The sequence below is a fragment of the Plutella xylostella genome, chromosome 14 (assembly GCF_932276165.1).
Source record: "Plutella xylostella chromosome 14, ilPluXylo3.1, whole genome shotgun sequence".
Lineage (NCBI taxonomy): Eukaryota > Metazoa > Arthropoda > Insecta > Lepidoptera > Plutellidae > Plutella > Plutella xylostella.
In genome coordinates, this window is record NC_063994.1 from 4,073,689 (window position 1) to 4,201,138 (window position 127,450).

The window sequence follows — 127,450 nt, forward strand, 5'->3', positions numbered from 1 at the left end:
TATTAAAAGCTAAACATTAAAAGCTAAACTTGCTTCCTAATTACTTAACACAAATGTTCCTTTATTTAATTAACACCTAATGTTCCTTTTTAGTTTTATTGTTCCTTACAGTATAGACGTTGGGTTCTAATCGTCCGAAATTATTCTAAGTACATTAAAAAATATTACCAAATAAAATATATTTTGTTATAACTAAATTATTCATTAAAATTAGTAACACTTATAGACGTCTCTATAGTGGTTTATAATACATGACTGCATTTTCTGTCAGTCAGTAATAGCAAAATTTAATTGCGATTAATGATTTTCATTTAAGGATCCTTTTAATCATTCAAATAATAAAATTTCTCAATAAAATTCAAATGGTTTTGAACATTTCACATATTAATGTGCTGCAACCATTATCATTTAAATTAAGTTTATTACGTATTTTTATTGGTTAACCGTTTCATAAATGGTAGCCGTAACATATCAGTTCGGTTCCATACAATATTGAACTATACTGGAGCCTTTTTATAGGACTTATCCTGTTCATATTAAATTAACTTATTGCCATTAATTTGGACTTACATAGTTCTTCTTCTATCGTGTAAAATGCACTAAGCTAGCTTCCTCCAGTGTTTTGCTACTCTTATTGCGAGATCATTGGCCTTCATCAGGTCTCCTTGACTGCATTTTGGGGCATTAGGACACTCTATAAGGTGTGACGTTGTCTGGAGGCTTCCGCAACTGCATAGAGTGCTGGCATTGGCTGGGAGCATATCCCATCGCCTTAAATTGTCCTTCGTCCGGGCAACGCCAGCCCGGAGGCGGTTTAGAGTTTTCCATACAGACCACTCTTCACCCCCTCCAGCAGGCAGCTCCTCGGCTGGCTGGACAAACTGACGCAAGTGGGAAGTATCGGCTCTCCAGCGGCTCAACCTGAAATCCTGCGCTGTCTCGTTAGTCAGCGGTTCGGTTGTGACGAAGCTTCTGCGTGATTTAAGGCGCTGCTGCTCTGGAACATGACCATACAGAGGATGGCGCAAGTCGTTCAGTTGTTTCCAGCGCTCTTTGGCCGCAGCGGCCTGTCTGCGAACCGCTGGCGGTGCTATTCCAGCGAGCAGGTATAGCTTATCAGTCGGAGTTGGTTTTAAGTACTTACATAGTTATAAATGAATGACCTTTTTACATTTTACATTTCACATTACATGTTACATTACCGGTAATTTAATTTATAGGTCTTCTTATATTTTTAAGGGGAACTGTAGTATTCCTATCCCTTATTACAACTGGTACTACATTTCTGGTAGTTTTTCCAGTAACCTTGGCCTTTTCGTACCTCGGTTTATCCTTTCCTTTTCGTTTATTAACGAGTTGGCTAAACACAATGTCATCCTCAGAAAGGTTTATTACATCATTTGGTTTATTAAGGATTAATTTATCTGCCTTTTCCCGTTTTTCCCTGTCCATTTTACAGTTTATGTATTTATATAGTTCTTTAGTAATCTTTGTGTGATCTTTCAAAAGCTGTTGCATAAATTGCTTACTAAAGTCAATATCCAAAGTGCTGAATGAGTCAGTGTGCCCGAATACTATTTCAAAAGGTGTATAACCTGTCATTGAATGTATAGTATTGTTATATGCCATTATAGCGTATGTCATAGTACTCGCAGCTTCCGCTGGCTTATGCTCATGCTTGGCTATTCTATAAATTTCAATTACTGTAGAGTGAAATCTCTCTATCATTCCCATAGAATTTGGGTTATTAGGCGTTCCTATATGTAACTCAATTTTATATAAGTTTAATGTTTCCTTTAATAAATTATTGTTAAATTCCGAACCTGGATTGCTACTAACTTTCCTTGGGGTTCCATAAAAAGAAAAGTATTTTATTAAAGCTTTCACTACTTCTGGCGTTGATCTATTTTGTAATTCAATTGCTTGTGCTAATTTGCTGAATGCATCAATAATTGTTAGGAATGTTTTTCCTTCAATAGAAAATAAATCGATAAAAATTTCTTCAAAAGGTTTAAACTGCGTTTGCGTTAATTGAATTTTTGGTTTAATTGGATTTCTATCATATTTCATCCTTTTACATAATTCACAAGTATTAATTATTGCTGCTACTGATTGTTGCATATCAGGCCAATAATAATTTCTTTTTAATTTACTTAAAGTTTCTGAAATTCCTCGGTGACATGTTTTTCCTTCATGATATTTCAAAATTAAATCTTTTTGTTCATCTTCATTATCTATTACTTGTACTCTAGTTGTACATTCCACGATGTTAATACTTCGTTCTTCAAATAGTTCAGTTAATATTTTACAGAAGATGTCTCTGTGACTTGATTCTTCGAAGTGAACATAAAATCTTTTATTAGGCAAAATATTTGCAATAATGAATTCTTTCATAAATTCTTTGTTTCCTATTGGAATTGAAACTTCTGATATTTTCTGACCTTTTCTAGTCAAATTATTAATTTTTAATTCATTATCTAAGTTTTTTCGGAAAATTATTTGATTTGATTTAGAATCTATAGCATCATTGGTTACTGTTAAAATATCGTAATCATCATCGTTTCCAGAGTTATCGCTTCTGACAGATAATGTCGTTTCGCTATTATTATCATCATTAATTAAATCTACTAATCCGCTGGTGCTTGTACTAGGAATCTGACTTGAATCTAACATGTTTAATTGAATTCGGGAAAGTGCGTCAGCATTAGTATTTTGCTTACCACTTCTGTAGATTATTTCGAAATTATATTCTGGAGTCTAAGCCTCCATCTAGTCAATTTACTGTTGGGCTCTTTCAAAGAATATAACCATGCTAAAGGTCTATGATCTGTGTAGATCGTAAACTTTTTCCCATAAAGATATGGTCGGAAATGTTTTACTGCCCATACGACTGCTAGTAATTTTTTTTCAATCGTGCTATAGTTAGTCTCAGCTTTATTTAAAGTTCTGCTGGCATAAGCTATTGGCTGGTCTTGGCCGATCTGACCTTGACTTAATACAGAGCCAAGTGCTACGTTTGAAGCGTCCGTTGTTAAAATGAACGGCTTCGAGAAGTCGGGGAATTGTAACAATGGTGCGTTAACTAATAAACTTTTGCATGTTTCAAAAGCGTTTAGGAATTGTTAGTGGCTTTGTGATTTTAGCAAAATCAGGAATAAACTTTCTATAGTACCCGATCAATCCCAGAAATGATTGAACTTGCTTAACCGTAGTCGGTAAAGGATAATTAACGACTGCGCTTATCTTATCGTCGTTAGGTTTTAGACCATCTTGGGTAATTGTGTGCCCTAAGTATAAGACTTCTTTCTTTAGAAATTCCGATTTGTCTAATTAAATTTTTAAATTGGCCGATCGTAATCGTTCGAAAACTTTTCTGAGTTTCAGGAGATGTTCCTGAAATGTTTCAGCGAAAATGATGATGTCATCTAAATAGATCATACAATGAATTCCTTGTAATCCTTTTAATATATAATCCATAGCTCTCTGGAAAGTAGCAGGAGCTGTTTTTAATCCAAACGGCATTCTTTTAAATTCGAAATGTCCGTACTGCGTACTAAAAGCAGTTTTAGCCATATCCTCTTCAGCGATTTCTAATTGATGATAACCAGATGCTAAATCAATCGTAGTAAAGTATTTGCTATTTCCTAGCTTGTCGAATATGTCCGCTATATTCGGTATTGGATATTTGTCGTCAACTGTGATTTCATTTAATTTACGATAATCGATCACCATTCTATACTTCTTTTCTCCAGTTTTGTAGGAACCACGTGAACAGGAGCGTTCCATGGTGAAAAACTAGGCTGGATAATATTTTCCTATAGTAATTTATCCACTTGTTGCTTAATCTCCGCAATTTGTACGGGAGCCTGTCTATATGATCTGACATAAATTGGATTATCGGAAGTAGTTCGAATGTGATGTTTAATCTTATTAGAAAATGTTAAGGGAATTCCTTCACAGTAAAATATATCTTTAAATTCGAAACACAATGAATAAATCAAGTCTCGTTCATGACTGTCAATGTGACTGATCCTTAATTTTTCATTTAAATTATCCTCCAGTAAGAGATTGTTAAGTACACATTTGTTAGAATTATTCTCTAAGGGAATAACTCGAAATGGTTTAAAAATGTTTAAACGTAACTCCGTGTTCGACTCATTGTTAACTACAATGTTAGCAAACCCGTGCACACAATGAACAATGGGGCTTTCAATCGACACGTTCGAGTCCAGCTGTGAGGTTACTAATCTGCCCTGACCATGGAGTAGGTCAGTGGGTATTTTAATCTCTATTCTACCGGCAGGTAATAAAATTTCTGAACGCGTGAAGTCGTAAACTTGATTATCGTCGCGCTCGATATTTAAAGTGACGTAATCGGTTTTAAGTCGTAAATTTTTAATATCCACTTTTGCTCTCAACACTGTTAAAAGGTCTATTCCTATCAAACCTTCGTATAAACCACCTATTTCATAGATGTAAAATTTATGAATTTTATTAATTTTGAAAATTTTATATACACTCGCGAGCAACCAAATCGACTCAAGCCTTGACGGCGCAAACATACATTAATACAAGTAAAATTATGAATAGAAATAATAAAAATGATATGTCATTTAAAAGCTTAAGATGTCAGCTTTAATTTGATATCATTATTATTGAAATCCATTCATCATTTTTGAAATAAATGATGTCTGAACGCAATTGTAGGAAAAACGGGAATTTAGGAAAAAAGGGTATGGGTATCGTATTATACAAATTAAACAAAAAATGTTAAGATAAAAATTTATTTATTTAAATCAATACTTTGTATTGCCCCCTCTTGCCCTAATTACAGCCTGCAGCCTGTTTCTCATAGACCTTATCAACTTTTTGACAGTTTCCTGAGGAATGCCGTCCCACTCCTCTAATAAAGCTGTCTTCAGCTCGTCCACGCTTGCAGGGACTGGATTCCTGGCCCGAACTCTTCTTTTGAGCTCGTCCCATAAGTGTTCGATGGGATTCAGGTCAGGACTGAGCGCAGGCCAGTCCATCGTGCGCAATTCCTTCTCTCTCAGAAACTGCCGACTGACTCGTGCCGTGTGGCAGCGGGCATTGTCGTGCATTAGCACGAAGTCTTCACCGACAAATTCTGCATAGGGCACAACATGACCGAGTAGAATGTCGGTGATGTACCGATCAGCTGTTAACCCGCCTCCTCGGCCGCCTCCAGGCACGAAAACAAGTGCGGTTTTTCCCTCTAGAGAAATACCAGCCCACATCATGCAGGAACCGCCGCCATATGCTACTGTTTCAGCGAAACAACATTGGGCAAATCGTTCCCCCGGACGCCGGTAGACCCGGCCTCTCCTGTCACTGCCATGCAGACACACTCTGCACTCATCAGTAAACAGGACCGACCGCCATTGCGCAATGCTCCAATCGAGATGCTCTCGAGCAAACTGAAGACGCGCTTGTCGGTGGCCTGCAGTCAATTTGGGGCCTGATGCAGGTCTTTTTGGTGTCAAGTTGGCTTCCTTCAAGCGTCTTCTCACTGTCCACTCGCTGACAGCCACTTGTCGTACACGTCTCAGTTCTTGCTGCACATCAACGCCCGTAAGGTGTCGATTGCGCAGCGAGGTTGAGACAATGAAGCGGTCGTCTCTCTCTGAAGTGCAGCGGTGGCGGCCCGTTCTTGGTCTTCGATTGAAGGCACCAGTCTCTTGGAACCGTCTGTATACTCGGGATACAGCAGACTGGCTCAAGTGGAGCTGGGCAGCGACTGCTCGCTGACTTAACCCTTGTTGCAGCAAGGCAACAACTTGAGCAGCTTCTTCTGGTGTGGTATCCATGGGTTTGCGAAAACAAGGAATACAATGCAACGAGATGTGTACCGGTCAACTTGCAACAAGCGACTGATAAGGTACACCGGATGTGGAAAGGTTTTATAGCGGGATCAGGTAGCGCAAGGCGTGGATTCCTAATGAGGTAATTAACACTGACGGGCAATTAAAATGCGTCATTAAATCTGCGCTTAGTTTTTTTTTATGGTATTGATCTTAATTGAAAGCCTAATTCTTCAGCTTTCGAATGACATATCACTTTTATATTTACCATTTATCGTTTTAGGAAAATCAATGTATATGTGCGCCGTGAAGGCTTGAGTCGATTTGGTTGCTCGCGAGTGTAGATTAATTTCGACAATTTGGTCGTGTTCACTTGTTGAATGTGTACTCACGACTTGGAATTTTTCTGTTTTTATATTTTCCTTATAGAATTTTTCTGCTATACTTTTATTAATAAAGGATCTCGTGCTTCCTGTATCAATCATAAATTTTGCATTATCTAGGCTTTTTATTTTTATATAGGGCAATTGTAGTTTCAATTGTGGCCCTGCTTCGAGGCATTGATTGAAAAATTTACCTCATCTGATTGTTTCGATGTCGATGGTTGTTCTACGCGTAAAGTGTTAGTATTTTTATTTTCCGGATTCGCGTTTAAACTTTTCTTTGAAACATACTTGGGTGGGAAAGGAAAGAACTTTCCCGGGAATCCCTGTGAGTTTAGTTCCTGACCTGGTCTAGGCTGATAATTTTTAAAATCGATCTCTTTAAATTTGTTGAATTTACGTTGAGAATATTGAGGGACCTCACTAGGCGGTATTTGTCCGGTTGACCTGGTTTTCGTCCATCATTTTGTACGTTTGAATACATAGGTGGATGTCTGAATGGGGGTGGTTTCGGCCTAGGAACCCATGTATAATATCTTAAATTACGGTTAAATTGATTATTACGTAGATTATATTGTTTCTGAAAGTTTTCCTCTTCCATTACTATTTCTAATGCCTGTTCGAGGGTTTCTGGTGCTTTAAGCCTTACTATCCTCATAAGTGGTTCAGGTAAGTTATAAAGAAATACATTAAAAGCTGTATTGTTATAAATTTTTACTTTACTTTCTTTTAATTCTATGTTACTATAATCTTGTAATTTTGCAAATAAATTACTTCGCGTTGATTGTATTCTATTACAGAATTCCTGAAATTTTTCGTTAGGTCTAATTTTCATTGTCTCAAGTTTTATAGCTATGCATTCTTCTGACCTAGGGTCTCCAAAATGTTGCTTCATTAGTTCTTTTAAACTCAACCAAGTGTTTATATCATCTCGTTCGCTCACTAATGCCGCAGCTTTACCTGCTAAACGGCTAGTTATAAATTGAAGGTTCGTAATCTCTTGATCAGCGCTACCTGTATCGTACAATGCCATAACGAATTCCGATTTTTTTATGAACAGATTAAGTTGACGATAGTCACCATCAAAGAGAGGGATTACCTTTAGAATATCCTGAGGAATAGTACTAACGGTATCCATTTTATAAAATTGCCTTTGATTGATACAAGAAAGTAATTGATTATTCGCGAGCTTTAATTATTAAAAGTGTCTTTCGCTTGAGCTAGGAGCAGAATTTAATTCGCAGTAGTAAAGTATACGCCTGTAGTGATTAAAAAGTTCTACTAATTTTTTAATTAGTTCGTTAATAACTTTTAAAAGAGTTCTAAGAGCTTCTATGTCTCTTGTACTATTTTTGGGCACACCTGTATGACTTCTTCGCATGTGTGCGCTCGCACTTATTAAATTAAAATTGAATGTTAAGATCACACAAGAGAACTATTACAATTATTGGGAATTTTATACGGGCTTTAAATCAGGCAATTAATTATGAACACAAATAGGTAATTCGCAGTGCGAAATATAAGGTTAGCCTGAAGGGCTAGTTAGAGGGTTTTAAATACCGTGATCTTCGGTGCGTCGGTGCCACCTGATGAGTGTTGCCCTCGCTCACGTAGCTCCGCTGCCCGATGATGTTGGCTGAGGAAGAGCCGCTGAGTTCCTCTTCCGAGCTGCTCTCCCGATTCTCTCCTTGCTGCTTCCGTTGGTTATCCGCTCTGCCCGAATGATTCTTGAGTCTTGTTGTGCTTGCTCTGGCCGTTTTCAGTTTTCTTCTTATTTAACGAATTTTTTCTTCGGCGTGACGCAATTTAATTGTAGAAACAATACTCGATGAGCTGCGCCACGTCCTGTCACGGTCGCCAGTTAAATTTGGTTGGGTGATACGAATGACGAGTGGTTCTTCAGAGGGTTGTTAGGTCGAAGGGTTGCACGGAGGTCTGACGGTGTTCCTCTGGATCCCGTTACCAGTAGTACTGATCTCGTGGTCGCTCGGTACAACGACTGTAAACCCGTAGAACCGTGGAAGGTTAGTCGGGGGTTCGAAGTCCGCCTTCCAGGGGTTTGCCGATGGTCCTCGAAGTTGAAGAATGCAGGCAGGGTGAAGAAACTGAATTTACCAATGACGGGGAGTTGGCCGGTTTGGAGTCAAACTCAAGACTTTGGTGAAACTTTTATTCAAGCGGAACACAATAGCGTACGGTACAGAGTTCAGGATGAGAATGGACGCTCTGGCTACGGTCGGGGTATTTATACAATGCAAGTAGCCTTGTTCTCTTATCGGCGCATGGTGGTGGAGATTAGTGATTCCTCGAAAAGTCGTAAAAGTGTTTTTCTCGACTTGGGTAATAAAATCCTCGATTCGTAGTTCCTGCTTTTTATACATACATATGAATATGGTTTTGTGCAAGTGTCATCTTGTCTAATAAAGTGTTAAATTTAATAGTTAAATAATCCTACTTAATGTTGTTGCGATACATTCCACATTAAGTGTTACAATTTATGCTCAAAATATTATAATAGATTTTAATCTGTCTCACGGTTGTCTTCTTATAGTATAATTAATGGCCGGATTATGATAACTATGATTATGGAATCTTTCGGAGGTATGCTCCCATATAACTAGGTACCTACCTTACCTTACTAATAATTTTTTTAATAATGAACAAACCAAACATGTTTTTTTTAATTTTTGATTGATTCCAACAAATCGTTTAATGATTGGGTCGAATCTTGGCTTGATTCCGATAAATTAGACGGACTCTGTGTTCTTGCGCTGGTACGAGTATGTGTCCTGGAGTTATCCGAAGAACTGGTTTCAAATGAAGCCGAGGGACTCGGTGCGGTGTAGTATCCTCTCGAGCTACAGTCAGCATTATTTTCCGAAAAAGTGGATAGATTTGGTTCAGAGTTGTATCCCCAGGAACTACTAGCGGTTGGGTCTGTAAAGGTTCTAAGGAAAGAATCTTCAGTTATAGACTGAGTCGTGCGAGGAGAACAGTAGAGATCGCATTTGGGATTTTGTCAGCCAGATTTAGAGTTTTACGAACTACAATATTATTAGATCCAGAAAAAACTACTACTTTAATTATGACATGCGTGCTACTGCATAATTTTATAAGAAAAACTGAATCGAGCATGATTTACGCTCCATCTCAATACTATGATGGAGATGACATAGTAACTGGTACACGTATCGATGGACAATGGAGATTAGAACAGCAGCAATTAACACCACTTGAAGCATGTGAATCCCTGACAGATGATGGGAAAGAAATAAGAAAAGAATTCGCACAATATTTTTCAAATGAAGAGTTTTTCGACTGTGCATCTAAATATTATTAAAAGACGTTAAAATAAAACTCACCTGCAACCCTCCATAGACAGTTAAACTTGGAATATTTTTGCCTTTAAGGAACATGAGTTTTTTAAATGCAAACCATTTACTTGACTCATTAGCTCCTGCACCAGATTTATTAGATTTACATTCTCGGTTAAATTGACCTACGAGTGATCGAATCTTTTTTTCAATTACTTTTTTATCCATATTAAATTCACTGGCAATTTCCATCCAAGCATCGTGTTTTTTTATTTCGGTCTTTGTAGCTCTCTGACATCGTGTTCCATAGTACTTCTCTTGCTTGAAACATTTCAATCAATTTGTAAACATCATCGTTATTCCAATTACCGGACATATTTTATTGCTTGGCGCACGCGCAACCACTAATACACACGCACAGCGATGCACGCTGACACAAAGGGACTGACAAGCGAGACACCACGCGCAGCGACCTGCGTACTCTAAGGGCGCCTTCAAATTAGTCGCTAAGTGTCGCGCGGCTGCAGCGCTGCAGCCGCGCTGCTGTCTAAATTCCATATAAATTATTAACGCGCGACTGCAGCGCTGCTGCGGCGCTGCAGTCGCGCATCTTTTAAATTACAAAATTTATATGGATTTTGACAGCAGCGCGACAATTGGCGACTAATTTGAAGGCGCCCTAACCCCCACCGCACCGCACCGCCTATCCCGCCATCACCCTTATAAAACGTTTACAAACAAAAGATAACACATGTTTTATTTTGTTTTGATATAAAATGTTTACTAACATTACTAAACATTTTCTAACATGAAAATTTATTGTGATTAAATGTTTGCTAACAAATGTTTACTAACGTTATTAAACATTTTCTAACGGCAATGTGGGAGCACCATATCACTGAGCGCGTCGAATTCGGAATACAATATAATGCAAATATCTTTCCATGCTGCATTCGAAATGTTCTTATATTTAAACTCTTCTAAACATTTATCCCACAAGACTGGCCTTTCACGGACCAGTGAGATTAAATTATCCATGTCTATGTTCTTGATAAATTCAGGTATGTCCATTCTGATAAATACTCTTTGACAGGCACCGCGCGCGACGTCCTTCCTCTCCTTGTGTAAGCGACTAACTAAACTCGTACATTTGTTGAAAACTACGTCACCGCTCGCCGCTGCCGCCGCGGCATAAAGGGCCGAAACACATAACGCAAACTGCTTATTTTTGCGGCGCCGCAACGCCAAAATCGGCAGTTGCGTTGCCGCGTTGCGGCGTCGCGAAACAGGGCATTATTTTATTTTATTTGTTAGGGATAACAAACAGTTATACATTAAAACTTAGATATATGATCTTAAATATGTTACATGACAAAATGTATAACCCACAGCGTTATCCACGTATTACTATGTTAAATATTAATTAAATAACAAAAACAACAGTCAGAACAGATGGTGTGTGTAAATTATGAAGTAAGTAAAGTATGTATGCAAATATAATGTAAGTAAGTATTTTGTGTATTACCCCAAATAATATTAATATTAATAATATTATGTATTATTGAAATATATAAACATCCGTGAATGCAACATTTTTATCAAGTAATATAGTTATTAATGTATATATGTGTTTATGTGTATATTATATGTATTATTACAATGTATTGTATAGTAGGTTTATTTATTCATTAGTATTGTTAAGAATGCGCAAGACCTCTTGTTTGTACTTAGAATGTGAGCTCGAGAATATATCAATGCCTAGGAAGAATGTGTTATAGTCATCTACCATTCGGCGCAACGGCGCGCGCAAGCCCGCGTTAGTGTTGCTGCCGGGAGCAGCGAACAGCCTGCGCCGGCGCACCGCGCGCAGCTGCGCCGTACGGGGCACTTCGTATGACAGGAGGCGAGTCAACTCAGTACAATTATACCTACCGTGACAGATGTTGTACAGCGTCATGGCGGACAGAAGTGTTCTTCTAGACTCAAGACTGGGTAGATTATATAGTTGCATTAATTCGGAGTAAGGTAGTCGTGAACCAGCGCAGCGATAGTGAACAGCTCGTAGAAATTTACGTTGTACTTTTTCAATAATATCTTTATATTTAGCGTAATAAGGATTCCATATTGCAACAGCGTATTCTAGTTGGGACCTAATCAAAGTCTTATAAAGGTAAATATATGTGGAGGGATGTACGAAGTCTATACTTGATCTCATGACGAACCCGTACATTTTATAGGCTTTGTTTACAATTTTATTAATGTGTTCATCAAGATGTAGTTTACAATCAAGTTGCACTCCGAGATCACGAAGAGAATCAACTTTAGTGAGTAACTGGCTACTAAGTAGGTATGGATAGTTGAATACATTCTTGTTTTTGGTGAAGTTGACAATATTACATTTTTTTATGTTTAGTTGTAGTTTATTACGCAGGCAGTAGTCTGAGAAACGAATTAGATCTTCCTGAAAGAGAAGGCAGTCTGAGGCAGTACGTATAATTCGATAAGTCTTAAGTCTTAAGATCATTGCCCTACCATTATGGTAGGGCAACCATTTTCTCGTGATTTTTGAGTGTGGATAGACGTCTCTCTGCGATGGATCGTAATAAACTTATTGCTTATTTGTTATTAAGAAGACATTATTCTATCTTAAAAATACGGCAAAAAAGATACTGGATACATCCATTAAGTAAGGGTATGATTCCAAATGGCGAGTTCTTTTCTAAAAAATACGAAGCATTAAAGATAGACGAAAAAAAATTTGTTGCCTACTTTCGAATGAGTATATCATCATTTGAAGAGCTATTAAGCGAGTTATCAAAATATATACAGAAGAAAAAAAATAAAGGAAGGAAACCAGTTACTGCTTTGGAAATGCTGGGCTTAACTTTAAGGTAAAACAAATAGGTTTCTTATTTTTTTTATTGATGTTTATGGCACTAGGAATCAAATGTTTAGTTTTATTTGTACCCCTGGCTTTATACACCTGTGGTACTAGCGGGGTGTAGATAAAAAATTTGCATCACTAGTGTTCATGGTTTGGGGGTACCTAGTGGTACAAAGCCAGGTTCAAATGAAACAAGACAGAATCAAATTAAGCTTTTTGCATTATACAATTTTCTTACTTTAAGAATACTTTAATATGCCTTAAAAAATGTAATGATCAATTTAAGAAAAATCAAACTCCTCATCTTGTGAAACATAGGAAGTAGCTGACGTTTCGTCCAGTAAAATGGTGAATTTATTGGACGTTGTTGGTTTGATGATGAGGTAGTCCTCTGTTCAGTAATCGAACTTCCAGGAGTAGAAGTGTGGTAGCCACTCTGAACCGTATTATCGTATCTCATAGTTGAATATCCTTGATTGTAACCCTGATGCTGATATTCTTGATTATAGCCGTGATGTGTATTTTGATGAATTGAAGGTTGAAGAATGTCCGTTAATATTTGAAGCACCCGACTTTGAAATATCAATGTTTGATTCTCATTTAACGATTGTAGAGATGGTAAAATCCCCTTGAAAAAATGCAAATGTCTATTCTCCGGTGTTTTTAATATTGCCAATAAATCTTCTTCAATATCATCCTTATCACCTGCCTTTCGTTTTCGTGGTTGACTTTTATAACGAGGCAATGCCGTTATTTCATTCTCAATATCTCCTTCCGCTACGCATAAACTGGAATCAGTTGCATTTTGTGAAACCTTTTTCAAAAACTGTAATTGTTTATTCAAGTGATATTCTTTAATTTTTGCAGCTCCAGCTCCTGATCGATTGGCATCTTTTAGTTTTTTTTTTATACACTGCCGGGCAATGAAAAAGTTCCACTCACAAAATTCCGACAGCAAACGATACCAATTTTTTCAAATAAAATATTTAAAACTGGAACAAAATATTACCGATTTTAGTTGTTAATATCCTGATGCTCTGTTAAATGTACTTTAATGTTGCAGAAGACTAGGCTTAAGCTAGGATTTTCCGTTTAGAAGTAATTAGGTGATTTTCTCAGTGGAACCTTTTCATTGCCCGTGAGTGTATTTAGCAAAATTATCTTTTATGGCCTTCCACTTCTTGACTAAATCATTACCTGCAACAAAAAACTTCACAAGTGAAAAATAGTAATAAAGACTAAAATTCCCTAGATTCCATTTATACTACATATAAAATTTGATATAACTTTCATAAGTACTTTCGGTCCATCCAATTTCATATAAATGGCTGGCCGCCGAAAAAGAATAATTTTCTGCTTTTTCTTGACTTTGGCAAGTTAAAAACTGATTGACTTTGCCTAGAACAACCATAATGTAAAATATTTATTGAGTACTTCTTTGAAAAACTACCTGTCTATCTTTGAAAATCTATTCCTTTAGCAACACTATTACCTGCGCGGTTTGAGTTTGATTATACCTACATTTGTATTATTTTATTATTTGCCTACTAATTATTATTTCATTTTAGATTTCTAGCAACCGGCAGTGACTTTAAAACCATGCATACGAATTACTTCCGAGGAGCAAGTACAATAGCAAAAATTGTAAGGACAGTTTGTCGCGCCATATGGAAACATCTATCAAGTCAAAATATACCTCCTATAACAAAACAGGTTCTAGAAGATGTCGCTATTGAGTTTGACAAGAAAGCAAATTTTCCTAACTGCATAGGAGCTCTTGATGGTAAACATGTCCGTATTACATGTCCTGCGCACAGTGGATCACTGTTTTACAATTATAAGGGCTATAATTCAATAGTTTTATTAGCTCTTGTAGATTCTAGATATAGATTCATTTTTGTCGATATAGGAGCGTATGGCAAGGAAAGTGACTCCACCGTTTTCCAGAACTCTAAACTTTATGATTTGATTATGACACGCAAATTACCTATTCCTGTACCAAAGCCTTTACCAGGTTCTCAAAATGAAACTCCATTTGTTTTTGTAGGAGATGAAGCATTCTCAATTTCGAATAACGTCATGCGCCCTTACTCAGGAAAACATTTGTCGGTACAACAAAGAGTTTACAATTATCGACTGAGTCGTGCCCGAAGATATGTCGAGTGCGCTTTTGGCATCCTAGCCAATAAATGGCGCATATTTCATCGATCTATGAATGTGCAATACGAATTTGCGACAGACATTATCAAGGCATGTTGTGTAATGCACAACTTTGTTTTGAATCGAGATGGAGTACAAGCGACCGATGACATTATCTTTGATGATTCTGATCTGCAAATGTTGCATTTGCCCACAGCAAATGAAAATAATTTAAGCCCACATCTAATACGGAATGATTTTTGTAATTACTTTTCCAGTGATGTTGGCGCCCTAAGTTGGCAATTAAACAAAATATTAATGTTCGTATCTACTCAGTTCAAAATACAAATAATACCTTAATACATTTGATTCAAACTATTTAACATGTTGTGAACTGCGAATAAACAATTTAAATGGCAATTTGGTTTTATTTATAGTATTTGTTTACCTTTTTGAATAAGAGCACGAGAAAAAAATATAATTTTAACTTAGAGAAAATCTTTTGCATAGGGCATTAAAATAAATGGTGTATTTCATATGATTAAAAAAAAAAGATACACGCTACTTACATTAAACTACAATTTAAACCGCGGATCAGATTTTTACGTTTTTACTACAGTAAAAATTGTAGTTTTATTGTGAATAGTGATCGCGTAAACCTAAGACTATATGTTACTACTTACCCAGTTTTGATTTTTCGGTTGAGTTTTTTTCCTTGTAATCAACATAAACGATCTCACAAATGCTTCTTGTTTTATAAATTTGTCTTTATAGGTTTCGTCACTAGTATCCCACAAACAACGGTGTTCCTGAACCGAAGATATAAACAGATCGACGTCAACGTCAGACATTTTAATTTTAAAACTGCTTCTCGGTTGACACGTGTTGTTTGCAAGAGTGTTAGAAACAAACTGCATCCTTGTCAACAAGTATGACGTCATAACGCTGGAATTCACGTCGTGCGTTGCGGCGCCGCACCGCTATAGCGCACTGCCGATTTCAGCGGCGCGGCGCCGCAACGCGCTTATGTGTTTCGGCCCAAAGACTCGCCGCCGCCGCCGCGGCGTCGTATGTAAGAGCCAAACCACACGGGCGGCGCGGCGCCGCACCGCAAGCCATTTCGCCGCGCTGGCGACCACACGGGCAGAGCGGCGTCGCAGCGGCGTCGCAACGATCTACGGAGCCGCGGCGGCGCCGCAGCGGTAGCATAATGAGGGGTTGTCCATCGCTACGTACGACAGTCTGTAATAACAATGGATCGGGAAAGACGTGTGCTGCTGCTCTTATTACTTCGCCACCGAAGAAATCGACGTAGAATCATACGAAAACACTGGATCAGTCCATTTATAGCCTTGAGGAATAGTGACGGACTTTTTTTCTTTAAAGAATATCAAGAGTTGGTTTTAGACGAAAAGAGGTTTTACAATTTTTTTCGAATGAGCGTATCCACTTTTCAAGGTTTATTGCAATCCTTAGAGCCCCATATACGGAAACAGTATACTAATATGTGGAATCCAATGGAGCCAATAGAAATGTTGGGTATCACTTTGAGGTAAGTACCGTAGAATGCTACAACTTTGCCTGGATTTTGAGGTTTTTTGTTCATGTAAACAAACCTATTTATTATTATGGATTACAAAAGGCTTCATTCAGAACTCAGACCTTATGCCTTGCAACCTAAGACTTAAATTCTTTAAAATCGTACAGGAAAATGGATTTATATGTGTTCAAAGTCGTAGGCAAAGTTGTAGCTGAAAGATACAACATTGCCTAGAAGGATATATAAATGAATAAACAGTCAATTTGATAGTTTTTTTTTCTGGGATGGGTGGTAAGTACATTATATTTAATCCCAACTAACTTATTTTTGCCATTCGTGTGATATATTTTTTTTCACAGATCTTAGGCAATGTTGTAGCAGGTTTCGAGAAATCTCCTTACAAAAATGTGTCGTTAGGATTAGGGTTGTGCCAAATAAATACAGTTATTAATTATTATTTTTTATTAAATTTCTAAATCAGTTGTAGGTACCCATCAATTTAGGTAAGAACTTAATAGTAATTTCCACTTCTATGGTAGGTATTAGTGTCCGGAAAATAAACGAGATTTTATATCTCTATATTAAAAAAAAACAACAAACAGTTTCTATTTTTAAACGACTATTACCTACCTATTATTGTAAAAATGAGATCAAAAATTGCCCTTATCTAGATTACATTTAAATTGAAAAAATAAAATAGAAACATTTAAAATAGAAACAAGCAGGTTACTGTATATTAAACTCATTAAACCTTTGTTTAAAAATGAATTGCCCCCGCCGAGTAGTTTGCGGTTTTGGCAAAACGGCAACAATATAATTTAAATCTGACACTGTGCAAATGTCGTCAACATTGGGGTATGTAAAAACTGTTCCCTTCTCACATTTTGATGTTTTTACTTTTCTTGCGAATTTAACCATTGGGATTTTGCCATTTAATGACAAAACTATCCCTACAAAATGCTTGACACTTTTTTTTGTCGCAAATTTTACAATTATCCAGTTGCCGTTTTCAAAGTTAACAGGATCTTCATTGTAGAATTTAATATCACTGAATCCAAAAGGACTTATGTTTTCTTGTTGTTCTACTTCAAATCTGTCGTCTTCTTGTTTTTCCAAACATTTTGCAACATACTCATCAAGATTTTCATATTCAGATTCATCTGTGTCAGCATGAAAAGAAACGTCCGATATTTCGCTGGAGTCGCTATCATGAAAACGTCTCTTTTTAATCAGGTTATCTGCAGTATTAGCTCGCCTTTTTTTACAATTATTTATTTTTTGCATCCATATCATGTAAAATCATTCTTTTCGGAGGGGAAGCTTCTTTGATAGTTCTAGTAGATGTGATCGTTATCTTCGATGTATTTTTTTTTGAAGTTTCATCCTTCTTCTATTCAGGCATTCTGGTAGTTTCCCGCAAAAAGCAGTGTTCATGTCAGAATTTTTTAGTATTTCAAAAAATTCTGACATGAACACTGCCTGAATAGAAGAAAGGATGAATGCATTTTCTCATTGGAATCAAAATTCTGCAAGTGAATGTTTATGACATTTGTACAAAGTCCAGAGAGACTGTCCGGTGTTATGAGCCCCAACGATAAATTCCTCGTATCTAATGCCGCAATGTCTTTAAATGTAGTGTCATAATCAAGCTCAAATATATCATACGCAGAATTCGTTTCTTGTTCTCTATGAAGGTGTGCTTTTTTTTATCTTTCATCTTAACAAACCTGAGTTTAGATGGTTTCGGTAAACTTGAGTCCTTCTTCTCTTTTACCGCTGATGTTTTATTTTGTAATTCAATACTATTAGTTTGACATACATCGTTCATTTGAACAAATCTTAATTTCGATGGTCCTGGTATACTTAATTGTTTCTTATCTGTAGGTTTCAATTCTTTTTTTTCTTTTTGATTTAAGTCTTTTTTCTCTTTTTGTTTTGTGTCTCTCTTCTCTTTGTTTTGTTCTTTTACCTTTTTAGCTTTAGCTATCTCTTCGGCTTCTTCTGTGGATATCGATTTACCAGGTGTCACTTGGAGCTTGCTGTTATGACCTGTTTTTAATGTCCGTGTTTGTCTATTGCTTTCTAGGAATTCCAAAAGGCAGGAATCAAATTGGTGAATATTTTTTTCGTCCACTGTAGGAATTTTAATAGTCACCTTTGATGGATTGAATTCAAATTTCAAATTCAAATTCAAATGGTTTAATCGACGTAAAATTTTACAATTATTTGTCGATAGTCATCTACCACCATTTCACTAAGGCCCCGTCATTGAGAAGGAAAGAAATGGCGAAAGAAACTCCTCGAGCATCTTTTCAGCTTTTTCCTTATAATCTATTACAATTTTTACTTATATCTAGTACCTACAATTTTACTTAAGTACCTATATCCATTTCATTTTTTCCATAGCCTTAGCTGAGGTGGACAAGACCACGCGTTTTTGTCGTTTAAATAATCATTTATACTATAGTAAGCTTTACTACATAATGTAGCTTTAACATAATTCTTAAATTTGTGCTCAGTAAGGTTTATTGCTTCATTTGATAATTTATTATAAAAACGTATACAGTTCCCTATGAATGATGTGTTTGTTTTCGAAAGTCTGAGTGTGGGGAAAAGCAACTTATTTTTGTTTCTGGTCTCAATACCGTGAGTGGCTCCTACTTTACTAAATGAATTTAAGTTTTTACGAACATACATAATATTTTCATAGATATATTGGCATGGAACAGTTAGTATACCTATTTCCTTAAACGTATCTCTTAATGAAATTCTAGACCCTAATACATATATGGCTCGAATCGCTCGTTTTTGCAGAACAAAGATTTGATTAATGTCAGCCGCTCGTCCCCACAATATAATTCCGTAAGACATAACACTATGAAAATAACTAAAATACACAAGCCTGGCTGTATCTACATCTGTTAACTGTCTAATGGTTCTAACCGCATAAGCTGCAGAACTCAATCTACCGGCTATCCTCTCAATATGGGGTCCCCATTGCAACTTTGAGTCAATTGTAATACCCAGGAATACCGTTTCATTTACTAACTCTAGCTTATCGTTGTTCAATGTCAAATATGTCTCTACTTGTCTTACATTAGGCAAAGTGAATTTAATACATTTTGTTTTCTTGGAGTTAAGAGCTAAATTATTTACAGTGAACCAATTAGCAACTATGGAAAGAGTACTGTTTGCATTGTCAAAATTGACTTCTTGTCGCTTCAACTTAAATATAAGTGAAGTATCATCAGCAAACAATACAATCTCACATAATTTATCTACCAAAAACGGTAAATCGTTAACATATACAAGAAACAAGAATGGTCCTAAAATCGAGCCTTGGGGAACACCCATACTGACAGGACAGCCAGCCGAACGCACTCCATTTATGTCAACTAGTTGAGTTCTGTTGCTCAAGTATGATTCCAATAATGTAAGAGCTTTGCCAGTTAGCCCATAATATTTAAGTTTCATAAGTAGAGTGGCATGATCCACACAATCAAATGCTTTCGATAGATCGCAAAATACACCCACAGCATCAAGACGTTCCTCCCAAGCACTAAATATGTGTTTGACCAACGCGACACCAGCGTCAGTTGTAGATCGACCTTTGGTGAAACCGAACTGTTGGTTATGGAGAAGGCTGTGAATATTAAAGTGCGAAAGCATTTGATGCAGCATAATTTTTTCAAATATTTTACTCAGTACTGGCAAAACTGATACAGGCCTAAAATTATTGGGATCATTTTTCTCACCAGATTTAAAAAGCGGTATTAGTTTACTAAGTTTCATCAAATCGGGGAATACACCGACCTCAATGCATCTGTTAAAAAGATTAGCCAAGTGGGGTGCTAGGATATCAATAACATGACTAATAACTTTAACGGACATGCCCCATAAATCTTCTGTCATTTTTAAATTTAATTCTTTATAAGTGGTAATTATGGTCTGTGTATTTATACCATGAAATTGAAAGTCGAGATCGCAAGGCGGTGCATTCCCTCTTAGCAAACGTTCAGCTTCAGCGCAAGATGAATCAAGGTTCTCAGTTGTAGCTATCGGTATACTACGGAAAAAATCTTCAAAGACGGAAGCCACTTCTTCACTAGATGAAACAATTTTATCATTAATTTTAAGTTCAAAATTTAAATCACGTGGTTTATTCTTCCCGGTTTCCGTATTAATGATATTCCATACGGTTTTAATCTTGTTATTAGAGTTTTTAATCTTTCTATTTATATAATCTGATTTAGCTTGGTGGCAAACGGCTTTGAATATCTTTGTATATTTCTTTACATAATCTCTAAAGTTATCGTCATGAGTAAATGTACGCTGTTCATAGAGATCATATAATTTACGTCTGCTCTTATAAATTCCCGATGTTGCCCAGTCATTAAGACTTAGTTTACAATTAACATCTACTTCTTTCTTAGTGAACACGTTTTCAAATTCTTGAGACAAACCTTGAAATATTTCCTTAAAGGCATCATTGGGATTTCTTTCAGAGCTTCTACAGTAGCCAAGTTTACTGTTCAATCGAGATTTAAACTTATCAATTCTGTATGATGTTACTGGTCTGAACTTGAAAGTGGCTGACTTACGTTCAAAAGTACAAGGAAACGTAATAATTTGCCCACTGTGGTCGGATGGTAAACAATTGATTACAGAATGATTAGTAAAATCACAATTACAGTAAATATTGTCAATACAAGTGGCTGAGGTGGGAGTAATTCTGGTAGGTTCCAGGAAGACATTACTTAAATTATATGACTTGAACAAATTAATTATACAACATTTCATAGAAGTCTCAACTAATAAATCAATATTAAAATCTCCCACCACGACCACTTGTTTTGAGCTCAGATAAGATGGTAAGACTATCCTCCATCACTTTCTCAAATACTTTATAGTCAGAAGAGGGGGGCCTGTACACGCTTAAAATTATATACTTGTCCATCTCAACACAAGCTAGTTCAGCTATTCTTTCGACCGATAATTTTACAATATCTTTCCTATCCTTACATTTTAAATTTTTCTTTACAAATATTAATGATCCTCCTTTGTCTAACGATTTCCTATTAAATGAGCTAATAACATTGTAATTTTTTACATTAAAATTCATGTCATCATTTTTAAGGTGATGCTCAGTAATACAAATTATGTCTATGTCGTATTGTTCTAAAAATAACTCTAGCATTAGAAGTTTGCGAGAAAGCCCCTGAATGTTCTGGTGTACAACTCTCAGTTGCTCATCTCTTGTCGTGCATGGCAGTTTAAATTTACATTAGTATTACTACTAACTATCGTATCAGTTGGTCCTACTTCTGTTATACTACTTATAACAGGGTCATAAATATTGTAAGCTAACAATTTAGCTATCTGTCGCTTATAAAACTTAGGTACAAATAATGTACTCTTGGTCAAAATAAAATTGTGAATAAATTTATTTGTATCGAAAAACATCATCTGTTCCCTATGACCAAATGTCATGTAAAAAAAAGTTTGAAAGGGAATATTCCAGAACCTTCAAAACCTTTTCGAATATTATTTTCTTTTGTCATCTCTATTTTGTTCATTAGGTCTTGTAGCAGCTGTGGGAAATGACATTTGTTGATTGAGTTTGTGTTTTTGTATGAAGCTTTATAATTAGTTAAGATTTCTCGCCATTTTCGCTTCAAAGGACCAAAAAATGCAACATCCAGAGGTTGAGTGAGGTGGGTAGCGTTTTTAGGAAGAAAAACGAATCTTATATTGTGGGTTTGACACAATTGAATTGTTTCAATGCTTAAATGCGATGCTAAATTGTCCCCCACTATGACTTTCACACCATCTCTTGTATCTGCCCAAGGCAGTACAATAGTCTTGAACCAATCGTCGAAACACATCATATCGAACCATCCCGATTTGGTGCGATTGTATCGAGCATTTTTTGGTCCATTTTCGCACCACCTAGCCCATAAATGATCTGCTTTATAGACGACGTACGGCGGCAAGCAATCTCCATTAGCAGTTACGCTGAACATGATCGATACTGCACTCTTGCTGGCATTCATAACCCTTTCTGGGTGCTTTGTACCTTTTTTAAAAATACACATTTTTGACCCCGGATCATCACTCAAATTTGTTTCATCGAAATTGAGTATGTTGGTATCGGGAACATCCTTCAGCGAAGTTTCGAGATTGCTGTAGTACTCGTTCATTTCTTCAACAGTTTTTGCAGCACGGCTTCTTTTGATGTTTTGTGTTGCCCTTTGCGAAAAATTGTGTCGTTCTAAAAACAGATGAGCCCAACGTTCACCAGGCATTTTACCATCAAATAGATGAGTTTTTCCGATTTTCGAAAGGTAGTGAAATACTACAATACGCAAATCTAATAAACTAAGCGGACATCCAAATCTAGCTGAGACATTCACTGCTTCTGCAATGTGAGCCTCTTCTTCGGTCGATAACTCTGTAGGTCGACCGACCGGTTTGTCATGAATGCTTTTGGCTTTATTTAAAATCGTCCGGCGTGGAATCCCAAACTGCTTTTCTGCTTCGTATGAAGAGATAGCTTTATCTCGCACAAGATCAGCAGCCACTTTTAATGATTCTTGAGAATAATCAGCATAACTTCGAGAACCCACTTTTCTCCTACTTCGTTTTTTAGCTTTTTTCATCTTCATACGTCTAAAACAAATACAAAATAGACATCATTGAAAATTTGTTCAGTTTATATAGTAGAAAAAACTCTTGAAGTATTCGTAGTTAATAATGTTGGACGATAAATGAGTTTTAGGGAGTCATGAGAAATGATAAGCTAAATTTCATTTTAAAATATCTGTAGTTACCAAGAGTACAAAGCCTAAACTGAGCGTATTTATACTACTCACCTAAGAAGACACTAATAGTAAGTACCTAAGCTTTATATTGTTAGACTGTTAGATATCATATTACCTACTATATTACTACAACCTCCAACATGACTAAAGTAACGACTACCTCCGTAAATAGTAGTTTTATTCATCATATAAATATAATTTATTTTTTAAACTGATGTGTGACAACCCTAGGCCCAGGCAATGTTGTATCATTTAAGTTTTTGAAACCTTTGACAACATTGCCTATTAGGTTATTTCGCTCAAAACGTGTGGTTTTATTATAATCCTTCAGGAATTCAGAAAATAGACAAAAATTACATACCCTGGGGACCTATTTCTTTTAAAAACACCTTTTTTTCACACCGGAACACTAAAAGTTGTCGAGCACTAAAATTCTGCACATTCGCCGTACGGACCTTTTTCCTCAACTGTCAGCACAATATAAATGTTACCACTCTAAAAAAATAAAGATAATGTTGCCAACTTAAATAAAATTATATCCAAATGGTAGAAACTGAGAAAATATTATGGAAAGATTAGACATCGTAGTCCAAAAAAAATAGGCAATGTTGTCCACGAAAGGCAAAGTTGTAGCATTCTACGGTAATGAAAATCTTTTATTTTTTCAACTTGCTTTATTCGAGTTAAGTACAAATGGTGTAACACACACGACTTTGTTTTATATATTATAATAGATTTTCAAATCAACTTCAGGGCAATATTATCACTTACATGTTTGCAAAGTCATATTCAATCTCTTCGCTATTTTGAGACACTTCAGAACCTTGATTTGGAGATTGAAATACAGCAGAATTTGAGTTTATTGAACTGTACGTACCCGTACTTTGGTAATTTCGGGTTTTTGATACCCGTGTGATAATTGCTCTTCAAACGCAAAGGACGAATGTGGAGTCGATTGTCCATAGCGCATTTCCGTGATTAGTTGTAAAACTTTTGTTTGGAAAGTCAGGGTCTGAAGTTCGGTAAAATCTTCTATAGATGGCAGTATGCCTTTAAAAAAGGACAAGTGGCGATTCTCCTTCTCCTTAGGAGCTTTTAATGCTTCTAATGTATCTTTTTCAAAATCATCCAATTGTATAGTGCCACAAACTTATCTGTTCCGGTGAGAGCGAACTAAATTGGTCCATATAATCTATGTCAATATGAAATTCATTTAATCTCTGATTTTTTATTGGAAAGAATTCTGACATTTTATAAGTGATGCTACTAAAAAAGTTCTTTACCGAAAAAAGGAAAAATTGCGATCCATTTCTGGGCAATAATTTTTTCTTAATATTTTTATACAAAAAGATAAATCTAAATATTTACTTGCTCAAGTAAACTAATACAAAAATAACAAATATTTCAATATAATTGCTGTTCCCGCGAGCTTCGCTTCGCCTTAATAAGTTTTCCCGTGGGAATTCCGCGATATAAAGTAATATATGTGTTTGTTTGTTTCAATGTATTTATTAAACATAAAAAAACACAGTACAATTAATAATGACCCACAAAACCAGTTTACTGGTTTGTCTGTGAATTCCGACTTCACTCTTAATAAACTAATTATATTATATTCTATTTTTTAAGGGTATTTAATCCAGGGTGTCAGCTAACTCCATTCCAAATTTCATTAAAATCGGTTCAGCCGTTTTGACGTGAAGAAGTAACAAACATACACGCATACATACATACATACATACACACATACACTTACAAACTTTCGCATTTATAATATGAAGTAGGATCACGACTCACGACCAATGTATCGAATTAATTTTAATTGCTTTATTTTATTCTTTAGCATGGCATCACTTCCTACTAAATTCAGGGATAATAAACCTTTTTAATCAATTTCAAAAAAAAGATTGTCTATTCGGTAAGTACATGTTCGGTATGTATGTAAGATTATTGGAACTGCACCATCTTGACATATGACAATATATTAGGGCTAATAAACAAATATTCAAAGTTTAATAAATATTTATGTACCTTTATTTATATTATTTAAATTTAAATTTTGAAGAAAAAATGTTAAGGGTGAATTTGTTGGAAATTGTGGGTCAGGAGAAACACAAATACCAAAAGTGTATAGTGGACGAAATGGCCGCAGCACAAGGCATTACTGTGCTTAGACTGCCCCCATATCATTGTGAGCTAAACACTATAGAATTGGTGTGGGCTCAAGTGAAGGGGCATGTCGCAAGACACAACACAAATTACAAAATGGCGGAAGTTAAAAAACTATTACTAGAAGGTATAAAAAATGTTACTCCTGACAAATGGCAAGAATGCATCAGCCACACAATAAAAGAGGAAGATAAGATGTGCACTCTCGACGATTTTATTGACAGAGTTACAGAGTCTCTAATAATTAATGTCAGCGATGCTGATGATGAAGATATTGATGATGATGATGATGATATTAGTGATGATTAGCTGGGCAGCATTTGGCAAACTTCGTCAAGTCTTCTCGTCGCCCATACCACAAAGTCTCAAGACGAAAGTCTTTGATCAGTGTGTCCTACCGGTTATGACCTATGGGGCTGAAACGTGGACACTTACAGTGGGTCTGGTTCACAAACGGAAGGTCACTCAGCGAGCTATGTAAATAGCTATGCTTGGAGTCTCTCTGAAAGATCGCATCCGGAACGAAGTAATCTGACAGAGAACTAAAGTCACCGACATAGCTCACCGAGTTAGTAAGCTTAAGTGGCAGTGGGCTGGTCACATCTGTCGAAGAACCGATGACCGATGGGGTAAACGTGTTCTGCTGTCTTACTCCCAGCGATGAGTCGCTGACACAATTTCACCTGTACCTATCGCTAATTTGGTACCTCCACCGCACATTTTAGACGCACAGTTTGCTGTGACGTCATGCAAGCCAGTCAGTGCACACAATACAATTTTATAGAGCGACATCTCTTTTTTTTACATCTATTCAAAAACGAACGCAACATCGGCCTGACATCGGCGTACTACGGCTACCGTTTCAAAAAGAATTACTAGTTGTTTTTAGATATAATTTCTACGACAGCGATAATTATATAGGATAATTGAGATTATCTTTAATTGTATTTTTCACTGTTTGTGATATATTTAGGTACGGTAATTATTTCTCACCGTAGGTAAATCCCCTTTTAATTTGGAGCGCCGCACTTAATAAAATGGATACAGGGACTAAAAAATATATATTATAGTCTCAGATGTCCAGACTCGTATTGAAAAAGTGCCCAGCCCAAAAAGGTTTGTGATCTCTGATTTGTCTATAATTGATAACTGTCAGAATTCCGTAAGATTACTAATTACAGTGTAGTAAGTAATGAGGTATGGACCAATTTAGTTCGCTCTCACCGGAACAGATAAGTTTGTGGCACTATAATGTTCTCTTTCGGGTGACAGGAACATAGCGGGACGGCCCAGGAACAGGCACATCATCTGTAGAACTCATGGTCGATGCATCAGCTAAGTTTAAACTATCGTCCGTGGCATTCTGTGCTATTTTGGTTAAAAATAATAGCTGATTGTAATAATGATATTTTGCAAGCTTTTTAGCGGCTGAGCCGGATCTCGAGGCTTCTTTAATTTTTTTAAAATGTTTGAAAAAGGTGTCTTTGACATTTTTCCACTTTTTCACAACAGTATTACCTGAAATGAAAATCAAATATTACATGTATATTTGTAGGTTCATCACGTCTTTTTTTAAGGTCCTATAGAGATCCTTTTGGCGATAATAAATTTTTCTCGGCGGTTTTGAAAGGAAAAATTGTGAAATTGATACGAAAAATACTATGAGTCATTTACTAGGGCACTATGGAATTAGATTTTAAAAATATGATGTGATCAGAAAGAAATAGAACAAATAGACGGGTGGCGCTAGTTTCGCTGCACTAGTCGTCCTAATAATCTTAAATATTTTTTTTTACAGGTACCTAGGAAGTGGAAATACGATTCAAGATTTAGAATTCAAATTTAAACGGGGGAAATCTACGATTGCATGTATGATATTGAGAGTATGCGAAGCTATATGGAAACATCTTCTTCGTGACAACATCCCTGAACTGACAACAGACCGATTCCAAAAAATTGCATCTGATTTTGATGTCAGAGCAAATTTTCCTCATTGCATCGGGACCATCGACGGAAAGCATATACGCATGTGTAATCCTGCTAATAGTGGCTCCCTCTTTTTTAATTACAAATCTTTTTTTTCTATGGTGTTGCTAGCTGTTGTGGACTCTAACTATAAATTTACTTTTGTCGATATTGGCGCATACGGAAAAGAGTGCGATTCAACTGTTTTTCAAAACTCAAAACTGTACGAGTTAATGATTTGCGAGAAGCTGCCATTGCCTGATCCCCAGCCACTATGTGGTTTTAATAGACCAATCCCATATGTGTTAGTGGGTGACGAAGCTTTTGGATTAAGCAAACATGTTATGCGTCCTTATGGTGGTAAAAATCTCGATGTAATACAGATGGTATTCAATTATCGTCTTAGCAGGGCAAGAAGATATGTCGAATGTGCTTTTGGAATCATGGCAAACAAATGGCGCATTTTTCACAGACCGATAAACGTATCATATGATTTTGCTACTGCCATTGTAAAAGCATGTTGTGTCCTACATAATTTTGTGGCCGATCGGGAAGGTGTTCGTCAAAAAGATAAATTGGCGATAATTTGTGATGAGTTTCACTCTCTCCAACCCCAAAATGAAGAATTGACAGCAGCTAATGGCATTAGAAATGAATTTGCAAACTATTTTATGAGCAGCACAGGATCTTTGAAGTGGCAATTAAAGAAAATTTAGTCATGTTACTAGTATGAAGAAAAATAAGGACTCACCAATTTTGTTCTTTCGATCGGGAGCGTAGCTATCAAATTCTGGAAATAATTTTTTTGTAACATCTGCCCATGCCTTCGCTTTTAAATTATTGTTTTTAAAATCCACATGAAACTTATCCCACCGTACTTCCCGTTCTTGAACTAAAGAAATGAGGTAGTCCATGTCAATATTTTCCTCATCACTGGTACTCATTTTAATAGGTACAGGTTACGTGATCGTACTTAATCCAGCATGCGTCCTTCCCTATGCTGCGCAAACAAACAACTGCGGCGCCGCTCCGGCACCGCTCTGCTTACACCCCTCCCCGCCTCGTCTCGAATCCGATGCGCGCGCGGTGCGGCGCCGGAGCACACCGCACGGCGCCATGTGGCTACAATGCATTTTTGTATGTAGAAAACCGCAGCGGCGCCGCTCAGGCGCCGCGCCGCAGCCGCGCCGCCCGTGTGGTTTGGCTCTACGGGTATTTATTTTTCTTCTGAAGTAAAATTCGAGCGGTGCATGCTGTCTTATGTCTGATGTCAGCATTATTAATATATTATGATATCATATTATTAATATATTGTTTTTGGTTTCAGATATGTGAGATTTCTTACCCTCATAGAGACTATAACTCTTGAGGGTCTTGTCGCTGAATACAATGATCAGCTCAGCGTGAGCGGATGCGGTCATTGCTAGACTTGGTTCCTTCTTCTGCTGCGATTCATTGAATCCGTCTATCTTTGAGATCCTTTCATGTATCTTAGCGGGATCAGACTCCAAAAGGGCCCACCCCAGATCCACAGGGTTAACCTCAGTAGGATGCAGTCTTAGTAGCTTGGATGCGGCGTCGACGACAGCCTTGTACGGATAACGCTCCGGCGCCTTCTGCGCCTTGGGTTCTAGGTTCTTCGAGGGAGACGGCTTTCTCGCGACCCCACTGGGTCCGGGCTTGGGCTCACTCTCTTTATCCTCAGCGATGACGAGGGCCCCAACTTTAGGTAGAGCCTTGGTCCTATCGCTGGCTGGCTTCTTCGGCCTCCTATCGGTGTAAACTAATCCCACCTGGGCCATCTGATCTTTGATAGTATCATGGCCGGTATAGGCCACCGCCGTGTAATTGCCCTTAGTCACCCTGACCACCACCAAGTTTTTCGTACCCACTTCAGCACGACCAAACCCAGAGCTTATGTGTAACATGCTAGAAAAGTCAACGAGTCCTACAGCAGCCACGTAGTGCGTGCGAGTCCGATAGAGAGGCCAGTGAGTATAACTAACCTAGGTCTAAAAGATCAGAGCAAGTAACCATTTGATTGACATGTCTTTTCCATCTCATCCCTTTTACATCTACTATGTATGTTACATTAGGAATCGATTCCTCAATAATGAGGCCCTGAACCCATGGCTTACTATCCCTTCTATAATCTTTGACCATAACTTTTTGGCCGACCTTACCGAATTAAAGAAAATTTAGTCATGTTACTAGTATGAAGAAAAATAAGGACTCACCAATTTTGTTCTTTCGATCGGGAGCGTAGCTATCAAATTCTGGAAATAATTTTTTTGTAACATCTGCCCATGCCTTCGCTTTTAAATTATTGTTTTTAAAATCCACATGAAACTTATCCCACCGTACTTCCCGTTCTTGAACTAAAGAAATGAGGTAGTCCATGTCAATATTTTCCTCATCACTGGTACTCATTTTAATAGGTACAGGTTACGTGATCGTACTTAATCCAGCATGCGTCCTTCCCTATGCTGCGCAAACAAAGAACTGCGGCGCCGCTCCGGCACCGCTCTGCTTACACCCCTCCCCGCCTCGTCTCGAATCCGATGCGCGCGCGGTGCGGCGCCGGAGCACACCGCATGGCGCCATGTGGCTACAATGCATTTTTGTATGTAGAAAACCGCAGCGGCGCCGCTCAGGCGCCGCGCCGCAGCCGCGCCGCCCGTGTGGTTTGGCTCTACGGGTATTTATTTTTCTTCTGAAGTAAAATTCGAGCGGTGCATGCTGTCTTATGTCTGATGTCAGCATTATTAATATATTATGATATCATATTATTAATATATTGTTTTTGGTTTCAGATATGTGAGATTTCTTACCCTCATAGAGATTATAACTCTTGAGGGTCTTGTCGCTGAATACAATGATCAGCTCAGCGTGAGCGGAGGCGGTCATTGCTAGACTTGGTTCCTTCTTCTGCTGCGATTCATTGAATCCGTCTATCTTTGAGATCCTTTCATGTATCTTAGCGGGATCAGACTCCAAAAGGGCCCACCCCAGATCCACAGGGTTAACCTCAGTAGGATGCAGTCTTAGTAGCTAGTGAAGTTTCGTGCCGACTCGGGGAGGTTTTTAATGAAACTTGGAGATTTGATACTCGATAATGATTATATTATTAACTTCACAATTTAAAATGTTAAATATAGTTTTAACAAAAAACAAACTGAGTTGACTGTGAGGACCGGAGGTGGAGACAGAAGTGCCTGACTCTAGCTCCTGCGCCTCTTATATACGAATGGTCTTCCTTATCATCACGAAATGCATGGGTGCGTTACTAAACTGTGTTTTGACCTCTGTAGGCACGTTTTAGCTCTAGAAAGCTCATAAACAAAAATATTTGCTGACTTTTACGACAGTTTAATTTGCCAGCGGATTAGTGCCACCTCATGTTTTGCTAATGATAAAGGAACCAAACAACTATGTAATGTGCGAATATATGTGGATACTTAACTCCTCCACCCTTAAAATGAAATTATCTTTAAAACGATTTAATTTTAAAGAAAATTTCGTAATCTATCTTAAAATCTATCTTAATTACCGTGGTTAGTTAACTAAAACTAATAAGTATACAATAACTTAAATCTAGATCAGTTACAATTGATCGTTACTATTTGTTGTTGTTCAGTGTTTCACTTTTCAACGTACGACGACGTTATCACTTGCACTTTTTATCACTTTCACTGCTTACTTGACTAACTTAACTCTAACAAGAATACAGATTGGAAATACAGGTTTTAAATCTATGTTAGTAATACCCTTGAACCCATAAATCTAAACTATGACTATGATTATACAAAACTACTCGCATCTTAGGTTAACTGCTATAATTAATTCAAATATATACAACTTTATTAATAGAAATCCTATTCTACTAAAATAAAATTTGTTGACAACATTTCATTTGTGTTTTTATTTCACAAATCAATTTCATATATTTATAAAATTAAAATACATTATTTTTATTCAATACATTATAATTGAATTAGTATAATCATGTTAAGCTCATCCTTAAATCATAATTTTTTTCATTTTAAAACATTTCTTTACAAATTATGTTTATTTAATATACATCATGATAATTTTATTACATGATAATGCTTTATATAGGTAATCTAAGATTAATGACAAACAAACCGTGACATCCTAGTGATTAATAACAAATATATATGTGATTTTATATCACAGCCCGCCGAACATTTTTGAGTGCGACTTTAGTTTCTCTTTCTTTTACTTTAACAGGAATAACGTTTTTATCCATTTCACCTATTATTTTCGCAGGTTGATAACGTGGTTTATCTTTTCCTTTACGCTGGTTAACTAATTTTGTATAAATGTCTTGACCTACTGTGAAACTAGTACTTGGTTCTGAGGTAGTTGCTTTCTTTTGTTGAACCGTTTCCTTATTTCGCTGTAATTTATCCGCAAAATATTCATATAACACTTTAGTTCTATTAGCATGATCTCTTACTAATTGTTGTAGATAAACATTTTCAAAATCAACATCAAAAGTATTTCTACTTTCGGTGTGTCCAAAAGTAACTTCAAATGGAGTAAAGTCTGTTGCTGAATGAATCTTATTGTTATACGCCATTATAGCATATGACATATTAGACATAGCATCAGAACTATCAACTGTATATTTAATTACTCGATAAATTTCAATTATTGTACTATGGAATCGTTCAATGATTCCCATTGAATTTGGATTTTTAGGTGTTCCAATGTGCAAATCAATTTTATATAGTTTAGCGGTTTCTCTAATTAAAACATTATTAAATTCTGAACCGGGATCACTGCTAATTTTAGACGGTATTCCATACATTGAGAAATATTTTAAAAGTGCTTTTACTACTTCTGGTGTACTTCTGTTGTTAATTTCAATTGCTTGACCTAATTTACTAAAGGCATCAACAATTGTTAAGTATAGTTGACCATCAATAGAAAATAAATCCATAAATATCTCTTCAAATGGTCGCATTTGCGTTTGCGTCAGTTGAATTAAAGGTTTTATAGGTTTACGGTCGTATTTCATTTGTTTACAAATAGGAAAATTATTAATTATGGCAGAAATGGTTTCTTTCATTTTTGGCCAATAATAATTTCTCTTTAATTTAGCGTAAGTTTCGCGTATCCCTCGATGGGCTGTTTTACCTTCATGGTACTTTAATATAATGTCTCTTTGTTGATCTTCGTCCGTTAAAACAATAACACGTTGTGTGCATTCTACGAAAGTTACATTATCTTGGAATAAATTATTAATCACAGTTTTAAAAGTTTCTCTAAGATTATTGGATTCAAAATAGACATATGTTTTCCGTTGATGATTAACATAATTTTTAAGAAATTCTTTAATTTTTTCTGAGTCCTGTTCTGGTAAATAAACTTTTAAAATTTTCGGGTTTTCACTTACTTCTTTTATTGATACAATATCATTTAAACTTTTATGGAAGATGATTTGATTTGGTTTTGAATCAATTGCATCCTCAATTGTTTTAAAATTTGGTTCATTACTTTGTATTAAGTCGTCGGTATCATCAATTAAAATTTCATCATCTGAATTATCACTATCGTTTGGTTGTGGACTTGTTATCATGTTGGTTTTGATAATATGACTTAACTTTATACGTGACAAAGCGTCAGCATTTGTGTTTTGCTTTCCACTTTTGTACACAATGTCAAAGTCATACTCCTGAAGCCTAAGTCTCCAACGAGTAAGTTTTGAGTTGGTTTCCTTTAATGAGTACAGCCATGATAATGGTCGATGATCTGTATAGATGGTGAATTTTTTACCGTACAAATAAGGTTTAAAATACTTTACTGCCCATAATATGGCTAATAGTTCTTTTTCTATTGTACTATATCTAGATTCGGTGTCTGATAATGTCCTACTAGCATATGCTACAGGCTTATCGTTACCTATCTCACCTTGTGATAACACAGCGCCTAGGGCTATGTTGGAAGCATCTGTCGTTAAGATGAATGGTTTATTGAAGTCGGGATATTGTAAAAGAGGGGCATTAATAAACAAAGATTTGCATGTGTTAAATGCATCTTTGAATTCATCTGTTATCTTCATGTCGCTCTTTTTCTTTAACAAGTTCGTCATTGGTTTAGTTATCTTTGCGAAATCTTTGATAAAACGACGATAATAACCGATCAATCCAAAAAAACTTTTAATTAAAGTATTTCCTTCTTAAAGAATTCGGATTTATTAAGTTGGATCTTTAAATTGGATTCTCTCATTCTATCAAATAATCTTTTAAGTTTTTGTAGATGTTCTTCAAATGTTTCTGATGCAACAATGACGTCATCTAAGTAAATTAAACAGATTTTATCGTTTAATTCGTTCCTAAGGATGTTATCCATTGCTCTTTGAAATGTGGCGGGAGCCGTTTTCAAACCAAAGGGCATTCTGAGAAACTCGAAGTGACCTGACGTTGTACTGAAGGCCGTTTTAGGTCTGTCCCGTTCTAGTACTTCAATTTGGTGGTATCCAGACGCTAAGTCTATAGTACTGAAAAATTTACTATTGCCTAATTTATCGAAAATGTCGTTAATATTTGGCAAAGGATATTTATCGTCAATCGTAATGTCATTGAGTTTTCGATAGTCAATCACCATTCGAAACTTCTGTGTGCCTGGTTCTTCTGTCTTTTTCGGTACAAGATGAACTGGCGCACTCCACGGGGAAAAACTATGTTGAATTATATTATCTTTCATTAATTTGTCGACTTGGTTTTTAATTTCTTCGTTCTGGGACGGTGATAATCTATAAGGTTTAATATATATAGGATCCTCGTGACGAGTTCTTATGTGATGTTTGATAGTACTGGTGAATGATAATGGTATATCTTCACAGTAAAATATATCTCGGTACTCAGAACAAATATCTATAATATTTTCTTTCTCACACGTCGACAAATGTTCAACCCTTAATTTTGATAAGTTATTTATCAGGTACTCATCATTTTTATAGTCATATGTATAGTTTAAATTCAATCTGGTTACGTTAAATGGTTTAACAACATGTAAAACGTAATTGTTATCCGTATCATTGGTTATTAAAATATCTGTATAGCCATTGTTACAGTTAATAACTCCCTTATTTAATTTAATGCCATGATTAAATTTATTTTCCTCTATAATTGCCTTTCCATCGTTTAAATTACAAGGAACCGAAATAACTTGACTTGATTTTGGTTCTAATTCGAATTTGATATTACATCTGAAAAACATTGGAAGTTCCACAAATGAAGTAAAAAGTTTCCGTTTTTGAACGTCAATAATCGCATTTAGTTTGGATAATAAATCGATACCAATTAATCCGTCATAATATTCATCGATATCATATACGAAAAATTTGAAGTTGGTTGCGACTTTGAAAACATTAAATAGTGGAATGACCACTGCTTCGTAGTGTTGACTGGTCGCATGCGTTGTTACGACTTCAAAAGGCTCGTAAACTTTATGAGAAGAAAAGTGATTCTTAGCAACTTTGTTGGATATGAATGAACGCGTACTACCCGTATCGATAAGGAACTTAACTTTCTCTTGCGCAATGGGTATTTCTATGAATGGTAATGAGTCTAACTGAAGTGTTGTTTTCTCGAGGCTAATGTGGTAAAATTTTGCCCGGTACCATGCTGACCTACTTCTTCGCGGATATTGTTATCGGCTTGAGTATAGTTTACTCTGGCGGTTGATGGTCCTGGTGCATTATACTGGTTATATTGTTGCCGCTGAAAATTCTGAGGTCTTTGGTAATTAGACCTGAAGTTATTATTTGGCATCTGCTGATTGTATGAAGGTCTAAATGTATTGTTGTTATTATTAATAGGTCTCGATTGTTGAGGCACAAATGTTGGACGTTGGAAGTTATGCGGTCTTGGACGATTATTATTCGCAATAAATTTTTGGGGTTGCGGTGTAAATGATTTCTTAGGAATATTACTTTTGTTTCTAGTTTTATATTGGTCGTTGAAATTGACTTCTTCTAGGACTACTTTTAAAGCGTCTTCTAGATTAGATGGATTTTTCAATCGAACAATTCTCATCAATCCTTTAGGTAAATTATATAAGAATACAGTTAAAGCAATATGATTATAGATGTTATATTTGTTTTCTCTAACATCTTTATCAGAACATTGATTTACTTTAGAAAACAGGTTACTGCGGACTAATTGTATGCGATTACAAAGTTGTAAAAATGTTTCTTCGGGTTTTATCGTGACCGCCTCTAACTCCATTAATATACAGTCTTCAGACCTTTGATCGCCAAAATGCTGCAATAAAATTGTCTTTAGTTCAAGCCACGTTTTAATATGCTCTCTTTCGCTTATTAATGACCAGTTGGGATCAGTTTCAGATTCAATATATTATTCACACAGCACAAGATCTTCGGTAAAAGAGAGCATCCTAATGGCCGCCTCGGCCTTTTATAGCCAGAGGTCAATTAAATACTGAATTATTCTAACTTAACTTATTAACAATGCAATTTATGGGAATATTCATTTTATGATTTTACAAGTGAATTAATACCTATATATTTTATAAGAAACCCATATATTTTAATATTTTCATACAATAAGTCTTCGTCTTGACAGGTCAAATTAATTAATAGTTTCTGAATATTTTAATTACATCACTATCTTAAAATATTAATTGAATGGCAATAATTATAATGCTACTTTAACATAAATTCAAGAATCTAATACATTTCAAAGTATAAATCAATTCAGTATTTTACAGGAAGTTAGTTTTGAACTTGACTACAAATGAACTATTGAACCATAGTCTAGATAGAGTGTCATAGGTTAGGATGCGTTCAGAAAATTCGGAACATAACTAGTATAGTAATTTACGTTTAGAAATTAATAAAGTTATTATTCTGAGCAAATACAGAAAACGCCCACACGGCCATTCTGATTCGGCGCGCTCTCTGCGCCCTCTTTTACTTAATTACATTTCAAATATTAAACATTATAATAACTCGATGAAGTTTTATTAGAAACACAAAATTAACAACAATCAATTAATCAACAACTGGGTAGGCAACGCATAAAATTTTACAACTTGCTTACAATCTTATCTTAATAAAACTAGAACATAATAATTATCATTAATATTAGACAACACAGTCAACTTTTTATGTATTTATTGAATAATAGCTATCTTAGTATTAGGAACATATTATTAGCTACCTTAGGAACGTTAGTAACACAGTTTACAAAAGGAAACAATAGTTTTTATTATCAATTTGTCTATAACTATCTTAGTAGGTAGGTATCTAGCTTAAAACACATAGGGAGTTAGCTTACACATAAAAATACATCACACAATGCATGACATTACATATAATATCAGAAGGGCTAGTACGGGGCGCATTTAAGACGTGACAAGAGTTTTGCATCGCGCTCACTCACATCGCGCAGCCTCAAGAGCGAGCGCGACAGAGAACTTTTGTCATGTCTTAATAGCGCCCCGTGCTACATGGCCAGATCAGAACAGAACCTTTTCAAACCGGGAAACACTGACGACTCGGTATAGGTAATACAGGATTCTTGCCTAGGCATTAGTTTATACAAACTTCTAGCCAGATCTACACGATGGCATCAGCTTATACAAGCTTCTAGCCCAACCTGACGGCATCAGCTTATGCAAGCGTCTAGCCGGACCTACACGATGGCATCAGCTTATACAAGCTTCTAGCCCGACATGATGGCATCAGCTTATACAAGCTTCTAGCCGGACCTACACGATGGCATCAGCTTATACAAGCTTCTAGCCCGACACGACGGCATCAGCTTATACAAGCTTCTAGCCGGACCTACACGATGGCATCAGCTTATACAAGCTTCTAGCCAGGCCTAGGTACAGTAGCTGACTTTATAATTAGATAAATGAATTGCCAGTTAATTATCATTTACTAAAAGTAACCTCTCTAATCAATGAATGATCAGCGGAAGACATTTATGTTTTTCTTAAAATGTTTGTAAGAAATATTCTCTCATTTAGCTAAAACACAACCGCGCCATCTATGATTTTATATGAGAAACAAAAACTTTAAACTTGTAACTTCATAAATAAAACAATGTAATGTAGTACTAAAACATTGGTACATGAGTAAATTAAAACTAAGACGTTCATTACTATTTTATGCAGCTGATTGTTGGCCTAGTGGCATATTAATTTGATTCTAAAATTATAGATGGATTCAAACATTTTATACCTATTTTATATTAGTATCAAAAATAAAACACACAATTAAAGTCGGACAGACATCTATGGACCATTGTTCAGAATGCTACCAGAGGTGGATGCACTCTGATTAGCAGGCATTTCCCCATCATTCGTGTCCGCCCACACGGACTGTTCCTCTTCCTCTGAGTCATTTATATTAAATGGATCAGACTGAGCCAATGGAGCTGGTCTAAGAAAGTCATGGCTAGCTATCTTTTCAGAACAACCACGAAGATTTACGTGTTTTAATTTATATCTGTCATTAGGTAACACCTCAGTCACTTCCATAGGACCCTCGAACTTAGGACCGAGTTTAGTTGTGTGACGCTCATGGCGTCTTAATAGTACAAAATCACCTACTCGGAAAGGTTTAACTCTCGCTTTTCCTTTATCAAAACGGGTTTTATCCTGAGAAGACCGCTCGTCCATCCTATCTTTACACATTTTTCGCAGTGATTCTAGGTTTTCAGTGATCTCATCATCATCAATCTGTATTAGTTTTAAGCCTGGAGGGGAACATTTTTTTCCTAACAAAATTTCAAGAGGTGTTTTACCTGTACTTTTAGAAACTGTGCAATTAATGGCTAACTGTAGCTCCTGTATAGCAGAGTACCAGGGTTTTTCGAGTTCTACAACTGACATGTTATCTTTTATAACTTTCATTAAGCGTTCTACTTGGCCATTAGCCCTGCTCGCCCCTTTAGCTACCACGTGATGCTGAATACCGTGATTGACACAAAATAACTTGAATTCTGCAGAAGTCATGCTTTTGTCTTGGTCAGTAATGAAACGAGTGGGGGTCCCAAAAATTGTGATAACTTCTTTAATACATTTTATAGCGGTTTCAGTTGTTCGGTCATTTGTATAAATTAAGTGAACATACTTAGAGAATGCATCTATGAAAACAAATGCGTATTCCATTTGATTACGGTTTCCGTTCATACGGCCTGTAATGTCTCCATGAACTGTATGAAACGGTATGGGGACTTTATCTATGGGGTGCAGTTTGATTTGTCTAGCACCTGAAACACCTTTCCTAACCCTACAGCTGACACAGTTTTCTACAAACAATCGAACAAATCGAGACATATTCGGAAACCAGTACTGTTCACGTATTTTAGCTACTACCTTTTCCCAGCTAAAATGCTGTAAGTTGTCATGATAGTGATTGATAAGGCTCCATCTATAAGAATTTGGTACTATTATTAACTTTTTAGTCTCCTTATCAATTTGAACTTTTCTTCTCAGTAACTTATCAGGTGTGATGACATAAGTGTCGGCTATAGAGGAAGGGAGGGCGTCCGATAATAATTTTCCTACAATTTCTTTTATCTTAGGGTCGCGTTTTTGTTCGATGAGGAGCCAGTTGTGATCGAGGGTTACAGAGTTAACATCTAGAGTTAATGGGTAGGTGGCGTACAAGGGGTAACATATTTTATTATGTGTAGGGGCGCTTTCCACTAAAGTAGGGTTGCGGCTGAAATAATCTGCGTGTGTTAATCGGGCGCCTTTTCGGTATTCTATATCAAACTCAAAGTTTTGTAAGAATGCCCACCAACGATGAACTCTAGGAGTTAACTCTTTCTTATTCCTTGCTGCTTTAAGGGAGTTACAGTCTGTGACTACTTTGAAGTGTCTGCCATATAAGAAGTGGCGGAAATGTTTGATTGCCTTAACGACAGCGAGTGTCTCTAGTTTGTATGAGTGATATTTACTTTCACATTCTGTGGTTCGCATGCTAAAATAAGCTACAACTAAGGGGTTACCATTTTGCCGTTGAATCAGTACAGCCCCAAATCCTATGGCACTTGCGTCTGTGTGTAGCTCAGTCGGTAAGTCAGGATCAAAGATGGTCAAGAGGGGAGATGATGTTAGGTGACTTATTACGTCCTGCCTAGCTAGTTCGTGGCGCTCTGTCCATTCCCATTTAGCATTAGACTTAGTAAGCTCGTATAAGGGGGCCATAATTTTTGAAAAGTTAGGTACGTATTTTCTAAAGTAGCCAGCTAATCCATTGAATTGACGAATTTCCTTTACGTTTCTTGGTATCGGAGAGTTTGATAATGCTTGTACTTTCTTTGGACTCGGTTTAACAGTCCCGTTTTCTATGACATTTCCTAAATATTCTATTTTTGTTTTGAGAAATGAACATTTTGAAATATTTAGAGAAAATCCCGCTTTAGTTAACCTGTCCAATACTAGTTTAAGGTTCTGTAGGCCTTCTTCGATTGTACGAGATAAAATAATACAATCATCAACATAACAGAGGGCTATAGTATCTTTATAATCACCTAGAGCTTTATTTATCGCCCGTTGATAGACGGACGGTGCATTACATAGTCCGAAGGGCATGCGCAAAAATTCGTACTGCCCATCGGGCGTAACGAACGCGGTTTTCTCTATTGAGTCTTCAGCTATTGGAAGTGAACACAAACTTCGATAAACGAAACGCAACCTTCATCTATCATCTATGTGTCAATGTCATTATGTTATGTCAAATGTCACCTGTCAAAATTTTTCTTCTTGCCAATACAACCTAGTAAGCAAACTTTGCTTACTAGGTTGTATTGGCAAGAAACTATTAATATTAATATTGCTTAGCAAAGTCGTGCCTTTTCATTTATCCTCAATTAAATTCTATTAATAGTTAATTAATCAGTTTAGGACAGAAATAAGTTCAATAGGTTATGGGCCCAGACGCCTTATTAGTGTAGGGATAATAGAAAACAGTAAAAGTGCAAAAATTAGTGAGATGCAAGTTGATTAGGTTACCGGCATAACCTCCGTTCGACACCGGCATCTTTCTTTTCAGCCTTTATTTCAGCTATCGGATATCTTACACTAATAAACATGAATGCAATGGCTCAAATGGAGCGTTTGAAAGGCCGCGAGAATTTCACAACTTGGAGTTTTACCATGAAGACGTACCTCGAGCACGAGGACCTATGGAAATGTATAGAACCCGAGGAAAAACAAGTGATCAGCGCAGCCGAGGACACAAAAGCTAAGTCAAAAATTATATTACTAGTAGATCCCATTAATTACATCCATGTGCAAGAGGCTAAGACTGCTAAAGAAGTATGGGCTAACCTGCGAAAGGCGTTTGACGACTCCGGCTTGACTAGAAAGGTTGGACTGTTACGTGAATTAATTACTACGGATTTAGAAAGCTCAGGGAATGTGGAGAGTTATGTGAACAAAGTCATTTCATGTGCACACAAGCTAAGGAACATAGGTTTCCTCGTTGATGATGAGTGGCTGGGTACGCTGCTGCTGGCAGGGTTACCGGAGACGTACAGGCCTATGATCATGGCAATGGAGAGCTCAGGTGTGAAAATTAGTACCGATTTAGTTAAGACTAAAATACTACAAGAAGTTAAAAATGAAAATGACTCCGAGGCTTTCTATTCTAATCATCACAAAAGGAATGAGTATAAGAGTTCTGGTTTTAGAAAGGGTCCCCGTTGTTTTAAATGTAACAAGTATGGTCATATTGCAAGGAATTGTTACACTGGTACAGGCTCAAGTCAAAGAACAAAGTCTAAGGATGATGAAAAGACTTCAGGTTATGTAGCTGCATTCTCTGCTTCAGCATCAAGTGTTGAGAATGGTTGCTGGTATATTGACTCAGGGGCAGCGATGCATATGACAAACAACAATGAGTGGATGTATAACACAGGCCCTTCTACCGTACCCAGTATTAGAGTGGCAGACAATAAGACTCTTACAGTTAAATGCTGTGGAAATGTGGACTTAAATGTTAATGATGGTGTAGTACAGCTGAAAAATGTTTTATATGTCCCCGATCTCTCAGTAAATTTGTTATCTGTCCGACAAATGACACAAAATAACTGTCACGTTGAATTTGAAAAGGACTGTTGTAAAGTATACCAGAATAAAAAGCTGGTCTTAACTGGCCATGCTCAGAACAATCTCTTTGTGGTAAATAATGACTGTTATGCACTTCTCACTTCAGCTCATCTCTGGCACCAAAGGATGGGCCATCTCAACTACAAGGATCTGATGAAACTTGAAGACTGCACAGAAGGAGTACAGATGGACCACAAGACTGAAAATGCTATACTATGCACTACATGTCTAGCGGGGAAGCAAACTAGACAGCCTTTCAAGCACACTGGTACAAGGGCTTCCGCACTCCTTGAGGTAATACATTCAGATGTATGTGGCCCTATGGAGGAACAGTCATTAGGAGGTGCGAGGTACTATGTCACATTCATTGACGACTACTCAAGAAAGGTATTCGTCTATTTTATTCAAGCAAAATCAGAAGTTCTCAGCAAGTTTAAAGAATTTAAGAATATGGTTGAGAATCAATTGGATAGAAAAATCAAAGTGCTACGATCAGATAATGGTGGCGAGTATGTAAATGAAGCCTTTGATAAGTTTTGTAGAGATGCAGGTATCATACAACAGCATACTATCCCATACACTCCGGAGCAAAATGGAATGAGTGAGCGAATGAATCGCACATTAACTGAACGTGCTAAGTGTATAAATGCCAACTTGCCAAAGAAGTTTTGGGCTGAAGCCATTTCTACTGCTGCATATGTCACTAATCGGTCACCCACTAAATCCCTAGATTACAAGACACCTGAAGAAATATGGACCGGCAAGCGACCTGATGTCAGCAGTATGAAAGTGTTTGGGTGCAAGGCAATGATGCACGTCCCAAAGGAACGGCGACTGAAATGGGATAGTAAATCGAAGGAAGTGATTTTTCTTGGATACTGTACGGAGTCCAAGGGCTATAGATTGTATGACATGAAGCAAAAGAAAGTTGTAAAAGGAAGAGATGTAGTATTCATAGAAGACAGTGTAAAAAAGGATTTTACAATCACGCTGAGTGATATGAGCACACAAGACAATGAAGAGAATAAAGATAACAACAACTGCACAAGAAAAGTCAGTTCAGTAAAGGATAATAGCATAGATGTAAGCATCCAAGATGACGATGAAGATTATGTCCCCGATGGTCCTGTGCAAATCACTATGCCGCCTACGCAGAGAAATTTAAGGCCAAGGAAAAATGTAATGCCAACATATTTGTGTGAATCTGAAGATATTGTGTCTGATCCACACACCGCACAAGAAGCCTTGGCCAGTAACAATGCGCTAAAGTGGAAGGAGGCAATGGACTGTGAATATAATTCATTAGTAGAGAATAATACCTGGACATTATGTGATCTACCATCTGGATGTAAAGCTATCCCTTGCAAATGGGTTTTTAAAACAAAAATGGATGATAAAGGAAATATTTCAAGACACAAAGCAAGATTAGTCATCAAGGGATATGAGCAAAGAGAAGGAATAGACTATACAGAAGTTTATGCTCCAGTTGTAAGATCAACTTCCCTCAGACACATGATTGGGCTTGCAGCTAAATTGAAACTGGACATAGAGCAGCTAGATGCAATGACTGCGTTCTTGCAGGGTGATATAGATGTCGAATTGTACATGGAACAACCATCACAGTATGAAAATGGTACACAGCAAGTCTGCAGACTGCAGATTAAATAAATCAATATATGGCCTTAAGCAGGCGAACAGAACCTGGAATAAAAAGTTGGACAGTTGCTTCATAGAAAATGGCTTTTCTAAGTCCAAGATGGATGCTTGTGTGTACTATAAACTTGAAGATAAAAATATTATGTATATAGCAGTATTCGTCGATGATATATTGCTGCTACATAACTGTCAATCAATGGCAGATGAATTCAAGATGAACATGAAACAAAACTTCAGAATGAGAGAGATTGGAAGAGCTAATTACTACATTGGTTTGAGAATAACTTATTACAATGATGGTATTGCACTGGATTAAACCAATTATATTGAAGATACCCTGAAACGTTTTGGTATGGATCAATGTAATCCTGTTGGCACCCCAATGGAGCTCAGCGTTACATTCAGCAACTCAACAGATGAAGGTCAGGAACTAGGGATACCTTATCAAGAAGCCATTGGATGCTTGTTGTATATTTCCCAAGCAACTCGTCCTGATATTACATACACAGTTCATACTTTGAGTAGATACAACAAGTGCCCTCAAACAGAACATTGGAATGCAGTCAAAAGGTTGTTTAGATACCTTAAAGGTACCAAAGATTTGGAATTATTTTTCAGGAGAACGAACTCAGATCTCATTGGATACTCTGACTCAGATTGGGCATCTTGTTCTGAAGATAGAAGATCATGCACAGGTTATGTGTTCAAACATCAAGATGGGGCAATATCATGGAGTTCAAAAAGACAACATACAGTGGCCCTATCAACAACAGAAGCAGAATATATGGCACTGTCAGCCGCAGCTCAAGAGGCTCTGTGGTTGAAGCAATTGCAACAAGAATTGCAACCTACAAAGACTGGACCTATAACTTTGTTTTGTGATAATACAAGTGCTATTAAACTTACAGGTACTAACAGTTATTCTGCCCGCAGCAAGCACATAGACGTCCGTCATCACTATGTAAGGGAGAAAGTCGCATGTGGTGACATCTACGTGGAGCTTGTGGGAACGGACTCCATGACAGCGGACTGCTTGACGAAGCCGCTGCCAAGACCGAAGCACGAGGGTCACACAAGAGACATGGGCCTTCGTTTGCGTTTGCGTTCAAGGGAGGATATTGGAAGTGAACACAAACTTCGATAAACGAAACGCAACCTTCATCTATCATCTATGTGTCAATGTCATTATGTTATGCCAAATGTCACCTGTCAAAATTTTTCTTCTTGCCAATACAACCCACAGATTAGACAGCCTATGTACTATAGTACAGATAGGTATCTGCCATAGAACAGTCCGGTCGTTAGTGAGCTTGTACACCCCACCCTGGATGACAGATGTCAGTTTTAAGCCCTCACATTGAAATGATTGCATTATATACTCTTTGTTTTATTTTTTTTACGGTGGCCGCTAGATGGCTCTGTTTCAGTTTTTATTATACCCAGTAATAAAACAAAGCTGTAAATCTCCTGTAAATGAAACGAAAGTAGGTACAACTTATACAACAATTTATTATAAATAATATGACAAATGTTACTATCACTACATGAATAAGTGTTACAAAAGGAACAAAAATATATAACTTTTCTTTGTACAAGAGGGTACATAATTAACTTATCAATATTCTATACAATAATAAAATAAGCGTTGTGGTATTATTTTGTACAATAAGGTTAAAACAGTTAATAAAACAATGATTACATAGGTATATTAAAGATCCATAGTGCAATTTACCTAAATTAAATTTATTAATAGAGCAAGTACAAAAATACAGCTTTAAATTTAACTAAATATCGGTCACTCATGAATTAACAACTTAAGTAAACTAAAACAGTTTTAAAATAACTAAATTAATAGCACTTAAAGTTAATTTACCACTTACAATGCACAAACAAAAATATACATCACCTAATTATAAAAAATACATTCTTCAGCGATTGCCAATATTTACCAAAATTTAATAAATACTTATGATTTGTGCTTGTACAAAAATAAAGCTTTAAAAACTGAATAAGTGCCTTTTACAATGAATTAACAACTTAAATGAGTGGATGAATATCAAACTGCCATATGTCACGTCCACGCAAAATTTGGGAAATGGAGGTTTTTGTTTTCTCTATTATTTAATGGTCATAGAACTTGCCCCGTGATTTAATCAGTTGACTTGTGACCTTAAGAATGTATTTTAATAAACAAATCCATTATAACACTCATAGAAAGGCGTAAAAGTTAATAAACAGTTTGGACTTATAGCAGTTCGATATGCCCATACAAGACTTATGCTGTTTTGATATGAGTCATAAGGACTTATAGTTGTTTGAAAAACACTAATATCATGGGCCGGACTCAGTAAGACTAATATAGTAGGCTTTTTAGCTTGTTTTTAAATTGAATTAGGACAAAAATAAAGAATCATTATATTTTTTCTACTTTTTATTTTACTAAATCAACTGACTCTACGAAAATTATACAAATTATAAAATTATACATATTTTTTCTACTTTTTATTTAAAACAAAACTTTACGTACAAAATCAACTGGCCATACGAAAATTATACAAATTATAAAATTATACATATTTTTTCTACTTTTTATTTGAAACAAATCTTCACGTACAAAATCAACTGGCCATACGAAAATTATACAAAGATGTATTTTTAAAAGTGCAAAAAAAATTATATTTAGATGTTCAACAAAAACAACAAAACTTTACGAACAAAATCAACTGGCCATACAAAAATTATACAAAGATGTATTTTTTAAAGTTCAACATAATTATATATTTTATAGTTCAACAAAAACAACAAAACTTTACTTACAAAATCAACTGGCCCTACGAAAATAATTATACAAAATATTTTTTAAAGTTCTACCAAAATAAAATTATATTTTTAATGTTCAACAAAAACAACAAAACTTTAAGTACAAAATCAACTGGTACAAAATCAACTGGCCTATACAAAATCTAAAACCTCACCCATACAGTATTCTTCTGTGTTATTAATTAAAATTTCATTTTCAGTGTCTTGAACTTCGCCACTGTTTACCACATTTTCTTGATCTGATAGAACTTTTTTGTAAAATTCCAAATACTCCAAATCTCTCCACTTTTCACCATAATGTTTGTTAAGTAAGCTATCCACGTCTTTCAGTTTCTCTCGCTTTACTTGAACTCTAGCTGTCACTATTTCTGGTTGTACCAATGAAATCCGTTTGTTTTTTTTCATCACACATTTATCAGTACCGGTGTCGGATCTATATGATAACTCTCCTCGTACGGTAATTTTGCCGGGACGACGTTTTAGAATGATCCGCTTGCACTTGCTCATCTGAAAGTGCCAAGTCTGAGTACCCTTAAGGTTTTCTTTGGTGGCCGATCTCCAATCAAGTACAGGTACTTCTTTGACAAGATAGTGAACCGTCGCATGTTTCGATATAATTTCACAATATTCCTCTGGTTGAGCGATACATTCTTTCTCCCGTATCTTTTTCTCAGTCAACGCAAAGACGCGGTCTGGCGGGATAAATGAGTGGCCTGTCACGGGGAAAATTAATTGCACTTCGGTTATCAATGGAGGCGCTTGTTGTAACCATTTCATCGCCATTGCTACGATCATGGAATTTTTATTTTGGCCGCCGCATCCATCGGCCACCATTCGGATAACTGTCTTGCCATCCAGATTCAAGCTGTTTAGGCAGTGGAAAACAGCCGAGCATATTTCGTTTGAGCCCTTACTGGATTGATCCTCAGTCCATACATATGCGTGTACGTTTTTGGGGGTAAGTGGATCGTTTGAAGTGCCAACCACCACTGTGAAGTTATAAATGTATAGTTGCCGTGAATAATAGGCTGACTGATCCGGGATCTTGGGTAGGGGCAAGTTTTTCTGGCAATCAAAAGATAGGATCGCAATTTGTGGGTCGTCATCTTTTAAGAAAGTGAAGAATGATTTTGCTCTTAGTCTGTGGATTCGATATTGAATTCGAATATTTTGTTTCTGCTCGTCGTCAGTGGTGTATTTTAGACGTTCAACCAGTTCGAGACATGTAGAACATACATCAGTGCGGGGGGACCCAAATCCTATATTGAACGAGGTGTTAAATACTTTGCGGAAAAATCCTTCTTTTACTTCAAAATCCGGCAAAGCTTCATCATTGTACATCTTGAACATTTTCGATATGTTCAAATCTGGTGATAAATATACACGATGTCTGGTACAACCTCGTGAATAATGAGATTCCAGAGGTACAAAGTTCTGGATGAACTTCTGTACTGCTTCTTTCCGAGAAGCAAAAGCAAATCTCTTTCTATCACCTCCTCTATTTTCTTTGGCTACTGAACCTGAGTGAAAGGCCCTTTTTGCAACACCTTGGATTCGAGAGGGTTTTATCCTTAAAACTTCTGCAAAAGTTTTGCTACAAACAGGCACATCAGTGTTATTTTTGTCCGGAATAAAATAATTTATTGTTAATTCTCGGCTCTTCTCGCTTGTTCTTGGACGTCGCCGTTTGACAGCCACAGTGTGTATGTGTTGTAAGATATAATTGTCTTGGGCAATTTTATCTTTACATTTATAAAAGTTTTTATGAAATATAAATATTTCGTTACCCTTCAATCCCAGACATTTAAGCGATTTTTTATTGTGACGGCAAGTTGGTTTTTTTGGTAATCCTGGGGCGGAATACCTTAAACAATAAAAAAAACTTAATAAATAAAAAATAAAAAATGTTAAAAAAATATAAGTTAAGAGAAATAATATAAGTAACTGTGAAAGGTGTGAGAGGGTCCTATGGTAGATTGGTAGGTATAAAACACACAAACTCAGGGAATACACAATGATCACTGTATTTCAGGTTCAACAGACGCGTAAATAGCAGTAGAGGTAGTATTTTTTTTTAATAGCCTGATTTGTGTCCCACTGCTGGGCAAAGGCCTCCTTATAATTATAAGGTCCAACGATCGCGATCCTCCGCCACTTCAGACCACTCAGGTAGGAACTTGTCAAAACTTGTCTTGTATTTTGTTTATTTACTAATAATTCGCGAAGGGGCGCAAGCGAGCATGACGGTTAGAAGGTGATGTTTTTATGAGAATTATAAAATTAATTTATTATTTCAAAATTAACAAAAAAATATTATTTAATACCTTAATAAAATTTTCATAATATTTATTTACTATTTGTAGTACCTACATGATTTATGCACTTCTATTAAATACAATGAAGTTAATCAACCAAAATTTATCGGTAGAAAAGTACCTACCTACCGTATTATATTCTACCCGATACGGCCCTGTGTTTACTACGAAAATGCTTTGTGATTGACACGTGGGTTGGAAAAAAAGGGGTTTTAAACTTACTTCGCCATAGTTTTCTGTCGTTTTTTTGCTATACTCTTCAATCTGTTCCTTTTCCGAGCTTTATCAGGGTCCACAATCACAATTTCCTCAACATTTTCGTTCATATTCGTTATAAAACACTGGGAGCACACACCACAGCCTCGAAATTCTCACCAAGACTGACGCCATGTTGAAAAAATTACGCTCCGTGATTGGCCGGAATGGACTTGTGAAAATTTGTAATGCGAAACGGTTAGACTTAAAAGGATTTGAAAAAAACTTACTTTTTTAACGGCTTTTTTCTCATGGATGCCTTGCACTTATTGGAACTTGAAGGGCATAGGCAAACTGACATTTTAACGGAGAACACGACCAAATCAAAAAGTCAATTTTTCGGGTAGGTGGATATATGGCAGTTTGATATTCATCCACTCAAATATATTATATGTTATTCAAAATAGTAAGTAAACAAAAATACAGTTAAGACATTAACAAAGTCACTTAAAATTAATTTACAACTTCAAATTCATTAACATAATAACAGCTAATTAATCATTAACTTATTATAAAAAAAATACAATTCATGTTAAATAAGTGAATTAAAAATAATAACAATGTAAAATCTTATAAAATATATCAACTAACTAATACTGCTAGGCGATCTGAAACAAAAAATACGATTTAACAATGATTATAAAGTCAACCTACTTTTTAACTCTTAACGTAGTATATTTTTTAAATGCAATTTCTTGCATAGGGGTCATAGATGATGATGACATTTTGCCTAAAAATGACCCTTTCATAATTTTATTGATACAATTGCACCAATTGTGAATTTGAACTCGGCACACCAGACTGACAAACATATCTAGTAGTTCTCGACAATGCTGACTACATCCCAACCAGCTTACATCTGCTGATTTTAGAAATTCTACTTTAATATATTTTACTACACTCTTTTGGTGACTATGATATTCTAAATATTGATTAATGCAAGTTACTAATTTCCGGAACAAAATGATAAATTTAGTATTTGGATACTTTAAGTTTCTTCCCTTTAAAAGCCTACGCTCTCTTTGTGTAACCCAGTCATGTACATCAGTAATTTCGGTAGTCAACATTGTTTTTCGACAATCAGTGCAAGGTATCTTTTTAATAAGTTGGCGTGATACAAATCCGGCAGTGAAGGCAGAAGAGCGGACGTTCTGCGTCTCCTCGCGCGCCTGCTGCAGCAGCGACGGCGACGGAGATGCTCGCGGCTCACGGGAAGGGCCTGCAACAGGCAAACTAGCTGGAGCACCATGGACTTCGAACATTAATCCCTTATTAAAGATAGCCTCCCCCATATCCTCCTCGCAATTAGAGTTCGGAGAATGTGGGCCGAGGACATCAGTCACTAACAGAGACTTAAAGGAGCAGATGAACGAATAAGGGTCAGGATTAACATTCCTATAATTAAGTGCGCGTATTCGGCCAAAAAAATTCTCTAACGGGTCCTGATTTAAATTACGAGTGTAAAAAAAGCTTACACCCATATCTTTAAGCTCAACCCACAAATTTATAAAACTTTCTAATGTTGTTATCCAGTTTTTTACACTGGGTACCCTTTTTCGATCACCAACATTAGTATCTACATAGTATAGATCCTGCAAAACTCTAATACTCTCCTTCCAAAAGTCCAGATGTTTGCACTCTCCATTTATTTCTTTAACCGGTCCTCGCATCTTGCCGGGAGCCGAGCCACCACGGGACCTGTAATTTATCAAATTTTACTTACATATTTATTCTCGAAAATATTTGAAGTGTAGGTATTGTTCAGATAAATATCAAAACTATATCCATGTACATGATTCATGAAATTTTGACGCTCTACCTTACCTATGAATTTTTTCCACGTGGGCAAAGAGGAAAACACCATGAGGAAACTTGTAATTGGTATGATCATATATTTTTTATTCGCGCAAAATAATATTTGAAGTTAAAGCAATACAAAAGCAATGTTATGATATATTTTCGATATCTATAATAGTTTTAGCGATATAGGTTTTTAAATGTTTCCTGTTTCACAATGTCTGATAATGGCTACCTGTCGGTTAAAATACAAGCTGTCACACTCTATCATTATTTTTTAGACAGTGACAGCATGTCTTTTAACCGATAGGTTAAAAGACAGGCCATTATCCAGACATTGTGAAACAGGCCCTTATTCCTATAGCATTTTTAATATTTATATAGGTATTTACCCGTTCACGCTGTCAAATACTCGATCAAAAAATAGGACTGCTTCCGCAGTATTCTTCATGGTTGAACTAACCAACGAACCATCTGCATGCGTGCCTGAGGGAAAAAATATAATTTAATTAGTATGCTATTAATCGTAACATATTAATAGCGCTCCTAAAGTAGCTCAGAGTGCTATGGAGACAGCTATGTTTGGGGTTTCTCTGATGGATCGTATCAGAAATGAGGTTATCCGTTAGAGGACTAAGGTTACCGATATAGCTGTCAAATATGCAATCTGAAGTCTGCTGGTCATATCTGCCGAAAAACCGATAACCGTTAGGGTATACGAGTTCTCGAGTGGAGACCAGGAACAGGCAAATGCAGCGTGGGACGCCCTCCTACCAGCTGGACCGACGACCTTAGGCGGGTAGCCGGTAGTGGCTGGATGCGGAAGGCCGGGGACAGAGTGTTTTGGCGCTCCTTGGGAGAGATCTATGTCCAGCAGTGGATTAGCTGACGATGATGATGACATTATGCCCTCTAAAGCATCCATCACAGCACTACCGAGGTGCATATAATGATACCTGATCTTCATACAGTGAAATTAGGGCCTCCCCGAAAATAACCCAATTTTCGTGGTCCATACGCTTGGCGGGCGCGTTGGAGAAATTACTTAACATTAATTATAAAATGATTTTTTAAACAAATATGTACCCCTGCCGGTCGAACTCAGAACCCTTGGCACATCGGTCAAAAGTTAGAAACCAATGCGCATCAGGTCGTCATCTCCGGCACGGGTCTCATTCCAATGAAGGAAGGGTTTAGGCCTAATGCACCACGCTGGCCTAGTGCGGGTTGGTGATTGTGCTGAGAGAGTTACCGGGTAAGTGGGCAACCAGATGTTTTCAAGCTGCCCAAAGGCCTTCTCTGACTAGGTTTAATGATCTGCCTATTATCTTACACTAATAATAACCATTTAGCACTAGAATAATATTTGAAAAATAGCCTATAGTAGAGAACAACACTTTTTATTGCAGATATTTGAACATTTTCATCGACGTGATGAAAATAACAAGTCTTTAGTAGTTTAATAAACGAAAATATACAAACCATAATTGGATGTAAACAAGAGCATTGCAGCGGTTCGCTCGCTGAGGACTTGTGTACAGTTTTTAACTTTCATTTTCCTTATTTTATCTGGGATGACATGTTCATCTGTTAATTTATGAAGCATTCTAATTTCTCCTACGTGGCAGTCATTTTTGTACACTTCGACAATGTCACTCCATCTAGCTATATTTCCTTTAAACATCATATCTTTGTTTAAAAAGTTATTCCGTATCCCTTTAATGAGGTGCGGAGGGTCGAAAATTATGTTCAGCGCATGACCATCAATCTCCACTTTGTTATCTGAAAAAGACATAGGATTTTTTATAGTTAAAGTGTAGGAACATCTCACACACAGCCATTCATCTAAACTAGGGAGAGACTGTAATATAGGTATCGAACAGCTGATATATCTAAACAGATACATGGGTACATATTAACTCCCAAGACCAGAGTATCTGACATTAAAACAAATTACCGGCCCGGTCTGTAATCGAACTTAGGACCTTCGGGATAGCAATCAGGGTCACTAACTACTACAGCAAAGTTTCAAAATCCCACTTTAAAACAGAGTTGTCGCTCACTCTCAATATTAACAATTATGGAATAAGAGAGGTTATCGCGAGTTAGTACCCTACATCTATATTCTTGCTAGATATTGTACACCCTTCATGTGGCATCGAGGCCGTAAGACACCTGTGTATAGTCATATTTTGGACAGTTAGGAATTCCAGGTACTTACTTGGGGGATCATTACGGAGCAATTGACATCTGCGAGTATCTGCTCGCATACTGTTCATGCAGGATTGAAACGTCGACCCTTGGTCGCATACTAGCGCTTTTGGAAGAAGTCCCGTTTGAGAGACAGCAGTTACTACTTCCTGCAATATTGGAAACATATTTATTTATAAATGGCAGTAATGTTTTTAAATATTACAACTTAAAGTTGTATCTTCATATCCCTGATTGTTACAATACATAATTTTAACAGGGCGGAAAGATTGAACGGGTTGGAGAGAAACTACCTTAAATGTTAATTTAACCTTGATGTCATTTAATTAAATTAAAATTAAATTTAATTAAAAATACTAAAGATTAAACTTCAAAATAAATAAGTAAGTACCTTTAAAATGTTTTTCAACTTAATAGTTGGAGTTGTTCCTTCACATAAATAATAAGCTATGGGCTGTCTCCATGAAGTGCATATACCTCGAACCATAAAAACAAGGGCATGATCGCATAGTTTCCTTTCCACTTCGGCACCAAAATTCACAAAACCGTCAATGCGATCTTCAGATTCTAAGAATGTCAAATGAGGTGTCAACGCCACTTCATCAAACACAATGGAACAGCACTTTTTTTTGTCATCCCAATTCCGAACTGACTCCTTTAGTTGTGTAAATATGTTTTCATTTATTCCCGGTGCAAGAGAAATATGATGAGTAAATTTTCTTAGAGTGCGCCTGCTAGGCAAGATAAATATCTTGTGCAGCAATTTATATCCTTTCGGACTTTGCTTTTGGAGTGATAGAGCCAAGAGTTTCTGTTCAGTTGTGAACCTCCGTCTTTTTATGTGTTTATTGGCGAGCGTGACCTGCATTTTAAGGAATGTCTTGGCTTGAGGAGTCAGTTTCTCTACAAGCTCAGAAAAAGATTTGTTCTGATTTAGTTTTTCAGCTTTTTCTATTCGCTCCTGGTATGACTGAACTATACGGCGACGGGATTTCAGTATAGTCGAGCATTTTTGGTACATTTTCTTGCATCTGGGGGTTAATTGTTGTACACTTTTTATAAGTCTTTTCCTTGCCGTCTTGGTTTCTGAAAAGTAGAAAATAAAATATTTTAGTATTTTACTTAAAATAATAAATACCTTTAGATAGTATTATTCGAACTAAGAACTAATAATAGGCGGATTTATAGCTAAAAAAAAAACGATACCCTACCTGGACCTTAAATTGAAAGAGTATTTTTGATTAAATTGGGGAGTGTTTTTTTCTAATAAATAAATATAATACACTAACTTCTCCGCCAGCTTCGCTTCTGGGATAAAAAGTGCATAAAAACTTAAATCACTCTACGTCGTAGGCTTACCTAATGTCACATTGGACCTTCTTGAACAGCTAGGAGATATGACTTCCGGAATACGAACAGTACATTCTGCGGTCGTAATATCATCAGGAATGGTTCCTGAAACTGAAAACAGTGATTTTCAGAAGTAATAGTTAAATCTCTCTTTTGGGAAGAAATAAATTGTTCAATTCGACAGAAGTAGAATGTCGAATTCCAAATTTTAATGTAGGATTTTCGAAACAAAGCTCTTGGGCAAAACCTAGAATAGTTGCAGTTGAGTTGAATCAATAGTTTAATTATCAAATATGAAATTGGCAATACCTAAAAAAAATGTAGTGAACTACTTACTGTCTGTTGCTGCGGATATGTTAAAATTATCTAACTCTCTCTGCGAGTTAGAACCACACGAGCCATTAGTGTCGTTACCATCTAAAATTAGAAATAGTTTTTTTAATTAAGATTATAATAATAGGTTTTTTCTAAAATGTCATCAAAATAATAGGTTTGTTCTATCTAACATAAGTCTTTTGCTAAAAACTATTGCTACAACTAATATTTTTTTAAAAATCTCGGATACTGATTTGACGGTTCATCAATGATTCAAATTCTGAACGGTTCATCAACAGCCGATTGTCCTGCCGATATGTCACCGAACGAACGATATTTCACCTGAACTTAGTATCCGAGATTAAAAAACAGGTTTCTAAAAGTTTCTAAGGTACTTTAGTTTTCTTTCAGTGCATATACTTTATATTATACTTGCTACTATTATAGTGTGACCATTACCGCTGTGCACTGCGGGGGACGTGCGGGGCGGGGCCGCCACGAGCGTGCCAGACGAAGTAGCCGATTTCTCCTACCGTCTCGCCGCGCGCATGCCTTAGGGCGGTAATGGTCATACTAACTATAATACTACACTACTGTATGCACTGCTTACTACAATAACTATCATACAATAATACATTCGATTGCACGGATTGCACCATACTTTGATTGTGTCTTTTAATCAAAATATTATTAAACAAGTACTCTACAGCTAAAATAAATGGTTAAATACGAAATTAATCATTTTTGCTAGTAAGTATTCCATTGTTTGTTATGTTTCATTTTAAAACCTAATTTTTAAATAAATTCTAATAAAAAGACACACTAAGATTGTTTACCTTTAGTGCCAAGTAAGGACAAATGGATTACACTAGAAATATATACATACACACAATAAAATAACAACTACTAGGTAATTATAATTAAAGTGAAGTACCAGTATTAAACTTCTTTTTTTTATTGGGTGGCAGTGCATATGAATGCTCAAGGTTCACTGTATTTAACACTTTTATAATGTCTTCCACTGTAATATAAACAATTACTTAACAAAAATTCAAATTAAGATAGGGTATGTCTTAGATAATAATTAGGTATAATGTAAGTAATAAATAGTATGTTACGAGTACATACGTTCATTCTGACAGATGTCTTTTGGTAGTTTCCAGAGGTGCATTGAGAGGTATTTTCTTTGCATAATCGTGATCCCATTTAGCATGCATGGAGTGGAAATCTATAAAATAAAATGTAAAACAATGATAATTATAATAATCATTCAATAGGAAACAAGATTCAACATAGTTTATAAAATCTGCAACTGCATTGGTGGTATGCTCTATAAAGAAATACTGGTAAATGTAGTATGTGACACCCTCAAGCCTGAAATTTTTACAAGTAGGGTATGATAATGAAGGAAGAATCATAGGAAGTGATGAATGAAGAGCTCCTTGAAAGTGAGTGGCATATGGGCAACTATTACATTAACCAAAACTTGAGTTTTTTTTTAATGTTGGCAGACTGATGCTGTGAGTCATTTTATTATTTTAACTAAACAATTTCACTCTAATTGACTCTATATTAGTAAGTAGGTTACTACTACTTACTTTCATATTTTGGCTTGCCAGATGAAATTTCCTCAGCTGTAAATAAAGATGGTACAGCCATGTAGTGCCTCCTTCCTCTTGTGAAACTTTTGGGTTCAAAATGCTTCAAACACACCTGAAATTTTCAATCATGTTAGACATAAGTATTACACATAAAAATTGATTGTATCCAAGGGTGATGTACCAACTGAATGTTAAATAAATGTATCCATGCCATCTAGAACACCCTGGGCAGTCAGTGACAACATATTATCTGACTGGCTAATCCTTTCACCCCGGGGACATGTGACACTAACACCAAAACCAGTATGAAATGTATCTTACTGATATACCTAAAAGATAAGGAGTGATGGTAGCTCAATCCGGTAAGCGCCCACTTCTCACACCAGAGATGTGGGTTCAAATCCAATAGGTATAGGTAGGTAAGTACCAATGAGTTCTTTGAATTTCAATACAATGTATAATCTTATGGCGAAGGAAAACACTGTGAGGAATCCTGTATAATATGTGTAGATTGTGTACCCTAAGTACATTGTAGTCATTCAAAGACGGCTATATAGTACAAATATTCAGCGAAAAGCGGGTGGCTCGCTTTCGAGTCACCTCTGACTACACCTTTGGGGACTACAGTCATCAGCATATTGTGTAAGTATGAATATACATTATATATTGTATAAGATAAGTAGATAATAAGCCTCATGTGTTATATTAGGTACTGATAAGAATGCAAACTTACAACTTTTTCCCTGAGACGATATCTAGGTAGGCCCATCAACCCGGAACAATATGGTTTGAGAGTGTCCAACCAAACATCTGAAACTCGAGGGTCATGCGGCCACCGGGAGGTTTTAGATCCCACATCAGATTTGCAGCCATCTACGACGCACTTGCGAATCCGAATCATGTCAGACAGCTGAAAGACAATCAAAGATAAGAATCAAGAATACATACAAAGGTTACTTAAACTTATGAAAAGGGTATTGTCTACTTGGTGATAACTTACGGAAAAGTGGAAATTATTGGAGGTGTAAGACTGGTCACAAGGCTGATGATGGCTGAGGGAAGACGCAGGTCACAAACGGAGGGAAAACCTTAACACGCTGACTTTGGACGAAGTTCTGTAATCAGTCACAAAAAACAACAAGCAAAACAAATAGATTAGTAGCAAAAGAACAGTGTCCTTTCAATGATAAAAAGAATTAAAATTTGCATCAATAAGTGAATATTGTAAGCAAATTGTAATTTTTTCGTAAAGTCTCCGCTATAGAAATAGTGAGACAAAACAAAATGGCGGGAAAGCCAGGAAAATTCAAGCGTCAGTCAGATAGAAAAATAACGGCGAAAATTTGATTTTGTACACAGAACAAATTAAAGAAAGTATGTTCTCGATGCAGTCGTATAAATAACTTACAAGATTGAATAAATTATTTTCACTTACAAAAATAACTTAACAATTATATTGTAATATTATAACTTACCTAACTTATTATTTAATCATGTATTTTTTTAATACATTATATTTTATGGGATCGATTCTGTTCTTTCAACTGATATCAAAATACACCGTTTTAAGTTTAAATAGGATGAAGAGTTAGGACATTTTCAACAGTTGAAAATCAAAAGGTCTTTTAGCTTAAAAAATTGATAAAACAGAAAAAATATTTTATATTAAAAAAAAAAAATATTTGTTTTTGGTTCTATCATTTCCACTCGAATTACAAGTAGCCAATGGGAGCGGAGCCGTTTTCGTCTAGCCAATCAGCATGCTAAGGTTTTTTTTTTTTAAATTGACTAAGATAAAGGATTTATACAGCCAGAGTCCCCCCCGTGATACAACCTAGTAAGCAAAGTCGTGCCTTTTCATTTATCCTCAATTAAATTCTATTAATAGTTAATTAATCAGTTTAGGACAGAAATAAGTTCAATATCAGCGACCCTCACCCCATAAAAACCTGCTACCATATCTACACAGGAGAAATACAAAGCTTTACCCAATTTATCAATTTTATTTATTTATTTATTTAATTTAAATTTGAATTTAAATCCCTATAATCGATACAAAGTCGATCTGACCCGTCTGGTTTTTTAACCAACAAAATGGGACTACAAAATGGTGATGAACTGTCCTGAATGATGCCATTATTTTTTAGATCAATTATAATATCCTTTACTTTCTCTCTTTCAAACGGAGATACGCTTATCGTATCGTATGGCCGGCGCTGAACGATTTTGTCCGGGTTTTTAAGGCGAATCTTTAATTCACCCGTTTTTACCTCTGAAACTTTATTACCAACTGCAAAGTTATCACTGTATTCTTTTAAAATACCTACTAATCTTTCTAACTCATACTTATTAGACAAGTCGGTATCTAAATCCGTGCTAAAATCATATTCAGTACATTGATTTACAAGAAAATTCTCGGAATGTTTTATAGAAATGTTGTTATTGGACATGGTGACAGTTAGACCGGGTATTTTAAGTAAATCGAACCCTATTATGATATCAAATTGCATTTGATAGTTTTTGACTACGTAAAATTCGAGCTCAATATCAACATTGTCAATTTTTACTATCGTTGTAATGCTCGTGTCACAGTAAACTGGACAACCGCCTATTCCAGAAAAGGTAACACATACGGGTTTCCGTTTACCACGTATGGTCTTAGACTACTTAGACAAACTTTCTTTAATTAATGAGCAATCTGCGCCTGTGTCAAACAAACAAAAATGAACTTTACCATCAATTTCAACAGGTATTTTGCTTCGAGAATTATTAGAACACACGTTTATCGATTTAGCTAGGGACCTGTTTCTCTCGTCTGTTTGACGCCGGAAACAGTTTTTCTCGATATGGCCTTTGCGGTGACAATAGTTACATTCATGAACTTTGTTATTATTATTATCCGCCGAATAAGTTACTTTTGGGGCGGACCGCATTGGAAATGGCGGGGACTGAGATAGGTTAGGTTTTAGATTAGTCAGTGACGCAGGTAATTCCTTACAGTGTCGCGCTTTATGCCCCGTTTTATCACAGTTATAACATTTTACATGCAAGTCGTGCCTAATAGAGTTTGGTTCAGCACCACGTGGTTTCTTACTATCAAATTTAGGGACATTACCACCATCTAATTTACGTTTCCTAAAGGTTCTCATAACAGACACTAACTCAGATAATGACTTAGGAGTATTTCTCAGAAGGTCAGAGCGAACATAGTCCTGGGAAATACCTGTAATCAGAGCTTCAATGACCTCTTCATCGGCAGCCTCTGGTCGCACCCTCTTGAACAGCGTCCACGCGGTCGTAGCGTACTCCGCGTAAGTGATCGCTTGGTCCGAGGTGTACGCCCGCCACTTGGAGACATCGTCAGCGTACCGGAATTCCCTGATTCATTGTGAACGTCGTGTCGTCCGCCTTCAGCCCGTCGAGTAGGTCTGCATCGCGTCCCGCCGCCGCCGCCGCCGATGCCGGCCGATTTGTCTCCGGCGTCGGTCGCTCCACCGCCGCCGCCGCCCGCGCCGGTTGATGATTTGCTGCAGCCGGAGGTTCGGTCGTTGCAGTCGTCGCCCTTCGTCCTGCAGCCGCCGATCTTCGTACTGTAACCGCAGGATCACGCCCTGCAGCCGCCGGTCCACGCCCTGCAGCCGCCGGTCCACGCCTTGTAGCTGCCGGTCCACGCCCTGTAGTCGCTGGTCCACGTGGATCGTCGTAGGAGTCTGTAGATGAGCGGCGTCTTCTCGTCGTCACCGCCATTCTTTGCCGTGTTCGGGAACTGATTCGCCCGCCTGGGTCTTCGGCGTCCGCCGCCGCCGGCTCCATATTGGCTGAAGCTCTGTTTTCCCCACCCGAATGGTTGCGTGATCGAGATGTTGAGTCGATCCCACCGCTGCTGTCGGAGATATCTCTCTTGGGATGGTGGGTGTCGAGATGAAAGACCAGTTGGGATCAGTTTCAGATTCAATATATTCACACAGCACAAGATCTTCGGTAAAAGAGAGCATCCTAATGGCCGCCTCGGCCTTTTATAGCCAGAGGTCAATTAAATACTGAATTATTCTAACTTAACTTATTAACAATGCAATTTATGGGAATATTCATTTTATGATTTTACAAGTGAATTAATACCTATATATTTTATAAGAAACCCATATACAGGGTTATTTGCAAGTAGACCTGATCCTTTCAGGAGGTGATAGAGGAAGACATTTCCAGTCGATTATACCCTATAATGAATTATCCGAAACTTAACCATTTCTAAGATATTTAATATTTAAAGATTTTTGCAATTTTTGCCAAAATTTCATGTTTAATACCGAAAATAATAAAAACTAGCCATATTTCAATACTTTTTTTGTTTGTTTAGCATTAGTAACATCTTAATAAACTAATTAAAATAATCAAATGTGCATTATTCGACTTAAATTAGACATAATACCTCAAAATAGATAAACATTTTCAAAAAATATTCAAAACCTAAAAACAAGTAAGTTAAATTAAAAAAGAATTTCATATAACAATTTTTTGTGCACTTCAGCTTAAAAACATTGTCAACTTATAAGCTTTCAAATGAGATATTTCAATATCAAATCGATTTAGGTATCACCAAGATATGGCCAAAACAATCAGAGAAGGCGGAGGAAACTCAACAGGGGTTTCCATACTAAGATGAACAGGACTGAAAACCATCACACTTTTTACCTTTAAATTGCGCTAATTTTGTTAGTTTTTCTGATGAATTTTGTCCGCCTTCTCTGATTGTTTTGGCCATATCTTGGTGATACCTAAATCGATTTGATATTGAAATATCTCATTTGAAAGCTTATAAGTTGACAATGTTTTTAAGCTGAAGTGCACAAAAAATTGTTATATGAAATTCTTTTTTAATTTAACTTATTTGTTTTTAGGTTTTGAATATTTTTTGAAAATGTTTATCTATTATGAGGTATTGTGTCTAATTTAAGTCGAATAATGCACATTTGATTATTTTAATTAGTTTATTAAGATGTTACTAATGCTAAACAAACAAAAAAAGTATTGAAATATGGCAAGTTTTTTTTATTTTCGGTTTTAAACATGAAATTTTGGCAAAAATTCAAAAAATCTTTAAATATTAAATATCTTTGAAATGGTTAAGTTTCGGATAATGCATTATAGGGTATAATCGACTAGAAATGCCTTCCTCTATCACCTCCTGAAAGGATCAGGTCTACTCACCAATAACCCTGTATTTTAATATTTTCATACAATAAGTCTTCGTCTTGACAGGTCAAATTAATTAATAGTTTCTGAATATTTTAATTACAACACTATCTTAAAATGATGATGATGATGTCCTCTTCGTCGTATCCGACAACAGCGACTCTTGCTACACTCTGTTATGTGCTCTTATGTGGCTGGCAAGTCCGAACTTCGTCTTGAACACCCTGTCACACTGAGCACAGTAGAGCTGTCCCCTCCTGTTGTATGTATAGTTGTAGGAGGGCTTAGGGCGTGTCTTCCGAGAGTGGCGTTTCACGTCAAGGTCTTGAAGTCGAGACTTTTCAAAATTTTCTAAGCCTTTGTGGACAGAGTTACGCCACTCTGGCCTCATCTCAGCTAGTTCCTCCCAATTTTCCGGTGATATGCCACAAGCAACGAGGTGACGCTTGAGCACGTCTTTGTAGCGCAGGTACTGCCCGCCACGGTTCCGTTTCCCGCGACTGAGCTCTGAGTAGAGCACGGCTTTAGGTAGTCTGCAGTCTTCCATACGCCTGACGTGTCCGCACCATCTGAGCTGGCTCTTTATCAACATGGCCTCCATGCCAGGCATGTTAGTACGACGAAGAATGTCGGTATTCGGGATCTTGTCTTGCCACTTGATGCGCAGAATACAGCGCAGACATCTCATATGGAATGTATCCAGTTTTCTAATGTCTGGTTTGTAGAGGCACCAGGTTTCTGCAGCGTACAGTAAGATGGGAAGAATAAGCGCTTTGTACACCAAAAGTTTAGTCTGCAGTTTAAGGTCATGTGACTTCCAAACACGACTATTTAATTTGCCGAAAGTGGCTGCTGCCTTAGCTATGCGTCCAGGTATTTCCGACGCGAGGCTGTTGTCATCTCTGATTTGGCTACCAAGGTATGGAGGAGCGAAGGTGTTGCCACTCCTCCATTGAAAAGGGAGGATCCTTCGACCAAGCTGGGCGGTTTAGCTTGGTGGGCAACTGCCCGACGATATCTGTATATATACTGAGTAGCTGTAATTCTTAGATACCGCGATGTAGGATTTGGTATTTTGCTTTCACTCTTCCATGCCATCTGTTGGTCGTCCTTGATATCTCTTTGCTGGATCTATATCTTGACTTCTATGCTTGCGCGTATTCATTATAGATGTCGCCACATCACTCTCCCCCGAGACCGTAGGTCGATATTCTTCAGTGCTTCTGATACGTCTTGTTCACCAGGCCAGATTGCCGCTAGTCCGCCTTTCAGGACTATCTGCGGTCTTCATTCGCCGTAACCCCACTTCGTCTTCAACCGGGAGAGTTGACGCTCGATCGTACCGGCTTGAAGAGTAGTGCATGGTTAGGCGCGTGGCGATGTCCCCAATCCAGCTCCAACCGGGAGAGTTGCCGCTCGATCGTACCGGCTTGAAGTGAACTGCAAGGATCGCTCTGCTACGACTGTTCCGGTGCGTTGCCCCAATGCTTCTTCGACCAGGAGAGGTGGACCCTGGACCGACGCTGCTACGGCTGGCCGAAGTGCACTGCAAGGTCGCTGCAGTCTGTCTGCTCGAGGGTGTGACCAGGCTCGCGCATTTCCGCTGCAAGCTGGTGGTCACGGTGCCCATGGAATCTGCAAGCTGGTTGACTCGGGTGGCTGCTGAAGGATGCTGTGGGGGTGATGGTACTGCTGGACTTCATCTTGTAGCTGCTGGAAGGTCTGCTGATAGTCTGTGAGGTCATCGACATGGTGGAAGATGTTCTGCTGCTGCTGTTCTGCATGGTCATCATCAGGTCGTGTTCAGGTTGTAGGGGTCACCAATATGGAGGAGCGAAGGTGTTGCCACTCCTCCATTGAAAAGGGAGGATCCTCCGACCAAGCTGGGCGGTTTAGCTTGGTGGGCAACTGCCCGACGATATCTGTATATATACTGAGTAGCTGTAATTCTTAGATACCGCGATGTAGGATTTGGTATTTTGCTTTCACTCTTCCATGCCATCTGTTGGTCGTCCTTGATATCTCTTTGCTGTATCTATATCTTGACTTCTATGCTTGCGCGTATTCATTATAGATGTCGCCACAAAGGTATTGAAATTTGGTCACTTCTTTTAGGGGTTTTCCGCACAGTTGTACTGACGAGCGGTTGGCGTCAAGACCTCTAGGTGGTTGTTTAAGGACTTGTGTCTTGAGACGCTTATGACCAAGCCAAATTTACAACAAGAGTTGTGCAGAGAATCCATGCATCTCTGAAGCGATTCTAGACAGTCTGTCATCAGGCACACATCGTCGGCATAGAGGACTTCCATGACAGAGAGCTTGCGAATTTTAGTTTTTGCCCTGAATCGAGAGAGATCAAACACGCTTTTGTCTGTCCTAACAGTGAGTTCTATTTTGTCATTGCATTGTTTCAGTGCATCGTTCATAACAGCCGCAAAATATATTGCAAATAGTGTTGGCGCCATAACACAACCCTGTTTAACCCCGCTAGACACTGGAAAAGGATCTGAGAATTCGGTTTCATGTTGGACCTTGGCATTCATGTTATCATGGAACTGTCTGATTATATTAATGAATTTCTCAGGACAGCCAGCTTTCCTTAGTACGGTCCAGAGAGCATTGCGCGGCACACGGTCGAATGCTTTTTCCAAATCGACGAAGCACATATATAGGGGTTGGTTCTGTTCTTGGCTTTTTTCCTGTATTTGTTTAACTACAAATATGCCGTCTACAGTACCCCTATACGGGCGGAAGCCACACTGAGTCTCTGGAAGTATTTTTTCTGCGAGTTTGCTAAGGCGGGTATTAATTATATGTGCTAGCACCTTTCCAGCAGTACAGAGAAGGGAGATGCCTCTGTAAGAGCCACAGTCAGATATTTCGCCCTTGCCTTTATAAAGTTTACAGATGGAGGCATCTTTCCAGTCCTGTGGCACTACTTCAGACTGCCAGATTTTCTTTATGAGCTCAAACAATTTGTTTTTAATATTTGGGCCACCATATTTAAACACTTCTGAAGGTAGACTGTCATTTCCAGGTGCTTTGGCGTTTTTGAGACGTTTGGTTGCCAGATGGAACTCTTGAAAGGTTGGTGGATGAGCAAGATTTTCACTCGTTGGTAGACATTCGAGGGCATCTATATAAGACATGTCAGTAGTCTGCGCAATAGGGTTCAAGACCTCATTGAAGTGTTCCGCCCAGCGGGCTAGGATATCTTTTTGTTCGGTCAGTCGGCAACTCTTATCCTGCGAGAATATCGGTGCTGTCCTTTTTGATCTAGGACCGAAGACAGTCTGTAGGCCTTCGAAGAATTTACCTGTTTGGTTTGTATCAGCAAAATGCTGCAGTTCGTTGGCTTTATCTGTCCACCATTTATCTTTCAGCTGACGCACTTTTGCCTTGAGCTGGCGGTGAACCGCTTGACGATCGTTATTATTTGATCGGTTATTGAGAGATTTTCTATAATCTTCCACGAGTTTTCGGATTTCTGTGTCGGAGTTGTCGAACCAATCTTGGTGTTTCCGTTCAGGTTTACCGATGACTCTTGTAGCACTACCATGAAGGTTCGATGCTAGCGAAGACCAACCATCATTTACAGACGAGCAGTTTATATCGACCACCTTGGCACCGAAATCAGTATCAAGCGCTTGTTGAAGTTCTTTGCTGTGAACGAGTCTTGTAAATGCTAGTCTTGCTGGTGTTTTGTGAGCTGCTCTTCGAGGTGGTTTGTATGACAGTTTAAGTTTTGACCTAATTAGGCGATGATCTGTCCAGCCCTGTGCGCCTCTCATTGCTCTTGTGATCAGAACATCTTTAAGGTCCTTTTTACGAACAATGACATAATCTATGAGGTGCCAGTGCTTTGATCTAGGGTGCATCCACGTTGTCTTATATTTGTCTTGCATCCGGAAAAATGTATTGGTGAGACAGAGGCCAAACTCCATACACAGAGTCAGGAGATCAAGCCCATTGGTGTTGCAATTCCCAACCCCATGCCGTCCGAGGACCCCCTCCCATGCATCATAGTCCGTGCCGACACGAGCATTAAAATCACCTAGCAGCATGATTTTGTCCTGTGGTGGAACTCTTTCTAGAACGTGGCGTAGATCTTGGTAGAATTTAATCTTATCTTCATCTGAGGCCTTGAGAGTGGGAGCGTAAGCGCTAACAAGATGCATGTGCTTCGAAGATGAGATTTGAAGACGAAGTGTCATCACGCGGTGATTAATTCCCTTAGGTACTTCCACTAGAGACTTCGCAATCTGGTTCCGGATAGCAAATCCTACTCCACTTACTGCCTTCTCCCCAGATGGTTTTCCGATCCAGTAGTAGGTATATCCACCCAGTTCTTCGCGCAGCTCTCCACTTTCGTTAAGATGGGTTTCACTAATTGCAGCTATATCAATGTTGTACCGGGACAGCTCTCTTGCAATTAAAGCAGTTTTCCTTTCTGGACATAGGTTGGATTCATTATCCAGGAGAGTCCGAACATTCCATGCTCCGATTGTTGGTTGTTTTCCATGTTTCTTATTTCGACCGCATAAGAGTTGGTGACAGATGCCCGCGGTATGACATCTGAGCAGATGTGAGACGGACAATGTATAGGCCACCTTTTCTAGGCCCCTCCCCGGATTGGGGAGAGCAGTGCGATCCTAAATAGGGCTGCTCTGTCATCAGACGTGCTGCCGAACCCGTCCTCCCGCCTCAGTCGATTTCGGGAGCGACCACTCTCGTCTGACCGCCTACGTGCCGAGTGCCAGCTAAAGCACTGACCCACCAAGGCCCTTACCTCACCACCAGCACCCGATCGCCGCAGGACTTTTAGTCTCGTAATCCACTTTGTGTGGCAAGAGTCATCCGCGCGTGAACATTTTTAGTGGGCAAGCATTTGCGCTGGTGCAAACCCCCTCTCTCGACTTCACCTTCCTGATACCAGTGGATCGGGGAGCCGATACGACTGATGGGAAGGTGAGGTTGCAGTGATTGGCCGCATGCACTTAAATAGATCCCAGCATGCGCCCTGAGCATATCACGTTGCTTCGCTACATCGCCATAGCAGCCGGAACGTATGTCATACTGACGGTGCCCGCCTCCTACACCAACATAGTCTTCATGCACTAATCGGGGGATCACCCTAAATAACTGCGTCTACCGGAGTGTGCACAGTCCCCTTCACTAGGTTTAGCCCGCGGGTCGACGCGGTTTACCAGGGTGTGGCCGCTGCGTGCACGACAGCTACTTGGAGCCACTAGTGAAGAGATTATGGAGGTTTGTAACCCAGTCAGCAACCACCACTCACAAAGCAAAGCAGGCCTAGAGAAGGAAAGCAAAGCAAAGCAAGCCGACCGGCAATTCTGGAAAGGTACTGCTACTAAACACACCACGACACCCCATCTTAAAATATTATGGCTTCTAATTGAATGGCAATAATTAAAATGCTACTTTAACATAAATTCAAGAATCTAATACATTTCAAAGTATAAATCAATTCAGTATTTTACAGGAAGTTAGTTTTGAACTTGACTACAAATGAACTATTGAACCATCTAGATAGAGTGTCGTAGGTTAGGATGCGTTCAGAAAATTCGGAACATAACTAGTATAGTAATTTACGTTTAGAAATTAATAAAGTTATTATTCTGAGCATATACAGAAAACGCCCACATATACGTAGATAATGTCATAAAATATATAATAATATATCTAAATAAATATATAATATAATAACTTAATACAGATATATAGTATAAATAAATAAATGTATATTAAACAATCTAAATATAAACTAATCTATTATAATAAGCTTCTACCAGGCCTGTGTCACTCCGCGCATGGGCGGCGCAGGCGCCAGCCTGGCGCCTGCCCCATCGATGGGGCAAATCTAGTCGGCTGCCGCAAGCGGAAGACGATACAGCGCGCGCTATTTGTTCCTATTTTGTACTAGTTTATAAATGTCGTATTTAGGTATTTATTAAAAATTATGAATAGAAAAATGGACATAAAAAGAAAAAAAGCAGCAAAAAAATACTGTGCCGTATTTAATTGCTTAAATACGGATCGTGATCCAAATTTAATTTTTTTTAGATTACCAAAAGATGCTGACAGGTAAAACTAATCTAAGGGCGTCTTGCACAACAAAGTTAAATAAAATTAAATAGTTTGTCTCTTGCTCTGACAGTATAATGTCAGAGCAAGAGGTCATAGATTTAATTTTATTTAACTTTGTTGTGCAAGACGTCCTAAGTATTTTATTGATTTCTTCTACGTTCCTTATTTGAAATGAAATTAATCCGAACTACAAACCCTTTTTTTTCTCCACGTTGAACAAAGTCTATTCCAATTTTGTTTTCGTTAAAGTATTAAATTTACAGACACAACTACCTTCAAAATGCATTAATGAATCGATTATAAAATGTGTGAAACTAACACGTTCTGTATCATAATATAAATTATATCCATAATATAAATTATAACGAAAAAAAAACATGTTTTCACAAAATTAAATGTTTTAGGTATTCATACACATTTTATGTACTTCAAAATATCTTAACTATGAAATTGTTATTGTTTTTACTGGTTATTTCCAATAGAAAAAAAGTTTGGAATAGCTTTGTATTCTAAATTCAAATTAATTTTGTTTTAAAACATGACATTCTTTTTACAAAGTCAGTCCGTTGCTTAGTAAACGTTGTAGTCTGTGGTGCTGAGGCAACCCTAAGGTGGCTTCTTTTTCAATGCGTATAACCACGTATAACTTATTATGCACTGTAGTCCAGTGAAATAAACGCTAAACGTATTTAAATCAAATTTTAAATACATTTTGTACCAAACTGACAGACGTATGACAGGCTACTAAATACGTTTAGCGTTTGGTGAAATTCCACCTAACATGGAAAAAACAAATACTACTTTTGGAACTAACAAATTTGCCTTACATTTTGACAGTGACATTTGACGATACGCAACGAAAACGGAGGTTTCGAATCCTGTGTTCGGGCAACAGCAAGCGTATTCGGGTTATATCACTGTACGAAATTGCGAAAAACCACATTCCGTAGCACATTACTGTAGATTTAACATAACAGAGCTGGACAAGGAATGACGAAATCAATGTCTCCTTGCCGATTGTGACGTTCCCTACCTGTTTACCTATCGTCCCTACTGGGAGGTAAATAAAAGAGGTAGGTAGGTCCAACGAAAATAGTTTATTGATGGCCGCAGGCCACCTAAGTCGGTAGAACGGGTCGTGGTGTGTCGGCCTAGTATCTGATTTCACTGCGTAGTTCAAGCACTCCCCTGGATGGTCAGATGCCGGTGGAACAGGTCGTCAGCCACGGGCAGGGTTGTAGGTCGCCGTGCTCAGCTGTAGGTCCGAAGCGGAAGCGAAGCAGAGGGTGATGCAGCAGTAGGTAGCGAAGCGAAGCCTAGGTCTTCTAAATCCCGTACTGAAATCTTCTTAAATCCCGTACTGAAATCTTCTTAAATCCCGTACTGAAATCTTCTTAAATCCCGTACTGAAACCCTGGAATGGCCAACGAAATACGTTAGGAATGATTCCATAACGTTCCGTGTTACCACCGACGGCAACGCATTGTAGGTAAGTACTTATGTAGCAAGCGGTGCCGTGGTGAAAACAATCAGAACGGAGTTTACAATTGCGAAGAATTAAGTAGGCTTTAAATTTAACAAAAGATAATGAATGCAGAAGGCAAATAAAAAAGAAATATTTAAGTTACAAGTTTAAAAAATGAAAATATTAAAAAGGTGAAGGTAGGATACGGTATTCAAAATGCGACCACTGGAATATTCCAACGGTCGGTTGAACACCGTAACCGCCAATAAACAGCAATTCAAAAGCTAAGAAGAAAAGTTAGCACACAAATTAAAATAAATAACATTTGTTCACAACTTACCCAATATGGGGGTTTGAGGATTTATGTAAAACACAGGTACACAGAGCCAGCAGCGCCTTGTATAGCGGACCCGGAACGGTTAGGACACTTAAGGTGCACTATCTATTTAAAAATTTACTTTTAAGTCGCAATGATTGTGCGAAAGCAATTATTATTTAGATGCGCAAGCGTACGTTCGAGTCCAGTGATGGCAAAGCTAATGAATGACTAGCGAGCGGCGACAGCCGTTGAAAGTGTCACGATGTCACGGAATGTTAAAAATAATACCAGGTTATGAACAATAAATTTCTACCAATATTAAAATGTGGGCAGGTTTATGAAACTAAATTTCTACCATAAACTGTTTATGACTACAGATTACGTTTCAGTATTTTGAGTGCGAATGTACTTTAAAAGAAGTTATGTTTTAAAATGTTATTAAGTTGTAGGTATTAGGTTTAATTAATGTTTTTATTTATTTATTATAAAGTTAATTATTAAAATAAGAAAATAGGCTATATTCAGTTTAAAAATATGTTTAATTAAAGACATGTACGTCTACAACGTTACATTACCCCCCGTCTCACGGAAAGGATTTTATCCTAAATAAAATCCGGTTAAATAATAAAAATAAAATGTAAAAATACTACGCTTTCATACATACCTGTCAGAAAAAAACATTCAATCTTCAACTTCATACTTCCACATTCAAACTAAGCAATAAAAATCATATTAGATTATTAACGCAAACCATTCAAAACAAAAGTCATTCTTTTAAAAAAATATCAAAAAATGACTAATACTTTCACAATTTATTATTATTATGTCACCTGTTGAAAATATACGTATAGATAATGTTGATGTTTAAAAAAAGTAAAAAAAAATGTCAAATATGCAAAATAAATAAAAAAAATCCTATTTTCGACTAGTTCTAGTTCCATGTCCGCTGGAAAAGTGCTTTACCGGGTGTAACACACTCAAAATTGGCCTGTGTTTTAGAAAAATCCTCGAACACACCCTGTAAGCATCCAAACCGGACTCGAGGATAACGTCAGAGGGAAAGTTTATAGCCAGCTCCACAATACTGGACGCTGGAACTGTACCTCTGATGGACACCTCGTATTCCAGTTCCGATTTTTGAAGGGACAAACATTTTATGGGGAACATGGTGGAAAAAAAAATGACAATGGGGGAAAGCAACAATATGGATATTATACAACACACGAAATAAAGAGCGCGGCATGTCCGAGACACGCCGCGCTCTTTATTTCGTATTTATTCAAACTACAATGAAAGCGGCCGCGTGTGTTGTTGCTGTGCTTATTATTCGTAAATTACGTAGAAGAAGGAATAAAAGAAAGTGTATTAAAAAAAGGCAGTGTTGGATGCGACCACTCTTTCAACAAAGGACAAAGAATCTGAAAGGGATCTTTTACGAAATCAACTACCGAACGCCACAGTTTTTAAGATTATCTTTGGAAGAATTCGAACACATACATACATTGGTAGATCCATTTATTAAAAAAATGGATACTCACTGGCGAACGGCAATAACGTCGAAGGAGAGACTTGCAATAACGTTACGTTATTTGGCTACAGGAGACTCCTATTCCAGCCTACAATACACGTTTCACGTATCAAAGCAAACAATATCAACAATAATTCCAGAAGTGTGCGATGCCATAGTGAGAGCTCTTAAGGACATGGTACAGGTAAATTATTATGAACTTTATTACTTATATTATTTTTATTATTTGGTGAAATATTTTAAACTACAGATTTTTAATTTATTTATTTTCATAATTAAGTAGTAATTAAATACAACACAATCATCATACGTCAATCACAGTTGTTCTCAACTAATTCACAATATTAATCTACATCCGTGTCTAAATCGCGAATCAATTGTGTAAGGCCAGTACCCATGTTACGTACTAGAAGATGATGAGTCATGATCGGTAAACTGTGAAGTGAAATATCCTCGTCTGTTTTCAACGTTATATTCTTGTGTTGATGATTGATTGAGGAGGTCCATATCAGCTTCGTATAGTATAGTATTTATTGAATGTTTGACTCTCGTAAACATAGTGGCATCATATTTTCTTAGTTCGGCTGCTATGTGCATGCCAAAAGCAACGTAAGGATCATTACTACTGTCATTTTGTTTTCGCATTACTTCTAATGCTTCTTCTATCATTTGATTTTCAGCATCATACTCTGACTCTTGATATGTCCTCTTGTTAGCGGGCATTTCTTTTCTTGGCTTCTTGGTATTTGTATCTTGGTCTCGAGTGCCTTGTTCCGAAGTTCCTGGTTCCGAAGTTCCTGGTTCTGAAGTGCCTTGTTCTGAAATGCCTTGTACCGGAATAGCTTGTTCTGTATTACCCGGCTCTGAGGGTGAGCCACAATCCTGAAACAAAATAAATAAAACGTTATTAATTTTTTTTTCAGCTACCAGTGTCAGAGCAAGATTGGAAAGCAGTATCTAAAGACTTCGAGGAAAAATGGAATTTTCCGCACACTATTGGGGCGTTAGATGGAAAACACATAAATATTCAAGCTCCTTTTCGTAGCGGCACTGAATATTTTAATTATAAAAAGTTCTTTAGTATCGTGCTATTAGCATTAGTAGACGCAAACTACAATTTTATGTATGTTAACATAGGAAGCCAAGGTCGAATTTCAGATGGAGGAGTTTATAAACATTCCGAATTGTATCGAAAGGTAGAAAATAATCAACTTAATGTACCAGCGCCAGAAATTTTACAAATACCCTACATAACTAAAATACCATATGTAATATTAGGAGATCAAGCTTTTGCATTAAGCACACATTCGATGACACCATTTGCAGGAATTCATTCAAAAGGGTCAAAAGAAAGGATTTTCAACTATAGACTATCAAGAGCACGCCGAGTAGTAGAAAATGCTTTTGGAATCATGTCGGCAAAATTTAGAGTATTGAGAAGTACAATGATTTTAAGCCCAAAATCAGCCAAAACCATAGTTCTAGCTACTGTTCACTTGCATAACTTCCTTCGCAGAGACTCTTTATTAAAAAAAACAAATGATTCGACGATTGAAACAGCTTCCTTTACTCCAAATCAATTTATTACCACTCCTTCTGATATTCGTATTTTTTTGTCAAGATATTTTATGACAAACGGATCAATTGATTGGCAAGAAAGATATTAAATAATTGCATAACCTTAGGTAAAAAATGGCCAAAATTAATAAACAGCCCCTTAGCATTATTTGATCTCATAGATTTTGCAGTATGCGGGGTGTATGTATAATATGGCCGTTACATCTAAAGTAATATTAAAAAGAGGAAAGTTTTTTTTGTTTGTTACGATTTAACTCAAAAACTACTGGACCGATTTTGATTTTTTTTTTACTATTACAAAGCTACATCTTCACTGAGTAACATTAGGTTATAATTTATAAAAAAACAACCAGACCACGCGGGCGAAGCCGCTGGCGGAATGCTATAGTCTAAAAAAAATATAAAAGAAATAGGTACTTACCACTGCATCAATAGGGTTATTCCTGTCATGTAAAAAACTAAATGCTTCATAAGCAAACCATTTAGATTTATAGGCCTCGTTTCTACCTGCAACAGAAAAAAGAACATTATAACAACTAAAACATAAGCTGATTTTGTGTCTTATTAAAGAATTGAATTACGCATTTCATACATGTTGGATAATCGCGAGGGTAACTTGAAAATTAGATTTTTTTGTTTGTTGAGATATCTTAATGATTATGGTGTCAAATAAAAGGTCTAGGTCTAAAACCATTTTATCAGTTTGAATCATGTAACTCGGTCCACGCGTTTAGAGATAATTAAGAATTAGTATAGTGAAAATGTAAACAGCCAGAGATTTATTAATAAGTACCTACTGTTATAAAATGTAAGAAGATTAAACTTACCACAACCGGTGACATTACTTGTTTTTTCTCTGTTTCTCTCCCTTCTATAAGAACTCAAAAGACTTTTCATTTTCAATTTTAAAGCTGCTTTTGGTTGTACGAATGTTTTTGCTATTTCATCCCATAGATCTTCTCTCACATTATTATTGTGATATTCTTTACGTCTAGTGTCCCATAATGGACTATGGGAGCCATAAATTTCAATAAGACGAATTGCTGTTTCATTATCCATTTTATTTGATAAAATACGTCCGTCCACACACAACCACTGGCGAACCAACACTAACACCGTTCGCGGCGATCGTCGCGCGCGGCAGGTAGCTCGCGGCTGCCGCGCGCGGCAATCGTCCAATCATAGCGCGGCAAGCCGCGCGCGGCAGCCGCGCTCGAATGCCGCTTTATGTTTGGACACACCTTAAACGCAACTCCAATTGAACTTTTTTAATTCTAGCAAAGTTTTTTTTAGTAGGTGCTCCTCTTCCATCATCTCCATTTGTCTTTTTTTCATTGGGCATTACTGTCTAAAATGTCTTGTTGGACACTGATATTTCTGGAACAGAAACATCACATAAATGTTGATAAGCCATGGCCCATGGCCTATAAAAACCAAAAAAAATATGTAAATAGGAATTTCAACTTACTTTTTTTTTAAATTAATTTTCTTGGCCCTGCTTTCCTCAGGTGCCACATAGTTAGGTTCTTCTGAAAATAATAAGAGTATTTAGATATAGATTAATCATATTAATGGTACATAATTATCATCATGAATAGCGACTAGGAGTAACATATTTTACCTCGCTCCTCTACTCGTACAATTCATATTTGAGGAACTTCTGAACTAGTACCAGGTATTGGTACTGGCACTGGTGAAGGTTGCACTGGCACAGGTAGAACCTAAAAGTAAAGCAAACTTTAATACCAGGTAGTGACCATCTGACCTTGCATGAAAATGTAGTAGGATCACAGTAGGATAGATAAGTTGGCAGGTGTGTCTATTAACAATTATAGACTTCAGTAAAACTGGGGATGATATGCAGAAGAATGCCTTAGTATTTAAAAAAATAGTTATTTACCATGGCATCACTGTCATAATCATTATAAGTGATTATAAAATCTTGAGGAGCGATGGCCATCACCTCCAGGTCCTCTGCGGAAGGTGAAGGTGGCTTCTCACCTCCTCCCGTTGCTGTTTGTGCCCGCTTGTGTGCAGACACGTTGGCCTTGGCCGCCAGCTTCATCCTCTTCCAGGCTAATTTTATTTCCGATTTTCCCCTTCCCTTTCCCGTTAGTTCATTTAATCTGAAAGAAAATAGCAAGTAGCTTAGTATATCTCTTATTTACTGTACATATATGTAATATACCTGGGTATTGCATTTACAAACTTTTACTTACTTTCTAGTTATATTTTTCCACTCTTTGGTTTTCGCCATATTTATGGATGTATTAGTCGATTTATTTTCAATGATATGTGCCGCTTGAGCAATTATATCTCTCAATACCTCCTACAATTCAAGAAAGAAATAAGTAATCAAATAAGGTACGTAATGCAAGTAGAGTTGTAGAAGTAGGTACACTTGTTTGATTCTATAATGACAAAAATAATGGGAACACAAGAATTACTAGGTAACACTTACTTTTTCTTCGGGACTCCAGTTTTCCGCCCTTTTTTCTTATGAGCATCCATAATAGATACGGTGTACGTGAATATAATTTATAAAACCACAACAAAGTTTTCTTGCTTTCCCAACCACAAGTACCAAGACTCAAGACTTCGCGCCTTCGCGGTTCGCTCCTAAAATAAGACCGTTTCGTTTCACTCTCTTTCTTTATGTATAATAACAAGTTAAGATAATTTGGACAAAAAATATACGAAGTTTTGCATATTATTATATCAGATTTAATTAAACAGATAAGAATAAATAAAATTTAATTATAATAGCTCATGTTGTATTACATAACTTTTTTCTAATTGACGGTTGGAGCGGAGTGGACTGTATGTGGTTGGTTTGTAGGCCCTGGGGGTGCTTGAAGCTCGTGGGAGTAATAATAAACGGGAATTGTGATTGATCCGTGTATTTTCGTGTGAAGAGCAGAAACGGAAGAGGAAGTTGAACATAGACAATGATATGAAATATAGAAAACATAGATAATAATCATAGATAATTAATGTTGCTAGCCAACATGCTGCGGCCTCACAAGATGAGAAAACAAATAACATTTTTCTTAATAAATGTATGAAATATAACTATGTGCCTATGTACTTAACACCTTTAGGTATCAATTTACTTTTACAATAATGGTTTTTTAATAATATACCTATACGTATTTGGAAATAACATTCAAAACACAACATTAAGTATATTAACAACTGATGTTATACTGTATTAACAACAAAGGGAAATTACACATGTAGTTATCTAATAAAACACAATAATAACAATGGTGTTAACAAACAAGTTTAACAATAACATCAAAGCTAGGTTGAATTATAACTACATTAACAAGTAGGTACTTAAAATTAATTACTTACTAAATATTATCCTCAATAGGTAATATGCAAATTTTATTTATAGCCCTAATGTGAGACTTATTATTAGGAGTTCTCACTTCTACAGCTCTAACCTTGCTGTCATGCCCGGGGAAGAGTTTTACAATCCTGGCCATGGGCCACATCATTGGAGGTGTGTTGTCCTCTTTTAAAATAACTAGACTACCTAGTTTAACATTACATACATCAAATTTCTACTTAGGTCTATTTTGTAATACATTTAAATAGTTTTTGTGCCAGACTTTCCAAAATGATTGTTTGATTTGAGTACAAATTTGCCAAAACTTTAATCTATTTTGTGGGATATTAGTGATATCGCTTTCAGGGTACATCATTAAGACGTTACCAATTAAAAAATGACCTGGTGTAAGGTAAGAGTAGTCAGTTGGGTCAGCGGTCAAGGGTAGCAACGGTCTAGAGTTGAGGACTGCTTCGATTTCACACAGCACAGTACTTAACTGTTCGTAGGTTAACACATTTTTACCTATCACCCTTTTCAGGTGGTACTTTGTACTTTTCACGGACGATTCCCATAAACCTCCGTACGTCGCTGAATAACATGGTATGTAATGGAATTGAATACCCTGTTGAGAAGCGAAATTATAAACTTGCTGACGGTGATTTTGTGAGTTTTGCAACTTATAGAGTTCGTTTAATTGATTATTGGCACCTTTGAATGTGCTAGCATTGTCACAATGTATTTCAGTCATAAGACCTCTCCTCGAAATTTGTCTTCGCAGGCAAGCGAGAAACGTGTCGGTGGTTAAATCTGAAGCTAGCTCGAGGTGAATAGCTTTTGTTGTAAAACATACAAAAACGCAGATGTAACCTTTTCCAATTACTGAACGTCTTACGCGTGACAATTTAACATCGATAGGTCCAGCGAAGTCTACACCTACTCGCACGAAAGCTCTATTGGTAGAGGTTACTCTACTAGCCGGTAATGAACCCATGAGTTGTTTGGCTACCGTAGCCTTTTGTCTGAAACATGTAATACATTTGTGAGTTATTTTTTTAACTTCTGATAATCCATTACAAATCCAAAATCTTTGATTTAAACTAGATAATAATAGCTTAGGGCCTGCGTGCAGTAGTCTTTCATGCTCACTTCTAATAAGCAGTGTAGTAATGTGAGATTCTCTTGGTAATATAACTGGATGTTTTTGGTTGTAAGTTATATCAGCATGGTCAAGTGCCAAGGCAAGTGCAAGGCCTTCGTTATCTACAAAAGGATGTAAATTTGACAAGTTTCCTTTTAGATTGTTATTTTTGCACAAAGAATCTATCTCTGTTTCGAAATATTTATGTTGTTCGTACTTTATTATAAGCATTAAAGCGGAATTTAATTCAGCACTAGACAAATAGTCGTGATTTATTTTAGTTTTATTTTTATTCATATTGTTTAGAAATCGCAATATGTATGCTAAGAGTCTAACCATCTTTCTAAGATCAGAACAATTGCTGACTAAGCGCTCCAACACATACTCGAGCGGGCCTGTGTGAGACCCGTGGTCGCTGGAGAGCACCAAGCAGTGCTTCACTTCTGGTAAATCAGATGAAGTGTTCGTTTCAGTAATAGGAAAGTTATACTCACTGTCATTCAGGAAACGTGGGCCGTGCCACCATTGCTCGCAACTTGACAGCTCATGCGGCCTGACGCCTCTGCTTACGAGGTCAGCTGGGTTATTATCAGTACTAATATACAACCATTGCCAGCTGACGGTGTGCTGACGGATTACATTTACTCTGTTTGCGACATATGCTTGTAAATTCGTTAATTCCATTTTGAGCCATGCTAGGACAATCTGTGAGTCACTAAATAAGTAAACTTTGTTCACATTAACTTTTAATTTTAATGTGTCGTATGTTTTCGACATTAATTTAGATAACAATAGTGCGGCCTTCAATTCGAGCCTTGGCACTGTCATCCCCTTTTTTTGAATAGGGTTTATTCTAGACTTAGAACAGAGTAGATGTAACGTGGTATTACCTGTTGGGGTGGTTACTCGCAGATAGATGCAACAACCGTGTGCCGTGGAACTGGATGCATCTGCAAACCCGATCAACTCCACTGTGTCTTCGTCTGAAAACCTTACATTTCTATTGATTTGAATTGGTTCCATGACTCTTAAGTCTTCGGTGAATTGGATCCATTCCCTTTCTACATCAGTTGGAGGGCATGAATTCCAATCTGTGTTGTTGATCCATAACTTCTGCATTATTGATTTTGCTACTACTATTATCGGATTGATGAAACCGATCGGATCGTAGCACCTACCTATATAACTAAGTATGCTTCTTTTTGTGAGTAGATTTGTATCGAACGTTCCTGGTGAAGTTATGATAAAATTATCCTCCTTAGTATTAATCTGAAGACCTAGGGTTTTCATATTGTAGTTGTCTTTTTGCAAATCAATACTGTCAAAGTGTTGATCCTCCAATGGTATATCTGACAAAACCAACTCGTTGTTGGAGGACCACTTATGAGTGTTAAAACTGCCTAAACTCAATAACGAGCATAATTGTTGTTTAGCTTCACGTACTGTGGCTAAATCATTGTGAGAATACAACACGTCGTCGACATAAGTGTTGTTCCTTAGTATGAATGCAGCTAAGGGATATTCATTCTCATACCTGTTAGCTAGTTCTATTAAACATCTAGTAGCTAAATAACTCGAACTCTTGAGACCATAGGTTACCCTATCTAGTCTAATGCATTTTATTGGTTGACTGGGATCATCCCTCCAGAGAATGTTTTGCAGCGATGTGAACGCTGGATCTACCAGGATGTTCCTGAACATGCGCTTGATGTCTGAGGTAATGGTATACCTACCTAATCTGAACAACAGCATAATATCAAATAGATCTCTCTGAACCACAGGACCATTCAACTGTAAGTCATTCAATGATACTTTTTTGTTTGTTTTCATGCTCGCATCAAACACCGAGCGTACTTTTGTTGTTTTACTCTCTGGCTTAATTATTGCATGGTGAGGCATGTAGTAAGCTGCCTGTTTATTGATGTCATACATCTCAATGTCGACATAGTGACCATGACCAAGAGATAAAAATTCATGTATGAATTGTTTATATTGCATGAATAGCTCTGGGTTTGCCATTAATTTCTTTTCTAAGTTATGAAATCTTTTCAGAGCCAAATTAAATGAATCACCTAGTGTCTCTTTTACTTCAGACAGAGGTAATTTCAAGGGCAATGGAACTTGAAACTGTTTATCTTTGAGTTCTACTGAATTTTGGAATATTTGCTCACAGAGCTCATGTTCTGGAGACTTCTCTGAAAATATTTAAGGTACTTTTTCATTTGTCCAAAATTGGCCTAGTGTTTCATTGAGATCCATTTCACATTTTAGCTCTACCTTATTACATAATATTTGACCCTTAATGGAACCTGTCGGCAGACTCCCTCCGATGATGTGGCCGAAGTGTGTGTTAAAGATGTGCAGATCATTCTGAGCTGGCGACTGCTTCCCGCTGTTGTTGGCAGGAGTCACACTGCTCTTCTCCGGCAGTAGCACCTGAAACATTATGTTGGCACCCATTAACATGTGAATGTCACTTGGCACATTGAATTGCTCGTCTGCCCATTCAATGTTAGATGGAAGCTGTAACTCATCTAAATTGATTTTAGATTGGGGCAGTTGAGAGGTAATCTGATCGGTGACGTGACAGGTTACTGTGGTCTTGAAGGCTGATTTCAGTGAATGAATCTCCAACGGGACGCAGTATTTCAAATGGTTCTTTGCATTTGATATGCCTATTATATTTGTGGCACTTTGTTTGGGAGTTAAACCCAAGAGCTGGACTAGTTTTGAAGTGACTATTGAAACTTGAGATCCACTGTCCAGTAGTGCTTTGAAATGAACCTCTGTACCATCCTTTGCAATAGCCTTCACTCTAGCTGTGGGTAAAAGTACATTACTGTTATTATTGCCTGTTAAAGTAACAGGAGGTGCGAGGGCAGGCTCATTGTAATGCACCAGAGTGTTGTGGGGTCCTTTGCACTCAGCACATCTGAAGTGAAACCTACACTTTGAAAAATGCGCACCAAGACAGACATTGCACAGCTTATTTTGTTTAACAAAATCTATCCTCTCCTTGCTCGCCATCAACTGAAACTGTTTGCAATTAAATAGCTTATGATTTGTCGACTTACAATTTAAGCAGGTTGGCGGCTTGTCAGCTGCGGCTGCGTGTGCTGCTACCTTCCCGTATCTTGCTTGGGGTTGTTGTTGGTGAAGACCCTGGTCGGTGGCCTCCAGCGCCAGAGCCCTTTTGTCCAGATAGCAGAGTAAATCCTCCAGGCTGGGTTCGGCGTCCAGGTCCCGCTCGAGTTGATATGCCCGAGACGTATAACCATCTAATTTGCGCAGAATTATACATGTTAGTATGTGATCCCAGTATATGATGTTTGGATTGTGATTTTTTATGGCGGCTACTTGTTGCCTAATAGCTGATACAAATTCTCTTAAGTTGCCTGCTGTTGATTTTCCTACGGTCCTCAAATCCAGAAGGTTGCATATATGTTCATTGACAATTCTGTTCTTATTCTCATATCTATTTTTAAGGAGTTTAAGAGCTTCCTGATAGCTTTCACCTACCAATGGCAGGTTCTTGATGAGATCAAAAGGCTCTTCTCTCACAAATGATCTGAGATAATACAGTTTTTGGATGTTATCTAGACTATTGTTGTTGTCAATTAGTGACATGAATATGTTTATAAATGGTACATAATCTATGAATTTACCTGTGAAAGTTTGTATGTCTATAGGAGGTAACTTTATTGCACTTGTAGCTGGAGTTGAAGGTACAGTTGCCGCTGGAATCTGAGGTGGTGACCGTGAATTTATCTCTTTGTTTAAAATGGTGGCAATCGTATTAAACTGGTCTTCTACACTTGCGAAATCCTCAGAATTTTCGTGATCTATGCACAAGATTTCTTTGCTGAGGGATTCGTACTCCAGAAATGCACTATTTACTTTATCCAATTTAAGTTTCAAAGTTTCTAGCGGCAACTGTGACAACTCATTTCTAACGAAGCTATATAAACGTGTAATGGTACCTTTTACGAAGCCCCTTGCGGATTTTAGCTTTTTTAAATCCATTTTTGGTTGTAAATACAATTGCACCACTTAACTTTTAGCAGTTATAGTCACTAATACTAAAATATTGTTCGATGTCAACCGAAAAATGGCGGCGTGAGTTGAATTTTCTGCTTTGCACTTTGCGTTTGCGACTTTGACGGCTGCGGCGGCTCGGCTGACAGTCGGCGGTATCTTCGTGCGCCGGATGCTCTCGGCCCGCAGAATCGCGCGCGCCGATTGGTCGATGGCACTGTTCTCAGCGCAGACTCGCAGATTCGTTGATGTTGTTGATTGAAACGTTGTTTCTTTTGGTCTGTGAATTTAAGTTAGTCTTGACCTGTACTAACTTTAGACCAGGTTTAAACCAAGACTTTCTGGTCCTGGTTTAAACCTGGTTTAAGTTAAGTTTTTATAATAAGGCTGTATGGGTTCGGAAACACTAATTTGTTGTTGTGTAGGTTATTTTTTTTTTGAGGTGTGTTCGTTTTAGTAAAAATGAGTGGTTGGGTACGGTTGAAACGATATTTGTGGGTACGGTTGAAACAATGAGTTCATATTATTTTCTTATTTTTTAGATGCCGAGAGTACGTGTAAGGAAGACTTTGAGGGCGCAGATCGACTTGTTGCAGTACAAAAACGCTTATGAAGAGGTAAAAGCAGGATATTCATTGCGGACAGCTGCGGAGAAGCATGGAGTAAACCACTGTTCGCTCTTAAGGTATGTAAGAAAGCGAGATGCATCTGGTGGAGAAGAAAATCAAGACATGGGGTACAATGCACACAACCGAGTTTTCAATGAACAGCAAGAGCGGGACCTTTCAAAATACTTGATTCGCTGTGCAGATATATATTTCGGCCTTACGAAAAAGGATGTACTAAAATTAGCATACGAACTTACCATTAAGTATAATTTGGAACGACCCCGTACTTGGGATGACAAATTGGTGGCTGGTGAAGAATGGTTTCGTATGAAGAGAAACCCTGAGCTTTCAGTACGGGCGGCCCAAGCTACAAGCCTCTCAAGAGCGACTAGCTTCAACAAAAGCAACGTAGATGCTTTCTATGATAATCTGACGATCGTCATGGATCGCGATAATTTTGGGCCACAAGATATATATAACGCCGACGAAACAGGCATTACCACAGTACAGAAGCCCAATAGTGTGGTAGCAAGGCGGTGTGCTAGACAAGTGGGTTCTGTGACTTCAGCCGAAAGAGGCACACTTGTCACAGTTGCCTTTGCGTGGAATGCCATCGGAAATGTCATTCCTCCCTTCTTCGTCTTTCCAAGAGTGCGCTTTCAAGAACATTTTGTTAGAGATGGACCCGTAGGATCTGCTGGAGGTGAAAACCCCTCTGGCTGGATGCAAGACAAGACATTTTTAAATTTTTTGGTGCACTTTAAAAAATATAAAAATGCATCCCCTTTACATAAAGTCAGGCCTGTGTCACTCCGCGCGTGGGCGGCGCAGGCGCCAGCCTGGCGCCTGCCCCATCGAGGGGGCGAATCTAGTCGGCCGCCGCAAGCGGAAGACGATACACGCGCGCGCTATTTGTTCCTATTTCGTACTAGTTTATTTTATTTATTTATAAATGTCGTATTTAGGTATTTATTAAAATTTATGAATAGAAAAATGGACATAAAAAGAAAAAAAACAGCAAAATACTGTGCCGTATTTAATTGCTTAAATACGGATCGTGATCCAATTTTTTTTTTAGATTACCAAAAGATGCTGACAGGTAAAACTAATCTAAGTATTTTATTGATTTCTTCTACGAGTACGTTCCTTATTTGAAATGAAATTAATCCGAACTACAAACCCTTTTTTTCTCCATGTTGAACAAAGTCTATTCCAATTTTGTTTTCGTTTAAGTATTAAATTTACAGACACAACTACCTTCAAAATGTATTAATGAATCGATTATAAAATGTGCGCTGAGTGGGATTAGTGCTTAACGAAACTAACACGTTCTGTATCATAACATAAATTATATGCATAATAACGAAAAAAAAATCATGTTTTCACAAAATTGAATGTTTTAGGTACTTAGATTCATACATATTTTATGTACTTCAAAATATCTTAACTATGAAATTGTTATTGTTTTTACTGGTTATTTTCAATAGAAAAAAAGTTTGGAATAGCTTTGTATTCTAAATTCAAATTAATTTTGTTTTAAAACATGACATTCTTTTTACAAAGTCAGTCCGTTGCTTAGTAAACGTTGTAGTCTGTGGTGCTGAGGCAACCCTAAGGTGGCTTCTTTTTCAATGCGTATAACCACGTATAACTTATTATGCACCGTAGTCCAGTGAAATAAGGCGCATATTCCCTCAAAAATTAATTGGTAGGTAAGTAAATAAAAACGTGTGCGGCTGGAACGCGATCTAAATTAGATCTTATTGCTTATGGGATGGAGTCATATTTCTTTGCAAGCCATTGCGAAGATGGACTTCTGTACCTGGTACTAGTTATTATTCTGTGATAAAGTGTTACTTGTGCTCGATAACCACTCGTCGTACATACATATTAACTCACTGGACTTTTGCAAGGTCTATGGCATTGTCTTACTAAGTTTCCCTCCCCATTGCTCACACAAGCTCCAGCCGCTTGATCGATCTGCATACGGCCCTTTAAAGAAAGCTATAAATTCAACCTCTGATGCATGGATGCGTAACAATCCAGGAAAGACAATGTCAATTTATGACATCCCAGGTATTGTAGCGTCTGCTATGCCAGTTGCTCTTACACCATCAAACATTCAAGCTGGATTTCGTAAAACGGGAATTTACCCATATAATCGGAATCTATTTACTGAACACGATTTTGCGCCTGCATTTGTAACAGATAGGCCAAACCCCGAAAATATAACAGAGGCTGAGTTTGCTCCTATAATTAATACTAGGCCAACTGAAGATGAAACGCCGCCATTATCGCCTTCTATCTTGAGTAATGAACCACCGGTAGAGACAGCGGTTGAATTTTATGCTATAAATAGTTCACCAGTCCTAAGAACAGAACAGGAACATATTGCTGAAGGGCAATCGCAAGCTTTTAAAACACCACCTAGATGTCAAAGCAGCATAAGTGTTCAGCAATCTTCGCCAAAACCATCTACAAGTGCTCAACCAATGTGTTTGAGAGATAATGAAGTATTTTCAGCAGAACAAATACGACCTTTACCAAAAGCTCCTCCAAGGAAATCTAAAAAAGGGCGAAAACTCAGGAAGTCAACTATTTACACTCATACACCCGAGAAAGAAGAGATAAGAATGGAACATGAAATAAGAATGAAACGGACCAAAGCTAAGCAAGTTAAGAAAACATTTGATGAGTAAAAACAAGGAAAATCACCACAAAGGGGTCAAAAAATAATACACAGCAGGAATCATCATCAGAAGAAGAGGAATGTTTCTGCCTTGTTTGTATGTCACCGTATTCAGAGAGCAGATCTAGAGAAAAGTGGATACAATGCGCCTCTTGTAAACTATGGGCTCACGAAGAGTGCACAGAAGGTGGGCTTAGCTATGTTTGCCACAACTGTGACTCAGATTAATCCCAAATCTTGATTTATGTTAAATTTATGATTTGAAAACATTATATTTTCTTTCTTTTTTCCAAATTTGGATTGGGATTTAGGTTGGTTTTGTTAACTATATTTTTTATGTTTAGTTTTAAGATTGTCAATTTGTCACTGACAGTGTAAAGGCTGATTAAAGTTAACGTTAAGTTTATTAAAACAATGAAGATAATTTTTACAATTTATTTTTGTTTGGTTAATTTTAATTGAAAAGTGTTATTAGTTCTGTTGCTTTTGTTAACTACGTTTTTTTTTATTATTTAGTTTTAATATTGTCACCGAGAACGTTAGGTTAAGGCTGATTAAAGTTATCGTTAAGTTCAGAGGTGTTGCGTCAGGCTAAGGTTGGTGGCATCGAAGCTTATCTTATGAGACGACAACTGCGCTGGTGTGGTCATGTCTCCCGCATGTCCGATGACAGGCTCGCGAAACGCGTATTCTATTCGGAGCTCCGTGAAGGCACGCGCAAGCGAGGTGGGCAGTTCCTTCGATACAAGGACGTAATGAAAAGGCACATGAAGAGATGCGGCATAGACCCGAACAGCTGGGAGGAGACTGCAGCTGAACGCCCAAAATGGAGACATCTTGTGCAAGGAAATGTCTTCACTTTTGAGGAGCAGCGGCGAACAGACCTGGACACAAGAAGAGACGAACTAAAAGCCAGACCACCTGCGGCTATCGTATACAATTACGAAAATGGTTCACTGAAATGTGAAATGTGCGGTCGAACATTTACCGCCAAGATTGGCTACATAAGCCACATCCGGGCACACCAACGAAGCCTAAATCTTCATTAGCAGTCGCCGTAGCCGTATCGGCTTGGAAGACATCATCATCCTTAGGAAATATAATATCATTGTTACTCAACACAATTACAGGTGTACGATTAACAAACGAATAGCATCATCTAAAAATTTAACTTTGACATTCATCGTGTCGCCGCCAAACAACATTTTAATAGTTTCGAAAGCTGAATTTTCACATTGAGAAAAATGCAAATTACAGCATCAAAAAAGTAATTTTTACCAGCATTTGGCGGAGACAATATAAACATACATTTTTTTTAGGTATTAATTTATCAATTATACAGTACAAATCATTTAAATATCTCTTACCTTATTGTGATCATTATTAAATTGATAATTAATCAAATCACCTGCTATTCTTAAACTTTGATCAGTATTATAATAATAATCACTTAAATCTTTTACTCCACAATTAAAGTATAATATATCACTTTTTTTTATATTTTTGTACAAAATCATAAAAAGCCATGTCACACAATTGTCTTTGAAACAATCTCTGTACAGCCTTTATGTGCGTATGATTTAACGGTAAGTATTTCCACTTTGAACTGAACCAATTAGTACTGTTAAAAATATTCCAGGAGCTGATCTCCTTTTGATCCTTTACAACGTTTGGTATACTTGTGACCTGCTTGGTCACCATGTGAACTACTTTGATCACTGCCATCTCCAGTGGATCGATGTGGCGTGTTTCCACCAATGTTACCTGTCTAAGTTGCTTATTTTCGCGTATGAATATACTTCTAATTTCATCACATTGTGTCCAGTTTCGCCCGGCGATTTCAAAGTGTATTGCACTCCGTTCATAACTTTCGAAATAGATTGCGAGATTGAGCCAGTGCTCTGCTGAAAATTGTGAACTCCGAAGAACTCTGCAATTAAGTCTCGGTCTTCCACACAATTCTCTGATTTCTTTAATTCGTTGACATCTTCACGTTGATCCAATGTATGATCAATCGTGGACAATGTGGTAGTGGTTGTTTCCGTGATTACTGACCCAGAAGATTGTACCTTTGAAAGCACTATTTAAAATAACGTCTGAAATACTTGCATCGCATCATTAATTGCGATAATGTCATGTACAATCCTGAATCGAAGAGGATTTGCCTGAATGTATCCCATGATACGCTCTCTAACTTTTTCTCTTTCTGTTTGTGCACTATTGATTTCAATATTGTCTTCCAATATGAAGTCACTTTCATAAATAATCTCTTCATTTCCAAATCTTTTTTGTTCATTGCTTCTTGACACAGTATTAATATCTCCATCAGATTCTGAACCATCGTTTTCATCCAAAATAATTCCAACACTCCAAGGAAACTCTCGGCATCCGGATCGGGCATGTCCGCGAGAACACGAGGCTTCTTCGGAGATGTTGCTCGTTTTTTCGTTGCTTTTCGTTTTCTTGTTGATTGGTCGATTTTCGTTTCGGTAGTTAACTCCAGTTCCGACACAAACGTCTGAGCTTCCTGTCCGAATTGATCCTGGTTCTCCACTTCGGCTATTGTGTTCTTCAGGTCCATATTTTTCTTGTTCAATAGCAAAAATTCCGCTAGGTTGTTCCCTTCGTTCTCGCTTGAGTCCGAATGGATTGTTTCCAAATCTTGAGTTGTCGAGGCGAACGTCACTGATAAATTCTTTCCGCCGCGTTTTCCGCTGCTTGTTGATGGACTTGTAAGGAAGAAACAAAGAAATGTACATGAAGGGTGGGTGAAAGGGAAGCAATCAATTACGAAGTTTCTAGAAGATGACGAAAATTCTATAATCAGCCCTGGAGTTAAAGATACTATCACAAGCATGGAAGTAGAAAAAAAGACGGAAGGAATCTCGCGAACTAAAAAATGACGCACCCAAAGTAAGTCAGTTTCATGTAACGACGAGACACACCCACACATTCACAAAAAAAGTAAGTCACTGCGCCGCCATTACGTCACGAACCTTACCGTAGTAAACACATTAAACGTTGTTTGAAAAGTGACAAAAATATGCCGTCCTGCGTTGTTAAATCTTGCAAGAATCACGGTGGTTTTAAGAAGAAATGTGAAGGGATCACTTTTCACAGGTACAGGTTATTCAATTAATACTATATTTCATATGGTTTACGTTTTTTTACTCAAAACATTTTGGTAGAAAAAAATGTAGGTAAACAAACAATCCCAGTGTTACCAGTAATATTTTTTTAAATTTCCCCAAATTTGTGAGTTTAGTTTATGATGTGAGCCACTATGCCTGAAATAAAGTATTATTAATATTATTAATGCTCCAAACCAAACTCAATCACAAAATATTAATTTACCAGTACCTACTTCTGTTTCTAAAAAACATGACGCATGGAGAAAATCGTGGATCGACATAATACGGGATGTTAGGGGTGACAATAATTGGATTCCTTCCAAATCCAGCGTCATTTGCAGCATTCATTTTGATGCAAATGATTTATACACCACTAAAGAAGGTTTTTTTCGTGTTGTCACTAATGCAGTGCCAAAAAAGGTAAATATTTTTTTTTTTTTTTAAAGAAAAGGCTAAAGGAATTATCCCATACTGCCTGGTCTTATTTAATGTTGTCTTCTATGTGGTTTGGTAAATCTTATAAATAAAAATGAATTGCTGTTTGTTATATGATAATGTTTATAACTTTTTCATTTTACATACATACATACATATGCTCACGCCTGTCTCCCAGAGGGGTAGGCAGAGACTATGGATCTCCACGTGCCACGATCCTGACATACTTCTTTCGCTTCCTCCACATTCATAAGTCTCTTCATACACGCACGTCGGTTTCGGAAACTCCTAATTTGGCTCTTCTTGAGTATGTCGCCTATCTGGTCGGTTATTTTACCTTTATATAGCCTACTTTTTTCATTTTAGTACTTATTCATTCCACCCAACATAGAAGAGCATCGACCTGATGAACGAAATAGTTCCAGTGCTGTTGAAGAGGTGGGTACCAATAAACAAATTATTGTCTATGTCTAAATTTCTGTGTTTTATGATAAAATAAATTGTTTTTTTTTACAATTACTTTCAAATATGTATATTACTATATTAATTGTATAATTATATTCCTGTTTATAGAGTTCAACAGTAAATGAAGCAGTAGCCTCAAATTTGGAACAGCCATCCATTTCAGAACAATCTGGTTGTCCCAGCTTGCCGTTGCTTGTCTCACAAGTATGTATGCCGTTATTGTTTGCGTCTGCTTTATTGCTTATGGTACAGAAACACAAAATTAAACGTTTATGTATTTCTTCTAGAGTTCATCTCTGATTGAAGCAGCAGTTTTGGAGCAGCCATTGATTACTGCGTATTCTCCAATCACATCTGTCCCACCAGCACCAGTAAGAATCTGCACACAAACTAGTGATTTATTAATGTATTAATAATATGTAGTACAACTTGTTTCTACAATACTTTAATAATAGAACTATACTTGTTTGGCTCATGGTGTTGTTTGTATATATCATATGTTTTATTCCAGATTTTTGGTGCATCACCGGCACCCGACCATCAAGCACTTGATTTGTCAATACTGTACACTCCCAGAAAACGACGTATGAAGGAAGATCTGATGAAGAAGGCTACTTTGATACAAGAACAAAAAAAGAAGATTAAAAGTTTAAATCAAAAAGTAAGGCGGCTGCAAGATAGAAATAAATCTCTGAAAGATATTTTGAAAACCTTAAAAAGTAATAATTATATAGATACCGAGCTGTTTAGTAGATTAAATGAAAACATCATTACTGCTGATTTATTTAACAACTATAATAGAAAAAAACTAAAAAAGAACATTAAATACTCTGCAACAATAAAAAAGTTCTTTCTCACACTGAACTATTATTCTCCAAAATCATACGATTATGTAAGAGCAACATTCAACACTTGTCTTCCTCATCGTAAGACCCTGTCAAAGTGGTATGGACATTTAAAAGGAGATCCAGGGTTCACTGAAGAATCTTTCCAGGCGCTAAAAGCGAAGGCTGAAGTAAGTGAGCACCGACCTTTGTGCTCCTTAGTTTTTGATGAAGTTGCCATTAGGCCTCAGAAAATTTGGGATGGCAAGAAATATATAGGTTTAGAAGACATGGGAACAGGCGTTGAAGAAGGTGCACCTTTAGCTTCACAAGCGCTAGTTTTTCTTTTGGTTGGGATAAACCACCGCTTCAAAATTCCTTTAGGGTATTTTTTAAGTAACACTTTGTCAGGGGAACAAAAAGCAAATTTAATAAAATTATGCCTTATGAAATGCTTTCAATCCGACACCGATGTCGTCTCTTTGACATGTGATGGTCATGCCACAAATTTTGCAGCATTGGAATTACTCGGCTGCAATTTAAATCCAGAATCTTTGAAAACTACATTCACACATCCCTCCCACAACTCTGAAGTAGCATGTTTTCTCGATCCCAGCCACATCATAAAATTAGTAAGAAATCAGTTACAATCCAAAAGAGAATTCGTAGACAGTCAAGAAAATAAAATCCAATGGAACATTTTGGAAGAGCTCAATAAACTTCAAGAGGAAGAAGGATTGCATTTGGCGAATAAATTAACCAAAAGACATGTAAATTTTAAAAATAATATTATGAAGGTGAAGCTGGCCTCCCAAACTTTCAGCACAAGTGTTGCAGCAGCTTTAAAAACTTGCAGAGAAGATCTCAATATAGACTCATTTAAAAACTCAGAGACAACAGAAAATGACATGTGTGATATATTCAAGAGCAATGACGCAATTCGATTTTAAAAAACCACTTTGTGCAGCGAATAAAGACGTAATATTTAATTTTTTGGATGATCTTAAACAATATATATTAAACCTAAAAGTAAAGTACATGACAAAAAGGAAAGTGAAAAAAGATGGTAACATTTCATACCTTATTACTAGGTATTACAAACCTCTCGTACAATCTCAGTGCAAAACGGGATTTATTGGCACTTTAATAAATATCGAAAGCTTAAAGCATTTGTATGACAAACTCGTTGAAAACGATCACAAATTAGTGTTTATTCCAACTTACAAACTAAGCCAGGATCACATTGAAATGGTTTTTTCCTGTATTCGCATGCAAGGGGGGTTTCACGATAACCCTAACGTAAGACAATTTAAAGCAGTTTACAGAAAACTTCTGGCACACCTGGAAATCAGGTGCTTGACAACCGGAAATTATGTGCCATTAGAACAAATAGCCATTCTCAATTGCACTTCGGCTACTCAAATTATAAATACAACGACTCCATCTTACCGTCATGATGAAGAAGATAATAGACATTCGTCTTTAAATTTCGTCAACGAAATAACAAAAGAAGAGGACGATCTGGCGAGGCTTTTAAACATAGAAAAATTAAACGAGTACAGAAAAATAATTATTGGCTATCTGGCAGGCAGCATTTGTCACTATGCAAGTAAGAGGATAAAATGTCAAAAGTGTATGTCGAAGTTAAAAACTGAGGATAGGCAAAATTTTCACAAATTGATAAATTTAAAATCCAGAGGAGGTTTGTGTTTTCCATCAACAGATTTATTTAACATTTGTTGCATTTGTGAAATAATAATAAGGAAGATTGTAGAAGAAAATGTATCGATGAACAATGAAAGGCAACAAAATTATATTCTACCTAAAATACTGGAAAAGTTTATTGCCAATGATAATGTATTTCAAAATTTGGAACTCGAGCATGCATTTGCTGGAACAGACCATAATATTAGTCTTATAAGATTTGTGGCAGAAAAGTATTTAACCATTAGATTTCACCATATTTCCAAATTAGAAGGGATATCCAGAACCTTTGAAAGTAAACGACAGTTATACAAAAAGTTAACTCAACATAAGGGATTTTAACAAGTACATACATATTTATTTTAACAAGTATGTACATAGTGCTTTATCCGATCCCAAGATTTAATCCTACGATATGGGCTTTGTATAGGTAGATATTACAAACATATTTATACATAGTGGTTTATCCGATCCCAAGATAGAATACCGACACATCGTAGGGCTTTGTTTATATACATGTTTATATTATGAATTCTTTTGTTTATATTATGAAAAATACGAATAAATCTATTTCTTTCTTATTTATATCGCCTACCTAGTTACCTATGTTTCAATTTCTACTTTCTTATACTGAACTGAGCACGAAAATAGTGATTTCAGGCTTCTTTGCACACTTTGAATTATATTTATAAATTATTTTTATAAAAGAAATCTAAGTTCAATGATATCACGTACTCTTATGGCAAAGGTAAACATCGTGAGGAAACCTGCACATCTAGATTCCAGATTTTGTAGCCTATGTGAATTACATTATTCTATTATTCGTAAAAAGCAATACCGTTAGCAACCTATAACGGTAGTAAATTAAAATATATGGGCTACAAAAATTGGCTCTGACTCATAAACCTGTTCTATACGGACCAGTAGAATTTCAATTTATTCTGATTACATATTATTTTATTTTTATAGATTATTATTAACAGACTGCAAAATTTACAAAAGTAAGTATCATTTACATTACATTAATGAGTATTTGCCCCTAAATCATTCAATACATGAGTACAAATTGTACTTACCCGATTTTTCGGGAAAATTGGTTTTGTAATGGCAACCCTACGCACCCACACACTCTCATGTCGCCGCCATTGCTGTGCGTCAATGTTTAGTTCGCGAGATTCCTTCCGTCTTTTTTTCTACTACCATGATCACAAGAAAGAAGATAAAAAACAAAAGCGATATCTCCTTGAATTCTATGATCAGCCCTGGAGTTAAAGATACTATCACAAGAAAAAATATAAAAAAAACAAAAGCGAGTCACCACAAAGCTTACGTGTAAGTTACGCATCATTTTGCTGTTTACGACCTTTCTGGGTTTTAAAAGCTAAATTCACGGAAAGTGATAACAGTATGTGTATGCTACATGAACATTTTAAAAAGATCTTGGATAGACTTGTCTTTGAAAATACTACAAATTGATGATGCTGTCAGCAGTGTCGTATGTAACATTAATTCATAAAAATGGATGACTCGTTAATGCAATCGGTGTATGAACAAATTTCCTTTGATTACGCTTTTGAGGAAATAGCTTATCACCAATGGAAGTGTCAATTTATACAGGAATTCTTTATTACTTATCGACCATACCGGGGAGCCAGAAACTTTTTGTTCAGTATCGGCTTGCTTACGCCACGATGCCCCAACGAATTATGTGTGCATAAATCTTAAAAAAAGCTCTTTTGAACATAATGAAGAACCAAAACATAAATATTCTGCACATTGGCAGCGACGGACCAAGTAGCCAATATAAGAAAAAAAAACAGTTTTCATCTGGAAAGAACACGAAGGAGGAATAAGATTGTGGTGATGTATTCTATGTCTATCCTTTATGTATCAATAAAAGTCAGTCTAAGCCTAACGCGTGTCTTATTCAACCGCCTCCTTAGCTCCAACCTTATATGGCGGCCTTGCCAATTCGGTTGTAAAAATAATTAAATTTATTCTCCTATATTCGTAATATATACCGACAAACACATATATATGTGTTAAAATGGGTAACACTAAATCGCAAAAAGTAATCATTGCCCAAATGGGGAAGGCAATACCGCGAGTGTGCAACAATTGCAATACCATGTATCGGTGACCAACGTTCTACTGATGATTATCGTCATGTTCCTGTGCCTCGGTGGTTGCTTTAAAAGTTTAAACTGATGAAATTATACAAAAAGTGCCACCAGCAACAAATACGTCGTGAAATAAACGCGCGGTCCGTGATGATGCTGAAGCCGGTCGGCGACCGCCGGCCCCCTGAGGAAGTGCTACGTGTATAATAGCGATATCCAGTGCCTACATATATATATATTGAATATATCGTCATACAATGTAAGATGTCTTATTGAGTGCACAAGGCTCACGCAAATTCAATACGGGCGGACAAAAAAGGAAAGTGTTTACATTCTTGGAACTTGCATGAGGCTAGCGCGCGATAAATACTGTGACTTGAACTTGAAAATAATTAGGGTTCAATATAATGTTTATTCTATTATTAATCATGATATGGAATTTATTTGCGTAACTCTTACTAAATTAAGGTCCTTATATACGAATCTAACTAAATTAAGTAATAAAAGAAGGACTTCTGAAACATTAAAAGGTAAACTAAATGAATGCAATATTATCTACAGGGAGCACCAGAAAATAGTTTATATTTTGGAAAATTCAAATATTAGTGACGTAATAATTATACGGGAAAACTGTACGGAAATTAATGATTTGTACTCTCAAATACACGAATGTTGTACGAGGGCTACACCGAAAAGATCGGGAATAGAATACTTAGGAATGAATTAGAGTGAAACCTTTTTGGTGTATCAAATGTAGTGTTTTTTCAAACATAATTCCATTTTCGAATTTTAAAAAAAGTAAAAAATAAAAGAGTATTGACCATTTGAATTTGACAAGTCGGTGTAAAAAAAGGAGCTTACGCGGGAACATTTCCGTGCAATAATTTTTCACAACTTTCGTCGAGGTTTATCTCAAGAACAATGTCTCGCCGAGCTTGTTTCTATTTATAAACTTGAAGCACCAAGTAAAACGACTATATATCGTTGGTATTCTGAGTTTCGCCGTGGACGTTCCTCTCTTACCACAGTCCCTTCTACTGGTCGGCCAAAAACAGCGGTAACACAAGATAACATCGATGCTGTACGCCAGTTAATAAAAGAAGATAGACATGTGACATACGAGCAGATTCGGGCTTCTCTCAGCATTGGTATGACAGCCATTCAAACCATTTTACATGAAGAACTGGGTGTCAAGAAGTTAGTTTCGCGCTGGGTGCCCCACCGTTTGACCGAGGAACAAAAGTCGGCTCGTGTTAATTGGTGTCGATCTGCTCTGCAACGGTTCAATCAAAAAGAACAAAGGACGGTTACTGCTGATTGGTACACAACAGTTTGTTTGCCGGAAGTCGTAAGAGAACTTCGTAAAACTAACCCGAATCGTCGTATAATCCTTCACCACGATAATGCAAGCTCTCATACCGCTCGCAAAACAAGAACGTTTTTAAATATGGAAAACGTGGAGTTGATGGACCATCCTCCGTATAGCCCTGATATGAGCCCCAATGATTATTTTACATTCCCAAGAATTAAAGATATGCTACGTGGTCAACGGTTTAGCGGCCCAGAAGAGGCGGTCGAAGCTTACAAATCAGCTGTTTTGACAGTATCCACTTCAGACTGGAATTACTGTTTCAATGATTGGTTTAATCGAATGAAAAAGTGCATTGAATGTCACGGAGACTACTTTGAAAAACAATAAAAGTAAATAATATTATGATATCTTTGTACTTTTTTCTATTCCCGATCATTTCGGTATCGCCCTCGTAATCAATATATAGGTAGTATAGAGTCAAATTTATTACCAAAAATAATAATAATAAAAAAATTAAGCTCATTTAAACTATCTAAATATGCTACTCTCCTATGGTATTACTAATTCCTACAACTTATAAGACTGATTAAGTGATAATAATTATGTTCCTAATGTTTAAACAATTTGTTCTCTGTCCAGATTAAATCTGATACAGATTAACCCCTTATTCATAAAAAACTTACTGGACGCTTTAGCTATTAAACTGTTCTCTCACTCTCTGTCAAAGAACAAATTGTTCTCTGTCAGAAAAAAACTTACTGGACGCTTTAGCTATTAAACTGTTCTCTCACTCTCTGTCAAAGAACAAATTGTTCTCTGTCAGAGAGTGACAGAACAGTTCAATAGCTAAAGCGTCCAGTAAGTTTTTTATGAATAAGGGGGTAAGGTTTTAAAGTGTTATTATTTAGGTACTAAGACTTGATTTGTTACTTAAAATTATTAATTTCTACAATTTATAAGACTGATTTAGTGATAATAATTATGTTCCAAATTTTTAAAGTGAAAACGCATAATGAGTGCGTCCAGATTAAATCTGATACAGATTAAGGTTTTTAAGTATTTAGGTAAAACTTGATTTGTTACCTAAAACTAAAATTATTAATTCCTCCAATTTGTAAGACTGGTTAAGTGATAATTATGTGTAAGGATTAGGACACGTGATAATTTCAATAAAAATACGTAATTCTCAAGTATTTGTTTTATTTTACAAGGTATGAATTAAGGGTTTAAAATACATTTCGGAATTATAATCCACATTCAGTAGTTTGCATTTAATTTCACTACACGAAAAGTAACATGTATCTTTTGATTTACTAGCAATATAATCATCACATTTATAAATAAGTACTAATTAATGAAGACTTACATGGATATTCAAAGGAGTCAATTATATTGTTCATGTGATATCCTTCCAGTCGTATGTCTTCAGTTTCATTAAGGTGTATTGCTCTTATTTGGATTACTGATTCGTCCATTGTTAAAAACCATTTATCTTGTTTTTGGGATGATAAAATAAAGTTTTCAAAATGAAGTATCAATGTAGGTCCATTTTTGCTGTTACAAGGTTTTACAAATGGATATTTCTGTTTGTTTTTACTGTATGTATCGATTTCAACTTCATTTCTTTCGTGTAATCTTCTAGCTAGTTCCAGTGGCTTATTTCCCTATCTCAGCATATGTTTGATGATTTGGAGTTTATTCTCAAAAGGGTAGGCATTGAAACTTTGTAATGTGTCGAATCTTTTGACCTCATCAACAAGGTGTGATAAATTATGGACATTACTTATAATGTAATTGTCCCGAATTATCGGGAGTTGTACCGATTTCGACTCACAGAATAATCAAGATAATTATTCTGAGTGTAGACGAGCCTTAATATTAATATCGGCGAGTTGAGGGTAGACTAATTTATCCACGTAAACGAGCAGCGCGGGAGCGCTTTTCACTTTTTGTGAGCAGCCGCGGTGAGCAGACGGAGAGTGAGGGAGTTATCAATGACGTGGGTGCGAGAGGACCCCGCGGAGCGGAGCCGAGGCACCCAGGCTCGGGGAGCCGAGGCGGGCGTGATGGCCCGGTTCAGACAACAGCCAGTTACTGCAAGTGCGCAGCTAAGTGACCTTTCTACTTACCTTTTATATCTCGTTTATGATTGATTGCACTATATATTTAATTTATGTTTGAAGTGTTCCATGTTTCCGGAACGGTGGAAACTTAGTAGAGTAGTCCCAGTACCGAAAGGGAAAGGGGGAACGGAGGCCAGTGATTACAGACCCGTAGCAGTACTATGTGCACCGGCAAAGGTGCTGGAGAGCGCCATACAACACTCGCTGTATGCGCAGGTGAGCTCGCAGCTGTCGGACGCGCAGCACGGGTTCCGCCCGGGCCGCGGCACCGCCGGCAACTTGCTGCATTTGCTATCCTGTGTCATACCCTCGGTGGATGCAGGTAGGCAGGTAGATCTAGCGTATTTCGATTTCAGGAAAGCCTTTGACACGGTGGATAATGATATACTCCTTAAAAAATTGGCACGTGTGGGTTGCACTTCACATACACTTAAAGGAGAACGGCAGTTGGCGTACCGCCTTTTTTTTGGAGCGTTTCAGAACCATGTTTTCACCATTTATTAATACAGTCTAGATAAGGTATTTTCAGTAATTACAATATTTTTAGAAGTCGGGGGAAAAGAAAAAATGATAAATGAAGAATATTTAAATCTAAGGATAATGGAACGTAAAAACAAAGATATAGAGAACGGAACGTAACAACAGTGGTGCCAGACCTCGGAATATTACCAGCAAATCCGAGCAAAAAAGTAATCGAATAGAAATATCGATACATTCTTAAATACAAAAGATATTTTATTTATCAATAAATTACATGTTCTGGTACTATTTGTGCCAAAACTAGTACATTAGGTTTATAAAATATCATTATATTTAAGTCTTGAAGACTTTTATCCATAGTAAACCATTTTCTTTTTCTCTTTATTCGATTCACTATAATCGATATTTTTTGAATATTTAAATCTAATAACACTGAATCTTGCTTGTCAATCTTGTCATAGTAGTTGTTATTTCATTTTCCATTACCTAACCTAATTATTTAATATTTTGAATACCGCTGAAACTGCTGAAGATATAGAACAAATGTGACAAAGGGGAGAACCAGACCCGGTTCCTGTTCCACCTCCCCGGCAGGCTCCCGTCCCACTTCTTCATCAGGAACCTGCAGAAGCAGCAGAACAAGAACACGCAAAATCCTGACAATATTTTCTATGAACCATAGGATGATAAATACCTAAGTCAAATATGAGAAGAGCAACTGCGTTCTGCAGTTCGAATCCCGGCGCTGACATGTACCAATGTGTTCTTTGAATTTAATTAAAATGTATACCATCACACTTACAGTGAAGGAAACCTGCATACCTATATAGATTTAGCACATCTAGAGAGCCAGGTGCAGGTACTTACACCCCAACAGAGAATAGAATAGAGTAGGTAATAGGAACATAAAATTCCTAAAGTTGATTCCAGGCAAATTATGTTATGTAAATAAAACAATGATATTTTAAACAGTATATTTTATTTCATTACATTACTTGCCAAATGCATACCCATATAGTAGAACCTTTACATATAGCATTTCGAAATGGCATAGCAGATCCCTGTTGCGGAATAGCAATTTAAAACTTCAGAAGTTGGATATACCATTATTCCATGATGAAAGTAGTAGCCTGATCTAGTCGATAATATTAATAAAATCATTATATTTATTATGTAGGTACGTTGCACGTCCCGTATTTATTTAAACGTAAACATATAACTTGATATACCTAACATATTATTATCAAATTATTATTCACGTTGTTCGTCTTGTGTTGTTCAAGTGTTGACATGGTGTTGACGTTTAGTTGTTGACATGACACATTTTTTTATCATTTCAATTTTTCTGCTCTGGTTTGTCAATTTTTATCATTATACTGAGATCCAACCTAGACATTTATGACGTAAATCACAGAGTACTTGGCATAAACATTACTTCACTTTACGTTCCATTCTTCCTGTATGAATGTTGAACGTTCCATTGCGACTACATTTTAAAGATTCTTTTTTTCCGTTTTTCTCTTTTCTCCCAGCTTCTAAAAATCTAGTAATTAATTGACTTGTGTACCTGTACAGTGTCTCTCTAATCATGGTACTTTCATTACAGAACCCGTCATTTCCATAGTGGTACAAAACGTCCTTAGAACCCTGCCTTTGTCCTTTTTTGCTGACTATTTGAAAGATAGGCGTCAGTACGTGGACTGTGGGGGTTGCATATCGGAGCCGTATTTCACAAGGTCAGAAGTGAGTCAGGGCAGCAATCTGGGTCCCCTGCAATTTATCATTATGATTAATGACTTGCCTGAAGTCGTAAGCAGTGCTGTTTGCTTGCTCTTCGCTGATGACCTCAAGCTAGCGCTGGAGGTGGCGAGCGACTCAGACCATCACCGCCTTCAGGCAGATATAGAAGCTGTAGTCAAGTGGAGTCGTGAAAATCAGCTTTATTTCAACGTGTCGAAGTGTGCCGTTATTAGCCTTAGTCGAGCGCGAGCCCCAAGACACCACCAATATATTGTGGACGGGACGCCAATGCAGCGAGTTACAGAAGTCAAGGACTTGGGACTTAATATTACAGCAGATCTACACTTTCGCAAACATATAGAGCTGGTTTGTAAGAAAGCGTATCGCAACCTAGGCTTCTTTCTAAGACAGGCTCGAGAGTTTACAAATATAGTCGCAATACGGGCCTTATACGAGGCTTTGGTTCGTAGTCACCTGGAGAGCAACGCAATTGTTTGGGCACCTCATGAAGCCAAATATAGCTTCATGCTGGAGCGTATACAAAATAAATTTGTACGATTTGTATATTTAAAACTTTATGGAGTTTATCCTTTCTATCCTCTTATGTACCCTACCTTGTTTGTCTTGGGTATGGTGGGGTACAATAAGTTGGAGGTTAGAAGGGAGTTGGCAATAGCAATATATGTTTTTAAATTGTTGCGTGGTAGGGTCCATAACCCTGGAGTTTTGAGCCAGGTTGGTCTGTGCGCAGTGGACGGGCACGCGCGGCGCCGGCGCCGGCCGCGGCTGCTGGCCGTGCCGGCGGCGCGCACCAACTTGCTGCAGGAGGCGCCGCTCACGCGCGCCCTACGCGTGCTAAACGACACCGCGGATATTGTCGATATATTCACCGTTTCCCTGAATGAGTTCACAAAAGTAACATTGGCTGTATTATGTAATTAGTTAAGTTTTTTTATAGTTTATAGTTGTTTGTTTCACTGCACTACTGCATTAGAATAGTTCTGTAATAGTGGTGTAAGTATTTTGTAATAATAAATAAAAAAAAAAAAAAAAAAAAAGTTATACCTACACTTGATTTCTTGATGTACCAATTGTGTTTATAATGAGTAAGGAAACTAAGGAGGTAATGTAAGGTTTAAAGGAGGTACGAGTACATACCGTACCCGTACCGTGTGATAATAGATAGATTAGATATTCAGTGCGCCAGGGGAAACAATCCCATGTGATCAGTGTAAGAAGCTAGGGAAACAATCCCATGTGATCAGTGTAAGAAGCTAGGGAAACAATCCCATGTGATCAGTCCCAGGGAACAACCCTGCTAGCGAGGCACGGGGTGGCTATAGGGGAGGTTGGAGGCCACTGGGGTGAAACCCCTAAGAACATCAGGATTATCCTTGACATTCAGACGATCAGGTTATTAGACTGATCGGTCATCACGTGTGCGTGATATTAAGTAACTAATATGTTTATGATATATCCCATATTCAGTTCGTCACCGTGATTAGCATGTTTGTACTAATCACGGTTATTAACAGTTCAGATATTCGCGTTTACTCATATAAATAGTTTAATGAATCCGCGACATGGTGGAGATGCTGGGATCTGAGTCCAGTGTTACAGCTTTTTGATTTGCGAGCAAATTTAAATTTACCCTGACAAGGGTTTTGCAAACTACAAGTAAATATATTTTAAAATCCCATTATAAACATTGACCAGTGAAAAGTTAAGTTGTTTGATAGAAATTGGGGACAATTCTTGAGACTCGTAAGAGGTTTTATTGAAAATGGACACATAAAGATTAAGATACCTACAAGTAAATTAGTTTGGTGTAGGTGTATTAGTAAGTAAGTCAGTAGTATTTGACTTATTTGAGCATCGCTTATTGAGTATTTGATGAAATTACAAGTATAAATTGAAGTAAACCTATGATATTTTAAATGATACATGCATTAGAGTCGCTTTTAGAGTAGCGTGACATTATATTGACAAGATACTTCCAGTAGTGGATGGCATACGATATCTGAGAGGATTATGATTGGAATTTGCAGTATGCCAGTTTGCAGTTAGGAATAAAATTGATCAAATCTAAATTTGCAAATGAGCGAAGTCAGATTTGAATTTATTAGTTATGATACTGAAATAATGTGATAGTACAGTCCTTTCACCGAAATGTGTCTTTTAGATAATGAGTATTGTAGACTTCAATCTGTTCACTCAGCATATATTTTTCCCTGAGTAATATTTAGTGAATTTTTGAGTAATTTATCATAGCGTGTGTGAGTAATTTACTCTTGGCACTTATTATTGTTCAGATTAAGATATTAAGTGATTGAATTAGACGCCATCGGGACAATCAAGTGGTTGCTTACAAGTTATTGGACTGCATAGATGTTACATAGTTAATGCTATTCTTGATAAATGAAGCACAAATTCTACAATTTTATAGTGAAATGAAACTTGTAAAGGAGCAAGTCACAGTAAGCTAACTGTACGAGGCGAGTAGACTACAGGCGCCCGCGCTGGCGCCACCGCCCGTTTCTTTGTTATGTTACATTGTTGCAGTCTAAATAATTTGCAAAGAAATTTGTTTTTTATTGCCTATTGAATATGGTTCAGTTTAATGAAGGATTTCCCAGAAAATATTATTTTGATTTGATGATAAGTAGTACAGACTCAGGTGATGCTCTTGCTTGTGGGTACCTACCCCTTGAAATTTAGAATAACCAGTTGAAAAGCTATGAGCTAAAGAATATACCTATACCAGATGTTCGAATGGAACAGTTTGTCTATTACCAAACATTTTATAGTTCTCGTCGGATTAATAATTCGAGGATATTAGAATTCGATATCGTGAAAGTTGGTAGAACTTGTACTAAGTATATCAGTAGTCTGAGGTCGGCCGCCACGGCGCAGTCCACGCTGCTCGTGCACATACAGGAGTTCCACTGAACTTAGACGGTCAAGATTAATCTCTTGACATGGAGTCAAGTAATTCAATTAAAAAAAAAAGTACCGAATATGAATAGTGAAGTTGTCAGCTAACGAAGATTATACCCATGTATATACTGTTCTCTGAAGTTATACTTTATAATATAAAGCTTCAAGTTATTTAGAAGTTAAATGTATGTCTTACTTTAGTGCAATGTGAACTTTAAAATGTTTAGATTTCAGTAAGCGTTAAACTTTAGTTACAAGTGAATGGCCTTAACCAAGGAGCGACTCAGAAAAGGATCAGAATTTAAAGTACTTAGCTTATAAATCAAAGAACATTTTTGGTTATTAATACCCAAGCAGGGTGGCCAATATCGGAGAATGAATCTCCTCTTAAAAATGAATATGATTCACATTGTGCCCAGTACTGTTAAGAATGTTTGAACTGTCATTGTATTGAAACTCGTACTCTTACTGAGAAAACTTACGTATACTTACATATATCGTAGCATTGTAAAATTTCAGATAAATTCTTGCGATTTTCTTCTCAAGCAGACCAGACGTAACATATGTCTGTATAGTTGCTGAAGTACTGTACCTTCAACCTAAAGTTTCTGAAGGTAAAGGAAAACAAACTGTAAAATTTATATACTCAGTTGAAATTAGATATATATTATGTACTGGGTTAACAAAGACTATTCTTTTTCTTTGCATAAGTATCAAGTTGGGACACACAATTACGTGCCAACGTTAATAAGATATACCTTATAGAAGGTTTATAGTAATCATATAATTTAAAGGATCACGAGTGATCTCAGAAGTTTTAGTCAATGAGTCCGAGACGAAAATAAGTAGTTTCAGTTTCATCAAAGTTGAAACTTGTATGTGAGATGAAGTTGATTAGTGTCGTTATAGCTGTTAGAATTATAACACAAGTAATAAAGTAGCGCGACAACACTTGCATGGTTACATGTTATGACCTATCAGTAACAATAAGTTGCCTATACAGAGAGACCAAGTTAAGTCAGTCATTCAGAACGTTGCATTGTGGTGGTGAATACCACACATATTTTTAAAATGAGTTATTTAGCTAATATTAAAATTTGTCGTAAAATTTGCCATTTTCATGAAAGTTCTGCTATGATTAATGTTATAACATTCTAGTAATAGCACGTAAAATAGCCCAGTTGCAGCAAAAGCATTGCTATTAAGAAATAAAAATTCAGATCTAGTTAAGAAGTCAATCTAGACTACTAACTGACAATGTGGAATACCTACAAAGTAACTATCAAAATCTTAATGATACATATCATGTTGGTACAGTAGATCGATTATTAATTTAGAGTTTTACCTTACAAAACGTGATCTTAAATCCATGATTATAACAGTACTGATATAGAGAAACGTTAGATATAAGACATAGACTACCACAGACTTAAATCAGTCATCAAAGATAAAATTCAGATTCACGTTATTTTGGATCCAAAATAGTTTTCAAAACAAGTTTGCCATAGGTAAATAGTATGGATAACCAAGTAGTATAAACACATCCCTTTTATTGAGATCTGCAATATTTTTAGATTTTATATCATTTTTTAGAATCCAATTATGTGTGGTATACAATGTATAATTGTATACATATAATGCACATGACCTTAACTAGCATGTGGTATTGGTACTCATAAAGTAAAGTACCTACGTAAGAACAGAATTATATTTAGATATACATGGGTACGTACGTACGTCACCAAATGGAAGAAGAATTCAATAGACAGATGTACGGTAATCCTCTTTATGTTTCCTTAACATACAGATGTTATATCAGAAGAACGTTGTATAAGTCAGAAGTTTAAGTAGTGTGAGTGTTGAGTGTTGAAGCAAAAGGGTACCTAAGTCTCAATTAAAATTAAAGATTAACAATGTCCATGTTAAATATTGAGTACCTACCAAACTAGAGAACGGATGTGCAAACTGGTGCTTACGTACTATGTATTAGGCTTGAAGAAGGATAGATAGAATAAGTGGAACATGTAGGTACATGAGGTACATAGTCATTTGTTGCTGTTTGTTGTGTTTTAGTGTCAATACATGAAATGAATATTTGAGGCCCAATGGGGATGTAACTGAAATATTATGTAATTATAAGATAAGATAAGAACACCTTAGTGCAAGGTAAGCAGATTGGGGCATATACAATACCGGATAAATTTTCAATGCCGGTATTGAGTTCCATATATTGTGGCATATATTGTGTTTAAAGGTCGTATAGGACCAAATTAAACAAGAAAAGCAATAATTTAGTTTTTCTTACAACAATTGAGTATTAGAGTTTATATTTTATAATAGACGGCCGAATGGCGTAGTGGTTAGTGACCCTGACTACTGAGCCGAAGGTCCCGGGTTCGATTCCCGGCTGGGGCTGATATTTGTATAAACACAGATATTTGTTCTCGGGTCTTGGATGTGCCCGTAAAATGGCAATAGGCTCGCCCCCTATTACATTGGGACTAAACATAACACTGGCGAAAAGTGGGTGCAGCAATGCACCTCTGCCTACCCCGCAAGGGAGTACAGTAGTACAAGGCGTGAGTGTGTGTGTGTGTGTGTGTGTATTTTATAATATATATTTTTTAACATTGATTTTCGTTTACGCATGGACAACAGTAGATTTCCAACGTTCGAAAACTGCATAAAACGGTTGGAAACAAGAGGGCTTTCATGGTATATAGGAACACAAGGCTAACTATATCTTAATCGCTTTATTTATAGCCTAAAAGAGTCCTATTCCGGTGTTACTTCAAAGCGTAAAGTTTGTCCGAGATCCCAGCATTACGGGATCCCGGTATTGCGGTGCTGCATGCCCTAATGCAGATAAACAGATATGCAAATGATGACCTGTGTGCATTTTATAGTGAATGGGTACTACTATACTTGTTCATTGAGTCAGAGTCAGAGTCATTGAGTCAGAGTCAGAGTCAGAGTGAGATTCAGAGTCAGAGTCACAGTCAGAGTCACAGTCAGAGCCAGTGGCAAAGTCAGTGCCCGTTGTAATTGGAAAGGTTGAGCTAATTTATAAGTAATGAACCTACCCATACATCTGAACTTTCATAGAACGTTGAACAGAACTATAGACAGAACATAGAATTGCATATATCGGTGTATCACTAACCGTGTCATCAAACTCTGTATAATAACCAAGTCCAGTGTCAGACCAAGAGAGAGTTAGCCTCAGTTTAGGTATACTAAAGTATCTTATTCAAGATCAGGATCAGGACTTCTCTTGACTTTTATGTGGGTTTACTATCACATAATATTCCCAGCAACTTGGTCCAAATATTACAAATACTTGTTGCAATGAATGTTTCCAAACTTATATCATAATCTGTTAATGATAAAGAGACAGATTCTTTAATGGTATCCTAATATGAAGGGCTGAAAAGACAGGATAGCACTCCTTAAGTTCAGGCATACAATAAAATGAGTCTGATGACTACTAAGCTAATGTTTTATGGCAGACAGACGTACATAAGTATACCTGCTTTCACTATGCCTTCAGTAACAAAATGGATTTTGTTGTTTTGCTAGCATTTATTGTCATTACCAATCTATAATAACTAGCACTGTTTTATACGAATACTCGTATGGATAACAAACTTGCCATAGGGCAACGACGTAATAAGTCGAATACCAAATCACAATTGTTAACTTTGAACTGCTGTTAACTTCCTATATTTGCCCTTGAACCATGGTGTTGGTTCAACATTTTAACTGTCAAAGGCAATATGAAAGCATAACAATAATGATGGAGGTAACACAATATAAAATATTACAATACACAGAAATTTACTCTAATGCTTGTTATATAATAAAAGCTAAGGCTTAGATGTTCAAATTAAAAGTTTTTCTGTGCCGGGGAGGGTCTTCGAACGTAGTTCAAGATAATAGCTTGTAGTAGCTAACACTCCACTTATACCAAAACATAAATACATAACAATAAAAATGAGCTAGAGTATGGTTATAGATGAAGAGATTAATATAGTTGTTGTAGATTGAACATTCATTTGGGATACTAATATTTATATCCTTAGAATAGCAAACAATAAATACAATATAATATAGATAAATTATAAGAATATGACATGATTATATTGTTTAGTGTGAAGCGTTAATTTAGCTTTATGGGGGACGTGTCGACACCGAATACATTATTGTGTGTTGAAATAGATGTATTCTATTCTATTCTGTTCAGAGAGGGGGCGAGGTTTCTGTGCGTGGCTCTCTCGAGTGGAACCTTTGAGCATTACCTCTTGGTTTCGGCTAGGCCAGCTACAGCTCCCGAGTAAACTGTCACAATAAATACAATATAATATTCATAAATTATAAGAATATGACATGATTATATTGTTTAGTGTGAAGCGTTAATTTAGCTTTATGGGGGAAGTGTCGACACCGAATACATTATTGTGTGTTGAAATAGATGTATTCTATTCTATTCTGTTCAGAGAGGGGGCGAGGTTTCTGTGCGTGGCTCTCTCGAGTGGAACCTTTGAGCATTACCTCTTGGTTTCGGCTAGGCCAGCTACAGCTCCCGAGTAAACTGTCACAATAGTTTGTTTGCTAATTCTTATTTGATTTAAAATTATCGTTTGATTGAGTATTAAGATTTAGGGTACTCAAGTGTCAACAGGACAAATAACTAAAAGCAGAAAATTACGGTACAGTCGTGTGTGTTATGTGACAGATATCAGTAATAAATGTAAATGCAAGAAGAGGTGTAGTAAGAATAAAAGATAATAGAAAAATAGGATGAACTATTATTTGTAATAGAAGCCACATAGTAAAAGTATCAAATAGAACTTGCAATAGAAAATTGCTTGAATTACTGGAATGTTGTTATGGTACGAAAGGAGAAGTGCAATTGAGGAACTTGTAGCAAAAGAGCCAAAACTAGAGATTGCTACCGATGTATGCTTTATTGCTTATTAATGTCAGACAGGACAACTTACAAAGTACAAAATGTAATTTTTCATTAATACCTGAACACCCTGTTTGATGGTTTACTTATTCTTAAATACCGAACCCAAGACTATAATTATTTATATTGAATCGTAGGGTCAAACAGGGTTACCTTCAATAGGTATTTACTAATTACCTGCCTTCATTCCTCAACAAAAAAGAAAATAACACAAATCTGTTTCAACTGTTAACTGTAACTGTACCTACCTGTTAAAATATATTGTACCTACTTTCATACTTGTAAGGTTGTAAGTAATGATAATTATTATAATCGTGCCCATTCAGACGAAGCAGACACAGAAAAGTTGTAGGTAAAACCGTAGTATAAATATATGTACCTATTTGAGTTCATAGAATCCTCATAATTTTTTGTGTTACCTATTAATACGTTATTGACATAAAACTTACACTTAAATTACTCTGCATACATATAATAAATTACACCAACCTACAACCTAGTAACTTTAATTCTACCTCATAAAGAACTCATCACATACTGACTAATTTAATCTTTATTGTATGTTGCTAAAGGTTACAATTGCTTGTATCTTTCAACTTATTCTCTTTATGAACTTACTATTGTTTGTCACTTAGCTACCTACTTGCTTTACTATCGTTATTGAGAATAGATAACGTTATGTCTGCCTTTTCAATATGAGTATCTTTCATATACCTACATACCTACTCAAGATTATAATTATCTACTAGTATTCTTATAGCTAGTTGCTAACAAACACTTTAGGTTTGTAATTGCCCAAGTACTTTCAAACTTTACTTTAAAATGGAACTAATAAGATTTATATCACGCATTGTGTGTAAGATTTGTATCGCACGGCTTTAACCGTCATAGTAAAGTTCCTATAACTTTGTGGTAAAATAAATAATAATTATAGACAATACCATGTACTAACTGGCTATACATACATTGTCTTAGTAGGTATGCACGCTCCGGTGTTAGTTGTAACCGGTTACCGGGCCTGATATACTTAGTCGTATTTTTGTATACTACCCTCCTAATATATTTAGCATAATTATGTATAAGAATGTATAACTATGTACACTTGAACATTTTTCTTTTATAGTAAAGCTAATAATGAACGACATACTGTTTAGCTTAACTGTCTGATAAATTATGTACTTACTTAAGTAACCCTAAATGCTCTAAATGAAAGACTATTTAGTAATTAATATTCGGCTCTTTTTGGTCTGTAATAGTTTATTAGAGATAACTAGCATAGTATATGTCTTGTAATGACTGTTTGTAGCCAAAATAAAGAAAATAAAATAAATAAATTAATGAAACAGGCATTAATATAGACTTAAAATCAAAACACGAAAAATTTTAGAAGGGTCTAATTTGTCGGTAGCTGATCTATACATATACTTATGACCTATATTAGAATAGGTAAAAGCGTCTCACTCATAGAAACTTTTCTCTCGGCGGGAGTGTCCCGAATTATCGGGAGTTGTACCGATTTCGACTCACAGAATAATCAAGATAATTATTCTGAGTGTAGACGAGCCTTAATATTAATATCGGCGAGTTGAGGGTAGACTAATTTATCCACGTAAACGAGCAGCGCGGGAGCGCTTTTCACTTTTTGTGAGCAGCCGCGGTGAGCAGACGGAGAGTGAGGGAGTTATCAATGACGTGGGTGCGAGAGGACCCCGCGGAGCGGAGCCGAGGCACCCAGGCTCGGGGAGCCGAGGCGGGCGTGATGGCCCGGTTCAGACAACAGCCAGTTACTGCAAGTGCGCAGCTAAGTGACCTTTCTACTTACCTTTTATATCTCGTTTATGATTGATAAGTTATACCTACACTTGATTTCTTGATGTACCAATTGTGTTTATAATGAGTAAGGAAACTAAGGAGGTAATGTAAGGTTTAAAGGAGGTACGAGTACATACCGTACCCGTACCGTGTGATAATAGATAGATTAGATATTCAGTGCGCCAGGGGAAACAATCCCATGTGATCAGTGTAAGAAGCTAGGGAAACAATCCCATGTGATCAGTGTAAGAAGCTAGGGAAACAATCCCATGTGATCAGTCCCAGGGAACAACCCTGCTAGCGAGGCACGGGGTGGCTATAGGGGAGGTTGGAGGCCACTGGGGTGAAACCCCTAAGAACATCAGGATTATCCTTGACATTCAGACGATCAGGTTATTAGACTGATCGGTCATCACGTGTGCGTGATATTAAGTAACTAATATGTTTATGATATATCCCATATTCAATTCGTCACCGTGATTAGCATGTTTGTACTAATCACGGTTATTAACAGTTCAGATATTCGCGTTTACTCATATAAATAGTTTAATGAATCCGCGACAGTAATCTTAGCCATAAAATTTTGAATAATTCTTAATAAAAAAAATTAATAATTCCTGTGCTAGACGTAAAAACTTAAAATGTTTTTCGTTGTAACAAATTGTGATGGCACAAAATAAACAAAGGAAATGTTTATATGCATCAGAATCTAATACGGTCTTCAATATTACCAAAAAAAGTATAATAAAAAAGTACGGTATTCAGAAGCTTTCCAATGTGCTAGAACGTTGATAGCTCGAACGGATCTGTGTATTTCTTTGGGAAGTTTTATCATGGCCATAAAACTATTTACTTTTAAATTTCCATCCCTCCACCCAATTAATAAACGTTTCATAACTCCGTGGTCTATGAGGTGAAGTGAATCACTGACTGGAAAATCTTCGATCATATCAATGTTTAATTCAAGTAGAGGTGAATCAACTTTATGATGCAGTCCATATTTCTTGGTGCGAAAGTCATCATCGTTTCTTTTAGGACAATCTATTTTCGGAAATATTACTGTATGTGATAAATGTGAATAATCACCGATCACAGAACATTTTAAACATCCGTGTTACTATTAAAATTTGCAACTCCTGAAAAATAAAAGTTAATGTTACTAAAAAATAAATGTAGGTACGTCCTCATGCTAAATAAATCATGCGATAATATGAATACAATATACCTAGATTCAAATAGTGAAATAATAATTGGAAATGTAAGGTGTGGGGACTTTCTTTGTTGCATCTTTAACGCCTCAGAGCCTAATGTTTATACATAACATAACTATATTGTGGGTTTCTTAATCTATTGGCATCATCAAGGTATATCTAAATTAAATATAGAATTTGAGTACGTATACATCACCTTTTATAAGAGCCCTCGCCGGTGAATCACATATAAATGCTCTTATAGTAACTTCGATCATCTTTTGCTCTCCAGTCAAAGTAGTGATTGTCAAACTATTTCCAATTTCTTTCATTTCTTTGACAAAAGGATTTAAATATAAAATTAAATCTGAAGGTTTTGATTTACCTTCATATATTCCCACCACGATGGGTGATACATTTTTGATTTCAGTAATGTTGCATAGAATTGGCCAAAGTTGATGATTTGAGCTTTTATGAATTGGTAAGCCATCAATATTAAAATTCAAGCTTATTTTATTTGGCACTTCATGGAGCTGTTATAATTTTTTTTGTAGTTGTAAAAGTAATCCATTGTGCCAATAATGTCCAGTACCAATTTCAGTAATGCATATTTCAAATTTATTAGTTTTGAGTAATGTACGCGCATCCAACGGCATCTTGTGCGGTAATACTTTATTAAATATTTTTAATAAGTTACTTAAAGCCATATTGGAAATATTATGTTTTACTGCCCAGTCTCTAATATCCTCACGAATATCCATATTATTCAACTCTTCATCTAAATTAATATCTACTTCACTACCACTACCGTTAAATTCTTACTCACTGATTTCCAGAACTTCATGTTCTTCTTCCATAAAATCATTTACGGAACCATCGGAATTATTGTTGGTATCAGCTTGGTCATTTTGAAACATACTCGTAGCAGTAGAAGTGGTGGGTGTATTTATAACCATGTTGTCGTAAACTTTTTTAACTTTTCTTCTATAGCCACCACTCCTCTTAAACTTCTTCCAATCTTGTGAATCCATTTTTGTGTTATTGTAACAGTAAACAATTCTATTGCATTTTCAAAATGGCCACAGTATGACAAATCTAGTTAGATAAAATATTTTAATATGACCATCTAGAGAATAATACATTATTAATAACTTTGTAAGTGAATTTGGATAGCATTCATTCTAATAAATACCATATAAAATGCTGTAAATTGTTTGTTGGGTAGACATTTTATAAAATGCTCCTATGAGTTTAAAAGTATCATAGTTAGCTTATGTATTACTATTATAAGAACAGTTAGCCAAATAAAAGGCTTTTATATGGCTTTTGAATATTATAAAGCTTAAAAGCATTTTAAATGCTCTTAAAAGAATGTCACGTTTTCAATCCTTATTGTAACCATGTAATTTGGACTTGTTATGGTTAACCCAACCAAATTATAAGGATAAAGGTCATATTAGCTTAGTCTTCTTGTATTCGTGCCATTATAAGGAACATTGTTATAATGAAAGCTATTTTAAAACAACTATAAGAGATTAGACGTTATACATATAATTTTATAAGAGTATCTTGTTTGTTGGGTTGCCTCTTCATTTAAAATCTCTAAACAAAATCAAAATATTCACGTTCATACTCAAAAATTACGAAATCACCAGGTTTATATTCTCCACAGTAAATGTCTGTATTTTTAGGTGTGCTATCTAGCTTATCCTGCTGTTGTATGTCATATACGTTGTCCTGTTGATCTTCTGACATACATATTTCATCTGAATCTTGTTTAAATAACACAGGCTTTGCCTAGCTTGGGGTCGGATGGCCGTGTATGAGATGTCCCCACATATATTATTATATTATATTAAAATAAAATTCATAATTTTCAATGCACTTTCCAATAACTTAAATAAAAATAAAATAAAAAAAAGTTTAAGTTTTTTTTTTTTGCCTTTTTTTAAGAAATACCCATTTGCTTGATCACTGTTTATGTTCGAAATGATTTGATGATCCTCGTCTCGTCTGGCTGGAAATCATTCGGCGGTTCTACCTCATTCAACTCAATACAAATATTATGTAACACTGCATATGCTACAATCACTTGGAGGATCGTCGAAGTTTTGCGCAGTGTGACTCCCTTTTCTTTCCCCACACTCCAGAGCACCTTTCTACTGTATTTCTGGTAGTGATATGGCTTTTGTTGTTCGCTTCTTCTGAATTAGTTTGCGGTTGTGGAATAGGTGTCGATAAAAAGTTTTTATTAAAATATCCACTATCACCCAGTAAATGGTAGTGTCCATACCTGCCAGCTTCAAAGTCGGCACACAAGTGAGAATTATTAAATATGGTACAGTGATGGACTGATCCGGGCCAGCGGGCAATAATGTCCCGTAGTTCGCATCGCAAACTACGTGCACATTTATGAAAATATATAAAACTTCTGCCAATTCCCCGCCTCTGCTGATAATTTTGCCGTGTGTGCAGTCAATGGCTCCTCCAACACAAGGAAATCCGTCTATCTCAAAGAAGTCTTCGGCCACTTTCCTCAACTCTTCCCTACCGGGCATTCGAATGTAACGCGGCGCTAAATTTCTTAGAAACACGAACCACTCTGCACACAGTAGATTTGTGCACATTCACAAGATTGCCCATCGAATGTTCCTGTAGCAAAGAAACGCAAGCAAATAAGCAGTTGTGTGATGCTGTCCATTGCTTTATTTCTATGCGTCAACGGTGCCAGACCAAGCATGTCGCGGATCTGGATAGCCACTTCCTTTGATACCCTGTATCTTACGCGGAGTTCTTCGCCATCGTACTTAGAAAATATGTCTTCCGGATTCGGGATACGGAAAAAGCGATTTGGAATATTATTGTCTTCTTCAGCATCAGACAATGATGACAAACTGATTAAAGACAAAATTAGCAAGCAAACTCACAATAATATTGTATTATCGAAAAACATATAAAACATTTATACTGTGAATGAATCGGTGAAGTTTAATGGATGCTTTTTGGCTCATTAGATTTGAAACCAAACGTCAAAATAAAGTCACTTTAGTGACTAACGTGGCTGATTCCGTTTTCATGTTGTTGCTAGAACACACGTGGTTTTGGAATTTCGGGTTTTTCTATCCACTTCTTTCTATTACCTTCGCTAAATTTATTCAGTAATTAGTGTATTTTGTGTTTACTAACCCTTGTAGCAGTGGGTAAGTAATTTTTTTGTTGTTTTCTGCCCCATCTGGGCTTATCCCAGATGGAGCATTTTTCTGACCAACCCCCGGATCCCCCGGACACCGGTACGGACGGAGTTGATTTAGACATAGACAACTCTGCTCCTCTATTCTCGGACTCTATATTAGGAGAGAATAATGATTTAGAAGCCCGACAAACTATCTACACGCACTCGTCTTTAACTGGTACCGAACGGACTTACAATCAAGAAGATGCAGGGCCATTTCTCGTGCACGTAACTCGCGAGAAATCCCACCCAGCCTCCAGCATCTCAATTAAACCGATTAAATTTGGTCAGTTCCTCCGCCAAAATAAAATTAACAACATTGTTCGCGATGGCGTAAAACGTGTTGGACGAAACCGAGTGGCGGTGGAGCTTCTCACTGCTGAAGATGCCAACCTCTTTCTACAAAACCCTGCCCTGAAACATAACTCTTACAAAGCGACAATCCCGACCTTTAACATAACACAAATGGGTGTCGTCAAGCAAGTCCCGCTGGATATGTCCATGGACGAGTTTGTCGCATCGCTAGAACTCCCACATAACTGCGGAATTTTTCTAAAAGCTCGCAGAATGAACCGCAAAATAAGAAGTGACGGAATCTCGTCATGGGTCCCAACCCAATCTGTAGTTCTCACATTTAGAGGCCAAATTCTTCCTGACAAGATATACTCATATCACGTGGCTACTGATGTCGAAATATACCATTACCCAACAATAATATGTCTAGCTTGCTCTAGATATGGTCATGTCCAAGCCCAATGCAGATCAAAGCAAGTCCCGTTGCTACAAATGCTCTGGTCCTCACTTGGGTGAATCGTGCGAGGTATCTGTTTATACTGTACTGACACACATTTCTCCAATTCCATCAATTGTCCAGAAAATCTAGACAGAGGGCAATGAAACTAAATGCCTCAGAAAAATATATCCTTTTCTGAAGCAGCATCCCGTGTACAGCCCTCCTTCTGCTACCGCATCGAACACACCATCTGCAACTGCCTCCTCGAGAGTCAATCTGGAATGAATTTGATACGGAAATAGCAAACCTAGTTCCAGCAAACAATACCGGCGGGAATAGTCGAAATTAATAAATATCTGCAGGAACCTATTATTAATAGGTCAGAAGATCCACTGCTTTGGTGCAAGCGAGAAAAATGATGTATGCCCTATTATACAGATATGTATAATAGGGCATACATAAGAGATTAAAAAGATTGAACATCTTAGCCACATCAGTGCCCTGTGAAAGGTTGTTTTCCAAAGCGGGGTTGACTTTGACTAACCGAAGGAGAAGATTAAAGGCGAAGAAAGTATCACAATTACTGTTTATAGGACATAACCATAAGTAAAGAAATATTTGAAAATATGTACATAATACGTATGCCACTAAAAATAACACATAATCTAACAAAAAAAAAACGTAGGTATATACATAATAAATAAAAAAATAAAGATCATGTATATAGAATCAGTTGAGATATAAATACGCCAACCATAATGTACTTACTAATCAAAATAGCAATGTTAGTCACAAAATCATTACATTTGTTTGTACTTACATGTAAAAGTTGAAATTATGTCGTTTTGGTTGACAGTCCTAAGCCTGTTAAGGGTGGGTTGCATCAACATCCTCGTTATAGTAATAGTTAAGGTAAACTTAGCAATGACAGAGTCGTTACAGTTAACATTTTACTGCAGCGTGTTGCACCCAAGTTGCACCATCACATCGCACGTCATTGTTAATGTTATTAGGGTTGCTAATCGTTTGAGACATAATTGGCCATGCTAACTTTTGGAACAAGAATGGAATCAGATTTTAAATTAAGTCTCTATTTTTTGAATTATTCAATAAAAACCATAAAAAATAATCCTACATTTGCCCTTTAAATTTTTTGTTTACATTATACTTGTGATAATGTAGGTTTTATACACATGCTATAATATTGTTTTATCATGTCATAATACATATTTATATCATATAATACGTTGGTGTAACTTTTATGTACCGTTCCATTATTGGAGCAGTAGGAACATACAAGGCGTAATCTTTATACTTAGGATTTTTTTAGGTATTGCCTCGTAATTATTGTAATATTTTATTGCAGATTGAATGTGAATGAGATAATCTCTCAGTTGGAAGAAGATGATGACTTTTTTGCGGCTGATATTTTCATCACGCCACCTGACAAATGGCAAAATAGTGACGAAGACAGCGGTGACGAAGAGTTTCCAAGCATAAATAACTTATCTAGAAATCAGTTACTGGCAGAAGCTGAACTCCGGGTCACCAGATCGTCTCAATCTGAGTCTAGCATAGTGAAGGAGCTCGTTGAAAATGAAGTTCAAGTGGAACCAACACCTTCCACATCGTCAGTGACGCAGCCTCCACAGCCCATATGCTCGTCGATGGTGACACAGGTCCAGCCCCCGCTCCCGCCCCCGCCCTCACCCACGCCCTTGCCAAAAAGAAGACGTGTTGAAGTCGCAAGAAAGTGGAAGTTTGTAGATATTCGAGAAAAAGCTGAGAATGAGTACCGTGAACCAGATTTCCTGGAAAACCTGGAAAACCCAGTTTTGTTTTTTGAACTTTTTTTTGATGAAGAGGTGATCGAATTACTGCGCTCAGAAACTGAAAAAAATGCGATTGAGAAGGGCAAACATGCATCTCGGGTCACTACAACGGAAATCAAACATTTTATTGCCATTCTATTACTGTCGGGGTATAACAGTGATTCGAGATACCGAATGTATCGGGAACACAGAGTTGACTGCAGTTTTCCAACAGTGGCAGCTCTTATGTCAAGAAATCGATTCGAAGATTTGTTGCAGTTTTTCCATGCTGCCGATAATAATAATCTAGATCCTAATGATAAGTTAGCTAAAGTGCGCCCTCTATGGAAACTGCTCAATGCAAGATGGGTAAAGTACTATCCAGGAGATAAAAATTTGAGCATTGACGAATCTATGATTCCCTATTATGGGAAACATGGCACAAAGCAGCATATCCATGGAAAACCAATAAGATTTGGATATAAAAATTGGTCAATTTGTACACGACTTGGATATTTGATTTATGGTGAGCTTTATCAGGGAGCTAGTACATGAAATACTCATCCTGAGTTAGGTGTTGGTGCCTCAGTTGTCCTGGATCTGATATCAAAGCTGCCGTAAGGTAGCTACAGTTTTTACTTTGACAACTTTTTTACATCTTTACCGCTGCTTGACGAGCTACAAAAGATGGGTCACGATGGAACGGGGACTATACGAGCCAACCGAACTGAGAAAGCCCCTCTCAAAGATCCGAAAGAAATGAAGAAAACAAGTAGAGGATCTCATCACCAATGTACTGATGTATTATCTAATATCACGCTTGTTAGGTATAATGACAATAACATTGTCACGGTGGCCTCGACTCAATGTGGTTCAGAACCCAAGAGCCAAGTCAAACGTTACTGTGATAAAAATAAGAAGGAAGTTGACCAACCTCGTTGCTTCGTAAAATATAATAAGTTTATGGGCGGCGTGGATCGGCTTGATCAGAATGTGGGTTGTTATCGAATCGCAATTCGCCTGAAGAGATGGTACTGGCAGTTACTCATGTTTCCACTAAATGTTTCAGTGAATAACGCATTTCAGCTGTACAAAATATCTCCAGCTGCAAAAGAAAGTAACGGTACGCCACATGATCTTTTGTCGTTTACGAGAGATATTGTTTCTACATACTTTCTAATGAAAGATTCAGCCCCTAATAGTTCAACTGTGCCAAATCCTAGATCTTCACTTGCAGTAATAAAACGTGTGCCCGATGCTATTAGATTGGATGGTAAAGGACATCTAATTGACCAACAAAATAAACAAACTCGATGTGGTTTATGCCATAAAAATACAACGATGAAGTGCATCAAATGTAATGTTGCTTTACATAGCAAATGCTCCTTTATTTTTCACACTAAGTAACACATCCATTTATGTATTTTTACGTTATAATTATAAGATTTCAAATAAATATTTCAGATTTCATTTAAATAAGAAAGTTAATACAATAGTTTTATTTCCCAACGAAATCCATACCCACTAACAGTATCTTACATGTATCTATGTTCCTAATGTTCCATTATTGGAACGGTTATAATTTTTTTAGTACCTATGCAGATCATTATACACCTATAAGCATGCTCCGATATGAGTTTCATAAAAATTGGACTTGTTTTACTATGGTTGGGATGATACGAGTTAAACAAAATACATTGCCTAAGCTAGATTATTTTCTAAACTTTTTAGAGCAACGTGCAACCATTCTTGAGACCGTGGCTGAGGCTGGCCATAGCCATGCTCACCCTACCCGAGTAGTGAACAAGAGCCACGGAGCGAGCCTCGTGACCACCACAGGGAGTACCACCAGCTCCAGCACAGGATGCTGCGACTTCTGTAAGTCTAAGGGTGCTTTTCCACCAGAGATGTGCTATGCAGCTATGCTGCGAAGATGTGATATCTACGCTACGAAAATATGTGACCGTTTCCACCAATACTACGCTAGGTAGCTGTGCGAGGAAGATGCGCTACGAAGATGCGCCGCCGCAAAGTAGCTGTGCGAGAAAGATGCGCATCTCGAGCTATGCTATGTATCGATAGTAGGGAAACGACGGGGGCGGCGGCGCCATAGCTACACCACTCGCGATGGTCCATAGCACATATCCATAGCACGCATCCATAGCACACATCCATAGCACGCATCATTCCATACAAAAAACATATCTTAGTTGAATCCGTTTCCACCAGTGCTAAGCTATGTGCACCAATAATTATGATTGGTGGATATCAAACGCATCCATAGCATCGTAGCATAGCACATCTCTGGTGGAAAAGCACCCTTAATATCACAAGTTGTATCAATGTCAAAAGTTTCAATTAGCCTTGCCAACTGAACGTGTGCTGTTTATTCAAAATAATAAGTTGTGTTCACTTTGCTTAAATCAGCATAACAATAGAAAGTGTTTCTTTTCATTCAAGTGTAGCATATGTAAGGAGCGTCATAGTACGTTATTGCACGTAGATAATGTACCAGAAATACCTAAGCAGGTATCGGTATCAATGGGCCAATATGGCAATATATTACTACCAACTATTAAGGTAGGTTTAGTAGATAAGCTTGGCAATATGGTTTATGCCAAGGCTTTATGTGACTCAGGTAGTCAAATATCATTCATTTCATCAGATTTAGCTGATCAAATTAGTTGTGAATTAAAAGATGAGCAAACTATAATTAGTGGCATATGTCAAGGGAAAAACAAAACTGCAAAGAAAGCTAAGTTTACAATATATTCCGAAAATAATGATCACAGCTTAAAGCTAACATGTTGCATTGTTTCAAAAATAACTTGCGATTTACCACAATTTGATGTAGATATTGGTAGCTTAAACATACCGACTCACATCAAGTTAGCTGACAGGGATTTCAATAAAAGTGAACCAATATCAATTTTATTGGGTTGTGATATATTTTTCAAAATTCTTTTGCGTGAACAATTTGTTGCAATTATTAAATGTAGCAACATGAAAGTCCATAGACTAACTAATTTTAAGTACTAATATTGGTAGTACTGTAAACGGTTAGTTTTCCGGTCTTCTTCTCAATAAACGTGCGAACGTGTATCAATACAGAATTGTGGTTTAATTCAGTAAATAGCAATTCCCGCAACGATCCAGCCTCCAAACACACGCGGACCCAAATCCGCACATGGTCCTTTACGAGCAACAACTGATATTTACGTGGAGTTGCGAAGAAAGCCACACGATCATTCTGCGATCTACAGAGGAGAAGCTGGGTACAAGCCAAGGCCAGCCATCTTGAACCATTTGCTTCGTACGTGGGACGACGCAAAACACCTCGGAGTCTCTCGTCAATCGTAAGCGGAGCAAACGACGGGTTCAAGCAATCATCAAAAACAAGGCGGGCCAAGCAAGTATTCTACAAGGACGCCCTCAATTCCCCTATTTCCCGCCATTAATTTCGGCGGCAAGGTGCAGTGAGGCGCCAGAGCTACGTTCATTTCTGCAACGGTGCAGAAAGAGACAGCGGTACGCAAGGTTAAAGAAGGTGCGACAGAGACAGCGAGCGGCGCGCGAGCAACACATCGTGTCATTCGCTGCGGAACTCAGTCAGGTTGTGCCAACCGTACCAGCAAATATCCAGAGACAATAGTGTTTGTTTTGGCAGTTATGTACAAGTTTAAAACAAAAATTCTGGAATACATGGCATAAATATTATTTAAACATTTTACAGAACAGACAGAAATGGCGACAAGAGCAACATAACGTAAAATTAGGCAGTCTTGTGATTTTAAAAGAAGATAATATACCTAATATGTGTTGGCCCATGGCTAGAGTTGTTAAGTTATTTCCAGGGCATGACGGTAAAGTAAGAGCAGTTGAGGTTAGAACGCCTAACCATAAAACCCATCATCGATCTATACACAAAATCTGTATTCTGCCTATTGAAGATAATAACTAATGTAAAATAAGTAAATACTCATGTATTTGTTGTTGCTTGTCGCTGGCACTACACACTCTAGTTAGAGATGTATAAATACTGTTTTAGGGCTGACACTAGCAGCTTATTTGGGCACAGAATATACCTAGATTTATACCTACATAGCTAGCTATAGTAAACAGATGTATAGCATATATGTAAGTATCTGTAAGTAGCTATAGATTAAGTTCAGTTACCTCATTACCGCGGTCGCATTAACTTCTCATGTACTTAGCCTAGCCAAATTAAATAATTATTTGAATACAGTCCACTTAAAACGAATTTATATGTGAGTTTAATTTACCAGCCCCTAACAACTATCAGTCGTGTATCGCCTGTGTGGAGGGGAAACAAACTAGACTTCCTTTTCCGAAATGTTCACAAAGTAGGTCGAATGAGATATTAGGGTTGGTGCACACTGATGTGTGTGATCCTTTATCGCAGGCATCTTTTGGAGGATCTAAATATTTTGTTACGTTCACGGATGATTTTACTAGGAAAACTTTTATATATTTTATGAAGTCGAAAGCTGAAGTTTTTGATAAATTTAAAACTTTTAAGGCTTTAGTTGAAAATCAGACGAACAGGAAAATCTAAATATTGAGAGGAGACAACGGTTGTGAATATGTTAATAATAAATTCCAGGCATTCTTGAGAGAGAATGGCATCATCCATCAGACGACGACGACGGTACCATACTCACCGGCTCAAAATGGAGTCAGCGAACGGGTGAATCGTAGTGTGATGGAGAAGGCACGGTGCATGCTTCAAGATGCGGGTTTGGACAAGAGGTACTGGGCAGAAGCGGTCCAGGTAGCGGTGTACATCAAAAACAGAACACCAACTAAAGCTGTGATGGGTGTAACGCCGGAGAAGTGGATAGGCAAAAAGGTACATGTGAGTCATTTAAAAATATTTGGTTGTCTGGCTTATGCACTCGTGCAGCACATGAAGAACTTAGATGCCAAGAGCAGTTAGATGCCAAAGTGCGGTTATAAACCAGATGAGTCGAAACAACAAGCTGCACGGACTAATCATGCGAGCTGAAAGAGTTGATCTCGTGAGCCACCCGGGTCATTCAATTCAATGGCTCGTACGGATCAATCCTGTGGGACGTACGCCTCATTCCCGTGGGCCGTACGGGTCAATCCCGTGAGCCGTACGGGCCAATCTCGTGAGCCGTACGGGTCAATCCCGTGGGCCATACGGGCCAATCCCGTGAGCCGTATGGGTCAATCCCGTGGGCCGTACGAGTCTATCTCGTGGGCCTTACGGGTCAATCCCGTGGGCCGTTCTAGTCAATTCTGTGGGCCATACGGCCTGATTTTGTGAGCCGTACGGGACAATCTAAAGACGTTAAAATTCGAATGTTTTAGGCAGAATCATCAGCGGAGATGACTACACTCGAGGCCCTGCTCACATGGGAAGCCGACGACCCTGGTGACAATGCGATTTTGTCCAGAATAATAAGACTTATCAGCGCCCATCTACCACCTGGATGGAAAGAGTGGAAAATCCGAATGGTTGCCAAAGAAGATCTGCTAGGGAGCGAAATGGATCCACAAATTGTAAACAAAATAAGATTTGCTATCCCCACTGTGGTTCTAGCCTTCTCTCCAGATTGCACATCGTTACCTGAAAGAGTCTACAGGAATATTAAACTTAAACTCTTGGAGTGGCCCCTGTGTGTTGGCCTCATCATCCATCCCATGACGCTGGCTGCGAGGGTTAGAGGGTTAGAGGCTCAGCAGTACAAAATGAGCTAGTGATAGCGGCAGTTGCCGAGCGGGAGCGGCAAGTAAAGAGTTATCCGCTCAAACCGACCAATCAGAAGATGAAGCATCGATTCCCTCACCGAGAACTTCTACGGAGAAATCAAAAAATCTTACTCGTCTGGACAAGCTGGAAAAAAGCCGTGGAAAATTACGGGGCCAAATTCCTCCAAACGGGTGGTCCAGTGAGCTCTCCGGTAATGGTATATTTTAGTAACATAAGTAAGTACGTACATAGTAAGTACTTCAAACAGTTTACATCTGATTAATTTTAAAATTATTATTTCCTTTTTAGACGCTGAAATGGAAACACAACGCCGCCGCTGCCGCCGCCGCCGCCGGATACTGATAGCGACTAATGGGGAAGAAAACCAACTTTGGCAGCACAATCGAGTGTGCCTTTCGGGTGTCCCTGTGCAATTAGAACTATTATCTATCTCGTTGATAACTCTCTTCACCGTAATCTGACTGTCAAAAAGCTAATATTTACACTATTCGTATTATGTAAGGTCCGGTTGGTGGCCAATAATGACGTCATAATGGGTATGGGCTTCAAGCCCTACCGGCCGCCACGCCATCTTGTTAAAATTTTGTATGCGAATATTTGCATTTTGTATCGGATAGTTGGAATCATAAGTACGAATTTGGGTGACCAAACTGTCTTGTCTTGGGCAACTAGTAAATATTAGCTTTTAAGCCATAGAGTCATCAGTAGCGATGCGCGATTATCACTTATATCAATAATCGAATACACCACTACCGCTACTATCCATAATCGAATATCAAAGTAGCGATATACTTATTACGATAATCGAATAAGCACCACTACTTCGATTATCGATTCGCACTTGACCGCTTCTTGTATTCGTAAATGCAAAAGTAGCGGTGGATGAGTACCACTACTTTTCGATTATCGATTATTTGCAACAATGTAATGATGAGTGAGACGAATGAAAGGGGCGCGGGCGCGGCGAGTTGAACACAGACGCGCCGCGCCGGCGACGGTCAGCTATGGCGCCATCTACCAGGGCGCCGCTAAGACGGGTGTCTAACGGACACTACTAGGGGTGGGAATATCGAATAATAACTAGGTTTTTAAACCATTATAAACCAAGTAAGTAAGTAACTAAGGGACGTTTTAGCAGTGTTATATTATATATTAATTACTTGCCTAGTTTTTTTGTTTATAAATATAGATAGATAGAATATTCTTTATTTGTACACAAGAACAGATCTTATGTATAATATAGTAAAATAAAATTTATAGGTAACTAGTTTCAATTGGTTTAGTTTTTTTATCGGACTATTTACATAATATGTCAAAATAAAATGCAGGGTTTATATTTTTACCGGTAAGTACTTAACTATATTAGTTAAGTAGTTCATTCATCTATTCCTAAAAACAACTTACCTACCTACCATCATTTGGTGCAGTATACTTAATCAATGATGTTAAATGTAAAAAGAGGGTCTTAATAGTCAGGAATTTATAGTTATGTGTGTGTCAATTAAGCAATAAAGCAATGCATAATGTTTAAGTATAAATTAAGGTTAATGGTTCCCTGCAAATTTTTTTGATTTACTAATTTAAGGATTTATGAATATACCTACAGGGTGGAACTTTATCAGTGAAATTCCCGAAGGCAGGTGACTCTACCCGACATACTAAGCAACTTTCATTGTTCCATACATTTTGGTTGAGTAGGTATTTATAACTTTGCTATGGAAAAGCTGTTTTTTTGGCCAGAGTTGATCCCATAATGAAAGTTGCTTGGTATTTCAGTTAGAGTCACCTGCCTGAGGGAAGTTCACTGATAAAGTTCCACCCTGTATATGTTTAAAAAGTAGATTCCAATATATACCAGTGGCAGTGTTATTGGTTTTCTTGAAAAGAACAATGTTTTTTTAAACCACAAACCCCATCTCTATACAACACCTGAGTAAACAAAATTGAATTAGCGTCCCGCGCAAATTTGTAGTAGCGATAAATAAGTAGTAAATGAAAAAGTAGCGACGAATCAGTTGTAAATGCAAAAGTAGCGATCAGTTGTAAATGCAAAAGTAGCGATGAAAAAGTAGCGACGAATAAGTTGTAAATGCAAAAGTAGCGATGAATAAGTAGTAAATGCAAAAGTAGCGACGAATAAGTAGCGATACAAAAGTAGTGGTAAATGATTAGTAATACTCTAAAATGATAATCGAATAATCGAATGATTGTAATAATCGAATAATTAATGTAGTATCATTTATAATCGCGCATCGCTAAGTCATCATATAATGTAGAAAATAACGTTTTTTTTTTTAATTGTAAGTACTTATTAATTCCATCGGTTTTTCTGAAGCTGCCTGTGGCTGAAGTATTCTTGTGATCTTTCATATTTTCCTTCATGTTTGTTTTGTGAATCTTGCAAATTTTTGGTCTTCCATAATTAGTAAATAATAAGTAGTAAGTACCTTATGTAATTAGTAAGGAAATGGAAATTATTTCAGTATTTGTTTTTTTGAGCATAGGTAACCTAACCTAACCTAACTGTTATTTTAAAATTGGTTTCAGGGGACTCTGGTTATGCTCTACGGCCATGGATGTTAACACCTATCCTCAATGCAGCTGTGTAGCAATGTGGGATCCCCAGAACACTACACTGATCTTCACTGCCGTGTCAGAAATACTGTGGAGCGGTGCATCGGGGTCCTTAAAGCACGCTGCAGATGTTTGCTGGCACACCGTGTGCTCACTATGAGCCCACCAAAGCTGCGAAAATTGTAAATGCCTGCTGTGTGCTACACAACATAGCAAATGCACACAATATACCAGTGCCCGACAACTTGCCTGCTGCTGGTGGGTGAGGGCGTGGACCCATGTCTACGGTGCGGCGCCGTTTGCCGTGCAACGGTACGGCACCGCCGCCGGCAGATGGCGCGGCGCCGTGCCGCGCCACGGCGTCGTGTACCGACGTGCTCATTATTGTGTTGTAGTTGCATAGTGCGCACGTGGTAATTTTTTTTGCATAAAATGGCGGACGATTTAGATTTAGACTTTTTGATTTCACTAGTGGAAGCACGTCCCGTTCTCTGGGACAAGTCAAAGGAGGATTATAAGAATAAAAATTTAAAAACAGAAGGGTGGAAAGATGTCTGCCTAAATATTTTTCCATCATTCGACAGCATGGACAATAAAGAAAAAACGAAACTCGGTGAGTATATACCTACCTATTTATTTATCTTTTTAACTTAATAAAGTGAATACAATAAACATCAAAGTGAAATCAATGCATTAATGTTTAGTATTATTATGAACTTGCCATTTACACACACTCAATACATTTGGTGGGTTCGATCCGTGACCCAACTTTAGTTATATTTTGCTTAGTTGCCAACTAAGCGCAAAAATCGTCTCTTATATTGACAGGATTTGTTAAGGAAACGTCATCTGCTGTTTGTGGAAGGTTCAAAAAACAGTCGTCAATATATAACTCCTCTGATTTTCTAACTCCATCTCGACTTACAACAAAATTGTGTAAAAGACAACATGCTTTGATAATGTCGGTCGCAAAATTATATTGAACATTTAAGGGCCGATGAAATACTCGCCATTTATTTGCGAAAATACCAAAAGCACACTCGACATATCGTCTTGCTCGACTCAAACGATAGTTGAAAACCCTTTGTTCTTCTCTGAGATGCTTCCCTGGGTATGGACGAATTAGATTGTTAAGTAACGGTAGGCCTTCATCAGCGATAAAAACATAGGGAACTGAATTTTGGAGCCCCGGTAAAGGCTTTGGCGCTGGTATGGGAAGTCGATTTTGCAATAATAATTCGTATAGTTTTGAATTGTGGAAAATGGTGGAATCACATTCCTTTCCATACGATCCTATATCAACATATACAAATCTATACTTAAAATCCACCAGTGCCAGCAAGACTATAGAGTTAAAACTTTTATAGTTAAAAAAAAGGGACCCACTGTGGGCAGGACTACATATTCGGATGTGTTTCCCGTCCAATGCCCCCCATGCAATTTGGGAAATTTGTTTTTACGTCAAAATCCTTAGCTATTTTTTCAATTCGCTCTTCGGATATTTTCGGTATACTTTCACTTAAAAGAATGTCCCATATAGCACGACAAACATCTCGTACAATTTTTCCAATTGTAGATTTTCCACGATAATCTGTGAATTCCATATCTCTGAATGAATTCCCTGTTGCCAAAAATCTGCAAAAGAAACATTTCTTAAAAGTTTACAGACCATTATAAAAGCAATTTTATTATCAGTTATATTTTTATAACGATTGTTACAGGTAATGACGTCATAAAAAAATGGACTAACATTAAGGATAATTTTTTCAAATATACAAAGAATGTAGAACTTTCAAAGAAATCTGGAGCTGGTGCTAAACGTATAAAAGAATATCATTTGTATAGACAACTCATGTTTTTACAAAAAAATGCACCAAATTTAACTGAAGATAGTATAGAAGAAGAATCTCAAACTCCGAACACAAGGTCAAGATATCAACCCTACAGAAAAACTACGCTAAAACGAAAACCAAGTTGCGATGAATTTGTGAAGCAAATCGTCGAAACTTTAGCTGCTTCTGAAAATCGACACCTGTCATTTTTTAAAGCCATTTTACCGTCTCTCAACAAGTTAAATGACCACCAGACCTTGCTATTTCAAAGCGGGGTTTTAAAGATTTTAACAGATTTCCATCAATCACCATTCCAGTCATATAGCGGGTACCAGACAGCAACATCTTACGACGCTAACTATAACCAAACTGCCCAACAACCACAAGCTACAATGTCTTATGAAACTAACTATCAAACAGCTTGTAATTCATCAAACCCAATTAGTATAAATCGTCGCGAAACATCACCAGTCTCACCTTTGGAAGACATCATGTCTAATACCAGAGATACACTGGAATCCGAATACGATTTTTCTTAAATCATAATAAATACGAAAAAGATTACATTATCACTGGTTTATATTATAATTTTGTAAGAAAACGGTTTTTTTATTGATTTTCTTCTTTGTTGATTTTTTTTTGTTTGATTGTTATTGATACAAAGATTACAATATTATGGTTGCGAAAAGAAGTAAAAAATATACGATTTGTTTAAATGCGTGAAATTGATTGTTTTATTTAAATTCTGCAAAAAGGACCACTTGACGAGTTAGCAATTTTAAAAGGCTTGACGGATTGACACAAAACACAGACCTAGCTAATACATACGTATGAATACATCAAAGAAAATATTTCTATGATTAGAATATGTAAATAAGTTGAAATAAATTTCTTTTTTTTACCTTATAGTTAAGCCTAGCATTTCCATGGGCCCAACAGGTTTCCTGAACACGTATTTCTTCTGTATACGAGGCGCTATTTTGGTCAGCAGTTCTTCAAAACTTGATATAGACATTCTAAAATATTCGTAAAATTTGTCATCACCACATATTTTCAACGCTTCATATTTCCTCTTAAAATGATCTCCATCATGGTTCATTATAGAAAGGTATGGATTTACCCATTATTTTCTTTGATTTTGTTTTTTTCTCATTCGTCGACATCTTAACAGCAACAGGAGCAGGATACGTCTTTTGCGGTCCATAACAAGCCAAAACTAATTTTGGTATAAGTGCTGAGCGTGTCGTGCCGGTACACGACGCCGTGGCGCGGCACGGCGCCGCGCCATCTGCCGGCGGCGGTGCCGTACCGTTGCACGGCAAACGGCGCCGCACCGTAGACATGGGTCCTGGCCCTGACATTCGGGAGCAGCATATTAGTAACGTGGCTAATGGTGCTGCTGATGCAGATGCAGGGCGCATGAGACCTTGTCCAGAGGCTTTGGATTTCAAGAAACTAAAATAACGTGACTGATAGGCCGATTTTTGCTGTATATTTATAATTTAGTAATAAAAAACAAATTTTATATTAAGGGGCCGTCAAATAACCACGTGAGGTCGTTTTTCTCATTCCCCCCCCCCTCCCCCTCGTGATATTTGGAAAGAAAGAAAGAAAGAAAAAAAAGAAATTTCGTTTTGTCTTGCGCGTCGTTGCTTAGCAACGGCAGGGCAGTCAAAGTCATGTTGATACTACGAATCGTTCAAATTTTTGCGCCGCTCAAAATTTAGGTTCAGAAATACCTAGCGCTTTTTGACAAAAAATTAATACATGTTGACGTCGACGCCCCCCTCCCCCTCGTGATGTTTCGTGAGGTTTTCCGTACAGACCCATTTTACAAAATATCAGATCTCTTGAGCATATCGGAGACAACATTGTGGAGAATTTTTCCAAGAACTTTAGATGTGAAATCTACCATCTGTGCACAGTTTATTTATTGGCCATCAAAGACAGACATTAAGAAGAATTTACCACTGTCATTTCGATGTAATAAAGAGTATTCTAATACAGACAGACTGTTTTGAAATTCAGATCGAAAAACCTAGTGACCCTATAAAACAGGCTTCTACTTGGTCACAGTACAAAAGTTGCAATACTGTGAAATTCTTAATAAGTGCAACACCAGATGGGTTTATAAACTTTATATCAAAGGTTATGGTGGACGTTTTCGGACATAAAACTTGTTGAAGAGAGTGGATTTATCAACATAGTTAAACCCAATACAACAGATCTGGCAGATAGAGGTTTTAAGCACTTAGGGCCACTTGCAGAAACATATTATATCTATATTTAGTGTTAAATCTCGATTGAGTGTCAAATTTTATATGGACTGACGTTTCATAAATCGAGATTTGACACTAAATCTAGATTTAATATGTTTCTGCAAGTGGCCCTTAGACGCTGTGCTTCAAACCAAGTCAATGGGGTTGGCCGGTGAAAGATATTTGCAGATGGCAGCACCATAGCTTGTACCAGTGTACCTGTCAACAAGTTTTCTTACCTCTCTCTGTGTGTTTGTAAAATTTGTTATTCAGTTTTTTCTACAACTGCGTGTTAAAAAAACATGTATGCGACGTGGAAGATCGTTGATCTAAAAGCTGAATTAAAAAACGGGGTGCGTCATTGCGAGGAAGAAAATTAGACCTTGTACAGTTCCCCAAAATTGATAATGCACATAGAAATCTTCGTCATTGTTCGGCAACGGTCGTATTCCCGAGCGTTAGAAAACTATTATGTATTTAGAGTGGTAAAGTGCATTTTCTTCATGAAATTTTAGTAGAATATGTAATTGGTGC

General features: G+C 37.1%; 8 protein-coding genes, 3 long non-coding RNA genes and 2 pseudogenes across 13 annotated transcripts; 3 read left to right on the forward strand and 10 right to left on the reverse strand.

The window, feature by feature from the left end:
* Positions 1 to 12,057: 12,057 nt before the first annotated feature.
* Positions 12,058 to 15,518, reverse strand: LOC125489428 (annotated as a pseudogene).
* LOC125489426 (protein ALP1-like) lies at positions 13,555 to 16,534 on the forward strand. Its single transcript, XM_048625295.1, has one exon. The coding sequence runs from the start codon at positions 14,003 to 14,005 to the stop codon at positions 14,900 to 14,902; it is 900 nt and encodes a 299-aa protein (XP_048481252.1). The 5' UTR covers positions 13,555 to 14,002; the 3' UTR covers positions 14,903 to 16,534.
* A 151-nt stretch (positions 16,535 to 16,685) lies between these two features.
* On the reverse strand, positions 16,686 to 24,032 carry LOC119693967. Its single transcript, XM_048625288.1, has 3 exons — positions 23,265 to 24,032; positions 21,590 to 22,751; positions 16,686 to 18,252 (listed from the first exon to the last, which is right to left on the reverse strand). The coding sequence occupies exons 2-3, from the start codon at positions 22,745 to 22,747 to the stop codon at positions 17,692 to 17,694; spliced, it is 1,719 nt and encodes a 572-aa protein (XP_048481245.1). The 5' UTR covers positions 22,748 to 22,751; positions 23,265 to 24,032; the 3' UTR covers positions 16,686 to 17,691.
* Positions 24,033 to 39,893: 15,861 nt separating this feature from the next.
* Positions 39,894 to 42,826, forward strand: LOC105390889 (retrovirus-related Pol polyprotein from transposon TNT 1-94). The gene has a single exon (XM_048625534.1). It carries the CDS (start codon positions 40,139 to 40,141, stop codon positions 42,824 to 42,826), a length of 2,688 nt encoding a protein of 895 aa, XP_048481491.1. The 5' UTR covers positions 39,894 to 40,138.
* A 5,205-nt stretch (positions 42,827 to 48,031) lies between these two features.
* LOC125489422 lies at positions 48,032 to 54,391 on the reverse strand. The gene is made up of 8 exons (XM_048625287.1): positions 54,337 to 54,391; positions 53,899 to 53,979; positions 53,572 to 53,673; positions 52,604 to 53,298; positions 52,223 to 52,361; positions 51,484 to 51,783; positions 50,394 to 50,487; positions 48,032 to 49,902 (listed from the first exon to the last, which is right to left on the reverse strand). Exons 4-8 carry the CDS (start codon positions 53,231 to 53,233, stop codon positions 48,855 to 48,857), a joined length of 2,211 nt encoding a protein of 736 aa, XP_048481244.1. The 5' UTR covers positions 53,234 to 53,298; positions 53,572 to 53,673; positions 53,899 to 53,979; positions 54,337 to 54,391; the 3' UTR covers positions 48,032 to 48,854.
* A 614-nt stretch (positions 54,392 to 55,005) lies between these two features.
* LOC105383078 lies at positions 55,006 to 56,952 on the reverse strand. The gene is made up of 4 exons (XR_007266981.1): positions 56,479 to 56,952; positions 56,212 to 56,388; positions 55,476 to 55,590; positions 55,006 to 55,105 (listed from the first exon to the last, which is right to left on the reverse strand). It is a non-coding gene; the product is annotated as an uncharacterized LOC105383078 (long non-coding RNA).
* Positions 56,953 to 62,197: 5,245 nt separating this feature from the next.
* Positions 62,198 to 65,699, reverse strand: LOC125489522. Its single transcript, XM_048625535.1, has 3 exons — positions 65,594 to 65,699; positions 63,497 to 65,121; positions 62,198 to 62,449 (listed from the first exon to the last, which is right to left on the reverse strand). Exons 1-3 carry the CDS (start codon positions 65,697 to 65,699, stop codon positions 62,198 to 62,200), a joined length of 1,983 nt encoding a protein of 660 aa, XP_048481492.1.
* Positions 65,700 to 67,857: 2,158 nt separating this feature from the next.
* LOC125489434 lies at positions 67,858 to 69,064 on the reverse strand. The gene is made up of 2 exons (XR_007266988.1): positions 68,585 to 69,064; positions 67,858 to 68,193 (listed from the first exon to the last, which is right to left on the reverse strand). It is a non-coding gene; the product is annotated as an uncharacterized LOC125489434 (long non-coding RNA).
* Positions 69,065 to 69,811: 747 nt separating this feature from the next.
* On the forward strand, positions 69,812 to 72,096 carry LOC125489424. Its single transcript, XM_048625292.1, has 2 exons — positions 69,812 to 70,275; positions 71,015 to 72,096. The coding sequence occupies exons 1-2, from the start codon at positions 69,853 to 69,855 to the stop codon at positions 71,756 to 71,758; spliced, it is 1,167 nt and encodes a 388-aa protein (XP_048481249.1). The 5' UTR covers positions 69,812 to 69,852; the 3' UTR covers positions 71,759 to 72,096.
* Positions 70,601 to 72,197, reverse strand: LOC105380057. The gene is made up of 2 exons (XM_048625298.1): positions 72,091 to 72,197; positions 70,601 to 70,973 (listed from the first exon to the last, which is right to left on the reverse strand). Exons 1-2 carry the CDS (start codon positions 72,195 to 72,197, stop codon positions 70,757 to 70,759), a joined length of 324 nt encoding a protein of 107 aa, XP_048481255.1. The 3' UTR covers positions 70,601 to 70,756.
* Positions 72,198 to 72,508: 311 nt separating this feature from the next.
* On the reverse strand, positions 72,509 to 76,232 carry LOC105398697. Of its 3 annotated transcripts, none has more exons than XR_007266986.1 (5): positions 74,131 to 76,232; positions 73,889 to 73,998; positions 73,570 to 73,795; positions 73,138 to 73,390; positions 72,509 to 73,046 (listed from the first exon to the last, which is right to left on the reverse strand). It is a non-coding gene; the product is annotated as an uncharacterized LOC105398697 (long non-coding RNA). The 3 variants fall into 3 exon arrangements; XR_007266985.1 differs by having other exon boundaries at positions 73,138 to 73,198; positions 73,291 to 73,390; positions 73,889 to 76,232; XR_007266984.1 differs by having other exon boundaries at positions 73,889 to 76,232.
* Positions 76,233 to 76,985: 753 nt separating this feature from the next.
* On the reverse strand, positions 76,986 to 79,880 carry LOC105389040. The gene is made up of 2 exons (XM_038120452.2): positions 79,219 to 79,880; positions 76,986 to 78,580 (listed from the first exon to the last, which is right to left on the reverse strand). The coding sequence occupies exons 1-2, from the start codon at positions 79,769 to 79,771 to the stop codon at positions 78,510 to 78,512; spliced, it is 624 nt and encodes a 207-aa protein (XP_037976380.2). The 5' UTR covers positions 79,772 to 79,880; the 3' UTR covers positions 76,986 to 78,509.
* A 28,500-nt stretch (positions 79,881 to 108,380) lies between these two features.
* Positions 108,381 to 111,950, reverse strand: LOC125489523 (annotated as a pseudogene).
* Between the last annotated feature and the right edge of the window lie 15,500 nt (positions 111,951 to 127,450).

Coding starts and splice junctions, on each gene's coding strand:
- LOC125489426 (XM_048625295.1), top strand. CDS start 14,003: ATGCATACGAATTACTTCCGAGGAGCAAGTACAATAGCAAAAATTGTA.
- LOC119693967 (XM_048625288.1), bottom strand. CDS start 22,747: ATGAAGATGAAAAAAGCTAAAAAACGAAGTAGGAGAAAAGTGGGTTCT. Junction 18,253..21,589: donor AAGGTTCTGGAATATTCCCT/TTCAAACTTTTT, acceptor TTGAAATTTGAA/TTCAATCCATCAAAGGTGAC.
- LOC105390889 (XM_048625534.1), top strand. CDS start 40,139: ATGAATGCAATGGCTCAAATGGAGCGTTTGAAAGGCCGCGAGAATTTC.
- LOC125489422 (XM_048625287.1), bottom strand. CDS start 53,233: ATGTACCAAAAATGCTCGACTATACTGAAATCCCGTCGCCGTATAGTT. Junction 50,488..51,483: donor CTTGTTTACATCCAATTATG/GTTTGTATATTT, acceptor TTTTTCCCTCAG/GCACGCATGCAGATGGTTCG. Junction 49,903..50,393: donor GTATTTGACAGCGTGAACGG/GTAAATACCTAT, acceptor GATAAATTACAG/GTCCCGTGGTGGCTCGGCTC.
- LOC125489522 (XM_048625535.1), bottom strand. CDS start 65,699: ATGCTCAGGGCGCATGCTGGGATCTATTTAAGTGCATGCGGCCAATCA. Junction 65,122..65,593: donor GATCCACTGGTATCAGGAAG/GTGAAGTCGAGA, acceptor ACCTATGTCCAG/AAAGGAAAACTGCTTTAATT. Junction 62,450..63,496: donor TTCTCTGTACTGCTGGAAAG/GTGCTAGCACAT, acceptor ATGACCATGCAG/AACAGCAGCAGCAGAACATC.
- LOC125489424 (XM_048625292.1), top strand. CDS start 69,853: ATGAAAGCGGCCGCGTGTGTTGTTGCTGTGCTTATTATTCGTAAATTA. Junction 70,276..71,014: donor CTCTTAAGGACATGGTACAG/GTAAATTATTAT, acceptor TTTTTTTTTCAG/CTACCAGTGTCAGAGCAAGA.
- LOC105380057 (XM_048625298.1), bottom strand. CDS start 72,197: ATGTTCTTTTTTCTGTTGCAGGTAGAAACGAGGCCTATAAATCTAAAT. Junction 70,974..72,090: donor ATAACCCTATTGATGCAGTG/GTAAGTACCTAT, acceptor ATTTTGTTTCAG/GATTGTGGCTCACCCTCAGA.
- LOC105389040 (XM_038120452.2), bottom strand. CDS start 79,771: ATGTCACTAATTGACAACAACAATAGTCTAGATAACATCCAAAAACTG. Junction 78,581..79,218: donor GCCGCCAACCTGCTTAAATT/GTAAGTCGACAA, acceptor ATAATGTTTCAG/GTGCTACTGCCGGAGAAGAG.